The 140,063-nt window shown below is 41.9% G+C and overlaps 1 protein-coding gene across 3 annotated transcripts; it reads right to left on the bottom strand.

Moving 5' to 3' along the window:
• Positions 1 to 24,767: 24,767 nt before the first annotated feature.
• ITGA6 (integrin subunit alpha 6) lies at positions 24,768 to 111,280 on the bottom strand. Of its 3 annotated transcripts, XM_056533403.1 has the most exons (26): positions 111,025 to 111,280; positions 68,465 to 68,589; positions 65,935 to 66,014; positions 65,315 to 65,570; positions 62,205 to 62,336; positions 60,172 to 60,385; positions 53,450 to 53,646; positions 52,927 to 53,018; positions 50,230 to 50,357; positions 50,052 to 50,147; positions 49,894 to 49,955; positions 49,649 to 49,797; positions 48,117 to 48,263; positions 47,883 to 47,995; positions 44,587 to 44,776; positions 44,410 to 44,493; positions 42,935 to 43,014; positions 41,205 to 41,282; positions 39,444 to 39,546; positions 37,507 to 37,680; positions 32,712 to 32,810; positions 31,484 to 31,594; positions 31,280 to 31,378; positions 30,324 to 30,449; positions 28,125 to 28,255; positions 25,494 to 25,631 (listed from the first exon to the last, which is right to left on the bottom strand). In XM_056533403.1, the coding sequence occupies exons 1-25, from the start codon at positions 111,216 to 111,218 to the stop codon at positions 28,148 to 28,150; spliced, it is 3,237 nt and encodes a 1,078-aa protein (XP_056389378.1). In that variant the 5' UTR covers positions 111,219 to 111,280; the 3' UTR covers positions 25,494 to 25,631; positions 28,125 to 28,147. The 3 variants fall into 3 exon arrangements, with proteins under 3 accessions (XP_056389376.1, XP_056389379.1, XP_056389378.1); XM_056533401.1 differs by lacking the exon at positions 28,125 to 28,255 and having other exon boundaries at positions 24,768 to 25,631; XM_056533404.1 differs by lacking the exons at positions 28,125 to 28,255; positions 111,025 to 111,280 and adding an exon at positions 80,741 to 80,894 and having other exon boundaries at positions 24,768 to 25,631.
• Between the last annotated feature and the right edge of the window lie 28,783 nt (positions 111,281 to 140,063).

Genomic DNA, 140,063 nt, shown 5'->3' with positions numbered 1-140,063 from the left:
CTACAAATGACACAGGAGTAATTTATTGAGGTGGTGAACAGTAAATGTTTATTCTATATAAAATCAGTTTTTTACTTTACTTCCTAGTTATTTTTATGACATAAAGTGAATTATTCAAGTGAATAGGCTGCAGCAAAAAATACAATAGAAAAACTGGAAGATTTAGAGCGACCCCTGCTGTACGGGAGTGGGACTGTATTGGGTACAGAAAAGTCGTAGATCATACATGTCTGGGATATCTGTATCTTGCTTAGGTTTTTAATTATTTTGAAGCTATATTCCAGTGTTTTACTACAAGCGTGCCCCTAGCTGTTGCAAAACTACAACTCCCAGCAGTTTTGCAACAACTGGAGGCACCCTGGTTGGTAAACACTGGTATAATCAATGTAATGCAGAAGAGACGATGTGGAATTTATCATCTGCTTAAATAGTTTTTAAAGGCCCTACGCATATCACTGGCACTGGCAGCTTCTTCAGGGGTCCATAAATAAAAACAGCGCCAAGAGTAAACATTCTAACTCAGAAAACCAGCACAAAATAATGAAAGTGTGTGTACCTGTGACTTAAAAAAGCTTTTGGACATGTCCTAGGGACAGGTGAAAAGTGTTTATCAGTCGGGGTCAGACCCAGACCAATAAGAAGAATAGGTATAGAAAGAGACGTGTTCCCTCTCCCTGTCTGTCCAAGTCACATGACACAGAGACGGGAAAGAATGCGCTCAGCGCGGTCTTATAGCTCGAACTCGTGGTCAGTCATGGTCTGAACACTCTACCACATATCAAAGTTTTTTTTTTCTAAATGACAGGTTCACTTTAAGAGGATGTTTTACACATAGGAATAGGTAGGAAGGGATGGGTATACACAAGGAAATACGCAATCACCCACAATATGGAATTAATAAGAGATGCAGAGTAATCAGGTGACCCTGTTATCCAATGGGAACCCCCAAATTGCCCTGTATATAGTGTAGGGGGGGGGGAGTTGCCCCAGTTCACTTGAGTTCCAGCTGAGCTCTAGTTCAGAGTTCTGCTGTTGTGTGCAGAGCTACATGTAAGCTGCAGTGTGGAAAGGAGGTGGAAGAAGTGTAAGGTGATTCCAAGGGAAGCCTAAAGAAAATCTCTCCTCAAATCAGCCCCGCCATTCTGCAAGTGTTTTCCTTGCAGGAGTTGTTGAGTCATACCCTGGCAGTGTCAGAAATTGGACCTTAGCAGAACCCTAGTCAGCGTGGGATATCTCTTAATCTCCAAGTCTCAAGTCTCCAGTCTATCTGATTCAAGTGGGTGAAAAGCACCATAAGTCCCAGCAAGGTAACAGGGCTTCCAAGGGTTACACTGCATCCCTTCTACTCTGCTTCATACTGCAAGTGTTGTACCATCTACTCCTGCCTCAGTAAAAGACAGTTATCCATAACCTGACTTCGGTGTGTGTATTGCCCCTGTGCCTTGCCCAGGAAAAACTGTCTCCTCCTCGGACCGTGTGTAGGCCAACAGTGCCCTGGCATCACGACCTGGCAAGTATAACCTGCACCCCTGTGTTACCACAGTATTACAGTTATTCACTTCAATGTGTGGTGGTCCTCAGGATTTGTAGTGTAGGGGTGTTGTAATAGTATTACAAGGTCTGGTGGTATTAACCCTTAGTTATCGTGACGCCAGGGTGGGGTTTGCTTATTAGTAATGTTCCTGCCACCAACCGGCCCACAAACGGCAGGGATAATAAATGGAATTTTCTAAAGTGAAAGTGACCCGGCTGCTCGGTCGAGCTGTTCGGGACCGCCGCGGTGAAATCGCGGCGTCCCGAACAGCTGACAGGACACCGGGAGGGCCCTTACCTGCCTCCTCGGTGTCCGATCGGCGAATGATTTGATAGGTTGAGTTTGATAACTCACGGTTTTAGTGGCTGCTGGTTCTTTCAGGCTTTGGCCTAGATGAATTGAATGAAGTTATGCTGATTTGTGGATTGTGCTTGCTTGATAGTCCGGAACTAAGAGTAGTATAGAACATGTGATATCTCTCTGTACTGTAGGGGGCGCTACCAGACAGCCAGTCAGTGCATGCACTTCAATAATACAGGGGTTTTACCAGTGAATGCCATTCTGATTGGCATTTTATGTTGAGTCTGGTTTCAAGTTACAATGGTCCAGAAAAGACCATTATATGTTGAAACTATTGTATGTTGAGGCCATTGTAAGTTGAGGGATCACTGTAGTGTAATACAAATGAAGATGGCAATCATATACACTATCCTGAACACAGACCAGTTCCCAATCAGATTGCTTCTCTCATTTTTCATTTTAGAAGCGATCTGATTGGTTGCTACAGCTTTTCCCCTGCACAGGTTTTGTTAAATTTCCTCATTTGTTTGTTAGCAAGTGTGTATAGAATGTCCTCTGTAGTAACACACATGGCCAGTCATTAAAAGGTTAATACAACAGTTGACTGTGGGCATCTGCTGTAACCATGTGTGGTAGCCCTTGGGGGGTGTATGGTAGTGGTGGTACGGTATAAGATATATAAGGGGTTAATATTAACCCTAGAAGAGTTCGTGACGCCAGGCTGAGGGCTGGTATGCTGAATCAGTGTTCCGGCCTATCGCCGCCCTTCCCAGTAACGATAGGTGCATAAAATAACTGAAGGTCCACAAGGAGATTTGAACTTGAACTTGAATAACGTTTACTGAAGTGCTTGCAATATTCACGGTACAGTCACAGTCTCATACAAACAGTCCTTCGGTTACTTAGTGACTGGCAGTAGTTGCGGACCTTGAGCTAGACAATAAGTCTCTTAATTTAGGAAGAGATTTGCAGATCCGTCCGAATTTAGGGGCGGTATTAGGTCCGGAGATGCTGCAGAGTGTTTGGGAGGTGATACACTCTATAATTATAATTGTTCAGCCGTTGCGGCAAGGCTCGGGCCTAACTCACTGCGATTACTGCTGTACAGGTCTTGCTTGCTTGACAGCCCACGAGGTAAGAGAGAGAAACATGTCCGCCGCTCCCTTATATGGGCAGGGGGCGTGGCGAATCTGATTGGTCCGAATGTCTGCCATTCACCTTACATGGTGTGATGGGATTGCTTACGTCACAGGATCTATATACATTATAAAACCAAAACGAGGCTAGAGATACCAAAGTGAGGCCTGGAACGCATCCAGAGTGAGGCTTGGAATGCATCACATGACCTGAAGGCCCTGCGACACCATGCAAACAAGTAATTAACCATTTATTTACATTTATACTATACTATTTATATTATCTATGCATAAATTACTAATTATACGTTAAGATAGAGGCGACTAGGGGTAGACTAGATTACAGGGATCCCTACGTCCTAGGGACTCTGGCTATGGGGACCCATAAATAGATAAGTACCGTATGAAATGCGGTACTGGGACACCACAAACCCCCTTACTAAAGATAAGTCGGCCTTGACGTCTGTCCCCTGAGACAGAGGGACTAGGACTAGCATTAGAACAGCATGCTATAGAACAGAATGATTTGTACTTTCGCTATACATCCTGAGTAGTCTAAACACATTTTTGATGCTATGTAGACATTTGACTGCTATCTAGACATTTGAATGCTAACTATACATTTGAATGCTATCTAGACATTTGAATGCTATCTAGACAGTTGAAGAAGCTATCTATCCTTTAGTTTCTAGCTTCCTATATAACTTTATAAAACTTATGATACATTTTAAGGCTAAACTGAACATTAGCATATACCTCTAAACATAAGGCTAACTAGATATTAGTACAGCTCTATTTACCTTTTGCATCAAGCTGACTAGTCATTTTGTTATTATCTCACATTTATTTATTTTTTCTATGCCAACAATAAGTTACCTGTTAGTTAGTACACGAAAGGTATACTGGCTAGCCGGAAGCTAGGTCACAGTAAGGGTGGCTGCTAGGATCTATCGACTACACGCTACTTACCCCCTAGAGCACTTTCAAAACAACCTATCCAGGTTATTCTAGGAATTGCGTGTTTATTTTTGTACTTGCAAGAGCATCTACTGGCCAGGCAGAACATCTCACACATGCAATGAATAAAGACAAGAAGAAGTGTACCTAACAGTGGCAGGAATTGGGTATCAATATGCTACAATTCCTTAAGTGTTTTCTTAAGTGAGATATCTTTTTATTTTTATGTATGTACTAGAGAAATTTTGAGATATTACATTAAGTGAGTAATGTAGTGTACTGGAAAGTGATTGGTGGAACATTGAAGTGGGTTATCAAAGGTACCATGTGTGCAGGTACTAAATGTGAGTCCTGGTACCTTATGGGTAGTTTGCCCTGTGTAGTCCTTTGAGACCGCCGCAACACCACCTCCGAGTCATAAGGAGTTCCTTCACTTGAGGATTCTTCAAGAACTTCAGTCCCCGAGGGACCAGCTGGAGGGCTGGAAACAGGAGCAATTTCTTTGGGAAAACTGAGGGGTTCTCTTAAGACAGATGGAGTAGTGGCTTCAATGTCTGAAGCGGTCACTGGAGCAGGACTGGGGTTGGGTGTAGTGATCAATGGTGGTTGACATGGGGCAACAGCTACTGGCAACTGACTGGTTGGTGCGACCAAGGTCGGCTGACTGGATGGAGCTGGGAACGGTATGCCCCAATACATGGTAGGCTGCTGAGATGGGAACAAAGGAACGTCCATAGTGGGATGAATTCCTTCTCCCGACATATACTCTCTCACAGGCTTGGTCGGAGGTGGAGTAGAAGTAGCAGGTGGATCAGGAGGAGTAGGAGGCGATGGGCTAAGTGTATCTTCTTTCCGGCACATTTTTATCCTATTCCGGTGAACCACCTGTGGCTCGAACCCATCTTTTTGTATCTCATATACGTCCGTTTCAGGGTAAGGAACTGCAGTGATGGTATATGGCTCTGTTTCCCACAGGGAGTCCAATTTATGGGTTCTAGGAAATTTTCTGAGCCACACTTTATCTCCAATCTGCAAGGGCTGAGCTGAAGCATGCCGATTATAATCTTTCTGCTGGCGCTCATGAACTTCACCCATTTTCTTCTCAACGATGTTCTTGGCTTCCTCAATTCTTCGTCGATGCTCTGACACCCAACCTTGGGAAGCCTGAGGAGAATTGTTAAAAGGTGCCTGTAGGCCAAAAGTTCGATCCTTTGGCAATTGGCCGTGTCGGCCCATCATCAAGAAAAAGGGCGTATACCCCGTAGAGCAGTGAACAGTGTTTTTGTAGATTTCCAGGAGTTCTGGCAGCAGCTGAGGCCACTCTTCGTGCTTCGAGACAGAGGCTGCTCTGAACATCTGGATGAACCCTTGATTGATCCTTTCACAAAGTCCATTCCCTTGGGGATGGTAGGCCGTTGTCCGGAGCTTCTTGCAATCATGCAACCAGCAAAGTTCCTGGAATAACTGGGCTTCAAAGGCAGTTCCCCGATCCGTGAGGACCGATTCGGGACACCCCAACGGTTGGATCCAATGCCGATAGAAGAGTTGAGCAGCAGTCTTGGCGGTAAGATCCTTGACAGGGACCACGACCACCCACTTGGAGTAATGATCCACCATTGTTAGAGCATGACAATAGCCAGATCGAGTGGGGGCCAGCTTCACATGGTCCAAGGCAACAATTTGATTCAGTCTTTCGGTACAGATGGGATGCAAAAGGGCTCTTGCGTCCCTCCGGGGGTTCTTTATCACGTTGCACACGGAGCACTCGGCACACCATTTCTCGATGTCTCCCCGCATCCCAATCCAGTAAAATCTCCTTCTGACGGTGATCTCTGTCTTATGGACCCCGAAGTGTCCGGATTGGTCATGATAAGCATTCAGAACCATGGCTGCATCCCTCAGGGGAACCACAATCTGGTGTATGCGGTCTCCAGAGACTGGGTCTAGGGAATTTCGGTAGACCAACCCCTTATGCAGGAACAGGCGGTTTCTCTGCCACCACAGTCGCTTCAATTCGAAGTCTCCATGGGCCTTGCGCACCCGAGTAGGCACTTTCTTGTGGAGGCAATAGTCGAGGAGGTCCCCGATAACTCTACTCTCATCCTGAAGCGTCTTCCAGGTAGACAAATCTTCAGAGACCTTGAGAGATTCAGGTCCGTCACCCGCCTGGGCAGTTAGAGCATTCTGGCTCACGAACCTTCGGTAGAAGGGAGGCATTTTTACATCTTCCCACACATCTTCAGCAGGAGGTGCTTCTCCCGGGGCCATGCGAGAAAGTACATCCTCGTTGACATTGGTTTTTCCGCTGCGGTACTTGATGTTAAAGTCATAGTTGGCCAACCGAGAGGCCCAACGCTGTTCAAGAGCTCCCAACTTAGCAGTGTTCAAATAGGCCAAGGGGTTGTTATCAGTGTAGACCGTGAAGGGAGTAGCAGTCAGATAGTCTTTAAACTTCTCAGTAATAGCCCAAACCAGGGCCAGGAGTTCCATCTTGAAGGAGCTGTAGTTAGCATCATTCTTCTCAGCACCTCGAAGATGCCGGCTGGCATAGGCAATCACCCTCTCCTTGCCATCTTGCACTTGAGATAAGACCGCCCCCAGACCTTCAAAGCTAGCGTCTGTGTATAAGCGGAACGGCAGGCTGTAGTCAGGATATGCCAACATGGGGGGTTCCGTGAGGAGATACTTCAGGGCTCGGAAGGCATCCTCTTGTTCTACGGCCCACTGGATGGGAAGCCTCCCATAGTAATTATCCCGGGCAGTCCCTCTCAGTAATTCGGTCAAGGGTCCGGCAATTTGAGCAAAATGAGGGATGAAACGCCGGTAATATCCAGCAAACCCCAGGAAACTTCGGACGTCTCGCACCGTCCTGGGCGTAGGCCACTCTTTCACAGCACTCACTTTGTCTGGATCAGGCTGGACTCCTTGAGCACTGACGACGTGTCCTAAGTAGTGCACTTGAGGCTTTAGTAAGTGACATTTGGAAGGCTTAACCTTGAGTCCATGTCGGATAAGAACTTGGAAAACTTCTTTCAGGTGATCCAGGTGTTCCTGATATGTTCGAGAGTAGACTATGACGTCATCTAGATACAATAAAACACTCTGGAAGTTAAGGTGCACTAAGTATCGCTCCATTAGGCGCTGGAAAGTAGCTGGTGCATAGCACAGTCCAAAGGGCATACTTTTGAATTCGAAGAGACCCATGGGGGTCACAAATGCGGTCTTCTCTCTGTCCTCTTCTGCCATTGGCACTTGCCAGTAGCCGCTCGTCAGATCCAGTGTGGAAAAGTAGGCGGTAGACCCCAAAGCAGTCACGGATTCTTCAATGCGTGGGAGAGGATAGGCATCCTTATGAGTTATGTTGTTTAGCTTCCGGTAGTCTACGCAGAAGCGGATGGTGCCATCTTTCTTTTTCACCAAGACCAAAGGTGCAGCCCACAGACTCTGGCTTTCTTGGATGACATCGGCCTCTTTCATCTCCACCAGCATCTTCTTTATGGTCTGATACATCCCAGGAGCCACAGGGCGATGCCTCTCTTTAATGGGTGGATTGTCTCTGGTGAGAATCCTATGTTTGATCATGGCGGTCCTGCCAAAGTCTGTGTGAAATTTGCTGAAAGACTCTTGATGTTTCCTAGCCACCTGGATGACTCCTTCCACCTGTTCCTTGGGGGTGTCTTCGTCTCCTATCTGCAGCTGGTTCAACCAAGGTTCTGCAGGGCTCTGATCAGGTCCAGATGAGACCACCTGTGACTTCGAGACTACATCTCTGACGTCTAGATGGTGTAACGTAGCCACTGGGGTGTACTTGGGTAGCTGGACAGCAACTTGAGAGAGATTGATAAGCCTCACTGGGACCTTCCCATTCCGTATGGTCACAAGGCTTCGAGCAGCTCGCACCAAGGGACAGTCTTCCAGCAGAAGGGGCTCCAAGAGCGCTTGGTAATCTTGATTTTTCACCCCGGGTCGGGCACGGCACCCAATAACTGTTTCTGTCTGTCGCTGTAGGCTAATGGCTCGGATATCTTGAGTCCTTACTCGGCAGATTTCTCCATAATGATTCTCGAACTTCTGTTCTGCTTGAAGGGTTTTGAGGTGGTGTTGGGCAGCTCGCCGGCCTGGGAGTGACAAGTGAGGGAGAGATGCATGCAGTGCAAAGACAATATCATCAAAACAGTGCCTCATAATATTCATGCCTAAAATGAAATCGGCTGCTCCCTCATCTCTAACATTTGTGACAATCACCCCTTGCCTTCCTAACATATGTCTTCCCACCTGCACCGTGGGCTCCCAGTAGCCATGTCTGGGTACTGGTTTCCCCTTCCCTGCAATTACTCTGAAGTCCGCTTCCTGAGGGTCACACAACCTTTCTGGGCCCCAGTACTTATAGAAAACCCCCTGTGGGATAGGGGATACCTGAGACCCTGTCTCTATCAGAGCTTGTAACGGGACACCTTCAATCATCCCCTGTACATAGGGGCAAGCAGCTACATACATAGATAGTCCTTTCTTGTCGCTGCTTGATTCTGGACCTTCAATCTCTACTCCCGGGGTGCGGTCCTCGACCCCAGGGGATGCCCGTTTAAAGCCCAGCATTGGTTCTTCCAGTGTCCATTCTTGTTACAATAACTGCAAACGGGTCTTTGGCTTCCAGGTGGTCTCACAGGAGGAACTCTAGGTGGAGTGACAGGGCAAGGGTCAGCCTTCTTAGGTGGTGGTGTTGCAGATCTGGAAGGGTTTGGCCGTACTGCCATTTCTTTGAAAGCCTTGGCTAACTGTTCAATGTCTTGTAAGTCAGCTGTCCAAGGGCTAGGATTAGATGCTGGTGGGGCAGATTGAGAAGGGACAGGCGGTTGGGGCGAAGGACCCTGAGAATCTGTAGCAGGGACACTAATTTCTTCTGTCTGAGGCCCCGATTCTATTACTTTCACCGCTAGTCTCTTAAAGGCTGGGAAGGCCATGTCGGTATTCTGTACGGCCAGCATCCTAAGTTGGGCCTTGTCCCATTTGTTTAGCGCCCCCTCTATAAAACGGTCCATCAGTACTCGATTGCCCTGATCAGGCGTGATGCCGTCCAACTTCTGTACTGCCTCTAATGCGCTCTGCAAAGCCACTGCATATGCTCGGAGGGTCTCACCTGGCTTCTGGCGTCGTTCATAGAGTCGGAGGCGTACCTCTGAGGGGGAGTGAGATTCAAACACTTGAGAAAGTCCTTCAAAAATCTGTCCCACTGTGGCCTTATCGGCCACTGGCCAGGTGCTAAGTTCTTCCAAGGTGGGTCCCTGGAGTTGTCCCAGAAGCAGCTTTACCTGTTGATGAGGGGGAAGTGCATAGAATGCAAAGAGGCTGTAGAATTTCTCTTTAAAGTCTCTTAGTGTAAAAGGGTCACCATTGTAGGTGGGAAGTACAGGATTCCCCAAGAAGACAGGTGCAGCAACTGGGGCTCCCAACACATAGGGAGAGACTGAGGGTGGACTGGGTGGGTCCTGTTCTGCCGGTGTTGGTAAGAGCGGCAACATTCTTCTAGCTGAGGGTGGAGACCCCGTTGGCTGGGCCACTGGAACATCGCCCCCTTGCTGTTCAGGTGGGGACTGTGGGACTGCAGGTTCCAACATTTGCGTATTTGTTATACTGGCCCTTTAAATCGATCTCGGGTTCCTAGGTCCCAGGGAAATACGCAATTGTTCTTTAATCTGGAACTTGAGAGCGTCGATTTCAAACTTGAGAGCGGTGACCTGAAACTCAACAGCCTTTAATTGGAATTTGAGTGCATTGATCGGCAGCTGGAGCGATTCTATGCAGGACTTCAATTCGGTAATCTGATGTCTCAGAGTCATAACATAACATAACATTTACTGAAGTGCTTGCAATATTCACGGTACAGTCACAGTCTCATACAAACAGTCCTTTGGTTACTTAGCGACTGGCAGTAGTTGCGGACTTTGAGCTAGACAATAAGTCTCTTAATTAAGGAAGAGATTTGCAGATCCGTCCGGATTTAGTGGAGGTATTAGGTCCGGAGATGCTGCAAAGTGTTTGGAAGGTGATACACTCTATAATTATAATTGTTCAGCCATTGCAGCAAGGCATGGGCCTAACTCACTGCGATTACTGTTGTACAGGTCTTGCTTGCTTGACAGCCCACGAGGTAAGAGAGAGAAACATGGCCACCGCTCCCTTATATGGGCAGGGGGCGTGGCGAATCTGATTGGTCCGAACGTCTGCCATTCACCTTACATGGTGTGATGGGATTGCTTACATCACAGGATCTATAACATTATAAAACCAAAACGAGGCTAGAGATACCCAATTGAGGCCTGGAATCCAGAGTGAGGCTTTGAACGCATCACATGACCCGAAGGCCCTGCGACACCATGCAAACAAGTAATTAACCATTTATTTACATTTATACTATACTATTTATATTATCTATGCATAAATTACTAATTTTACGTTAAGATAGAGGAGACTAGGGGTAGACTAGATTACAGGGATCCCTACGTCCTAGGGACTCTGGCTATGGGGACCCATAAATAGATAAGTACCGTATGAAATGCGGTACTGGGACACCACACATGGCAACTATAAGGACCAGAGCTTATGTCATAAAGGAAGATCCCAGAAAACAAGGGCGCTCTGCCCTGATCAGGGCCATCTTGGATGCACCTTTGGACCTTGAGCTTGACTTCGTTACTCTACCCAACCCTTGATGCAATTTGGAGGTTCTTAGCAGGGGAAAAGGGTTGTCTGCTTTAGATATGTCCTCTAACCCTGTGTTCACCTACTCGAGACATGGACTGGTATATGTAAGAGAGAAAAGCAACCCCTGCCAAGCCCTTAATATGGCGAAGGATGTCGTGGCCAGACTTCTCTCACATCCAGTTTAGTTGTCTGTTTTTGTTTTGTTGTTGTTGTCTGTTTTTATTTTCTTGTTGCCTGTTGTTGTCTGTTTTTGTTATGTTGTCTGTAAATTATGGAAAATATGCAAATTCTTAAACTGTGCTACGTTATCTATTGGCATTACCCTCTAAGCCCAAGGGAGGGGCAACTCTCCAGTCATTGCTCCCTTGAGATTTCCTCCTCCTCAGGGTGCGTTCACACGCTACTAACTAGCAGCAGGTTTCCCGCTGCAGGAAACCCACTGCGAGTTACGTTACCATTCATTTGAATGGGTCCGTGGACAGTCCACAAATCTGACACTATTGAGGACTGTCCGTGGACCGATTTAAATCAATGGTAGCGTAACTCGCAGAAACTGCTAGTGAACAAGTGAACTCTTGCCTGAGTACTGGAGAGTGACTTCGTGAGTCGGGGGCTTGCCTTTTTCAGTGTCATGTCATTTTAAATAAAATTGTGACTATTTGACACCAGATTACAATGTGTTGTGTGTTTTATTTGTGTTCTTTGGTTTCATTCATTTTGCTTGGGAGTAGGGGGATCAATGAAATCATAAAGGGAGACATCTGCCTGCCACACAGGACCACAACATACTCCATGATTACACATGTTTGCCCCAGAGGGTGCCCCCGCTCTGGAGAACAGAATGGAGCAGGGGACAGCACAACTCCTGCAAGTTTCCACTTATTGTTTGATAGGAACTTTAAAACTCTGAAAAATTCAGAGAGAAAAAAAATAGGTTTCATGGAAGTTACTATATTAATATTTGCTTTAGCAGGAATCTTGCAAGCAAAAAAAATCCCTCCTTCATTGCATCAATAGCTAGGGACCGGCTGATGTCTTTCTATCTGCATGTGCGCGCGCTCACTGTCAAAACCTGAAACCCAAGAAATTGTGCAGGTTTTTTTGTCCATTTACTTATAGGGTAGAGTCACACGTGCCATATTTTGATGCTGCATATTTTTTTAACCATTGAAGTCACTGAGTAGGAAAATACACAACAAATTTGCACCAAACAATGCAGCGAAATATGGCACGTGTGACCCTTTCCTAATACCAACGTAGTCAGAAGAGGCTATTTAGAATACATAAATACTATACTTGGATGTATCTGTTTGTGTGTATGTTATATAGAATCAGTGCAACTGATGGTCTACACGCAATGTGGTATTCATTGCAGCTCTACAGCTCTCTGTTGCTTTGCTAGATGCTTTCAGACCCTTTTACTTTTTTGTTATGTTGCGACTATGTGCAAAAAATTTAAAATATCAAGTCCCCCCCCCCCCCATCATTCAACACCCTATAATGACAAAGTGAAAACAGAATGTTAGAAATCTTTGCTAATTTATTGGGAAAAAAAGTATTGCATTGACATAAGTATTCAGACCCTTTACTCAGTACCTAGCTGAGGCATCTGTGGCAGCGATTACAGCCTCCAGTCTTCTCGTGGATGAGGCCACGAGGATTGCACACCTGGATTTAGGGATTTTCTCGGCAGATCCTCTACATGAGGTTAGATGGGAACCTTCAGATGACAGCCATTTTCAGGTCTCCCCAGAGATGCTTGATTGGGTTTAAGTCAAGGCTCTGGCTGGTCCACTCAAGAACAAAGGGGGAGATTTATCCAAACCTGTGTAGAGGAAGAGTGGTGCAGTTGCCCATAGCAACCAATCAGATTGCTTCTTTCATTTTTAAAGAGGCCTGTGAAAAATGAAAGAAGCGAGCTGATTGGTTGCTAGGGGCAACTGCACCACTCTTCCTCTACACAGGCTTTGATAAATGTCCCCCAAAGAGTTGTCCCTAATCTACTCCCTTGTTGTCTTGGCTGTGTGCTCAGAGTCATTGGGGGAAATTTATCAAATCCTGTGTAGAGGTAGAGTGGTGCAGTTGCCCATAGTAACCCATCAGATTGCTTCTTTTAAGATGGTCTTATATAAAGTCTTGGGCATGGCGGTATTGTCCAGTCAGGTATGGTAATGCTTCCCATTTTATCCCTATTAAACTATTTCCTTTTGAATAATTTTTTTTCTGCAAAGGGCTTGTTATATGCGTATTATTGGATTCTACAAAGGAGCATATCATGTTCATAAAAACCTGTGCATGTAATCTGTAACCTGCTTTTACTAGGGGTTCTTATGGGTGCCCTAACCATAAAGTGCTTTGGGGGAGATTTATCAAAACCTGTGCAGAGAAAAGTAGACTTCATTTATTTTTTTAAATACTTTTTAAACAACAAGAAGAAATGTAATTGGTTGCTAAGGGCAACTGGTCAACTTTTCCCCAGCACAGGTTTGATAAATCTCCTCTATTCTCTTCTATCCTGATCAGCTGATCTCAGCCTCACCTACTGGTCACATGATTGTGACCTCCTCACAGATCCTCCAGTATGTAGCAGATACAGATCAGGTTGTAGTTGTCTTGTGTGTGGCGATGTCTGCTCCAGGAGAAAGGTTATTACATGAGTAAGGGATTGTTACAGTGTGTCACCCTAGTAGTATGGTGAGCTGAGGAGGGGTTTGTTACAGTGTGTCACCCTAGTAGTATGGTGAGCTGAGGAGGGGTTTGTTACAGTGTGTCACCCTAGTAGTATGGTGAGCTGAGGAGGGGTTTGTTACAGTGTGTCACCCTAGTAGTATGGTGAGCTGAGGAGGGGTTTGTTACAGTGTGTCACCCTAGTAGTATGGTGAGCTGAGGAGGGGTTTGTTACAGTGTGTCACCCTAGTATTATGGTGAGCTGAGGAGGGGTTTGTTACAGTGTGTCACCCTAGTATTATGGTGAGCTGAGGAGGGGTTTGTTAAAGTGTGTCACCCCAGTAGTATGGTAAGTAGTGTTGAGCGGCATAGGCCATATTCGAATTTGCGAATATTCGCGAATACCTGGACGAATATTCGTCATATATTCGCTAATATTCGCATATTCGTTACATTCTCGTTTTATTTTCGCATATGCGCAAATTCGCGTATGCGAAAATTAACATGTGGAAATTAGTATACGCAAAATTCGCATATGTGAAAATTCGCATATGCGAAAATTAGCATATGCGAATTTTCGCACGCCAGTCCCACACAGTAGTATTACAGCCTTCTTTACACCACACAAGCTGGAAGCAGAGAGGGGTGATCACTGTGATGTGTACTGTGAAGAAAAAAAAAAACGAATATTCGTAATTACGAATATATAGCGCTATATTCGCAAAATTCGCGAATTCGCGAATATGCGATATTCGCGAATAATCGAATTGCGAATATTCGCGAGCAACACTAATGGTAAGTTGAGGAGGGGTTTGATACAGTGTGTTATCCCAGTAGTAAGGTGATTACATGAAGAAGGAGTTTGTTACAGTGTGTTACCCCAGTAGTAAGGTGATTACATGAAGAAGGAGTTTGTTACAGAGTGTTACCCCAGTACTTCTTACTGTTGCATGAGAAGGGGGTTTGTTACAGTGTCTCACCCCAGAAGTAAAGTGATTACATAAGAGGGGGTTTGTTACATTGTGTTATCAGTGCCAAACTGTGATTAGTCTGAATTGCATGCTACAGTTATGGTGGGCGTAGTAACATAGTGACATCGTTTTTACGGTTGAGAAAAAGACAAGAGTCCATTGAGTTCAACCTAAAACCCTACTGTGTTGATCCAGAGGAAGGCAAAAAACAAACAAACATGTGGCTGATTCCAATTGCCCTATTGGACAGAGGAAAAATTCCTTCCTGGGTACAGTGTGTGGCAGGGTTATATTTAACCCCTTCATGACCCAGCTAGTTTTGGCCTTTATGACCTGGCAAAGTGATTTAGAGAGTGCTTTTACCTGGCAAAGTGATTTAGAGATTGTTTTTTTCGAGACATATTGTACTTTATATCAGTGGTAAATTTTTGTTTATATATTAAGTGATTTTTGTGAAAAACTTGGAAAAAAAATTGGAAAATTTTTCATTTCTCTATGTTTGAAATTCTCTACTTGTAAGAGAAATAGTCATGCCAAATAAATGTAGTTATTAATTCACATCCACAACATGTCTACTTTATGCTGACATAATTTGTTAAACATTCTTGTACTTTTTTACATAATTAGAAGGCTTATAATAATATGACCATTTTTTTAAATTTTCTACGAAAGTCCAAAATCACATTTTTCTAGGGATCACTTGAATTCTGAATATATATGTGTCTATGTAGAGGACTATGTGGAGAATATATACACACACACACACACACATATATATCTGAATTCTGGAAAAAAAAAAATATATATATATATAACTTTTGTACAACAGCTCCTCCTAGTGTCTGCCCTGCCAAGCACAGGATGCAGTTGCAGGCTTAGGACACTAAGGGGGAGCTGTTGTACAACTAAACAGCTCATTTACAAAAAAAAAAAATGACTGCACTCGCTTCAGCCAGAAGTGAAGCATGCAGGAGGGCACAACTGCAGGAGCTCGGGACCGGTAAGAGACATTGGGGAAGGGGGATGGGACATCGGGGAAGGGAGACAGGACACTGGGGACACTTTTCAGAGCAGTGTGTGTGTCCCAATCCCCGTGATCGGGACACACACACCGCTCTGCTCAGGATTTTTATTGCGAAATGCTGCCAGTGGCTAGTCAGATTTGACTAGCTGATAGTAGCAATCGCGGTGAGGGGCGGGGACAAAACCCCCAAGGTCCCGAGGCAAGATGGCTGGCTATCAGTAATAGCCACCATGTCGCGAGTAGTGGCCAGTATCTGCTTGACTTACATGTATATCATAGGTCGGGCATGACGTACATGTATGTCATGGGTCGAGAAGGGGTTAAAGGGTATAGTGTGTGGCAGGGTTATATTCAGAGGGTACAGTGTGCGCCTCTGTTATATTTAGAGGGTACAGTGTCTGACAGAGATACAGTGTCATATAGAGAATGAGGATCTGCTTAAAAATTGAGGAGCCAATGATATCTGGGTGGCAAAATTTGAAGAGAGAAGATTCAGCTGGAAGAAGTCCTGGTGGTCTAAACCAGATGAAGAAAAAGACTATAGAAGACATCACCTGTGAGTCACTATATCATGGTGTAACCTATCTGTGTCCCATCATTTCTACAGTAATGATTAGTAACAACTCCCAGCATCCCCTTATCACTGCTTAGCTCATACTGAGAGGTGTAGTTTCCCATGGTTAAAGCTTCTTTAGTGCTTTCCCCTTAATTGGCAAAAAGTATATTATACATGCTACACCACACTAGTGTCCCCTCCCAAAATGTAATAAAAATGGAAGTCCTACTGGTTATCTCTGAGTATCTAGTGTATATTTTTGGTCTATTTTCCTGACTACTGTACTGCATTCTGACTTTATACCCCACTGCTCTCTCTGCTACCGACTTGGCTTGTTTGATACCAAACTGCTGTTGCCCCTTAACTGACTCGTGTTAGTCCTAAAATGAAAACAGAGGCGCTCCATGGTGTAAGACTTTGTGTTAGTCCTGACACTCTTCATAAGCCATCAGTCATTTACTCCCTAATAAGCTCTTTAATACAAGCTGCAGTACACATCACACCGCAGCTTGCCAATAAATTCCCAGATTCCGATAATACATTATATATTTATCCCCCAAATATTTCCATGCAATTTCTGTCATTCCTTAAATAACCTTCTAGATACAGCACTTAGTCATTTCCCACTTTTTTTTTTACAAAAACATCTTTATTTCACGTTTTATTTTACAAATATCCACAGGTATGTATATTCACTGTATGGCATTGTCCAACATTTCTATTTAGTACAAAATAAAATTGCAAATAGAAATAAATGTGACACAAAAACCTGCATTAAACACTGTACACCTCATTGAAAAGCAACATGACCATTTGGTACAATTACTAGGAAAAAGAAACAAGAAAATACAGTGTTAAGTAGGCAATACTATAAGTATGATAATGTATACTACCTCACTGGAAACTTCTCTTTGGCAAGTAAGTAAAATATTAACTGACTTGCCCAAAGCTGTAGTTCTGCATTAGATGAATAATATTTTTCATATGAAATTAACATCTAGATCGATTAATAATTTAATAATGTATCCTTATTTCTGTCTAATCTGCATTCCTGAGGACACCACTAAATGGAGCATAAAAGCTTACTTCATACTGTTCTATTCTCAATATAAACATCATTATGCCTTAAATGGTGGCTGCAGGTAGGCAGAATGTTATCATTTAAAGGGGTACTCCACGGGAAAACATTTTTTCTCAATCAACTGGTGCCAAAAAGTTAAACAGATTTGTAAATTACTTCTATTTAAAAATCTTAATCCTTCCAGTACTTATCAGCTGCTGTATGCTCCACAGGAAGTTTATTTTCTTTTTTCATTTCCTTTCTGTCTAACCACAGTGCTCTCTGCTGACACCTCTGTCTGTGTCAGGAACTGTCCAGAGCAGGAGAGGTTTGCTATGGGGATTTGCTCCTACTCTGGACAGTTCCTAAAATGAACAGAGGTGTCAGAAGAGAGCAGTGTGGTCAGACAGAAAGGAAATTCAAAAAGAAAAGAACTTCCTGTGGAGCATACAGCAACTGATAAGTACTGGGATAGAACACCTATGGGCAATGTAATGTAGTCAGTACATAGTTTCCTGTGAAGAATATGTGATGCGTTAGTTCAGATTTGTCTGTATAAAAATTACTGGAAGTTTTGCAAATTTTTTTTCTTTTTTGTACAATTAAAAAGCTACCTACAGCCATCTAGTGTTATTGCCAAGAGGTGGACAGTTCTATACCTATCTATGAATCTATAAATAGTGTATATTCCATCCTAGATTTGTTACTGTCTTTTCAATGTAAAACAATAAAAATGTAAAAAATGTAAAAATCTATGAAACACTTTAAAAGTTTGCACCTGTTTATTGCAAGTCCTTAAAAAAAGTAAGAGACAAATAATAAAGCATAGCTATCATGTAAGAGACATAAATAATAGAGCATAGCTATCATAGAAAGAAACAATCTTTCTTTACAGTAGGGATAAACACAATACCGTTTACTGTAAGCCACTTTGTTATTGTCCCCACAATAGGAAATGTATAGGTATCTATAGAAATGACCCACATGGTGAGGTGGCAGTAGCGAATAATTTGGTGCCAGGATTAAAGAGGTCCTGGATTTAAAGGGATATTTTAGCTGCAACATTTATCACCCACCTTCTGGTATTCCTAGAAATTGCTGGAATGGGAAAAGGGGTTGCCTCCCCCCCTATTTATGTCTTGCCCGCTAGTGTGCAACCCCCCCCCCCCCCTTCCCCAAAATATGAAAGCTGGGGTCGCCACTGGCTATTACTATGTATATTCTTTGCCTGTTTTCCTGACTACTCTATTGTATTCTGATTTTATACAGCACTGTTCTCTCGGTTACTGACTTTGCTTGTTTAATACTAGAGCGCTGCTGACCCTTAAATATTTTCAAGGAAAACAGATTTACAGATTGGGGGGGGGGGGGGGGGTGACAGTTATCGCACAGTTGGGTTATAACATGAAGCAGCCACTTCATACAATTCCTTCCCAATGCTAATAGAAAGGGAAATGGTGGTTGGAGTGCAACGTATTAGTAGACAACTCCTTAAGTTCAAATAAAATGGAATACATTAGTTTCCTCATTTTTACATTGATCTATTATCTCATGATGCTAAGCATGCACACAAGTAGTTCATCTGAAAAGAGAGTGCACCGAAATAAAATGAATGTACTTTTCAAGATCCTTTATACACATGTCAAAAAATAGTTAAAGATAAATTCTTTATCCAGTGTTTACTCAGTGACCCAAAAAAGAAGCAGGAAGATCAGATCATATCACCATATCAACATAGTTCATATCACCTGTTCCTCTAAGATATACAACAGTATTTATTTTTATATCAACAAAACATAAAGTCACAATAATACATTATATATATATATATATATATATATATATATATATATATATATATATACACACACATATATATACTGTATTTTTTTTTGTAACTCCAACTCCTTTGAATGTTTCTAGGATATTTTAATAGTAATGGAGACGGCCAATGTATATATTTATAGTACATTGGGACATTGGACCTCTCTTAATATGGCAGTATAAAAAGGAAGGATATATACTTCTCCTTCTGCATGGATTCACTTCTGACAATGGCTTTTGTTTTCCATAGCAACTAGAGATGAGCGAACTTACAGTAAATTCGATTCGTCACGAACTTCTCCGCTCGGCAGTTGATGTCTTTTCCTGCATAAATTAGTTCAGCTTTCCGGTGCTCCGGTGGGCTGGAAAAGGTGGATACAGTCCTAGGAGACTCTTTCCTAGGTCTGTATCCACCTTTTCCAGCCCACGGGAGCACCTGAAAGCTGAACTTATTTATGCAGGAAAAGTCATCAACTGCTGAGCCGAGAAGTTCGTGACGAATCGAATTTACTGTAAGTTCGCTCATCTCTAATAGCAACCAATCACAGCTCAGCTTTTATTTCCTAAAATGACATCTTCTCTATGATTAGTTGCTTTTTTTAAGACAATTTTGCAAATCGAGTTTTCAAACTCACGTCTTTTTAAGTAGTTTGCACAGTTTTCTTTTTATTTACTCTACAATAGCACTGTAAAATCCTATACATATTGCTTTTTTGGGGTATGTTCAGACAATGGAATTTTTTGCGGAATGTCTGCCAAGAATTATTTTTTTTATTTCCAGCAGATATTCCACAGACAGCAGATGCTGACAGAACATGCACACGCTAGGACTGATCGGAATTGTGCCCTCTCCTTAGACTGCAAAGTATTTCTGAGCAGATTACGCCATAAATATGAACATGTCATTTGAATTTCCATGCCAGATGTTTACGGTGCAGAAATTCTGCAGTGTGCAAGGTACAGCATTATCCTATTAAAAACAATCCACCTGAGTCTGCCATGTGAACTAGGCCTTAAAGGGGTTATCCAGGAAAAAAACTTTTTTGCATATATAAACTGGCTCCAGGAAGTTAAACAGATTTGTATATGACTTCTATTAAAAAATCTTAATCCTTTCAGTACTTATGAGCTTCTGAAGTTAAGGTTGTTCTTTTCTGTCTAAGTGCTCTCTGATGACACCTGTCTTGGGAAATGCCCAGTTTAGAAGCAAATCCCCATAGCAAACCTCTTCTAAACTGGGCGTTTGCCGAGACATGTGTCATCAGAGAGCACTTAGACAGAAAAGAACAACCTTAACTTCAGAAGCTCATAAGTACTGAAAGAATTAAGATTTTTTTTATAGAAGTCATTTACAAATCTGTTTAACTTTCTGGAGCCAGTTGATATATATAAAAAAGTTTTTCCTGGAATTCCCCTTTAAGGGGACTTTTAGCAGGTTAACTACTCTATTTTATTTGATATATATATATATATATATATATATATATATATATATATATATTGGGCATTATGCCCTTGATATAAAAAGCTAGTTTTCCTTTGTGAACATATCTGCAATGTGGTTTCCGATGGAGCATGCCATCATTTTTTTTCCTTTCATATTAACAAAACTGGGGCAAATGTATGAAAAGTGTCTAAAAGACAAACCTAACAACCAATCATTACTTAAACTGCTCTGGTAAAATGAAAGATGCAATGTGATTGGTTGCTATGGGCAACACACAGTTTTATGTGGAGACAATTTTAACAAATAAGGGCTGGTTCACATCACGTTTTCTCCCATACGGGAGCGCATACGGCAGGGGGGAGCTAAAACCTTGCGCTCCCGTATGCCTTTCTATGCGCTCCTGTATATAATTCATGTCAATGAGCCGGCCGGAGTGAAACGTTCGGTCCAGTCGGCTCATTTTTGCGCCGTATGCGCTTTTTACCCAGGACCTAAAACTGTGGTCAACCACGGTTTTAGGTCCGGTTGTAAAAGCGCATACGGCGCAAAAATGAGCCCACCGGACCAAAGGTTTCACTCCAGCGCGCTCATTGACATGAATTATATACGGGAGCGCATAAGAAGGCATACGGGAGGTTTTAGCTCTCCCCTGCCGTATGCGCTCCCGTATGGGAGAAAACGTGATGTGAACCCAGCCTAAGGCCCACACATTTACTGACAGAAAAGCATTGAAATTGAAAGCATACCGAGGTACATTATGGCTGCACCAATTCTATAGGCCTCATTCATTAAAGCTGTCTAAAAGTAAACTTGTCCATAGCAACCAATCAACATAGCAACCAACCTCAGCTTTCGCTTTACCAGAGCAGTTCAAAAAATGAAAGCTGAGCTCTGACTGGTTGCTATGGGCAACAAGGACAGATTTTCTTTCAGATAGCTTTCCATAAATTTTCCCCAGGGTGCTATATTATGGTAGTATGGAGCTATAATACGATTACATTTTTGAGGCCTAAGGGCTTATTCACACAATGGAATTCGGAGCGGAACCCCATTGATCTCAATGGGACTCTGCTGCACTATACACTCTACGAAAGTTTCTTTACAGAATAGCGGATATGGATTCTGGTAAAATAATGAACATGTGCCTTATTTCAGAGGAACTCCACCTGGAAATGCATTTCAGTCAATGGAATGGCGCTTAGTGCAGATGTGGGCATTAAAGGGGTACTGGAAAAAAAAATGTTTTTAAATCAACTGCTGCCAGAAAATTAAACAGATTTGTAAATGACTTCTATCAAAAAAATGTTTACCCTTCCAGTACTTTTTAGCAGCTGAGGAAATTCTATACTTTTTTAATTTCTTTTTGTCTTGTCCACAGTGCTCTCTGCTGACACCTGCTGCCCGTGTCAGGAACTGTCCTGAGGAGCATAGGTTTGCTGTGGAGATTTTCTCCTGCTCTGGACAGCTCCTGATACGGGCATCAGGTGTCAGCAGATAGACAAAAAAGAAATTCAAAAAGTATAGAATTTCCTCTGTAGCATACAGCTGCTAAAAAGTACTGGAAGGGTAAAGATTTTTTAATAGAAGTAATTTACAAATCTGTTTAACTGTCTGGCAGCAGTTGATTTTAAAAAAATGTTTTCCACTGGAGTACCCCTTTAAGTGCAGGTGGAATTCCATTCAGAACGATTCCGTGTAGAATTTCCATAATGTGCATGGGCCCTAAGGGAGCCCATATGGCCCATATGCTTAAGTCATATTGTTTCTTCCTAGAAAAACGGAGCAGCGAATAACTTGCTGACAATAACTTCTAAAGACATAGCACACAGAGACATTTTGGGTATGTGTTCCTCTTTAAAAATAATGTTTTATATTTACACATCACAGTATTTACACAATCAGCGCAAACATGGTAGGACTGCCAAAAAATAAGTCATGGGGCGGTCAAGAGATGTTATAGGCACAAAACAGAAAGATCTATTCACACACTTAAAAAAAAACTAAAAAACTAAAATTGTACTACTGCATTAAAACAGAAAGCATAACACAATAGAGAAATTCATTAGTATGGAGCTGACCCCATATCAATAGTAACACCCAAGGAGAGAAGCAGAAAAGGAAATCTTTGGCCTCAAAGTGTATTTATCACTAAACACAGTGAAGTCGGCCATTTTTTTAAAGGACTTTGTGGGGATATCACTGATACAAAATGGCTACCTCCATTATATACACATGATTTGTATATAGTGGTCTCTCAAGTTACAATATTAATTGGTTCCAGGACGACCATTGTATGTTGAAACCATTGTATGTTGAAACCATTGTATGTTGAAACCATAACTCTATGGAAACCTGGTAATTGGTTCTGAATCCCCCAAAATGTCATCAAAAATAGGAAAAAGTGAGGATTAAAGAAAAATAAATAGATAACTAATACAGATAAAGCAAATCCTTACATAAAAAAGTAAGAAAGATCTGCTGGAAGCTGCGATCACTGTCTATTTCAGTGTTTCCCAACCAGGGTGCCTCCACCTGTTGCAAAACTACAACTCCCAGCATGCCCGGACAGCAGTTGTAGCTTTGCAACAGCTGGAGGCACTCGGGTTGGGAAAAAAAGGATTATGTAGAGGACAGGAGCTTCTTCAGGGTCCTATACAGTACACACAGTGTCCCAAATGGAGCCGCCCTTACTTGGTGTCCAAAGGAGCAGCTAACCCTGGCACAGGTAAGGAGTAGTACAGAACTTGTAGTTCCTCCCTGTACTGTAGGGGGCGCTACAAGACAGCCAGTCAGTGCATGCACTTCAGTAATACAGGTGATTTACCAGTAAAATGCCCATTCTGATCAGTTCTGGTCAGTTCCTCCAGTTGTGACACGTGTCACAGATCTGGACTGTCTGTACATTGTATGTTGAGTCTGGTTTCAAGTTACAATGGTCCAGAAAAAAACATTGTATGTTGAAACTATTGTATGTTGAGGCCATTGTAAGTTGAGGGATCACTGTACTTTAAAGTTAAAGGCAAACAGGAAGCAATAAATACCTCACGGGTTAAACTATATATACAAAAAGAACATGGAAGCATTGTCGCATTGGAATCTGATTTACAAATGTCACCATGTGGACAGAGAACCATATTGCACATTTATTTTTTAATTTTAATTTTTTTGTTTTTACAATTTCATAATTTTTCAGCCTCTAGACCAGTTTTTCCTGACCTATGCTTCTCCTGCTGCTGTAAAAAAACAGCTGGCAAGTCACAGATTGGGGAAACACTGGTGTAAGCCATCGGGAATGTGTATTGAAGGCAGTAATACATCTGTGATTCATTGTCTCAGTATGGCTAGGTTCACGTCTATTTAAAGGGTTCCTTTCATCAAAAAAAACTTTTGATATATTATAGATTAATGTATGCAGAATAACTTTCCAATTGCATGTCATTAAAAAATATGCTTCTTTCTATTTAATTTTCCACTTTGACAAAATGACCACTAGGGGTCTCCCTAGCAGTCCTTTTTTTTTTTTAGATTTCAGACTTATGCTGGAGTCCTAAATCTCAGACTGCAGCCGGGACACAGACAAGCTCAGCACTGCTCCCTGCCAGGGAGTTTGTCTGTGTCCCGGCCGAAGTCTGAGATTTAGGACTCCAGCATGAGTCTGAAATCTATAAAAAAGGACTGGTAGGGAGACCCCTAGTGGTAATTTTTTCAAAGTGGAAAATTAAATCGAAAGAAGCATATTTTTTTAATAACATGCAATTGGAAAGTTATTCTGCATACATTAATCTATAATATATCAAAAGTTTTTTTTTCATGAAATGTACCATTTAAAATACATTTATCATGTGGTCTATTGCTTTTTATTTTCCACAACAGTTGAGGGAGATTTCTACGTTGTGAGATTTTTATGGCACAAATGTGGTTTGAACCTAGCCTAAGATGTAACCACTTTATACGACACAATTTTTGGCTCGCGACGGATGGGATAAAGGCACTCTGTACCAATCCCGTCAGGCACTCGAATGCATACCTTGGAAACCGAAGCTACCCGCCATTGAAATGAATGTATGAAAATAGTTTGCATAGGTAATATACCAAAAGTAACAGAAGCATCATACGTTATAAGACACAGATGCACGCGTTTTAAAGGGGTACTCCACTGGAAAACTTAATTTTTTTCTTTAACCAACTGGTGCCAGAAAGTTAAACAGATTTGTAAATTACTTCTATTAACAAATTTTAATCCTTCCAGTACTTATCAGCTGCTGTATGATCCACTGGAAGTTAATTTCTTTTTGAATTTCCATTCTGTCTGACCACAGTGCTCTCTGCTGACACCTCTGTCCATTTTAGGAACTGTCCAAAGTAGGAGCAAATCCCCATAGAGAACCTATCCTGCTCTGGACAGTTCCTGAAATGGACAGAGGTGTCAGCAGAGAGCACTGTGGTAAGGCAGAAAGAAAATTCAAAAAGAAAAGAACTTCCTGTGGATCATAACAGCAGCTGATACCTACTGGAAGGATTAAGATTTTTTAATAGAAGTAATTTACAAATCTGTTTAACTTTCTGGCACCAGTTGATAAAAAAAAATGTTTTCCAGTGGAGTACCCCTTTAAGGCAAACAGATCACAGATCTCATCAGACGTTGTAAGAAGGTCTTATAGCAGCTATAAAATCCTCTTTTACATTTCTTTTAATGCACTTAAAATCATTCAATGTTTGATTCCTCCATTATTGCATAATAACAGCAGAACAGCGATAAATAAAACATAGCACCCCTTCTTCCGACACTATGCACACCTTAAAAAAATCAAGTCATTACAGGTAATGACCATCACGGCAAATAAAATGACTTGCCAAGATAACCCTTTTTTTTTTTTTTGCAATAAAGCCAGCCTGGCGGTCAGATCTGCAGCGGCCACTACAGGCGAAATGTAGTATTACACAAAGCCTGCTCACACAAACGGGAATCTGTGTAGCAAATAGAAGGGCTGGGATCCACCAAAACAAGGACTTATAGAGGTGATTCCTGAGCAGGTAAACCCCTCAATAATGTCCGGGTGCCTCATAGGATAGCCCTTTATTTTAATATTTCACTTACTACCCTCAATTCATAAACTCGAAATGAAACATTGCTGACCAGAACTAGTCATATCTGTTTAGAAAGTAACATCCAGTCAACAATAAAGTCCATTGTTTGGCACATACCCAATCCCATCAGTGTGATGCCAACATCCTAATAAAGTAACCCTTAATTTAAAAAAAAAAAAAAGAAAACATACAGAACAACATTTTTATGTATAGCTTTCGTTTTCATTCCAATTGGTGACCCATTGCTTTTTTTCAGTGTTCTGTTTTAATTTCCCTTCTGTGAACTGGCGGTCTTCCTTGGGGATTCGTATAGCGTGGTATCGCGGGACATTGTCGTCGTACCTGGAACGTTTAAAAAATCCACACTGGAAAAGAAAGACAAGATTTGGGACATCATGAGAAAATGAAGCGCAGTTCATTCAGGTTCACTTTATACGGCAGAAAATTTGGACGTAAACATGAAAGCACATTTACCAGGCCCAAGAAGCTGTTAGAAAAACAAAGACAATTTGGTGAAATAAGAAAAGTTTTGGGATAAAATTTATGGGTTAGATAATGTTTTGTAACTGAGAAGGGACCAGCATTATAAAGCGTCAATAGTTGACAGAAAGAGACCAGAATATTTAAATGAAAAAATCTTTATGATAAATTCCATTTTTTGCCATTGCTCGGATGCCGCCTTAACACAAGCATCCGAAACAGCATTGTTTTATTTGAGATATGTATTATCAAAATCTTTTTTTCTGCAGTTCTATTCACTGTAACAAATGCAAATGTCCTACAGCACTTATCATTCCGCTCTTCCTGATTCAAGAATAAAAAGGCAAATGAAGTTCAGGGGACCATCGCCAGTTAACCCCTTCTGGGCTATACAGTATACAGACATCTATATAGATTGCTGTATACTGTTCACAGTCAGCAGTTGTCCACTAACCCACCTGGCTCCTGTCTGTGCTTGAATCTTATGAAGCCCCGCTTCCAGTCATGTCATATTAAGCAGAGGCAGGACTTTAGGATATTAAAGCACAGACAGGAGCCCCGGTAGGGTAAGTGATACTGTGCTCACTTTTTTCTGTGTTCTTTTTCTTCTTATTTCAGATATGTGTATGCAATGGATTACGTAATATTTGGTGGGCTACCTCGATGGCCAGAGTATTTTTTTGTTTGCTTTTATTAATAAAATGGCTAGCTAGGGTTTGTGTGGGTGTGTTAATTGTAATAATAAAAAAAAAAAAGTGTGTGTTTTTTTTTTTTTTTTAAACCTTACAGGCTTATTAGCAGAACCGGTCTGATAGACAACGTCCATTAATAAGCAGGGGCTTAGCGATAGTCCCCAAAAAAGCTATCACTAACCCCTCCTTATTACCCCAGTACTCACCACAACAGGGCTACTGGATTGGGAAGAGCCAGTGTCAACAGGCCTGGAGTGTCTTAAATTTTATAACAAAAAAAAATAAACCCTACACAAACTCTTGTTGCACTGGAAAAAATGATGGTCTGTGGCCTAGGTGTAAAACACCAAAGCTCTCACACCATAATGCATGACCTAAGTGTTCAGTTCCACTACAGCACCACCACAGGGCTGTTTTAGCATTACATAGAGTCCACTGATATAAATTGTCTGTTTAATGTAGGACAGGACAGGTTCTCCATAGTGGGAAGTACTCTTTGTAATAGCTCTCCAAATTGGCTAAGAGATTAGGATTAGGATTCCTACCTCTTCTGCTCCCGGGCGCCCCCTTTCCACTCCTGTGTCCTCTCTGTTCTAAGAGGGGAGGGTACAGGAGTTTGTCCTGACTCATGGTCACACACGATCTCTCTCCAATAGCTGCATGATGTTACCGATGTTGCGGTGACCCTATGTATCTATTGGTCATTGTGTGAGGGTGTGGTGTTGCCCTCACGCGATGAGCGGAACAAGATCCTGTTCCCACCCATCTCAGGAACAATATACTTTCAAAACAACCAGGAATCGAAAGTGAATTGGTGGGTACAACCGGACAACTCCTTTAACTTTGAATTACATATGAGATTATTTATAAATGGGTTTTCCAAACTGAACAACTCCTTTAATGGTAGTCAATGGCACATACAATACCGTTGCATATGTCTTGGACGTATGTTTGGTGTAACGTACAGTATAAAACTCAATGTGTGAACCTTGCCTAAATTTGCTTTGGATGAAATCTGGGGTCTGTAGAAATCTGGTGAACATATCATATAGGATTTATAATGGCTGCCATTTTCACCTGGCAACACAAACATGATCTCTTTTCCAGGTGATATTTGGATTTCAGAGTGAATACTCTTTATCTAAAGATTTAACAAAATGCCCATTCCTATTCATAGAACCATCTTCACTTTGGAAGAAAAAAATTATAAAAGCTCCCAGTCAACAGTGATGGGACAGATAAAGAACAGTATGGCCCAGATTTAATAAAGGAATATGGCACCCTTTTCAGTGCATTTTTACCAACTGTGTTGGCATATTTGGTCGCACTTTGCTTCTGATACATTTAACCCAACTATCTGCAATATGCGACAACCTCAGTGAACCAAACAAAACCCACATAGCAGGCATGTCCACAGTAGATGGCATTCAGAGCGCTGTCACACAAAACCCTATAATCTTAGTAAATCTGGGCCAATGTAGGAATTATTTAGTAGTTTTCCATGCATGAACATGTTACACATATGTGCTTTAAGGACTATGCCGCCAGGCCAGACAAAGCAAGAAAAAGGACAGGTAATTTAATGATTAATGAAAGTGATCTGCAGCAAAAGCGATGTGTTATGCTTTAAGAGAGTCCTGCAGCCAATCAAACACCCAGAAAGCAGTGATTTAAATAGTCAATTACCAATCACAGAACGTTGATCAATACTATGCATCAGATGTCAGCCGCTCTTTATCAGACGGCTGAGTATGGATTTCAGCCTTGTGATAAGTGGCATCAAACTCATCTTGCTTACTTCTCTTGAAAAAGCCACACTATAAAGAATCAAGGTTACACGTCGGATGATTTGTGATGATTGCAGGAAGGAATATTGAAGAAAATCAAAAATTAAATCAATAAAGCATGTCATTGAGAAGTGGTGGTCACAGTGGCTGGGGTCTGCAGGGCTTATATCCCATATTAGTGTCAGAAGGAAGGATTACTTAAAAGGGATCTCCAGGAGTTAGATGAATTGTCCAACATAAGAAACAACCTGTTTATGGTGTCAAAAAGTATAATAAAGCAACTTACTAATATGTTATTAGCCATAGTGCACATACAGTATCTCTCTATATCAGCTAAACTGTCTGGCTTGTAGATGTGCCATCACAATCTCTGAAAGCAAAGCAACTGTTCCTTCTCCTCCCTTCACTCCTGTCTGCTCAGGATGAGACAATTGATGATAAGATTGGAGCATATATTACTGCTCATTGGATTTTAGCAGATTGTCTTTTTTTTGTCACAGTGGTTTCCTTTAGAACAGGCTCACTGTTGTCTTATCTGAAAAAAGCTTCCTGCTGCCTTAAAAATCTATTAAGAAGTAATATGAGCTCCCCTCTTCACATCAATGGTCTGGTCCTGAGCAGACAGGAGGGGAGGGGGAGGAGGAACAAGAGCTGTGCTTTTAGAGAGTGTGATGGGACGTCACAGCTACAAGCCAGACAGCTCAGCTGATATGGAAGATCTGTGCACTATGGCTAATAACAGGATATATGTTAGTAGGTTTATTATACTTTTTTACACTATACACAAGTTGTTTCTTTTGCCGGACTGATCCTTAGGAAAGGTCATCAATATCAGATTGGTGGTTGTCCAACTCTCAGCTGACTGGAGGAGCAGCAGCCTATTGGCAAGAGCTTCAGCCTTTCATTGTTTACCATACATTTTATGGTGCCTGCACCTGGTTTTGCAGCTTAGTCACAGATGCAGTACCAGGCACAACCACCATAAAATGTACAGAGCTGTATGTGGTAAACAATGAAGAGGATGCAGACTTCACCAAAGCTGTGGCCCCTACAATCAGCTGATCAGTACTGGTTCTAGGAGTTGGACCAACACCTAACTTTGAAGATTGAAGATCTATCCTAAGCCAAAACATTCGATAATAATGTTTCAGAAAACCTCTTTGATTTCAAATAATTTCACACCTTAACTAAAATGTACAGGGATCAGTTAATCTAGGACACTGATCCCCACCAATGTGACCAACTGATACATTTTCCAAATGAGGGTACAGATTATAGTCATGAACCATTGCTATTGGTCATATTGTATAAATTGGAAGGGTAATTGTACTTAGTATTTAGAGCATTTATTGGTACCCCTGGGGGGTAGATGCTGTATTTTAAGGGATATTCACACCATGCTCATGCTCTGCAGCCCAATGTGCATTTCATCATAGCTATGGTCTTGTTTTAATTTGTTTCAGTAAGCACCAAGTGTAGTACCGAGAGTTACGCTGTTTACGTAAATCTGGAAGTTATGTAAACAGCATAGTTCTCACAGCTACACCGTTTGCACAACACCCATTGATGTTAGTGTGATTTACGCAAATTTTGTAACACCGCAAATTCAGCTGTTTTTGGTGTCAGCTGCAAACAGCCTGGAGATGGCTGTTTTCCAGTTGTGGGCAAACTTCTTTAAAGTGGATCTATCAATATGCCCAGTTGGCATTATTGGCACCTAAACTGCCTCAAACTGCTCAGCTTAGAGAAAACTGTAATGAATTGATGAAGAATGATTAATTAGTATGGATCATTATAAAATATAGAGGATTACAATTGGTACATTTAGGCATGAATACATATAAGCTTTTAATTGTTTTATTGAATATGATGCAGGTTAGATATCAGGATCTATTATATTGTCATCTGATTAAGGCAGTTCCCCTTTCCCACCTTTTAATTGTTACCCACTCATTTCCATGGTGCCAGTGACCCTGATGTAGTGAGGCAAACCCTTCCTAAATGCCCAGATATAGACAATGTTCAATCCCAATGAGCATCTTAATATTATACATATTCAACAGTCCTAAAATAGCCATGTAGGTATAAGCATACTCACCTTCCATAATATAAACACTAAAAATGCAAGCATTAAGATTCCTGCAAGGATAGCAACCAGCACAATCCACCATGGTACTCCAGTGTAATGCACTTGAGTCTTCTCTGGAAAAACTGTAACGCGCACCTAAATAAATATATATATCAATAAATATGGTAAGTGTTCTGCCACTATTGCATTGACTTCATAATGATTAAAATTAAAACCCCTTTAAAGTTTTAAATCTATTCTTAGAAAAAATAATTTGTTGCCCATTTCATCAAAAGGTTCCCCATACAATGTATCTTAAAGGGAATCTGTCAGCTCTATATCATGCTCAGAGTTGCAGACACAGGCAGATAACTTATGGGAAGATAAAACAATTGATAGATGTCTCATAGCTGATGGCTGTTTGCAAAGTTATAAAATCATGTTTCCCTTCTTAGCTCAAGAGATGTAGAGGTGATACTGAGGTGCAGTATTCATGCATCCTCCCTTCTCCACCCCTCCCTGCCCTGCATGATTGCTGTACAGGGTTTGGCTACGAGCACTGAGCCTTTTGCATCATACATGCCGAGCAGAGGTAGAGGAGCTGTGGGTTCTGTGGTCCAGCCCGGCCGAGATGACTCTTGCGCTTAGAAGGAAAAGATGAGTTTATGACTTTGGTATTTGTTTTACAGTGTCTTACAGCTATCTGCTCATGTCTGCAGCTCTGAGCATGATATAGAATTAACAGATTCCCTGTAGTGAAGGATCCTGACATTTTATTGGCGTCAATGACCAACAAATGTGTATGGAGACAGTTACAACACTTTGGTGTCTATTACGAATAAATATTATACCAGAATTTATCAATGGCTTTTGTCTTCATTTTGGTGCATATTTTTTTTCATTTTTATAGCATGATGAGAATGTATAGGTAATGTGCCTGTATAATTTCCCTGCAACAAGGTTAAACATACAATATGTTTATTTACCTGATAACCTTCATTTGTCCATTTAATGTTGTCGGCGGGTGTGTCAAGGCTCATCGAGGCTTTTACGAGTATGTCCAGATAGCTCATTTTTGAATATTCCTGTTAACAGAGGTCAAAATGAAAAGCTGTGCAAGAAGCATTCAATGAATCTATAGACGTAAATCTACAGACCTAAATGATATTGGGGCTTTGCTGCAATAGTACCTCAAGGAATGTGCTGTTCCATAACCTGGAGCGAATGCTTATAACAGCATTACTATCCAGACCTCGGAGGGGACATCTAATTGTCACACATCTTGCATGAGTATTGCAGTCCTGAAAGGAAGGAGAGAAATATTAACCATGTATGACATGAAGAAAGAATAGCATAGGGGTCTGTATAAATGTGATTTGGTCTACAAACTTAATAGCTAACTAATTCCTGAATATGACTATGGTCAAGTAGGTAATATAGTGGGATGACCTTCTACTCATGAAATTAGTAATTCCAATAGTCATCTCTTGGCTACAGATAAACACAGAAGAGGTGCCTCCACCTGCTCCAACACCTTTACCAAAAATTCTTTAGGCAGATTAGGTATCCGCAAATTTGGTTCTATTTAAATTAACAGAATCATTCAGAGATCCCGTTGGCCATCTCAATATTCCCTGCATTAATAGCACAGTCTGCAGCATTTAACACACCATAATCCATGTGTTTGATGTAATTGTCATTTAGAGAAGGTTCTACAAATATACGGTTGGCTTAGAGTGGATTTGACTGACTTTTGATTGGGGGCCATTCCTCAGGAAAGGCCATTGATAACTGATCGGTGGGTGTCTTACACTCCGCCCCCCACCAATCAGCTGTTTGCCAAAGCCATGCCACCCACATATACTGTAAAAGGCGATGGAAACAGACAGCACTGTACATTGTGTACTGGCCGTGCTGAGTTATTGTAGTTTAGATTCCATTCAGTTCTATGGGAGCTGAGCTGCAGTCCCTCAGCAAGGCCACTATACAATATATGAAACTGTCTGTTTCTGGCTCTGTTTTCTGTATATGTGAAAGCCACAGCTAATCGGCGAGGGTGCTGTGTGTCGGCCCCCAGCGATCAGATATTGACGGCACCAAATAGCCCCAGAAAACTTCTCAAAGCTATGAAACCTATTTACAAAGTATGTCCATCAATAGCACAAATGCTCCTATGAGTGTTTCACTAAGAGATCATTACAGTCAAATTGTTGGGATTTGGCCCCTGATGCCCGTGCATGGACAGTAAATCAGCAGGGTTACTTTTTGATCTTTGAGTCATTGCTTCTACCAATATATTACTGAATATGTGTTGAGCTTATATACAGAATAAAGACAGAAAATGCTTTAGTTTAATCTGTACTAAACTATATATATACACTATCCAGACACATAGAAGTACTGATTACTAAATCTTACCAATGTCATGTACTTCCTATCGGAGAAAAAAGAAAATTTGCCATCCGGATCCTTTGTTTTTTCTTCTAATTCTCGTCTGTTTCGAACTTTACCAGTCTCCTGTCGAATAAAAAAAAATGTATAAACTTTCACGAGGAACAAAAAGATTTAAGACAAAAATGTCTATCAGTGTCAGTAATACAAAACATTTGTTATAGCTGCAAATCAATGAATGACTAGGTAAAGGTTCTTTAGATTCCTATATATATTATAACCTTTTTAATTTTTTTTTAATTTTTTTATATAACTTCTAAGACCAAGAAACCTGGCAGAAGGAACAAACTCATATGGGCAAATATTAATTTTGCTGCCCTATATTTGCATCTACATGTACCGGCCAAGACATAGTGACTAGTTAGTAACCCATCTAACATATAACCCCTGGGTCAGTCTACACAAACTGTTATAGTTAAAGGGTATGTCCAAAGTTTTAATCCCATGCAATCTACAGCTCCAGTATGCAGAGATGCAGGCCACGCTGGACAGTACAGTTGTCAAGGCAACCATACCGCACTCAGCAAAGTTCCGTGCACAAGCGCTTGATGAACAGACCTCGTGCACAAATCTTCGCTGAGAATGGTAAAGTTGCCTCGGCTGCCCAGCATGGCCTTCATCTGCTCACGCTGGAGCTGAACATTGTGGGGGCTTATAAAGGGGACACTTTGTACATCAGCTTTCTGGGAATATAGAAAAACTACCATGATGCATTTTTTTCATTCACACTACATATTCTTATCCCTTTGCTTATATACGCATAGGTGTACATGCCATATATGCAACCTGTGTGTGTGCCCAATAGGTAAGGGAGCCCAGTACCATCTGTTAACAAATTGCTCCTTAAAGGGGTACTTCGGTGGAAAATGTTTTTTTCAAATCAACTGGTGCCAGAAAGTTAATTAATTAACTAATTAATAAAATTTTTTAATCCTTCCAGTACTCATCAGCTGCTGTATGCTCCACAGTAAGTTGACTTGTTCTTTTCTGTCTGACCACAGTGCTCTCTGCTGACACCTCTGTCCATGTTTGGAACTGTCCAGAGCAGGAGAAGTTTGCTATGGGGATTTGCTCCTACTCAGGACAGTTCCTCACGTGGACAGAGGTGTCAGCAGAGAGCACTGTGGTCAGACAAATTAACAACTCACTTTTCTCCGTAGCATAAAGAAGATGATAAGTACTGGAAGGATTAAGATTTTTTAATAGAAGTAATTTCCAAATCTGTTAAAAGGGTATTCCACTGAAAAACATCTTATCTCCTATCATGGGGACCCCCGCGATCTCCGGGCCTGCATAGGCGTCGGCCGGAACATGGAAGCTTGGAGCTTCCACGTTCATGACGTCACGCCATGCCCCCTCCATTCCACTACGTAGCCATCACGCCTCCTCCCATAGACCTGAATGGAGGGGGCGTGGCAGCTGTAGTTGCCAGTCATGGTGACTGGGGTGCCACACCGGAGACCGTGGGGGTCCCCAGTGGCAGGAGCCCCATGATCAGACATCTTGTCCCCTATCCTTTGGATAGGGGATAAGATGTTTTCTGCAGAGTTCCCTTTTAAACTTTCTGGAGCCAGTTGATATGAAAAAAATAGTTTTCCACCGGAGTACCCCTTTAAAAAGATTCAAAATACCCCTTTAACCTCTTCAGGACATAGGGCGTATGGATACGCCCTGAATCCCGAGTCCTTAAGGACCGAGGGCGTATCCATACGCCCGTGGGAATTCCGGCCCCCACCGCTAGCCGGTTGGGGACCGGAGCCGGATGCCTGCTGAAATCGTTCAGCAGGCATCCCGGCATATCGCCCAGGGGGGTCATTATGCCCCCCCATGTCGGCGATCGCCGCAGATCGCTGGACAATTCAGTCCAGCGATCTGCGGCGATTCCGGGTCAATCGGGTCTCCGGTGACCCGGTGACCCGGAATTACTGGCTGTTCGGGGCCGTCTCTGACGGCCCCGAACAGCCAGAGCCTGCAGGGGTGAGGTGGCACTGGTGCCACCTCACGATCGCCCTGATTAGTCGGCCGGATTACCGGCCGACCAATCAGGGCGCCTGCTGCGGGTGTCACTCCCGCACCCGCTCCGCCCCTCTTCTGGAGGACGTAAGCGGGTGCGGGAAGACGACCCCCGGTGCTGGGGACCCCGATCCCCGGCGCCCCTGTTGGGATCGGGGCCCCAGGAGCAGCTGCGGCGGCGGGACTGACCTGCAGCGTCTGGATCGTTGGAGGTGAGTGACAGCCTCCTGCTGTTGCTTAGCAACAGCTCCCAGCATGCAAAAAGGGCATGCTGGGAGCTGTAGTTATGCAACAGCAGGAGGCAGACCACCACAACTCCCAGCATTCCCTTATGGGCATGCTGGGACTTATGGTTTTGCAACAGCTGGAGGCACATTCTTTCTATGGAAAAGTGTACCTTCAGCTGTTGTATAACTACAACTCCCAGCTTGCACAAACAGCTAAAGTGCATGCTGGGAGTTGTAGTGGTGCATCTGCTGGTTGCATAACTACAACTCCCAGCATGCCCGTTGGCTGTCGGTGACTGCTGAGAGTTGTAGTTTTGCAACAGCTGAAGGCACACTGGTTGTGAAACTCAGTTTTTTTTTACCTAACTCAGTGTTTCACGACCGGTGTGCCTCCAGCTGTTGCAAACTACAACTCTCAGCAGTCGCCGTACACCATGCACCGTACATGCTGGGAGTTGTAGTTTTGCAACAGCTGGAGGCACACTGGTTGTGAAACACTGAGTTAGGTCACAAACTCAGTGATACATAACCAGTGTGCCTACAGTTGTTACAAAACTGCAACTCTCAGCAGTCACCGACAGCCAACGGGCATGCTGGGAGTTGTAGTTATGCAACAGCTGGATGTCCCCCCCCCCCCCCAATGTGAACGTACAGGGTACACTCACATGGGCGGAGGCTTACAGTAAGTATCGGGCTGCAAATTTGAGCTGCCGCAAACTTTCTGCTGCAGCTCAAATTGCCAGCGAGAAACTACTGTGAACCCCCGCCCGTGCTACTGTACCCTAAAAACACTACACTACACTAACACAAAAAATAAAATAAAAAGTAAAAAACACTACATAAACACATACCCCTACACAGCCCCCCTCCCCTCCCCAATAAAAATGAAAAACGTCTGGTACACCACTGTTTCCAGAACGGAGCCTCCAGCTGTTGCAAAACAACTCCCAGTATTGTCGGACAGCCGTTGACTGTCCAGGCATGCTGGGAGTTTTGCAACAGCTGGAGGCACCCTGTTTGGGAATCACTGGCGTAGAATATCCCTATGTCCACCCCTATGCAAGTCCCTAATTTAGGCCTCAAATGCGCATGGCGCTCTCACTTTGGAGCCCTGTCATATTTCAAGGCAACAGTTTAGGGTCACATATGGGGTATCGCCGTACTCGGGAGAAATTGTGTTACAAATTTTTAGGGGTATTTTCTGCTATTACCCTTTTTAAAAATAAAATTTTTTGGGGAAAACAAGCATTTTAGGTAAAATTTTTTATTTATTTTTTACATTTGCAAAAGTCGTGAAACACCTGTGGGGTATTAAGGTTCACTTTATCCCATGTTACATTCCCCGAGGGGTCTAGTTTCCAAAATGGTATGCCATGTGGGTTTTTTTTGCTGTTCTGGCACCATAAGGGCTTCCTAAAGGTAACATGCCCCCCAAAAACCATTTCAGAAAAACGTACTCTCCAAAATCCCCTTGTCGCTCCTTCCCTTCTGAGCCCTCTACTGCGCCCGCCGAACACTTTACATAGACATATGAGGTATGTGCTTACTCGAGAGAAATTGGGCTACAAATACAAGTAAAAATTTTGTCCTTTTACCCCTTGTAAAAATTCAGAAATTGGGTCTACAAGAACATGTGAGTGTAAAAAATGAAGATTGTGAATTTTCTCCTTCACTTTGCTGCTATTCGTGTGAAACACCTAAAGGGTTAAAACGCTGACTGAATGTCATTTTGAATACTTTGGGGGGTGTAGTTTTTATAATGGGGTCATTTATGGGGTATTTCTAATATGAAGACCCTTCAAATCCACTTCAAACCTGAACTGGTCCCTGAAAAATACTGAGTTTGAAAATTTTGTGAAAAATCGGAAAATTGCTGCTGACCGTTGAAGCCCTCTGGTGTCTTCCAAAAGTAAAAACTCATCAATTTTATGATGCAAATATAAAGTAGACATATTGTATATGTGAACCAAAAAAAAATGTATTCGTAATATCCATTTTCCTTACAAGCAGAAAGCTTCAAAGTTAGAAAAATGCTAAATTTTCAAATTTTTCATCAAATTTACGGATTTTTCACCAAAAAAGGATGCAAGTATCGACAAAAATTTACCACTATGTTAAAGTAGAATATGTCACGAAAAAACAATCTCGGAATCAGAATGATAACTAAAAGCATTCCAGAGTTATTAATGTTTAAAGTGACAGTGGTCAGATGTGCAAAAAACGCTCCGGTCCTTAAGGCCAAAATGGGCTCCGTCCTGAAGGGGTTAAAAAGATTGTCCCACTATTAACACAGGATAAGGTATTAGTGTATTATGGTGACATAGGGGTGTCCTCGAGAACAGTGGTGACTGATGATTAATTCTGACAGGAGATTCAAAATTCCTTTCTCGAGATTGTGAAGGCTCCCAGCTATCGGCGCCCTAAGAAACATGCACTTAAATAATTATTGGGACCACACCCAATGAATTTCATGGCTCATCTGCAGGCACACTGTCCCATGACAGACGTCACCGGTAACATACCAGCAGCTTCAGTTTGTTTATTTCATCATGTGGTTCACATGTCACTTTCTCCAGTCCTATGGAGTCTATTTTTACAATATAGAGAAGCCATTTTCCATTGGTGATTTCTTTTGGCCACTGAATGTCTAAAAATGCCGTGCCCAGTGACTTAAGAGGCCGTCCAAAATTAGTGACCTGAAAAGTAAGAGACATAGGGAGGTTAAAAGAGCAAGTAGAACTAAAAAAGAAAGCAGATTGTTCACTGGAAAGACGCGTCATTTGATATATGATATAATTTGAAAATGCTCGGCAAAACATGAACTGATGGTATAGTATTGGTTCTGCATGAACAAAGGAACAGATAACCATCTGAATTCACAGTTGGACATATTGCTTTGGTAGGCAGCAAGGTCCCTGCAGGGACCAGTATAAAACCACTGTCTCAGAAGCCATCCATGAACTGTATTATTTTCGGTCATATTAACCTCTATCGGAGATTGTGTCAGGTGTTTTTAAAAATGTTTAAGCAAAAACAGTACAGCAGCCCTATTATTGTTGTCATTATGATGTAAACCTCAATGGACTACATTAGAAGTCAATAGAATCCATCAGTCCCCATTTGGATCTGTCACAGGATGGATCTGCACTGTATAATGTCTGCCAATATAAGTGGAATCCATGACACTTGTGTATACACAGCTTTACAATACCGTACAAACGACTCAGCAAATCATTTAAATGGGCACTCTCATTAAAACTAATGTTTTGCTATTGCATTCCTTATGGTAAATAAAAAAAATCTTTCTAATGAACTTTGTTTAAAAAAAATGAAGTTTTCTATGTTTTATTTGTGTTTAAAAAAGCTGCCACTAGGTGTCTCCCTACTTGTCCAGAGCACATTTCACCCCCATCTCTAGGACAGACTTTGGACTCCTGCTGGCCTGGCAGAAGTCTAAAATCAGGAAATACAGTCTGGAGTACTGAGAGGGGGTGCAGCCTTAGCCAATCATAGCTCATCTCACACTGAACTGCTCTGGGCTGTGTGTAGCAGAGTGAGGGAGGAAGTTCTCCCCTGTATGGCTTTAGATGATGTCACTCCTGCTGGGGAACGCCCCTTCCCAGTCTGTGAACCTGACTGTATGAGACTGAGCAGAAAATACAGAGCAATATCAAGGTAGAAAACTAAAAAATAATATAAATACAGGGAGTGGTTTATCATGATGGGGGCAGTGAACTGGGAGGGTTATAAAATTTAAAGGGGTATTCCAGGCAAAACCTTTTTTTATATACATCAACTGGCTCCGGAAAGTTAAACAGATTTGTAAATTACTTCTATTAAAAAGTCTTAATCCTTCCAATAGTTATTAGCTTCTGAAGTTTTCTGTCTAACTGCTCAATGATGATGTCATGTTCCGGGAGCTGTGAATGTTGGAAAATATCCCCATAGGAACTGCACAGCTCCCGGGACGTGAGTCATCAGAGAGCAGTTAGACAGAAAACAACAACTCAACTTCAGAAGCTAATAACTATTGGAAGGATTAAGATTTTTTAATAGAAGTAATTTACAAATCAGTTTAACTTTCCGGAGCCAGTTGATATATAAAAAAAAGGTCTGGCCTGGAATACCCCTTTAACAAGATCATGAGAGGTACTCTTTAAATATAAAAAATTAAATGCTGATGAAACTGAGTTGATATATACAACCCAAGTTTTATAAACGTCCAGACAATTTCCCCACTTTGATACATATTTCATGTGATTTTAGTTTTTTAACCTGATATAAAAATTTAATTGAGCCAAATCCTTTTTGAATATATTTTTTTTTTTTACTGCGGTAAATGTTTTATCACAAAGTAAAATGTCACTTAAGGCTTGTGCATTATCCTGTTTAGGCTGCAGGGGGCATTCTAACTTCAAAAATGATGTAAAGACATCTATGTCGCCAGCTAAATACTCACCCTGAATTCAACGTTAACCAGACTCCCTACTTCATCTTCTGTTTTCATCGCACTTTCTCCAGTGACTTTACCTCCAAAGTACACCTGAGAAGGATCTGCAATCCTATTAAACAAAAAACAATAGGATGTCATACACATGATGGGACTGGAAAGTCATGTGACTCGGCTTATAGGTTTTTATTAATTTCTTAATATTATCCTGCAATTGTATTGCTTATTTTGCAAGTGTATTCTTTCTCAATAAATAATTAGCATTTTAAGAAAAAACAAGACGTGTTACATTCCATATAACAAGCTATATAATGTAGGAAATCCAACCAGATCATATAGTATTTCCTAAGTGCCTCATCTGCATCCCATTAGTCCATAAGGGCATTTTAATAATAACTTGCCATGTAGAACAATGACTTGTCCAGGCTAAATGCCATACAAATAAGAACCTCTCCATAAAAATGGATGGATGTTCCAGCATAACTTCTGAATGGCTGGAGATATTCCAATAAAACTTGGTACACATCTTTCTTATATGTCAAAAAATGTATAGTAGAGATTAGGGATGTCTTCGCATGCAAGTCTATAGGACTTCTGGTACCTCTCCTGATCTCTCAGGCTGCAGAGATGTCCTGGGAGTCTTAAAGGGGTACTACGGCCCTAAGACATCTTATCCCCTATCCAAAGGATAGGGGATAAGATGTCTGATCACAGGGGTCCCCAGCAATCTTGCATTCAGCACCCACCTCAGGGAGCTGCACACCGCGCTGCCAGCTCAGATTCTGCTGTGTGACGACCACTGGGCCGGAGTATCGTGACGTCATGACTCCACCCCCGTGTGATGTCACGCCCCGCCCCCACTATGCAAGTGACGGCCGTTAAGCCCCCTCCCATAGACTTACATAGCGGGGGCGGGGCATGACGTCATACGGGGGTAGGTGCTTAGTTCAAGATTGCTGGGGTCCCCAGCGGCGGGACCCCCGCGGTTAGACATCTTATCCTCTATCCTTTGGATAGGGGATAAGATGTCTTAGGGCCGGAGTACCCCTTTAAACATTGGGATGGCAGAAGTAGTATATATAATTGTTCCCTGGATACTCAGCTAGTTGTACATAAAGTTTCCTATTCATATATTCTCAACAGGGCAAGTCTGGTTCTACTGCGTTACCATTTTGCTTTGCTTATTGCAGGACACTTATGTACTTTAAAGGGGTACTCAGCCCCTAGACATCTTATCTCTTATCCAAAGGATAGGGGATAAGATGTCAGATCGCAGGGGTCCCACCGCTGGGGACCCCCGGGATCTCCGCTGCAGAACCCCACTATCATTACTGCACAGAGCAAACTCGCTCTGTGCTTAATGAGCGGCGATACAGGGGCCGGAGCATTGTGATGTCAGGGCTCCGCCCCCTCGCGATGTCACGGCCCACCTCCTTATTGTAGGTCTATGGGAGGGGGCGTGATGGCCGCCACGCCCCCTCCCATTGACTGGGTATTGAGGGGGTGGGCCGTGACGTCATGAGGGGCGGAGCCGTGACATCACAATGCTCCAGCCCCTGTATCGCCGGTCATTACGCACAGAGCGAGTTTGCTCTGTGCAGTAATGATAGCGGGGTGCTGCAGCGGAGATCCCGGGGGGTCCCCAGCGGCGGGACCCCCGCGATCTGAGATCTTATCCCCTATCCAAAGGATAGGGGATAAGATGCTAGAGGCGTAGTACCCCTTTAAGTGTCATTGATACTTGTCTTAAGTGGTGACATATAAACTTACCCAGATAAAGAAAGTAGAAGTTCAACCACAACTCGGGCCTTAGCAACTACAGGTCTGAGATCTGGTTGTGAGCTGGTCCTGTGAGGATAGATGAAAAATGTATACATTTACATGTCGTAGTCCAACATATTACCTAGATATCTAGACACCATCAAAAAAATAGCTGAAAACTAAAACAAAGCACATACAAATCTTAAAATACACCTTAAGATGGCAACATTCCTTGTACTGAAAGGAAACTATAGTCTTTTCAATGGTATTGAGGAGGATGGGAGCTGAGCTGCAGGAAACCCAGCACATCCACTACATAATCTATCTGCTTCTGGCTCCTTTCACTGTGTATGCAGGGGCCACAGCTTAAAGCTTAAAGGGGTTCTCCACCATAAGGTGATTTTAGTACGTACCTGGCAGACAGTAATGGACATGCTTAGGAAGGATCTGCGCTTGTCTTGTGGCTAAATGGCTATGTTGTGAGATTACCATAATACTGTGCCTAGCTTTTTGTGAACTGGGTATTTCCTGTTGGAGTTCGTTCTTAAACTACACATCCCATAGTTCCATGCTTTGAAGTTTAAGGTCACTTTCCTCCCTCCCACACATCCGCTGCCCCATAAATTGAAACACAGATGAGTTGCATTTCACTGAAAAGACCAGTGTTTTCTAACCAGGGTGCCTCCAGCTGTTGCAAAATGATCTTTCTCCTACCCAGTGGTTGTTCCACCCATTGAAGCAGGGCAGGCTACCTTTACACACATGATTAGTGATGTCACGGACTGCAACCTGGAAAAACCTGAGACCTGAGTAATTTTGTAGGCTGTTAAAAATTAATATTGGGGCAAAAATCACAGAATTGCGAGACTACATCACACACAGGTACAGACACTATATTATGAACTACACTAACTTTACAGCCCTTGTAGCTTAGTCAAATAAAAATAAAAAAAACTTTTAATGACCATCCTAAGGATCAGCCATTAATGAAAAAGTCCTCCAAAACCCTTTACCTACACAGAATAAGTAACAGTTAGACCAGAGACATGTCCTAAAACAATAAGGGTGTAATGACTTGGAATTGGTGTAGAATAGTTGTGGTGTAGCCTCAGTTAAAACCAAACCCCAATAGTTTGGATGAATTGGAGCCCAATAAGTAACCGCAACATTTCATCAGTAACTTATAGGGGTACTCCGGTGGAAAACTTTTTTTTTTTTTTTTTTTTAAATCAACTGGTGCCAGAAAGTTAAACAGATTTGTAAATTACTTCTATTAAAAAATCTTAATCCTTCCAGTACTTTTTAGGGGCCGTATACTACAGAAGAAATGCTATTCTTTTTGGATTTCTCCTCTGTCACGACCACAGTGCTCTCTGCTGACCTCTGCTGTCCATTCTGGGAACTGTCCAGAGCAGGAGAAAATCCCCATAGCAAACATATGCTGCTCTGGACAGTTCCTAAAATGGACAGCAGAGGTCAGCAGAGAGCACTGAGGTCGTGACAGAAGAGAAATCCAAAAAGAAAAGCATTTCCTCTGTAGTATACAGCCCCTAAAAAGCACTGTAAAGATTTGTTTAATAGAAGCAATTTACAAATCTGTTTAACTTTCTGGCACCAAAAAAAAAAAAAAAAATAATAAGTTTTCCACTGGAGTACCCCTTTAACAACATAGATTTATCATAAAACTTGAGGAAACTCTATTTTGTTTTCTATGAATCAGAAATATTGAGAACACTTACGTTTCCAAAGTGAGAGGGATCTGCAGCTCCTTGGTGTCAACTGTTATACCAATAGTACTCATTATGAGATAGAACGTCACCTGAGGGAAAATAACACCTTATTAGTCATCTACATATTTGGAGAAAAATTCCAGAATTTCATCCTCATTTGCATGTGCATGTAGATACATAAGAAAAAGAATGAATACAAAAGCAACTCAGACCAGTCACAGTTAAAGGGGTACTCCGGTGGAATTATTATTATTATTTATTTTTTTAAACTGGTGCCAGAAAGTTAAACAGATTTATAAATGACTTCTATTAAAAAATCTTTACCCTTCCAGTACTTAGTGGCTGTATGCTACAGAGGAAATTATTATTTTTTTAATTTCTTTTTTGTCTTGTCCACAGTGCTCTCTGCTGACACATCTGTCCGTGTCAGGAACTGTCCAGAGCAGCATAGGTTCGCAATGGGGATTTTCTCCTGCTCTGGACAGTTCCTGATACAGGCATCAGGTGTCAGCAGAAAGCACTGTGGACAAGACGAAAAAGAAATTCAAAAAGAAAAGAATTTCCTCTGTAGCATACAGCTGCTAAAAAGTACTGGAAGGGTAAAGGTTTTTTAATTGAAGTAATTTACAAATCTGTTTAACTTTCTGGCACCAATTGATTTAAAAAAAAAATGTTTTCCATCGGAGTTCCCCTTTAACCTGTTCTACAATAAGGGTCTAAGGGAGGTTTGCAGACAACCCCTCTAAAATGGGAGTTGTGGTGCCTCTTGAGGAATTTTCTGGTGGAAGATGCAGAGGAAATACAGTTTTAGGGTACATTCCCACACGGCGTATTTGCTGCGTATTTGCTGCGTATTTGCTGCGTATTTGCTGCGTATTTGCTGCTGCGTATTTTATTTTCTCTGTTGAAGTCAATGGGTAGGAAAATACGCAGCACCAAATACGCAGCAAATACGCAGCAAAATACGCCGTGTGGGAACGTACCCTTACATGGAGGCTATTCATATTATACCCCCTTTGTAACAGAAATCTGCTCTTTAAAGGGGTACTCCACTGGCCAGCGTTCAGAACATTTTAGTTCCGAACGCTGTGTGCGCGCTGCGAGGTCGTGCACGCCCCTCATGACGTCACACCATGCCCCCTCAATACAAGTCTATGGGAGGGGGCGTGGCGGCTGCCACGCCCCCTCCCATAGACTTGCATTGAGGGGGCGTGGTGTGACGTCACAAGGGCCATGGCTGACCCCCCCCCCAGAACGCACACACAGAGTTCGGAACTAAATGTTCTGAACGCTGGCCAGTGGAGTACCCCTTTAAATACAACTCCACAGCAGCCCACATATCATGTCTGAGGAGAGGAGCAGGAGCATGTCCTCATCTTTTTTAGAAATAGGGGTGGGTGGAGATAGGCACAATGACCAATCCAATTCAGCTGCCTTCTTCCTGGACCTAGCAAGCATCACTAATCCAAGCATGCATCACTTACATTGGAATCTCTTTTGAATGGATTTCCAAGATCGCACTCCACTTTGGAGCCATTCTGATTGGATGTGCAGAAAAAGTTTCGCTCCTGTGTTTCCATGAGAGAACAAAATGTTAACAACAATGGCTACTATGTGTAGATTAATATTCATAATGATGACATCTACATTGTATTACTTACAGGAGTTTTCCCTGTGTCCTTGAATGATGAGAAGGATAAGGTGTCGGGTAGATCTGCAATAAGTTTGGCTTCATGGGCATCGTCACCATCTTTTTTCGGATTCTTTGGATCTGAGGGTTTATTCGTCACTGTGATTTCCAAAGCGATAAATTTCTGATTTTGTAATGCCAGAACTGGAACACCGTTTTCACTGGATTGTTAAATGGGATAATGACAGAATCAGAATTGCACTATGTGACCAATTACAACTTTTTTTTTTTGACTATTTAGTCTGTCAGCTTGGAATTGGCCATGTTTATGCGACTGAAGGCTATATAAATGTATTTGTAACTATGACACTTTAATGGTTCCTTTATTTAAAGCATTCCCAGTGAACTTGGGCCTCGTGTACAGTACCTGTGTAAAGTCTTTTCCTGGGACTCTTGACCATTTATGCTATCAACTACATCATCTTAAATAATTGGGAGTAGCCATGCTACAAATATAGTTGAGTAGCAACATGGTCACCGTTTTTACAATCTTGACATCTTATTTAACACTCCTTCCCCCTCTCCTGTTGATGCACTCTAATATACTGCTTTATTCGGTGCTGAGGCTGCTGTAATCACATGGCTTTATTAACCAGCAACAGCTTATATGTCCCTGTTCGTGTAAGATATTGAAGTTATTGTAGCTGCTTCTCCCTCAATTTGTCATTCTGTCCATCCTTCCATCTTTCTCACAACAGGGAGGAAGTAAAGGGCAGTAGTAATTTTGGCCTCCTCTCATACTGACACATATTAAAATAAGAGTGCAACATGAATGTCATTAAGCTAGTAAAGCAAATATAGAGTATTAAATGTTGAATTCTAGATAGAAAAACTTAAAAGGGGTACTCCGCCCCTAGACATCTAATCCCCTATCCAAAGGATAGGGCATAAGATGGCTGATCGCAGGGACCCCGCAGCTGGGACCCCCGCAATCTCTGTGCAGCACTATCATTCAATTAGAACACTGAGTGCGGGTGGCAAGGGGTTGTGAGACCCCCTCAATGCCACACCCCCTTAATGCAAGTTTACAGAAGGGGGCGTTATGGCCCCCTCCCATAGACTTGCATTGAGGGGCCGTGCCATGATGCTACGAGGGGCATGGCCGTAACGTCACGACCCCTTGTTGCCCGCACCCAGCATTCGGAACAAAACGCTCCGAATGCTGGTACAGCAAAGTACCCCTTTAAGGTGTATACACTGAGAGGTTTTAGGTAAATCACTGGAAGCTTTTTCTGTGTATTTTTTACATATAAAAGCAAATACGTATTGGCACTATTCAGCAACTATAAGGTTTTTGTTAATAAAATGGTTAGCTGGAGTTCAAGAAGAGCATGTCTCTGCGGCCAGATATTAGCTGTAAATCAATGAGGAATCCCAAAAGCCTTTTTCCACTTTGCGTTTTTTAAGTTTGGCTTTTTTTTTATCCTTTCGCCATTTTTTCGCTCTTTTTGGCATTTTTCAGCTCTTTGGATGTTTTGCAAAGTCGCAGCATGTTGAGCCACTGGCTTTTTTTCCCCCTGAAATCGTGGCGTTTTTCTCCCATATAAGTCTGGGACACGTGGGTTTTAACTTTGGCATTTTTGCAGGTGGTTTTTATTCTTTTTTGGACTTTAGCAATCCAAAAAAGTGATGGAGATAACTTTTTTAATATAATTTCGTAGGGTACCATTAAAAAAGAATATTAAAAAAGATACAGTAGTGATTATCTTTATTATAACAAACTTTAACAAAATTTTTAAATAGGGATCAATTTATGTGTGCGGGCAGGGCACTAAAAATGTAGCCGACAATAATAAAAATGTAGTGTGTGTGTGTTTTTTCCCTAAATTTTTTAGGTAGTACTACTACTTCCAGCATGGAACACACTGTTCCATGATGGGAGTAGTATTACCTGTACTAATTGATAGATCCCCCCGGCTGTCACTTCTGACACCCATTGTGATCCTCCTGTATAATGTATAGATGCGGGTGGCCGGCCGCTCTTCTATGGTCCCCTGCACTGCCGTATATATACACCTATTCATATTTCCTGCAGAGAGTTGTGATTGGCCAGATGGTTCCAGCCAATCACAACTCTCTGTGGGAAATATGAATATGTGCATATATACAGCAGTGCAGGGGACCATAGAAGAGCGGCCGGCCGCATCTATACATTATACAGGAGGATCACAGCCGGTGTCAGGATTGACACTCGCTGCGATTTGTCTATTAATGCAGGTACTACTGCTCCCAGCATGGAGCAGAGTGTTCTCCGTGTTGGGAGCAGTAGTGCCTGCAGTTAAGGACAGATCACAGCGGGTGTCACTCCTGACACCCGCTGCGATCATCCTTCATCCCTGAGATGCAGAGCGGCTTTATCCTGCGCTCGCATCTCTGCTCTGTACTCCAGCCAGCCACTCACCATTCATATTTCCTGCTGAGAGCAGGGATTGGCTGCCACCATCCGGCCAATCCCCACTCCGGGCAAAAAATATGAATGAGTAATGTGAATTTCTATTCACATCACTGGCCAGCCCAGAGTATAGGGCAGAGATGCGAGTGCTGTATAGAGCCGCTCCGTATCTCTGCTATATCATGGATGATCGCATCGGGTGTCAGGAGTGACACCCAGGGCGATCTGTAGTACCAGAACTACTGTAGTACAGGAACTATGCTGAGAGTCGTATTACTACCTAAAAAATATAACAAATAAAGAAAAAAAGTGAAAAAAAACACACACACACACACTACATTTTTACTATTGTCGGCTACATTTTTAATGCCCTGCCCGCACACATAAATTGATCCCTGTTTAAAACTTAATAAAAATTTAGTTATAAAAAAAATATAAATTTTATTAAATACATCTTAATTTTTTTCCATCACTACTGCATCTGTTTTTTTTTTTTTTTTGGTACCCAACAAATTTTGAAAAAAAGGCAGAGGGGCCAAAAATGCAATTTCCACTCAAATGCAAAAACGTAAAATTTTCGGGCGTTTTTTTCACACAAAAACACACAGGAAAAAAAACAAGGGGAAACTTAGTCTTAAACAAGTCATTTAAGAAGTGCTTTCCTATATGCAGTACTAAAACTTCCTCAATAAGATTTAACAATACTCTCTATATCTTCTTTACCACTGAACCCATCCCCCCCCCACACACACACAGAGGTACTCCGAAGGGAATTATAAAAACCCAAACTGAAAGCTGTCACTAGGCCTCCATATCATAAAGTTCAGACCATCTTTCAGTAGTAGTAAACCAGGCTTTCAGTGAATGAATGTTACCTCTTCAGTTCTGTGTAGGCGTCTGCTCCATCCTTACTTACAAATTTGTAAGAGATCTTCATATTACTGTTACAGATATTGTCTTCACCGCATCCTTCTTTCAAAAACTGAACCTAAATAAGTTAAGATAAAAAATTACCAATAATGCACAAATATGCTACAAACTGTATACAAGATAAATAATACAACCGGCCCTAAAATATTTTCCTTGGGCTGTGGTAACAAATTCTATACCTCTCTAGTAACTTTTTTGGGCTCATTTGCATTCTGGATTGGTGTAAGTTCTGGCAGCGAACTGCTCTGCCTCTTCTTCCGACGGACATTTTTGATGTCTACAGTAAGAGACACGGGAATCTGCCGCAGTCTGTCCTTAATATTATCCTGTAAGAGTCAGATATTTGTCTGGTCAGTTTTATGTGCACGGCACTAAGGAAATTCTACATTTAGAGATACTATACACAATTGTTGAAAAAAAAAAACATCATCTGCATTGTAAAGTTGGCAAATAAACCAACAATCATTGAAGTTATATTATTAATTATTACTATTACTGCAGAGTTTCTGTTGCCCAGAAGAAATCCTGTAGCTATGTGTAGGATGAAGTATTAAAATGAGAATGATAAAGCTGTAGGAAAGTGCCTCAAAATAAGTCTCTTTACCACTAATCTCTTCAGTGGGTTTAGTTCCCCCCTGATTTGTGTCTAAGGCATCTCTCTGGCCAACAATACCCTGCTCTGGGTTGACAATGGGCAAGAACCCTGAAATAGCTGTTTTGTCGGCGATACCCTGTTCTGTTTCTCTGGGTAAAATAGCATTTTGGAGCCAGATTGATTCCTTTATCAGGTCTTTATATAAAGGAGAATGAATTTGCTTTTGATTTTACCATTGAGCACTGCCTTAAAGGGGTACTCTGGGAAACTGAACTTCTTAGACACTTATCCCCTATCCCCGGGGGGATGAGTATCTCATCACGGTGGGTCTGTCCGCTAGGGTCCCCTATGATCTCCTTTATGGGGCCAAGCGAAACGATCGTTGGGGTTAGGGGTAGGTAAGGTCTGGCACCCTGCTGTATTCTTCATCTCTGCCTGTTTAGTCAGCTGTTTACATTATTAGTCCTGCACTTTAATGTATTCCTGTATGGTTTCACCTCCTGTTATTGATTGTACTCAGCTGCATTCTGTTACACACGTTCAGTATGTGTCCAGGTTTTTACCTACCTCATGTCTGTCTGTGTGTTCTGGTGCCTATAATATTCTGTCTGCTCTATGTTTTTAAAGGAGTATTCCAGGCAAAAACTTTTTTTTATATATCAACTGGCTCCGGAAAGTTAAACAGATTTGTAAATTACTTCTATTAAAAAATCTTAATCCTTCCAATAGTTATTAGCTTCTGATGATGTCACGTCCCGGGAGCTGTGCATGATGGGAGAATATCCCCATAGGAACTGCACAGCTCCCAGGACGTGAGTCATCAGAAAGCAGTTAGACAGAAAACAGCAACTCAACTTCATAAGCTAATAACTATTGGAAGGATTAAGATTTTTCAATAGAAGTAATTTACAAATCTGTTTAACTTTCCGGAGCCAGTTGATATATAAAAAAAAGTTTTTGCCTGGAATACCCCTTTAAGCTGTTATTTGTGCCCTAATCAAGTATAATTTTTCTTGAATAATTCTGTGTGTGTGCACTATTGTTCTTTTGGTTGGTGTTACCTTAATAGCGTAGTATAGAATATCTATACCTGTGCACATAAGTCAGTCCACTTACCTGTAGATGTAGCATTGTTTCAGCACATTTCACTTTATTTTGAGATCTCAGTTCCATTGTGTTTGTTACCGGTCCTGTGAAATTGGCAATTCTGGAGGACAGGCCTAGGCTCTGTCTTACACTTTCAACTTCAATTGTGTAACCGAGAGCTAAGAAGCAGAGATGGAAATGATTTTAAGATCTGTCATAGCAGCTTTCAAGAATAAATGAAAAAAAAATAATAATAATATGTGAAATGCACTTACTTAATCTTGGATTGTAGTCTTTAGGAATTGCTGTATACGACAAACACACCTCTACTGTTAAACTGATGAACAGAAGGATATTTTAAAATAAGTCTTAAAGCAATATATATGTACAGGATCACAGTTGAACGCCAAACATCTTATATGTTATATCCTACCAGATTCCACTGGATACCACACAGTTTTTCTTATTATAATCTATCTTGTCTGGCGTCACTTTAAGGGTCTTCTGGATGCTAACCACTGGACGTGACCTAAACATAAAAAATATACATAAATGGTAGATTTGGACAACTGTAGGATGACATTGCATGGTTTAGAGCAAGTTTATCTTACCTAAATATACTTATAGAGTCTGACAAAGATCCCACTGCAATATCTGGATATGAATTCCTATCTAGATCCATATTTCCTGCGATGGAGTAGCCAAAAGATTTGGTGTTTGTACTTCGGCCATCAATGACCTTCACGGAAGGAAGACACAGTTTTAATAGCATTATATTTGTGAATCCATATTTATATAAGCCCTTCATAAATTATCTTTTAGGCCATGTTTGCCTAGTTGAAAGCCTTCTCATCTAGGGGTTTAAACAAGACTCTATACACTATCTTTAAAATGAGGTTTCTGAAACAAGGGTGGGTCTAATCTACCACAGAAGGAAGGATGTAGTAGTAATATTAGAATATACACTGCTCAAAGTTAACATATCCTAGATCTGAATGACTGAACTAATCATATGAAATACTTTCGTCTTTACATAGTTGAATGTGCTAACAACAAAATCCCTCAAAAATGATCAGTGGAAATCAAATTTTTCAACCCATGGAGGTCTGGATATGGAGTCACACTCAAAATCAAAGTGGAAAACTCCACTACAGGCTGATCCAGCTTTATGTAATGTCCTTAAAACAAGTCACAATGAGGCTCAGTATTGTGTGTGACCTCCACGTCCCTGTATGACCTCCCTACAATGCCTGGGCATGCTCCTGATGAGGTGGTGGATGGTCTCCTGAGGAATGTCCTCCCAGACCTGGACTAAAGCATCCGCCAACTCTTGGACAGTCTGTGGTGCAACATGGCGTTTGCGGATGCCGCGAGACATGATGTCCCAGATGTGCTCAATCGGATTAAGGTCTGGGGAACGGGTGGGCCAGTTCCTCTTGCAGGAACTGCTGACACACTCCAGCCACATGAGGTCTAGCATTGTCTTGCATTAGGAGGAACCCAGGGACAACCGCACCAGCATATTGTCTCACAAGGGGTCTGAGGATCTCATCTCGGTACCTAATGGCAGTCAGGCTCCCTCTGGCAAGCACATGGAGGGCTGTTCTGCCCTCCAAACAAATGCCACACCATTACTGACCCACCGCCAAGCCAGTCATGCTGGAGGATGTTGCAGGCAGCAGAACATTCTCCACGGCATCTCCAGACTCTGTCATGTCTGTCACATGTGCTCAGTGTGAACCTGCTTTCATCTGTGAAGAGCACAGAGCGCCAGTGGCGAATTTGCCAATCTTTGTGTTCTCTGGCAAATGGCAAATATCCTGCATGGTGTTGGGCTGTAAGCACAACCCCCACCTGTGAACGATGGGCCCTCATACCACCCTCATGGAGTCTGTTTCTGACCGTCTGAGTGGACACGTGCACATTTGTGGCCTGCTGGAGGTCATTTTGCAGGGCTCTGGCAGTGCTCCTCCTGCTCCTCCTTGCACAAAGGCAGAAGTAGCGGTCCTGCTGCTAGGTTGTATCCCTCCTATGGCCTCCTGATTTACTGGCCTGTCTCCTGGTAGCACCTCCATGCTTTGGACACTACGCCTCACATTGATGTGTCTTCCTGGATGAGCTGCACTACCTGAGCCACTTGTGTGGGTTGTAGACTCCGTCTCATGCTACCACTAGAGTGAAAGCACCGCCAGCATTCAAAAGTGACCAAAACATCAGCCAGGAAGCATAGGAACTTGCTAATTGCCTATTATTTCCACATGTTGTCTGTTCCATTTGCACAACAGCATGTGAAATTGATTGTCAATCAGTGTTGCTTCCTGAGTGGACAGTGTGATTTCACAGAATTGTGATTAACTTGGAGTTACATTGTGTTGTTTAAGTGTTCCCTTTATTTTCTTTGAGCAGTATATTATTTACTGTGTGTGATAGGGAAATACTATTGTGAGCCCCACTGGGGGGCAGAGACTGATGTGAATGGTGACAATCTATGTACAGTGCTGCTCAATAGAGTACTAGATGTTTGGAGAAGATTTTACCTAATGTAGTGGAATGACCAACAGAATTAATTTTGCCAAGAAAGTACATCTTGGTGAGTGGATTATTCATGGAAATTTAACAAAACTAATCCACATGAATACAAGACCAGTTGTTCCAGTTGTTTATAGCAAATATGGACAACTGCTCCACTAACCAAGCATTGGATTTGAAAAATCTCCCCATTATGGGATCCAATATAAAGAAGGAAAACACTGTACAAGTGAAGTCATCATCTGGAGAAGACTTTGCATCTAACAAAAGTCCATTCATAGTAAAGATCGGAACACTATGGTCAGAATGTTATGTTTTCCTAGCAGGGACACGGAATGAGAAAATGGCATTTAAGCAACAGTCAGCTTATTGACGTGGTTACCCATAGGAGGCCCCTTGCAACCAGCATAGAGTAGAGGCATAGCTAAATGGGGCCAGAGGTAGCAGTTACACCCAGGACCTACCTGAGGGGTGCAAAGGCAATCTGCTGTATCAGTGATATAAATGGTACATGGTAGGTGGTCTTAGGGCACAGGTTATTCAAGTTATTTTTTTAATTTGGAAGAGTTTTCCAAAAGTGGGTAACTTTAATGGAGAGTAAAAGTATATACTTTTCTTCAGTATTATTAATAAGTAATTAATTCATTCATTTACTGAAAATAACCAAATGTTAAGTTTTGTCCAGATGGGCAAGATGGATTATGAATACATGACCAAGACAAGAGTGGATTCAACACTTTTGATGCTTGTAGTATAAAAATAAAATGAACATCATATACCTGTGATGGTTCTCGAATAATACCATCTTTGGAGCCATGAAATATATAGACTTTTCCAAAACCATCAGCATACGGTGCTCCAACTCCAATGTCTAATAAGAACAAAATATACAATTGTACATTAGCTCTTGTTAACAGTTATTTCTCCTAAATGTCAAAAGGAAAGGATGTTATATAGAAATGACATAGCAATATATATATATATATATATATATATATATATATATATATATATATATATTGATAACTGACAATAGAAAATGGAGGGAACCATGTAATTCAGGATTTTACATTTTTTCTGTTAGATTTTGCAGTTTTCCCCAGAAAGCATTGCTTTATAGATTCCTTATAAACTGTGGATCCACAAAGAGAATCAGTTCCTATCAAGGGGCAGTCTATTCTTGGCATTGGAAATTTAGACATTTTGCAGGTTACATCAATATTTGTCCTTTAATTTATTTTACTTTATTAGTGATATCTTGATGTAAATTTGACATATGCCAGTAGAAGTGATTTCTCTTACCAGGATATCCATCTTGATTTACATCTCCAATGTTCTTCACAGAAATTCCAAACATAGAATCCTTTGGGCCCTCAATTCGGATTGGCTTAACATTCTCCCATTTCCCCTCCTGATTCATGTATATGTAGATCGCTCCCCCTATGTCCTTGTTATCTTTATCAAAATACTGGGGCGCACCAACAACTATATCCTGCCAGCTGTGAAGAAGACAAATTCAGGTCATCACTAACAATAAGACAAAGCTTTTTACTTTAAAGGACATCTGCAAAGAACAAAAAGTTTCTGATCGCGGGGGGTCCGACTGCTGGCACCCCCCACGATCACCCGGCTAATGCACGTAGCATCAACCTCAATGAGGTCGACAGTACCCCACCTCCACGCCCCCTCATCATACAGTTCTATAGGAGAGGCGGGGAGGCACGAACACTACCTCCCCGCCTCTCCCATAGAGATGCATGGAGGAGGCATGTCGACCGCAACGTCGGCACGCCTCCTGCACGGGAGAGCCGTGGCAGAGCCATTGCCCTGTACAGGAGACCGCGGGGGGTCCCAGTGGTCAGACCCCCCCCACGATCAGACACTTATCCACTAACCTGTGGATAGGGGATACGTTTTTTTCGCTGCATAATTCCTTTAAGAAATTCTTATTTATCTAAGCCAAAGAGTTTAAGAGCATGTTCATACATGATAGATTTTTTGCAGATTTTTGATATTTCAGTACAGAACAAAACATGTGAATGAGATCTTTTAAAGCCTTTTCACACAGGGAATATTTCTGCAGTGGTTTTGAAGGGCATGCAGTAGACTACCTTTATTACATCGCAGATTTTCCACAGATTTTTGCAGCAAATGTGCATTTGCAAAGTAAAATGGCAAATGTACAACATAGCTGCAGATTTGAAAGTTCACAGTATGACCTCAAAACCACAATGGAAACAAAACGTTTGGGTGTGAACCGGATTCTGAAGACCCCCCCATTCACATTTTCTTTTTAAAAACGTAAGCCATCAAAGAGGCAGATTTACTATGCTTGTCTTTTTGTATCATCACGATATACTTCAGAGTGTCATTGCTGTTTAAGGTTTACATAATACATTTCTAAAAATAATACAAATAAATATAAATACAATAAAACACACATACAGATAAAAAGTTAAGTAAACAGCAGTTAAAACTTTTTTGTAAAAGTAGCTACACTGCTCAAAAAAAAAATAAAGGGAACACTTAAACAACACAATGTAACTCCAGGTCAATGACACTTCTGTGAAATCACACTGTCCACTCAGGAAGCAACACTGATTGACAATCAATTTCACATGCTGTTGTGCAAGTGGAACAGACAACAGGTAGAAATTATAGGCAATTAGCAAGACATCCCCAATAAAGGAGTGGTTCTGCAGGTGGTGACCACAGACCACTTCTCAGTTCCTATGCCTCCTAGCTGATGTTTTTATCACTTTTAAATGTTGGGGGTGCTTTCACTCTAGTGGTAGCATGAGACGGAGTCTACAACCCACCCTGTGTCTGTCAGCAACACTCTGTCTGTCAGCTAGTGTCCAGAGCATGGAGGCGCTACCAGGAGACAGGCCAATACATCAGGAGACATGGAGGAGGCCGTAGGAGGGCAACAACCCAGCAGCAGGACCGCTACATCCGCCTTTGGTCAAGGAGAAGCAGGAGGAGCACTGCCAGAGCCCCGCAAAATGACCTCCAGCAGGCCACAAATGTGCATGTGTACACTCAAATAGTCAGAAACAGACTCCATGAGGGTAGTATGAGGGCCCGAAGTCCACAGGTGGGAGTTGGGCTTACAGCCCAACACTGTGCAGGACACTCGGCATTTGCCAGAGAACAGCAAGATTGCCACTGGCACCCTGTGCCCTTCACAGATGAAAGCAAGTTCACACTGAGCACATGTGACAGACGTGACAGAGTCTGGAGACGCTGTGGAGAACGTTCTGTTGCCTGCAACATCCTCCAGCATGACCAGCTTGGCGGTGGGTCAGTAATGATGTGGGTTGCCTTTCTTTGGGGGGCCACACAGCCCTCCATGTTCTTGCCAGAGGTAGCCTGACTGCAATTAGGTACTGAGATGAGATCCTCAGACCCCTTGTGGGACCATATGCTGGTGCGGTTAGCCCTGGGTTCCTCCTAATGCAAGACAATGCTAGACCTCATGTGGCTGGAGTGTGTCAGCAGTTCCTGCAAGAGGAAGGTATTGATGCTATGGACTGGCCCACCCGATCCCCAGACCTGAATCCGATTGAGCACATCCGGGACATCATATCTTGCCCCATCAACCAATACCACATTGCACCACAGACTGCCCAAGAGTTGGCGGATGCTTTAGTCCAGGTCTGGGAGGACATCCATCTCGAAGGGGAAAGTTGCGGTGTTGGTACGGCCCCTTCCACTCCCGGAGGAGCTGCAGCAGTGCTGGATAGCTACTTCCTATTTTTTGCATAAAGTTGATTTCATCTAGTATAAACATTGATTTAATTGTACTATTTATTTCACATACACCATAGAGGAATGAGCTTGGGACTAACAGGAAGGATGTGATGTCTGCAGGTTTCAATATGACTACATTGCCAGCACTGTGTGAGACAGAGGGTCTCTGTAATCGGCTGCCAACTCTCTTATCAACGGCTTTTGACGGTGTATGTGGTTCATTTGCATTTGTGGAGGCCAACAACAAACTCCTTTAAGCTCAATAATAATGGAAAGCTTTTAATGACATCCTATAAAAATAGAAAGCAAAAAATTCCACTAGAGATCATTCCCTAACATGCCTTACTCATAGAATGCTGCATGTACAGTAATCAGGACAAATAGGCTTCAAAGGAGACGCCGGCTCCACAACAGGATCAGATAAAGCAAGGTAGATTTTTTCCCCAAGATGCAACGCGTTTCACTGCAGTTCCATGCCTGATGAAGCGTGCGAACTGCAATGAAACGTGTTGCATCTTGGGAATAAACCTACCTTGTTTTATCTGATCCTGTCTTGAGTGTATCCTGCACCTCGTGGAGCCGGCATCTCCTTTGAAGCCTATTTGTCCTGATCCCTATTGCAGCTGGAGGGCAGCGGATCCCTCGCTTCATATATGCTGTAACCATTGTTGTGTATGCTGTTACACAACACCCTGGGGTGAGCGGTTTTTATGTCTATTCTGTACATATCATATGATCTCTTTTAATGCACCATGAGGCGCTCTTGTTTTTACTTTTGGCATGTACAGTAAGGCATGTAAAGGAAATCTGACAGCAGAATCACCCGCATTAACCTGAAAATGCAGGTTAATAGTGCGAGAGAAACTGGCTCTAACTTCGTTTTCCTCATAAGAATGCAGGACCCATATGACCACCTATTTTCCAGCTAGAGTGCACACACCACTTCTGGAAGTAAGCAAGTAAGTGGGGCGTGCACTATAGCTGGAAAACACGGGTCACATGGGTCTTGACTTGGCGCCTCATGCCGACATGCTCAGGTCTACGATGGAAAAGTCATGTATGATGTGCAACCATAAGACCAGTAGATTTGGAGTTTTGGTGATAGTCGTGTTGTGGTAACGGTAAATCACAAAAATGTTAATGGTTATAGATGTATTTAACTTTTGACAAATCGGTAGTTAATACAAAAGGTAAGTATCAAATAGTTTATTATTTTAAGTCCTTAAGGGGGTAATCCGGTGGAAAACATTTTTTTAAGGTCTTTATAAGTCAACTGGTGCCAGAAAGTTAAACAGATTTGTAAATGACTTCTATTAAAAAATCTTTACCCTTCCAGTACTTTTTAGCAGCTGTATGCTGAGAAAATTCTGTTCTTTTAGAATATATATATATATTTTTTCTTGTCCACGGTGCTCTCTGCTGACACCTCTGTCCATGTAAGGAACTGTCCAGAGCAGCATAGTTTTACTATGAGGATTTTCTCCTGCTCTGGACAGTTCCTGATACGGACATCAGGTGTCAGAAGAGAGCACTGTGGACAAGACAAAAAAGAAATTCAAAAAGAAAATAATTTCCTCTGTACCATACAGCCGCTAAAAAGTACAGGAAGGGTTAAGATTTTTTAATAGAAGTAATTTACAAATCTGTTTAACTTTCTGGCACCAGTTCATTAAAAAAATAAAAAATTTCACCAGAGTACCCCTGATTTGTATAGTTTTATATGTGCCCAGCTGGGGGTGTAGTTAGGTTATGGGGGCTTAGGCATATTTTTTGCACAGGCGCCCTATGCTGTCAGTGTCCACCCCTGCACTGACAATCATTAGATGTACTGTCACAATAGGACACTGCAAACTTCATGTTGCTCTAGTATATTAAATATAAGAGGGGCTTTACACCAAGATCAGATCTTCATTCTTTTAGGAACTACCAAATTCTCATTGTCTTTCTTGCTAATCTAAGGACGCTTTCCAACTTAGTGAAAAGTTTTTTGTACATTTTTGTAACTTGTAGAGAACAGTAATCTCATAAAGGCCCTTCACTGTTTCAGTAGTTAATGAAGTATTTTGAGCGTTTGGATGAGGCTATATTTTAAAATAACAGCTGTGTCTACCTGAATATTTTTAGTACAAATTCAGAGTAGCTTGATGCTATCGGAAATTTTAATGGAACTCGTGTAAGTAAAACAGGAAACTAGGAAAAGGAAGAAAAGGAGCTGTTGTGGAGAGATAAATTGGACAAAGCGGTCAAGTAAGCAAAGGGGAAAACTGTGAAATGAAAGCATGTGAAAGAGCAAAATCATTAAGAATGAAGAAGCAAATATGAGATTTAGGAGATGTCAGGATAGAAGGGGGACTTATTTGTTTTAAGGAACAGTTGGTAGCAAAGCAGGGCAAGAGATGGGAGTATGAGGGCTTTGAGTCAGTAGGAGAGGATTTAGAGTGAGACACGCCCGCCCCCGCAATGCAAGTCTATGGGGCCGTCACGGCCCCTCCCATAGACTTGCATTGAGGGGGTGGGGCGTGACATCATGAGGGGGCAGGGCTATGACATCACAAGCTCCCGGCGCCGGCTCCAGTGTTCGGAATAGTTTGTTTCAAACGTTAAGCAGCGGAGTACCCCTTTAATGAAAAGAGAGTCTCCTAACATAGGGAACAAAAAGATAAGAGAGATCAATTTGGTAAAAAAATAAAAATTAAATTTGGATCTCCTGTGGGGCTAGAGAGCGTTGAAAGTGAAAACTAAAGAAAACTAAAAAAAAAGGTTTCAACAAATTCATGTGGATCTGCCTCTACTGAAACACAAGATTGCTGAGGAAAAAGGAGAAGAACCCTCAACAGGAGCCGGACGACTTATAGGGGTTGTCCAGGGATAGCAACATTTTTATATATGGCTGGGGCTCTATAAAAAAAAAAAAAAAAGTGGTACTTACCTACCACAATTCCCTGCTGGTCACTGGTTCTTCCTGGTGAAACATCACCCCTGCAAGAACTGCTCATTCTGACAATCACTGGTCAAGACAGGATACTGCTGCAGCAAGTGATTGGCTAAGCAAGACTGTACTGTGGGGACTACGCTCGACGGGATCAAGGAAGCAGCTGTGATGAGCACCCCCAACCATATACAGTGGTCCCTTAAGTCACAATATGAATTGGTTCCAGGATGACCATTGTATGTTGAAACCATTGTATATTGAGACCATAACTCTATGGAAACCTGGTAATTGGTTATTAAAGGGGTACTCCACTGGAAAACATTTTTTTTTAAATCACCTGGTCCCAGAAAGTTAAACAGATTTGTAAATTACTTCTTTTAAAAAATCTTAATCCTTCCAGTACTTAGCTTTTGCATGATCTACAGGTAGTTCTTTTCTTTTTAAATTTCCTTTCTGTCTGACCACAGTGCTCTCTGCTGACACCTCTGTCCATTTTAGGAACTGTCCAGGGTAGGAGCAAATCCCCATAGAAAACCTATCCTGCTCTGAACAATTCCTAAAATGGACAGAGGTGTCAGCAGAGAGCACTGTGGTCAGACAGAAAAGAAATTAAAAAAGAAAAGAACTTCCTGTGGATCATAACAACAGCCGATAAATACTGGAAGGATTAAGATTTTTTAATAGTAAAAAAAAAAGTAATTTACAAATCTGTTTAACTTTCTGTCACCAGTTGATAAAAAAAAATGTTTTCCAGTGGAGTACCCCTTTAATATACACATATAAATATATATATATATATATATATATACATACACAGAAAGTCCAAAATCACAGCACCAGTCAGGCCATGGATCTTTGAAAAGCTGGGTTGTCTTTTTTTTCCCCCACAACACTAGCAACGTTTCGGCAGTAGTAGCCTTTATCAAGCATTTATCATGCTTGATAAAGGCTACTACTGCCGAAACGTTGCTACTGTTGTAGGGAAAATAAAGACAACCCAGCTTTTCAAAGATCCACGACCTGACTGGTGCTGTGATTTTGGACTTTTTGTACATTTATCCATGAGCACAGAGGTTGAGGCCCGGTGCTGTCTCACACATATATATATATATATATATATATATATATATTTTCTATGTTTATTCTCTATATATTTGATAAATAGGGAGGAATGTTAAATGGTGCACTTGAAGGAAGCAAATCTCATTCTGGTGAGTTTCAAGGAGAAGAACAGATATCCGAGATTAGATAGAGATGGAGGTTGTATGTATGATCCATTCAGCCCTTGGTAGCTCTTTGACATCACTTATTTCAGTAACTATTTGACCGGCGATCTTACCTGTCACTATTGAGATCCGCTACTGATACATCATAACCAAATGAAGAGGCCAGCCCCTCGCCTTCGAAGACAAACTCCGGAGACAACATTCTCTCATTGGGCGGATACTTCTTTAGAAGAACCACAGCCCCACTGTGATTGGCTCGGGGTGCCCCCGATACGAATGTCATTTCATCTTGTGATGTAATTCCTTTGCTAGTATCCAAAGAGAACCCTGGGAATAGGAGCAACAAGTATGTAAATGAGCATCCAACAGAATAACAAAAGGGTGATAGTGCAAACTAAATGTAATACGAGTAATATGCAAAACTGGATTACGACATGCAAAAATGTGTGAAGTGAATACCGCCTTATTGTTACCTTCATAACGCACATATAGTTTTTTTTTTTGCAGGTCAGCAATTGACCCAAAAAGGAGTTTCATGTATTGCAATGAACTAAGTTGCAACTGTGGTGTACATGCAGGGGAATGAGATATCAGTGGGGCGGTATTATATTAATCTGATAAATGAATGTCATTTATGGTAATATATGAGCGTACAGAGTCCTCTAAAAAGCAGTGTTTCCCAACCAGTGTGGGAATGGTTGGCGATATTAACTTCCTGTTTGTGGCACATTAGTATATGTGAGGGGGGAAACTTTTCAAGACCATGGTGACCATAGTGGCCATTTTGAAGTCAGCCATTTTGAATCCAACTTTTGTCTTTTCAATAGGAAGAGGGTCATGTGACACATCAAACTTATTAGGAATTTCACAAGAAAAACAATGATGTGCTTGGTTTTAACGTAACTTTATTCTTTCATGAGTTATTTACAAGTTTCTGACCACTTATAAAATGTGTTCAATGTGCTGCCCAATGTGTTGGATTGTCAATGCAACCCTCTTCTCCCACTCTTCACACACTGATAGCAACACCGCAGGAGAAATACTAGCACAGGCTTCCAGTATCCGTAGTTTAAGGTTCTGCACATCTCGTATCTTCACAGCATAGACAATTGCCTTCAGATGACCCCAAAGATAAAAGTCTAAGGGGGTCAGATCGAGAGACCTTGGGGGCCATTCAACTGGCCCACATCGACCAATCCACTTTCCAGGAAACTGTTCATCTAGGAATGCTCGGACCTGACACCCATAATGTGGTGGTCACCATCTTGCTGGAAAAACTCAGGGAACGTTCCAGCTTCAGTGCATAAAGAGGGAAACACATCATCATGTAGCAATTTTGCATATTCAGTGGCCTACATGATGATGTGTTTCCCTCTTTTTTTTTTATTAAAGTTACGTTAAAACCAAGCACATCATTGTTTTTCTTGTGAAATTCCCAATAAGTTTGATGTGTCACATGACCCTCTTCCAATTGAAAAAACAAAAGTTGGATTCAAAATGGCCGACTTCAAAATGGCCACCATTTTATTAAGGTGTATCCATATAAAAGGCCCCCCCTGTACATTGTTCTGCACTATAGTTCTGTTTGAATGAAGCCTTTAGTAGTCGTAGTGTGAATGAAGCCTTTAGTAGTCGTAAAAGCAGCAATGAAATCTATACGGTAGAGCCGAGAACTAACGAAAGTTCCATTTCATGCAAATGTTGGTGAATTCATCACGGTGCCGACGTGGACATGTCAGCATGCTATCCACAGCAATGAATGATGGGTGATTTCACCAGAACATCGCACAATGAACCACAAACCTAAGTAGCTATTAGTTGCCACATCGATCGATTTATGACCCCTCGATTTTGGGGGTTCGGATTTATAGAGAAACTGATCTGGATCAGTACTGGACATTGTTGTCATAAAAAGAAGACCTGGGTATTTATAATAGTAAAACAAAGACAGGAAAAAAAGGAAAATGTGTAAGACGACATAAAGCAAAGAAGGATTTTATCATACAACCCATTAGCTCTCCAAGACGAAGATGAACCCTACGTGAAATATCCGGTTCCTGTTAGATTAAACCAGAAGATGGTGTCTGCTACCGATGGGTACACACGTGGGCACCCCCAATACAATCAGAAGTGAACGAATGGTTACCTAAGTAACTGTTAGCCGGAACAGGTACTAAATCTGGATTGCGTTTGGTTTCCCCACCAGTCTCATAAGGACCGTCTTCAAAAATGAACAGGTCATCGAATGAACTATTTTTGTGTTCTGCTCGAACAAAACCTGAATGGATGAATGAGTGAAATGGCAAATTAAAATAGGCAAGGAACATGGAAATAAATAGAAACAGGACAATATGAACCAGTGAAATATATGCAGCAAATAAATACATTTTTTGAAATGGAATACTTAAAGGGGTACTCCAATAAAAAAAACTATTTTTAAATCAATTGGTGCCAGAACGTTAAACAGATTTGTAAATTACTTCAATTTAAAAATCTTAATCCTTCCAGTACTTAGCTGTTGCTGCATGCTCCACAGGAAGTTCTTTTCTTTTTAAATCTATTTTCTATCTGAACACAGTACTCTCTACTGACATCTCTGTCCATTTTAGAAACTGTCCAGAGTAGGAGCAAATCCCCATAGCAAACCTATCCTGCTCTGGACAGAGGTGTCAGCAGAGAGCACTGTGGTCAGACAGAAAGGAAATTCTAAAAGAAAAGAACTTCCTGTCGAGCATACAGCAGCTGATAAGTACTGGAAGGATTAAGATTGTTAAATAGAAGTAATTTACAAATCTGTTTAACGTTATGGCACCAGTTGATTTAAAAAAAAAAAATAAAGTTTTTCACCGGAGTACCTCTTAAATGAAGGGAACGTAAGGATGTCGACAATGAGCATGTCTAAATATTTGGGAGTTTTCCTATATCTATCCACATGCCCATGCAATGTTTTATGTAGTTAGGCTTTCATTCATCCAGGGCAGAAATTCAGTAAGTCTGTATGACAATATACTGGCAGAAGGGGCTAGCTAGGCACCCATTTAGCTTTTTAGGCACTTGCCACATCGGCCTCTTCCTAGCAAACTAAAGTAATGGTATACTGACGGGATATGGATACATATATGATATGACCCCCACTGATCACTAGAATGAAATGGCCATTTCATATTTGTTTCCCTACACAGAACCACTACCTAGCCCACTGTTCCCCTACCGGAGTGCCTCCAGCTGTTGCAAAACTACAACTCCCAGCATGCCCGGACAGCCTTCGGCTGTCCGGGCATGCTAGGAGTGGTAGTTTTGCAACAGCTAGAGGCACCCTGCTTGGGAAACATTGCTCTCTCCAGTTCAATTTACTTTGTGTTGGGAGTGGAACTGTCCAGAATGTGGGAATATTTATCAAAACCTGTCCAGAGGAAAAGTTGCTGAGTTGCCCATAGCAACCAATCAGATAGCTTCTTTCATTTTTGAAAAGGCCTCTGCAAAATGAAAGAAGTGATCTGATTGGTTGCTATGGGCAACTTTTCCTCTGCACAAGTTTTGATAAATCTCCCCCAGTGTCTCTGTCTATTGTAGATCCTACTGATATAGATCCCCTTTAACCTGTAGCAAAAGAGAGAAGATTATGTTCACTACAAGCAGGCCCAATGGTGGGCAGATGTCTTGCCGGTGTCCATGTTAGGCTACTTTCACACTACCGTTCTCATATGGTAGTGTGACGGCCATCGGGGCCGCCGGTGAGAATAGCGGGAGAAAAAATACTGCTTGTGCCGTCTTTTTCTGCCGCTACTCCAGCTGAAAAACAGTGGTGCCCATTGGACCCCCTTTACTCTAATGGTGTCCATTCAGACCTGCTGTAGCTCGTTGCGCCCTGTCAAAATGACGGCTGTCAAACTAAAAAAAAAAAAATGACGGACGTTCTTGACAGGGTGCAACAGCAGTGTGAAAGTAGCCTTATCTGGTTGTCTATGGTCAATTTAAACTTGTTGACTAAACATTAAGGCTGGTTTCACATGTTCGGCATTTGGCTCAGTGAACCCAGCCTACAACTTGCTGCAACTGATGCCACAAGTGATGACAAAAGTGCATCAGTTGGCATCAATTGTTTCATGCATTGTTTAATTCATTAATTGTGCGTGCCAGACAGGGGAGCACAGAAAGATGCGTTCCCCTTGTTCTGCGCCAATGCGGCACCTTCCACCGTCCAGCATCCAAAATAAGACGCCGGATTAATGTGAACAGTCAATTCACAGAAAAACACTAAAATATTACATTTATTATAATAATGAAAGTTGGACTTTTGTTTATATGCTCTGTGTATTGATTTGGAGGCAACACTAAGAGGAAATACCAGTCTGCAGTGATACATGAATGTCAACTGTCCCATAGAAATGAATCAGGATCAGTTTCCCTTCGATGTTTTTTCTACATTGCTGGAGGGAAACGTCGCTGGACAATGGGCATATGTAAAGGGAGCACACAAATTATCTAGTAATGTTGCATTCACCATCAATAAGGCCCCTTTCACACTGCCGTTGTGCCCGTCGGAAAAAGTCCGTTTGGCTCTTTTTTGTGCCTTTAACGTTCATTATCCGGATGGGGCACAACGGGCAACAACAGGTCCCGACATATTACTATTATGGGGTCCGTCGGGCGCTGTTGTTTTTTACATTTTGTCACATTATGTATTTTTTCTCCTGCTATTCTTCCCTGTTTCCCTGACGTGCATTGCACTACCGTGTTCAAACGGCAGTGTGAAAGAAATCTAAGATGGACATTGTCTAGATATTTCCACTTACGGTACATTAGATATAACCAAGTGGACATGTGTGATGAACGAGGCTCATATGAGCCATTGGTCTAGCCTAAGTCTAGAAAGCATAGCTGGAAAGCTTTCCCGGTCTCATGCATGCAACCTGTGAAATCTGGTGAGATGGATATAAAAATCTTCTATATTGAGAAAGGCAATTTCATCTTTAGAAACTAGATATACCTTGACCATACCTTGGGCACCCTATCCAACCAAGAAAAATGCTCCCATATTTGTTTTTAAACAACAGTAAACAGTCTTTATAAGTGACATTTATACGTATAAATGAATAATAGGTACATGTAAAAGGCCCATTAGTTGTACCATTGGTTCTCCTCTTTGAAGACTACACCATATAATGTCATGTAGAGTAGACATCAGAATGAAGGCTGATCTTCTGAAACTTCCTGCCCAGGCTTACAACGTGAACGTAGGACAAGTCTGCATACCTTTCCAGTTGTATGTCCCAGGTGCACCAAACACAACATAATGGTAGTCCTTTGTAAACGTTGCAGCAACACCTTGCTGACAAGATCCGAATTTCTCATGACCCCTCAGTCGTCCATCACAAAAATTCCAGTCTCCTCCGTCCATTTCATCTGAGATAGTGAGGTCTTGGCTCAGCACATAACACCTTCCGGTGATGTCGCGAGATTCTTGGGGCGTATTCACGAATCTCCTTCTTTCATATCGGTGAGCACAAGTCTATTGTTTAAAATAGGACATATTATAATTGGTACAATATTCAAGGAGTTTTCGGCTCAGGACCCCACAACCAATGACCCTCCTAGGTCTTTTCAATGGATAACTATTGTCAGGTCTTAAAAGTATATCTTCTAAGTATGCATATAGCCATTAATAATCGGCTTCAACATACTATTCAGGGCTTTACAATTTGCTCCATTTCGAAACGTTTTTCTTAGTGTGGAGAAACAGATGTTATGTTGGCTATAACACTATTTAGGAAACTCTTTAGTCCTAGTGACATTATGTTAACATATTCATAGGCCTTTTTTTTTTTCTCTATATTTTATTTAAATATAAATAAAAAAATCTCCACAATACTTACCACAATCTTGCCTCCTGGTCCTTGACTCTGAACACTTACACCCATCCATTGGTTTTCTTTACTCTCAGATGTTGGGTCCACTGTAAATAATAAGTAAATGTAAATAAGTATTAACCAAATAGTATAGACAAATTCAGAGGGCACAGTCAGACTGAAATATTCATCCAATATACACGTATGCTAATCACCATATCAACAGTAAAGCCAGCCGGTAACTGGAATAATGGCTACAGCGGGGTGCTAAGCTTCAAAAGCATAAACAAAGATACAAAATATCATAGAAGGATGAGAGCTTGCACTCACCGCTACTGTAGACTCTATCTTACGGGCGATCCATTCCAGCAGGGAGACTTCATTGATGCTGGGTGCTCAGAGGCTAACAGCCGTTTTCGCACAGTAGGTGTGTGCTTCTTCCAGCCTCAGGCCGGAAGAAGCACACACCTACTGTGCGAAAACGGCTGTTAGCCTCTTAGCACCCTGCATCAATGAAGTCTCCCTGCCGGAACGGATCGCCCGTAAGATAGAGTCTACAGTAGCGGTGAGTGCAAGCTCTCATCCTTCTATGATATGTTGTAAATACGGTAAGTATTAGTTTATTCATCTCAATACAATGTTAGAGTTTGGTGTGTTTTGGGGCATTTTATTACCACAATTTGCACAATAGTCCTGTATTTTTGCTGTGGTTTTACACATTGTTTACCGCAAATTTGTGCAAGTTACAGAAAAGAAACGCCAGATAGGACCTCTGGTATAGAATATCTGTTATTTATGGTAATTTGTAGTGAGATGCATAGCAAAGAAAGTTTATATTTACTGTGTGCCAGTTCTATGGTAGTATTAGTAATAATAATAATAATTATTATTATTATAATTTTTATTATTGTCATTGTTATTATTATTATAGTAATGCATAGTGCAAATAAAGAATAGATTCAAATGAACTTTCATCACGGAGCCAAAACTGAAGAGTCTGGTGTTTCTTGTCCCCTCCATGCCTTTTTCAAGGACAGTATCTCCTTTATAAGCTCAAAATGCAATTAATGTGGAGATAAGAGTCCTAGCAAAGTGGCAGGGCCCCCTATCTCCAAGGGCCCCATATAAGCTGTATGGGGGAGATTTATCAAAACCTGTGCAGAGGAAAAGTTGCCCAGTGTCCCATAGCAACCAATCAGATCGCTGCTTTCATTTTGCAGAGGCCTTGTTAAAAATGAAAGAAGGGCTCTGATTGGTTGCTATGGGCAACTTTTCCTCTGCACAGGTTTTGATAAATCTCCCCCTATGGTCTGCCTCTATGGTACGAAGTCCATTTACAAGGTCAATATCACCTCTTCAGCTTTGTTCTAATGTCTTTGTAATTTACAGTTAAAGGGGCATTCCAGAAATTATTTTTCATTTGACTATTCTACAGGGGCTGTAAAGTTAGTGTAGTTCATAATATAGTGTCTGTACCCGTCTGTGACGGTTTTCTCACAATTCTTATGTGATTTTCACCCTAATATTTATTTTTAACAGCATACAAAATGACTGTTGTCTCAGATTTTTCCCAGCTTGCAATGCAGCCGAGACCTGACTCACTAGTCAGCTGATGACAGGGAGCCTGTCTGATTCAATGGGTGGAGTGATCGCTTGGTGGGAGAGAGATCAATCTGCAACTAATGCAACAGCTGTGGGCACCCTGATTGAAAACCACAGGTCTTTTGAATGGATGCAGCTCATTTATGTTTCAATGGGTGGGGTGGCTGATGTGTGGAAGGGAGGAAAATGGAATTATGCAATTTGTAGGCAAAGAAGGAAACTCAAACAGGAAATACCAGTTCATAAAAACATAGCGACAGTGTTATAATAATCTCACAACATAGCCATTGAGCCCCAAGACACAGATCCTTCTAAGCATGTACTTTACTGTCTGCCAGGTACATACTAAAATCACCTTATGGTAGATAACCCCACTAAAGGGGTACTCCAGTGGAAAACTTTTTTAAAAAATCTACTGGTGCCAGAAAGTTAAACAGATTTGTAAATTACTTCCATTAAAAAATCTTAATCATTCCAGTACTTATTAGCTGCTGAACACTACAGAGGAAATAATTTTCCTTTTGGAACACAGAGCTCTCTGCTGACATCATGACCACAGTGCTCTCTGCTGACATCATGACCACAGTGCTCACTGCTGACATCTCTGTCCATTTTAGGAACTGTCCAGAGCAGCATATGTTTTCTATGGGGATTTTCTCCTACTCTGGACAGTTCTTAAAATGGACAGAGGTGTCAGCAGAGAGCACTGTGGTCATGATGTCAACAGAGAGCTCTGTGTTCCAAAAAGAACAGAACTTCCTCTGTAGTATTCAGCAGCTAATAAGTACTGGAAGAATTAAGATTTTTTAATAGAAGTAATTTACAAATCTGTTTAACTTTCTGGCACCAGTTGATTAAAAAAAAAAAAAGTTTTCCACCGGAGTACCCCTTTAAGGATACACTAGTTTATATATTGTAACATGCAAATGAATGGAAATGGTTGTCAGCAATATACCTGAATTATCAAATTCAACCCTTGTGCACGGAGCTGTGGACGTAATATCACAGGAAAACAATCCACCCGATACGTTCGCTTTCTGAGCGGGAAAGGCTTTCGTTCTCGGTGCACCAACCAGCAATCTGTCAAAAAAGAAAATCCTGTTTAGTGACAAGACTCCAGTAGCTTCTATCAGGCTACAATGGCTTTATACTGTATTAGATGAGCCCTGTATAGCACTTGTATGTATAGTCTACATAAGGACGTTACAATAAAAATGCAGCGAACACCTTCAGGGTCATAATCCAAGGATAACAAATCAGATGAAAGCAAAGCAGTCAGACAATGATGGCTAATGACATGAAATAATGTTTATGATATTGAATGATGGTATAAAAGGTTATAAATACACAAAAAAAAAAAAAAAAAATTCTCAATATGCCATGCAGTGAGCTACAGGTTATAGGCCCAAATCTGAACGTCATTCTCTCATTTACTGGCCAAATCCTCTCACTACTACCCAAAGCATTGATTCCCAATTGTGGTTCCCTGGAACCTGGTCATGGGTTCTCCAGAAGAAAGTGGCAACAAAGACTGTCACTTGTACTTGTAGGCTACCTACACCAGTAAAATAAATAATTCCGATACTATCATTTCTTGCCTTGACTATTCTCTTACTATCATCTCATTCTAGAATAAAGTCAAAACTTTGGTCCGCCCCACAAAACTGCACATACCAATTTTATTTGTCTGCTATACCACCTAGAGCAGCGTTGGCTGTCCGGGCATGCTGAGAGTTGTAGTTTTGCAACAGCTGGGGGTCCACAGTTTGGAGACCTAGGACAGAGACCTATATCCCTATAACAACTCCTCCCTGTTAGACATGGCAGGAGAATTCCTGTCATGTCATCTTCACCTGCTTTTTAATGTGGAGCCAGTTGCCGGCAACAGTCGTTGTTTATGCTTGAGTAATGGATCCAATGCCTGCAAATTACTACCCCACACAGTTCCTGCCAATGGTAACAATGGTGAGTTACCATTTTGTATTATTGCTTCTGACACATTTATGTTGTTTTATGATTTCTTTGCGCAGCAGCTGTTTGGTCATTCTATTCTGCCCTACAATAAGTCCTGGAGGTATCTGAGTACTGGGAGTCATTATAAGGACACAGGAAAGGTGACAGCTCAAGATGAAGCCTGCTTCTGAATTTAATAAGCATCATTACACTCACTTCTACTCCCAGGATGTCTCCTGTGCTGCACCTTCATCCCGGAATAATCTAGTTAAGGCCAAGATTTCCCAAAGATCACCTTTCTTATATACTAAATTTCTTATACACACACACACACAGATATATATATATATATATATATATATATATATATATATATAGTTATTTATTTATTTATTTAAAAAATAGACAATATATTGTGGTAGAGGGTGTGATGCAGGGCAGATGGTATTACCCTAGGAGCAGATGGCATTCATTTTTGTATTCGTGATGCCAGGGCATGGTTAATCCTCAATACCACTTGAAGGTATACCGCTGGATCCTGGGCTAGGCACGGGGGCAATAATGACTTCGACGCCAAGTTACGGAACAACGGTAGCTTTACTGAATTAGACAGGTGGAATAGTCTATACAGCTTTGCCAGGCCCACAGAGCTGACCAGTGACTTCAGAGACCTTAGGGCTTGCTGGGACTTGTAGGACTGGGACAATTTTGATGCAGGCCACACTGACTGAAGACAGATGACTTTGACTGAGACTGACTATACCCCGTTTGTAGCTTACCGGCTCTAACTGGGACCTGGGGGTGGTGGACTTGTAGACTTGTGGCTGCTTGACAGACTTTAGGCCTCCTCTGGACTCCAGACACAAACTTCGGACTTGAATGAACTGTAATTCAGCAAAGACTCCAAGAAACTGAATAGACTCCTCCCAGGTCTTATATAGGGGAGACTCTGGTGATGTCCCATAGGTCACCCTTAGGTCACTGAAACCTCACTGGGTTACAATCACATGACTGATGTTTAACCACATGGCAACTATTCTTAAAGGCATAACACTTTTATATACATTATATAGCATAACAATAACTGTACAAGGGGATCGGGTGCAGGGGGCCCAGGGGACACTGCAGGGAGGCTGCCTGACAGGGCAGCAAGGGTACAGGAGTAAAAGTCCAGTACTGGGCCACCACAATCTGATCATCGGGGGTTTAGAATACTGTGACCCCCACCAACTGCTAAAATTAAGTGGCAGTGATGCTCTTTCCTAATGCCACCACTTCATTCTAGTGGAGGTCATAATGGTCAGACACCAATGCACAGCACATACTAGTGCCATGTCACCAATATGTATTCTGACACTATGCGTCACCATACAGCTCAGTGTATAATATCTTATGACATTATATTATACATGTTGTATTTATTAAATAAATATGCCATTGACAGGACCTTTATAAACATATAACAAAGAAGAAAAGTTCATGGTAATTATTTTTTGGTATCTAAACAAGATCTGTAATTTTTTTTAACACAGATAGATTTCTACAGATAATCATTATTATGACATTGTAGCTGTACAAGGTTTATTGAGGAAAAGGTCAATGCGGTGGATCTGGAATAACTAAATCTACAAGTCATATAATTAACCTCCCAGTAGCCAGACTTAACATATGTAGTGATATGAGGGACTATTTACAGCCAGGAGGGGGGGGGGGGATTTAAGTGGCAGATTAAGCAATGAATTTGTAAAGCAAATGCTAGTAAGTTAAATAAAAGTACCATATATTCCAGGGTATAAGACGACTTTTCAACCCTGGAAAATGTTACAAAAACTCAGGGGTCGTCTTATACGCCATGTGCTGCAGTCGGCTGGGACTATGGGACCCCAACAGAGTCTCCCCCTATTATCCCTATATAAGCCCTGGGAGGAGTCTCTTTAGTCTCTTGGAGCTCTTTAGTCTTTGCTGAATTAAAGTGCCGTCAAGTCCTAGGTTTGTGCCTGGAGTCCAGAGGAGGCCTAAAGTCTGTCAAGCAGCCACAAGTCTACAAGTCCACTACCCCCAGGTCCCAGTCAGAGCCGGGTAAGCTACAAACAGGGTATAGTTAGTCTCAACCTGTCTTCAGTCAGCGTGGCCTGCATCAAAATTGTCCCAGTCCGCTACAAGTCCCAGCAAGCCCTAAGGTCTCTGAAGTAACTGGTCACCTCTGTGGGCCTGGCTAAGCTGTATAGACTATTCCACCTGTATAATTCAGTAAAGCTACCGTTGTTCCGTAACTTGGCTTCGGAGTCAATATTGTCCCTGTGCCTAGCCCAGGATCCAGCGGTATAACTTCGGGTGGTATTGAGGATAAACCACGCCCTGGTGTCACGAATACAAGGGGTTAATGCCATCTGCCCCTAGAGTAATACCATCTGCCCTCATCAAACCCTCTATCACATTTGTATTCTACATTTAAATAATACAAGATGCAATATATATTATGACAAATAACTAAAAATAGCTAAAAATAGCTCAAAGAATAGAAGTCTATGAGCATGTCTTCAGCAAGTGAAGGGAGACCTAATTCAGCCAATCGCTTCTGCCCCTTCATTTTAGCAAAGAGTCGGGGTCTCAGTACTTGGATCCCCAACTGATCAAACTTTTGATTGTCTCTATGACATGTCACAAGTTTTCGGAAAGTTTGGTTACCCTTTATAAAGAGTGACTACAAAAAAGGAGGGTGGCTATGCATTGGATGCTGTCCCTCTACTACCACTGCTCCCCATCCTTACTACAGACCAAAAAAGAAACTGAAGCTTATAGGAAAAGTGTCAATTAGTAAATGACCTACTGTTTAAATTAAGTTTTTCGTTACACATATTTTTTAAAGAATTGTTGGTGATGTTTTTTCAAATTTTTCATTTTACTATCTATACTTTAAAAAAAAAAAAAAAAGAAACTCCTGAAATCTACATTACAGCGAAAAGTGATGCCAGTATATAGATAAGACAGGATCTTTACAATAGCTGAGCCTCAGAGCTATTAAAGGAAAACTGTCACTTGTTTTCTTCCGCACTATCCACAGGTACTGGTGGATAGTGCCAGAGACGCTGATTAAAATGAGCCCTACCTTGTCCGGTTCTGCACCGCCATTCTCCCGCAATTGTAGTTTTATTATCTGTTGAAATCTTCCTGTAACTGGCACGGGCGGGGCTTCGGCGCTTAACTGGCACTGATGTCAGCGCCGCTTATGAATATTCATCCCCACTCCCTCCAGTTCTCCCTCTCTTTGCCGCTCCTAACTGGGGGGGACGAATATTCATAAGCAGTGCTGACGTCAGTGCCAGTTAAGAGCCAAAGCCCCGCCCATGCCAGTTACGGGAAGATTTCAACAGATAATAAAACTACAATTGCGAGAGAACGGCGGCGCAGATCTGGACAAGGTTGGGCTCATTTTAATCAGCGTCTCCCGCACTTCCACCAGTACCTGTGGATAATGCGGGAGAAAACAAGTGACAGTTTTCCTTTAATATCTTCAAAGGTCACAGAGCATGTCCAGAAGCTACTGTCTGTTGTTGCTTATGTCAATGAGTCCTGCTGTAATGCATATTTATAAATGCTGTTAAAAATAGCTCAATCAACATGGCAGTCCCTATAATAAAGTCCAACAAATAAAATAAATAGAAACAGATAAGATAAAATACATGTTTCAGTATTCGGTTCTAATCAGGAAAGAAATCTAGGTGATACATTTAATTGCACCAGAGATAGCAGCCAATAGGGGGCGGTGTTTTTCCACATGTCACATGTCCATACAGACTGCTCAATGGGGGCAGTACATAAACAATGCATTAAACAAGTTATAGCACTAAATAAAATCGAATACATTTGAGTCTAGTCTGAGACACATTGTGGCACGGCTCATCATGGCACATTCCTGAAGGTTTTCACTTGTAAAGGTTGTCAGGACTTGTTGAACTAATGTGCAGATGGATGACTATGTCTGCGAGTTAGGATGTGTGTCTACTGATTTATGTATCTGTACTGTGAGTATTCTGTGAGTTTTACTGAGATCGAGAGTTAATCCACCAAGTTATCTTTAGTGTCGCTCATGCGAACTGATGAACAGATTCCACTAAATGCAGCAATAAACATTTTATTTCATACACACATAGTAATGGATACAAATACTATGGCTTTACTTTAGTGTTTCTACTTTAGAGAAGAATACGCCCTATCTACACATGTCTGCTTTAAAATGTTTTTGCATTGGCTATAGGATTATAATTAGAGATGAGCGAATTTACAGTAAATTCGATTCGTCACGAACTTCTCGGCTTGGCAGTTGCTGACTTTTCCTGCATAAATTAGTTCAGCTTTCAGGTGCTCCGGTGGGCTGGAAAAGGTGGATACAGTCCTAGGAGACTCTTTCCAAGGAATGTATCCACCTTTTCCAGCCCACCGGAGCACCTGAAGGCTGAGCTCATTTATGCAGGAAAAGTCATCAACTGCCGAGCCGAGAAGTTCGTGACGAATCGAATTTACTGTAAGTTCGCTCATCTCTAATTATAATGCTACTGCTCCTAACTACTTCTACTTCCTCAGGGGGCATGCTCCATACTAAGGAGTACTGTGCATGACCGCTAAAGCTGCTGATTGGCTGTTGTGGTCATGTGGCATCCACTGCTCATGGAACACTGGAGCGCCGACTGGAAGCATAATGGGGGAACGGCGGCGGAGGTAAAGGAGTTTGTTTTTTTCAAAGATGAGGTGACACTAATGAATGTGGCACATGAGGGGAGATGAAAAGGACACTAAGGATTGTGACACATGGACACTAAGGACTGTGACAAAGGAAGAGATGAGGGGAAAAATAATGACTAACACAGGGAGAGATGTGGGGACACTAATGACTGTGAAACAGGAAAGGATAAGGGGACATTGATGACTGTGACACGGACAGATGAGGGGGACACTAATGACTGTGACACGGAGAGAAGAGGGGGACACTAATGACTGTGACACAGAGAGGGGAAGGGGACACTTATGGATGTGAAACAGGAAAGGATAAGGGGACACTGATGATTGTGACTCAGGGAGAGATGAGGGGGACACTAATGACTAACACGGAGAGATGAGGGGGACACTTATGACTGACACAGAGAGATGAGGGGGACACTAATGACTGTAACACGGAAAGATGAGGGGGACACTAATGACTGTAACACGGAGAGATGAGGGGGGCACTAATGACTGACAAGGAGAGATGAGGGGGGCACTAATGACTGTGACACGGATAGATGAGGGGAACACTAATGACTGACACGGAGAGATGAGGGGGACACTAATGACTGTAACACGGAGAGATGAGGGGGGCACTAATGACAGTGACATGGAGAGATGAGGGGGACACTAATGACTGACACGGAGAGATGAGGGGGCACTTATGACTGTGACACGGAGAGATGAGGGGGGCACTAATGACTGTGACACTGATAGTTGAGGGGAACACTAATGACTGTAACACGGAGAGATGAGGGGGACACTAATGACTGTAACACGGAGAGATGAGGGGGACACTAATGACTGTAACACGGAGAGATGAGGGGGGCACTAATGACTGTAACACGGATAGATGAGGGGAACACTAATGACTGACACGGAGAGATGAGGGGGACACTAATGACTGTAACACGGAGAGATGAGGGGGACCCTCATGACTGTAACACGGAGAGATGAGGGGGACACTAATGACAGTGACATGGAGAGATGAGGGGGCACTTATGACTGTGACACGGAGAGATGAGGGGGGCACTAATGACTGTGGCACAGAGAGATGAGGGGGACACTAATGATGGTGACACGTGAGGGTAGATGATGACTGATAATATAACGTTACGTGGCATAACGTGCAGCATCCTGGCTTCCAACCTGTTTTTTGTTGGCTCCCGGATTCATAGTAAATTTGTCCAGCCCTGGTTAAGGTCATCGCTGGTGTCCACCGTGCAATGAATCCAGCAGTGCATGGTGATGGGACACTTGGATGTAGTAGAGGGCCCGTAAAGTGTTAAACTGGCCATACACTTTTTATGAAGCTAACATTGATGAAAGAATAATGCGTGTCTCATCTAGTAATCCGACCTTCACACACAAATGCTTCTGGCCGAGCAAATGCAATTAACTGCAAGGAATTAATAAACACACAAAGAACAAAGACTCCAACCTGCCATGGGCCCGACGAAATGGAGCATGGAAATATATTATTGGGCCACGGATTTCCCCCAAAAATTGGCACTTGGACAAAACTTCTTAATACACATTGCAATTCAGGGTCTTCAAAATTCAGAAGTTATATCCACATGTATGGTAGCCCCTAGGGGAAATTATGAGGGTTATGATGGAGTCCGTGTAAGCGGCTCTTTACTACCTTACGGAAGGAGGTTGCTATAATATGACATCAGTATATTTTATTAGGCCATATAGATAGGAGGTTCTAATGGGACAAATGCAAGGATCTACATAGATAGATAGATAGATAGATAGATAGATAGATAAAATACTACATTTTAAGTTTGAGTAAGAGGGCCTCTGAAAAATTGACTTTATGTGCAACGAAAAGAGGAATTTATTAGTATCGGTTGTTGTGTAACGTGATTTCGTAACCTTTGTTGCAAGAAAGTGAGTCTTTAGCGTAACCAGACGAAAGCTCTGCCGCCAAACCTCAGACTTTTTCCAAATATTGGACAGTTCCCGTTTTATTCACCGCTGTCTACAAGCGCTTGACTTTCTCTGGACTTATTGTAGAAAACAAATACAATAATAATATACCTAATTATCAAAGGGAGTGCGGGGATCAAAGGGAGTGCGGGGTTCCTATCCTTAGGAGAGGAAATCAACGAAAAACAACAATCTAAAAATTAAAGGGGTACTCATGTGCCCAAGCCTTCTGAACATCCGGTTCAGAAGGCTTGGAGCAGTGGCCGCGGTCGCGACCGCGGCCACTGCTCCAAGCCTTCTGAACCGGATGTTCAGAAGGCTGAGGCACGCGAGTACCCCCTTATAGGGGTACTACCGTGGAAAACTTTTTTTTTTTTTTTATCAACTGGTGCCAGGAAGTTGGACAGGTTTGTAAATTACTTCTATAAAAAAATCTAAATCCTTCCAGTACCTTTTAGGGGCTGTATACTACAGAGGAAATATTTATCTTTTTGTATTTCTCTTATGTCACGACCACAGTGACCTCTACTGTCCATTTTAGGAACTGTCCAGAGCAGGATAGGTTTGCTATGGGGATTTTCTCCCGCTCTGGACAGTTCCTAAAATGAACAGCAGAGGTCAGCAGAGAGCACTGTTGTCGTGGCATAAGAGAAATCCAAAAAGATAAACATTTCCTCTGTAGTATACAGCCCCTGAAAAAGTACTGGAAGGATTAAGATTTTTTATTAGAAGTAATTTATAAATCTGTTTAACTTTCTGGCACCAGTTGATTAAAAAAAAACAAAAAAAAAAGTTTTACACGGTAGTACCCCTTTAAAAGGAGTTATCCAGGAACAGCACCCTGCTACCCCTCTTACCAGGTGCTCCTTTTTTTTTAATCTAATAAGACAATGACTTTGATCCCTGCTGCACCCAAATTGCATTGTGGATTTATACAGTGCTTACTATGTGACCTGAAAGTAGAGGCTCAGGCCATGTTCACACGGCGGAATGTCCATGCGAAATTCTAAATTAAAAGACATGTCTTTACAATTTGCAGAATTTTGTTCAGAGCCCCAATTGAAGTTAATGAGACTCTGAATTTGAGCACATCTGTGTTTTGAAAGCACAGAAATTCTGCATGAATTCCGCTCAAATCCTGCAAAACTGTGAAAAATCCGTAGGCTACTTTTATGAGCAGGATTTGTGCGGAATAGCAGGAATCCGCTGTGTAAACATAGCCTAAGTCTCATAGAGTTACATTGGAAATATGAACTCCGTTTCATCCACAAAGCCCAGTGGAAATCCGGTGGTGACGCTGTAGAGCAGCAGGGATGGTAAGTGGTGTACTATTGTGTACTATTCCGCTGCGTATTTGAAAGTGGACGGGCTCTTCTCGGCTGTCCGCAGCAATGTACACTGCGGAAAATCCGCCGCAGGCCCCATTGAAGTTATTAGGGACTGTGGCGGATTTTCCGCGGCGTAAATTCCGCTGCGGAAAATATGCTGCGGACAGCCGAGAAGAGCCCGCCCACTTTCAAATACGCAGCGGAAAACCCGCTAAAAAATCTGCGCGCGTGAACGTACCCTTAGGCTAGGCCCTGAATATTAGATCAGTATTGCGACCCCAGCCAATCACAACTTCTGACATGTCAAAAGTTACGTGAACACTTATGTACACTTCAAAGTACTGAATTATCCCTTCGAGCAGGTCGGCTACAAAATGTCTGTCACTTTGGAGATGGACACCTCATTGATTTATATATATATATATATATATATTGACCCATAACAGCTTATTTCTTCCAAAAACAGCACCACACCTGTCCTCAGGCCGTGTGTAGTATTACAACTTGGCTTCATTAACTACAATAGAATTGAGCTTCAATACCACACCCAACCTGAAGACAAGGATCTTGCTATTTTTGGAAGAAATCAGCTCTTAAAGGGGTACTCCGGTGCAAAACTTTTTTTTTTTTTTTTTAAATCAACTGGTGCCAGAAAGTTGAACAGATTTGTAAATTACTTCTATTAAAAAATCTTAATCCTTCCAGTACTTATTAGTTGCTGAATACTACATAGGAAATTATTTTCTTTTTGGAACACAGTGGTCTCTACTGACATCATGACCACAGTGCTCTCTGCTGACACCTCTGTCCATTTTAGGAAATGTCCAGAGCAGCATATGTTTGCTATGGGGATTTCCTTTTACTCTGGACAGTTCCTAAAATGGACAGAGATGTCAGCAGAGAGCACTGTGGTCATGATGTCAGCAGACAGCTCTGTGTTCCAAAAATAAAATAATTTCCTCTGTAGTATGCAGCAGCTAATAAGTACTGGACGGATTAAGATTTTTTAATAGAAGTAATTTACGAATATGTTTAACTTTACTATATAGCACCAGTTGATAAAAAAAAAAAAAAAGTTTTCCACCAGAGTACCCCTTTAATTCCTAATCCGGGATAACCTCTTTAATGGGAATCTATCACCACTTTTATCCTGCCTGCACTTCGAGTCATGGGGGTTGTTCCTTAAGTCTTCTACCTGCCCCACCAGTCTTGAGTAATAGATCTCTCCCGATATTGACAGTACTTAATTATACCACTGCTGTATTTAATTAAAACACAATTTGTGTACTCTTGTGTTGTCTAGTGCTATTTCCTTTGAGATACCTCCCCTGAGGATGCCATAAAACTCTGGCAGAAACATGCAGGGAGTAATTCTTTGTAGTACATTTATTTCTCACACATGTGGAATACTATACTTTCTTTCTAGAATAGAACAAGTCTGATATAACCCGTAACATTGTTGTTATTTTATTGGTTGTGGGTTATTCACCATTCAAGTAGTGTTTTTGAACGAGTATTTATTAAAGGTTAAGTATTAAGCAGTGGCGTCCACTGCAGGACCATAGATCCATTACATGCAGACTTATTTGTGATCTCTCCCTATACCGAAACAAAAATCAACCTGGTGGTTTGTTAGATTTTGAGTGCAACTGTGTAGCATTTGAGCAATATGTAGCACATGACAAAAATATTGTTACAGGGGGTACCCGGTGGAATAAAAATAAATTTTTTCAAATTAACCGGTGCCCTAAAGTTATGCAAAATTGTAATTTACTTCTATATCAAAATATTAATCCTTCCAGTACTTAGCTGCTGTATGCTCCAGAGGTAGTTGTGTAGTTCTTTTCAGACTGACCACAGTGCTCTCTGCTGACACCTCTGTCCGTCTCAGGAACTGTCCAGAGCAGGAGAAGTTTGCTATGGGGATTTGCTCCTTCTCTGGACAGTTCCTAACACAGACAAAGGTGTCAGCAAAGAGCACTGTGGTCAGACTGAAAAGAACTACACAACTTCCTGTAAAGCATACAGCAGCTGATAAGTACTGGAAGGATTAAGATTTTTAAATAGAAGTAATTTACAAATCCATGTAACTTCCCGGCACCAGTTGATTTCAAAACACTTGTACCCCCCATTAACTTTTATGGAAGATCCTTATTTAAAGTCCAAAATGGGTTTTCTCCTCTATAGATCATAATGTCGAAATAGAATGTGGAAACAGCGAGAAAAAAGCAACCAAAAGAAATAATCCAAGGTGACACAATGCTGTATTTTCTGTCATCAGTGGAGCGAGAAGATAAGATTTCATTAAGCCTCATATTTGGGGAGAACAGACTCTACAAAGTGCAAAAACCAACAGTTGGCGTCTTGGCATTAGAAGTATCCGGTTACATGAAAACAAGGTATTGACTCCACATTCACTGCTAGGAGTGATTTACAAACCCAGGGAAAGTCACAGATAAGTGACTAAAGTCCAGACATGCCAAGAGTAGAGAAGAATTTGGAATAACTCTTTCAATTAGTTAAACCGGGGGGGGGGGGGGGGGGGGGGGGGTGTTGATGTGCGGAGGACCAGAAGCCTGTGAAATCCCATCCTCTTATACAGCGTTTCCTAACAAGGGTGCTGGGAGTTGTAGTTTTGCAACAGCTGAAGGCAACCTGGTTGGGAAAAATTGCCTTTAAAGGGGTTATCCAGGAAAAAAAAAACATTTTTTATATATCAACTGGCTCCAGAAAGGTAAACAGATTTGTAAATGACTTCTATTAAAAAATCTTAATCCTTTCAGTTCTTATGAGCTGCTGAATACTACAGTGGAAATTCTTTTCCGTTTGAAACACAGAGCTGTCAGCTGACATCAGGAGCAGAGTGCTCTCTGCTGACATCTCTGTCCATTTTAGGAACTGTCCAGAGTAAAAGGAAATCCCCATAGCAAACATATGCTGCTCTGGACAGTTCCTAAAATGGACAGAGATGTCAGCAGAGAGCACTGTGCTCCTGATGTCAGCAGAGAGCTCTGTGTTTCAAAAAGAAAAGAATTTCCGCTGTAGTATTCAGCAGCTAATAAGTACAGGAAGGATTAAGATTTTTTTTTAATAGAAGTAATTTACAAATCTGTTTAACTTTCTGGCTCCAGTTGATTAAAAAAAAAAAAAAAAAAAAAGGTTTTAACCGGAGTACCCCTTTAAGAAGTCTAATGCACAAGTTAAAATAGATGAGGAACCACATATAGTGAAACTTTCATCTAAAAATGACCTACTAGAGTAAAGTTCCTCTTGGAGAAGTTGGTCAGTATGCACATTGTGATGGAACTGGAAATCTGTCACAGCAAATATGGTCTGGATAAGGGAGTGACCTTCTCAATGAGATGATCTTTTGGAGGGGTTTCCCTGTAATACATAGAGGGAATCTGATATTTGTAAAGACCGTCCATACTGACACACAGGTGGGGAGATTTATCAAAACCTGTGCAGAGGAAGAGTGGTGTAGTTGCCCATAGCAACCAATCAGATTGCTTCTTTCATTTTCCACAGGCCTCTTTAGAGGCCTGTGGAAAATGAAAGAAGCAATCTGATTGGTTGCTATGGGCAACTGCACCACTCTTCCTCTGCACAGGTTTTGATAAATCTCCCCCAGGGAGTGGTCATAGATAGGAAGGAGACCCCCTTATGACTATCATATACCCTAACAGTCTTGCTTTTAACCACTGGAAGTTAAAATAACAAAGCTTTTCAGTAAAGGCAACATCTTCTCATAAGACTAGGTTCAGACTACGGAATTTCCGCCTGCAATTTCGCTTTGAAACTGCAGGCGGAAATTCCGCTTGCTAAAATGTCTAGTGTAGTGACTGGTTTTCCGTTCACTAATTCACACTTCGGAATTTGTGAAGCGGAATTTGTGAACGGAAAATCCGCTTGGAAATTTCCGCCTGAAGAATGGCGTTGCTCTTTCTTCAGGCGGAAATACTCGCGGAACACATTGCAGTCTATTGGAGACTGCAGTGTCCGCGCGGTCCTAGCGCCGACTGATTCAGTCGGCGCTGGCCGCACTCGGAATCTCCGGGCGGAAATTTTCTGCCCGGAGATTCCGTAGTCTGAACCTAGACTTACAGCAACCCCAAATGCCTTATACGTAAAAACCACAGTAAGTAACAACTGTGGGAGGAAACTGACTAAAAGTCACTGCACCTACCACTCCTGTAAGTACGTCCTTTTCACTAAGACACAAAAGACAAGCACAGATACCTGCATAGACATCTAACACATTTATCAGAAAAAACACAGTGGAAACAAGTAGCATGCTACCTATGTAAGATAGATACACTGAAGATTGGCCCAAATGAATGACGATGGGTTAATGCTGTAGATCTGTAAACGCCCCCACACATCACAATGGACTCCCACAGCAGGGATCCACAATGGCACAAAGCAGTGGTCTTCAACCTGCGGACCTCCAGATGTTGCAAAACTACAGCTCCCAGCATGCCCGGACAGCCAACGGCTGTCCGGGCATGCTGGGAGTTGTAGTTTTGCAACATCTGGAGATCCGCAGGTTGAAGACCACTGTATAAATCCACAACTCTGAGGTTAACAGAGGCACTGTGGGGACTAAGAATATAACAACCATATATAATCTATAGGGAAGTTGACTATGACACATGATACAGGACGGCTGGTCTGCTGTTGTCACCCATTATATGCAGAGAATAAGCAACAGCTCAGGCAAATAAAGGGGTACTCCTCCCCTAAACATCTGATCCCATATCCAAAGCATACAGGATAAGAAGTCTGAGCCTGATTGCTGGTAATCCAATACACGGAGTGAACTCCGCTCCGTGCTGGATGAGGGAACGACCACATCACGCCCCCTCCATTCATGTCTATGGGAGGGGTTGTGGCTGTGTACTAGCCGGCACACCCCTTCCCATAGACATGAATGGAGGGGGCGTGACGTGACGTCGCAAACACGGAAGCCCCAAGCTCCTGTGTTCAGTACACACGCGGTGCCGACTCAGATATCGCGGGGGGGGGGGGGGGGGCGTTTAGGGGCGGAGTATCCCATTAAGCACTGATTCCGCTCCTGCCTGCTGCACATGGAATCTCCATCCAGAATTTCTCCGGACAGAAATTCCGAAGAGTGCACGGGCTCTAAGCACTGTCCCCATTAACGGCAATGCATTTCCAGAAGCAGCAGAATTGCATTGAAAACAATGGGAGGTTGCTGCAAGCGGAATTGTGCTTTGGAATTTCCACAGTGTGCATGGGCCCTAACAAGATGGAGTAATCAGAAAATGAGTGGGACTGGGCGGCTAATGTTTTGCATATCCATCAGGCAGAATCAATTGTAGCAGCCTGATTTAAGAGCAAGAGTCATAGTCAAAATGCAGTCCATAGTGGATCTGAATATATTTCGGGACAAGAGAGGATGTGGACAGAGCCTGGAGTAACATATGTTTTGCGCCGGTAGTCCTTAATATAAAGAATAGAGGACTACTTTTAGCACAATGCATGGTGAGTGCCACTATTTAATTTCTATATGTATTTTTATAAGGACTCGTGTACAGTAGAGCACCTTTAATGGTCTTTTTTTTTTTTTTGTACATAAGCCTGGGAGGATTTGCCTGACTCCATTATTTGTAAGTATCAAGACAACCCTGGAATGGACAGAATGGGAGTGTAGGGGGACATGACAGGGGACATGTCTGGAGCGAGAGGGGTTAACAAGGGGTCAGGCAGAGGACAAGGGTCGGTCAAAGGGAGGAGTCTGGGGGGAGTTTTTAAATAGGGGGTAAGGGGAGTTTGGTTACCTCAGAGGGAGTAGACCGCCAAGAAGAAAGTTGCCCGCCCGCCCGCCCTTATTGTAGTGATGCTTGTGGGAGGAAGGGGTTTTGCTTGTCGCAGTGGCAGGAGCTAGAGGGGGACTTGGAGACACTTGGAGAGAGTTGACAATGAATGGGATGGTGAGGCTGGGGGCGGTACCAAGCCTCGAGTGGTGAACCCCTGCGGGAGTGGCCCAAAGGGGGCGGGGGTCTCTGAAAGTGGTGCCCTGGGGTCAGGTGGTGAAGGGACGACTCAGGGCAAAGTAGGAGACCCGAAGGAGAAATTAGGATGCCTCCAAGTCCCCCTTCGGCTAGGTGGTAGAGTGGGACTAAAAAGGTTTTTGCACTATTCGTATTTGTTTTGTTATTTGTAAAAGATGGGTCAGGCAATGTTGTCTGATTATTTATAAAAGGTTATTTAATATATTGTTATTATGTCATTTAATAAAATTGGCCGCTGTGGCCTTTCTACCATAAAGTGTGTTTGGTAAGTGGGAATGGGGAACTGGGTCACAGCGCAGGTATAGGATACCCTAGTCATGAGTATGCGGTGCCAGCGTATCTCTTTTGGTAGACTAAATATGTAATGGAATCGCTAATTTTTTGCAATTTAGTTGTTGTAGTTGCTTTTTTTTTTTTCTTCTTCCTCCACATAGATCATAATATTACTGTATAAACCAAATGTTATGCAGTGTTTTAGCAAAACAGATGTGATAGAAGAAAGTATCTGCTCAGATTACAAATACTTCCAATCTTATAAAGGAAAGTCTCTGTATCCTAACAGATTGCTTGCTTGTCGGGCCCGATCACGTGGTCTGTAAGACGAGCGGTAATTTAAAGTGGGTTTCCTAAGTCACCTCTAGGTAAAAAGACACCACCGACACACAACTTAATGGGCCTACTAGGAGCATGCCATGGGTTACGTTTGCTGATATATGGGATAATACCTGAGACATATGGTCAAAGCGTGATGTGAATGGGCCCTTAGTCATTGTATCTGACACAGCTAGGCTCTCTTATTTCCACATGAGTAAAACATGCTTGCTTGGTCACATTGATGTTTATAGTAGAGTTGGGTGTGATAGCAGTTGGCAAAACCAAGCCTTCTGAAGACATCCATCTGGTTTGTATCAAGCATTGCCACGTTAGGAAAATACGGGCGAGAAGACCTCTGGGATACAATGTTGGAGCAACTACTATGAACGGTAATAGAAACTGGAGGGAATTACATGGTTAACATGGGGATGTTGGTGGAGTCAGGATTGGACCCATTGTCAAAGGTGCCACAATGATTCTGTACAGTGATCCATCAACTTACAATGGCCTCAACATACAATAGTTTCAACATACAATGGTCTTTTCTGGACCATTGTACCTTGAAACCAGACTCAACATACAATGCTACAGACAGTCCAGATTTGTGAAATGTGTCAATACCCGGAAGAACTGACCAATCATAATGGACATTTTACTGTTAAAACCCCTGTATTACTGAAGTTCATGCACTGACTAGTGTGTGGTAGCGCCCCCTACAGTACAGGGAGGTATTACATGTTCTGTACTGCTTTTTACCTGTGCCAGGGTTAGCTGCTCCTTTGAACACCAGGTGAGGGCGGCTCCATGTTACTTTTTTAGGACATTGGGGGGTATGTATGAAGGATTTTACCCTGTTTTTTTGACTGTGATTTGTCTCAAATTTCCTTTTATGTCATTTTTTGCGACAAACAATTGCACCAAATGGTTTAGAACAAAATCACTGATTTCACTTTGCTAGTCGTGATTTCAGTTACAATCATTCTTTGGTCTGGAATTCATTAATTGCGACTTTTCGATTTGGCGCAAATACCTTCATTTAGGCACAAATCTACACCATGAATAAAGTGACAGAGAAAATGGCTACAACAATAGAATGTCCCAAAGTCAGATTTACTGCCTGGAATTCTGGGGTCTGCGCCTTTTTTAGGGCTACATTTGTGCCAAAATTACACACTTGTGTACGACAATTGATAATTTTGGCGCAAATATGCTCCATATGATGCAAAAAAACACACATAAAATCACACATTGCTGCACCATTATTGATACATGTCCCCCAGTGTGTGTTCTTTAGAAAACCCTGAAGAAGCTCCTGTCCTCTACATAGACCAGCATTTCCCAACCAGGGTGCCTCCAGCTGTTGCAAAACTACAACTTCTAGCATGCCCGGACAACCGAAGGCTGTCCAGGCATGCTGGGAGTTGTAGTTTTGCAACAGCTGGAGGCACCCTGGTTAAAAAAAAACCTGACTGTGATTTACAGCTTCCAGCAGCTTTTTCTTACTTTTATATGTAAGGATTTGCTTTATCTGTATTAGTTATCTATCTATTTTTCTTTAAAGAGGTTATCCAGGAAAAAACTTTTTTTCATATATATCAACTGGCTCCAGAAAGTTAAACAGATTTGTAAATTACTTCTATTAAAAAATCTTAATCCTTTCAGTACTTATGAGCTTCTGATGTTTAGGTTGTTCTTGTCTGTCTAAGTGCTCTCTGATGACACCTGTCTCAGGAAACGTCCAGTTTAGAAGAGGTTTGCTATGGGGATTTCCTTCAAAACTGGGCGTTTCCTGAGACACGTGTCATCAGAGATTACATAGACAGAAAAGAACAACCTTAACTTCAGAAGCTCATAAGTACTGAAAGGATTAAGATTTTTTTAATAGAAGTAATTTACAAATCTGTTTAACTTTCTGGAACCAGTTGATATATAAAAAAAAAGTTTTTTTCCTGGAATACCCCTTTAATCCTCACTTTTTCTGACATTATGGTGGCTTCAGAACCAATTACCAGGTTTCCATAGAGTTCTGGTCTCGACATACAATGGTCGTCCTGCAACCAATTAATATTGTAACTTGAGGGACCACTGTACTGTTCAATGCTCACATAAAGTTTGATGCATTAATTTCACAAGGGAAATAATGCGCATAAAAGACATTAAATGGGCACTGTCACCAACTTTATTTTTTTATATGTTTTAGTACTTATGTACTACAACATATCTCTAATATACTTTTATTATTTTTTTTTTCATTAAAAAGGTTTAATTTACATTTAAAAACCGGCTACTGAAAAAGGACTGATTTTGGAGTGGCAATCAGTCCTTTTTCAGTTAGGCTGCACTCGCTCCCTGCCTGTCAAACAGACAGGCGGGAGCGAGCGCATTGGCTCCCCGGCCACTGGCCACTCCTCCCGCACATCGCCGCCGCCTCGTTGCCGCCGCTGTCCCTGCACGCCCGCTGCCGGACTCTGCAGTAACTGCAAGTGTAATGAGGGAACGGGGTATGCGGGGCAGGGGGGGGGGGGGAGTAGGGAACGGGCTAGTGCTGTAGCGGGGGGGAGGGGGGGATCGGGCTAGCAAAAAAAAATAAAATAGGATGGTGGGAGCTACCCTTTAAGTGATGTTTCTGGAACTGATGTACAGAGCAGTATATTAAACTAATATTTATGGTTATAATTAAACAATAGCTAAGAAAGTATGTGGTGACCCAAGTTCTTTGCATTTTTTTACATAGGATTCCATAAATGGTGGCTTTGAACAAAAACAATTGCAGCGATGGAAAAAGAGAATAGTTAGTAATAAGCAGAGAGGGAATGCACCGTGCTAAATAAAGACACCGACACAAAAGAAGAAACCTGACATAGGAGATAATGCTCATTTCTATCTCTTGTAAAAACATTCCAAGCCTCCTCTGCGCAGATAAGACGTTTCCTTCTACATAAATGGATTTGCAGTATTTTCCAGCACACACATGTTGTCTGTGGGTTTTTTGTTCACAAAACAAAGAGATACAGCCAGCACACAACCCAGATGTCTCTGTACAGTCATTCTAGTCAGAAGTCTCTATAAGGGCAATAATCCAGATCTTATAGTAGATTAGATGTTACTGGCATCATAAAATCAGCGACTGCTGTTTCCTATGACAATCAATAGGGATGGGTGATCAAGGATAAATACTGACTGGTGCATATATGCCCTGAAAACTCACATGTTTATCTGCATCTCTTATTCAGCAGCTTCCTTCCTGTATCAATTATATTTTATTGGTTACTATTAATTATTAGTTATTCTATTTATTCCACTTCTCAACTCTACAATACACACGTACACTTTGCTATTTCCGGCATGCATTTGTTTTAATTGGGGGAGATGAGAATAAGCCCATGCCAGACATTACTGCTGGCAGCTCAGTGTAATGTCTGTTTTTGTATTTTTGTGTTTTTATGTCTTGGGGTCTCTTGAGACAATGGTATTCTTGTCTGAGCAGTTTCTGTTCCAATTCTTCCTGTGCTTGGAATAGTTAATGCTCTGAGCCCATTGGAACTTGGGTGTGGCAATTTAAACCCTAGCTTTGCTGCACTCTGGTTGCTGGTGATTGAACTTCTCTGACAATTTTTTTATGCACCTTGAATTTAGTGCTACTCTATTCTTGTCTGCTTAGTCATGCACCTTGTATTTATATTGTGATATTTCTGAGTTTTTAACCATGGTTAATAGTCCTGTTTATTATAGATTTTAGTCTGCAGTACATTTGTCTTGTTTTTTAGGATTATATATGTCCGTTCTGCTTTAGCCTTGTGTCTTAGTCTGTGTCCACACTGTAAGTCTGGTTTGTATAATTCCTGTTCTGGTATCCTGGTTCCTCCATGTTGTTTGGAGTTTGGTTTTATGGAGTCTGTTCAGACTCATCCGTTTCTCGTTTCTGTATTATATTTCTGTTTCCTTCTAGGTCAGTATCCTGATCACACGGTGGAGTGTGCCCACTGGCTAGAAGTCGATTTGGAGTTATTATTGCTGTCTACTCCTTTTGTGGAGTGGGGTGTCCAGTTTGTTTCTGTTCTGTGTCCCAGTGTGAACAGTGTTCTATGTTCCGATCAATTTAGTGTTTAAAATGCAGTTCTTGTTCATTTATTCATTTCTGTCATTTATCTTGGTTCCGGTTTCTGAACTGTATGTTAGTACGTTATATCCTGCCCTGTTTGTGCATTTATATTCTGTCTGGTATATCTGGTTGTTTGGTAGTTTTCCTGTTAGGTTTCTGGCCTTTGACCAACTATGTATATTATTTGTTTTTACACCCACTGCACTTAAGCAAAGGTAGGGACCAGCACCATGGTTGTCGATCCGCCATTTAGGGCAGATAGGCAAGTAGGTAGGGAGAGTTTCCTAGGGACAGCTTAGGGCTCACTCACCCTGTCCACCATCGGTCATGACACTCATCTCCTATAAGACCAAACTAATAGGGCATGTTGAAAACCAACATACATGGCCTATACTACTTTCCCCTGACATCTGTCATTCAGTAACCAATGGGGTGTAATCAGGACACCCCATACAAGATAGTAGGTTGGACTACAGAGTAATTTTGACTTCTAAATTGGCTGAGTAGGCAGGTCCTGCTTGTCTTGGAAACAAAAAGAAGCGGTGACAAACAGGGACCAGATAATGTCAGAGTGGGAGCTAGAGGGGAGCAGGGGAAGTAAGTATAAATAATTTAATATTCTTTACCACCCCCAGCCATATATGAAAAATGTTGTGTCCCCAAGCAACCCCTTTAAGTACTTAGGGCAACTTTTGACTTCCTGTGATTGTGGGCCAAATAGATGGTCAATCTGACGATTGGGGGGGGTAATCTGGTCATGTATAGTATAAGGGAAGAATCTTAGGAATGTTAAAATTTAAAAATGTTGTAATTATAGCATTCCTAGAATTGTTCTCTGTATTAAATAACACTGTAATAGCCTTACATAGGTTATAGTTTCGCTTAATCATCAAAATAATGGAATCACTGCAACCACTCATATTCATTTCACCACTATCATTTTACACTAATACTCTGAAAGGAGTAGTAAGTGAATGTAAGAACATCAGCCTCTGTATCTCTGGGGTTTCCTCAGTTTACAATCTGTCCTGAAAGAAGGCAAAGTGATCACTGATGCTTTAATAGGGGGTCACCATGGCAGAGGTCATCAATAATGGCAACGATCTATAGCATGCTTTAAATAAATGAAAACATTACAAGAAGCGGCAGGCAGTGAGACATTACTAGCCACAGTTACTGAAACTCAAATATCAGACAATATTTCCAACACTTAATGTTGGAAATAAACCAGCAAAGTTAATCATTCTGGATTGTTAGAGATCAGACTTATGAAAAGCCAAAACATGAAAGAAATCAATAACTGTTTCCGGAATATTTTCCCTGTAGATTTCTCCAACCCACAAGGCATAAACTTTATATTTACATGTGTTACTGCGCACGGAGACACTACAAGAAATGCCTTTTACTTTAGACAGTGATGGCATATCTTCACATTACATCAATACAGTAGAGGAAAGAGGCCCAATACTAGGACTTGCAGTCCTACAGTCCCTTACTTATCCAACAAGAAAAGTGGAAAGTGACACTCCAAATGTCCAGTGATAAAAAAAGGAGTTGGTTCACCATCCAATTTAAATATACCGATAACAGAAGATTACGGCCGAACAGCGTTGCGGATCCGGCCACGGTAAGGACCAAACTGATCAGCGTCTACCGTACTACCAGCCAGTACCGCTGGTTAGTGCGGGGGAAGAAAGCGGACAGTTTTCCTTTAATTCCAGGAAGGTAGATGCACCCTCTCCAGTGAACATCTCCACATGAACAACAATTCAAATCGCGCTCAATTTGGAGAACACATTTATTGTCCTGAATCCAATTGTTTTGGGTACTACCAGCAGCAGCCACCTCTCCATTTTCAGCTACTATGTAAAGGGGTACTCCGCTGGAAAACTTTTTTTTTTCAATCAACTGATGGCAGAAAATTAAACATTTGTAAATTACTTCTATTTAAAAATCTTAATCCTTCCAGTGCTTATGAGCTGCTGTATGCTTTACAGGAAGTTCTTTTCTTTTTTAATTTCCTTTCTGTCTGACCACAGTGCTCTCGGCTGACACCTCTGTCCATGTCAGGAACTGTCCAGAACAGGAACAAATCCCCATAGAAAACTTATCCTGCTCTGGACAGTTCCTAAAATGTGTGTCAACAGAGAGCACTGTGGTCAGACAGAAAGGAAATTCTAAAAGAAAAGAACTTCCTCTGTAGCATACAGCAACTGATAAGTACTGGAAGGATCAAGATTTTTAAATAGAAGTAATTTACAAAACTGTGCAGAGGAAGAGTGGTGCAGTTGTCCATGTCAACCAATCAGAGCGCTTCTTTTATTTTTAAGATCTTTCATTTTGAAAAGGCCTCTGAAAAATACTATACAGTCGCTATGGGCAACTGGGCAACTTTTCCTCCGGACAGGTTTTGATAACTCTCCCCCCATATTGTGCTAGAAAGGCCTAGAAATAGTGGTGATCAAATCAAGAAGGTTCAGAGATTAGATAAAGAATATATTGATAATTATGGTCATCCTGATTCCAAATGCCAAGACTCCAGCACTCACTTATTCAATAAAATCCCAGTGTTTTATTTACATCTTACAAACAGACCTCTCAATCCAAAAACACGGCTTACAAAATTGCCATTAGAAAATTGGAATAATAAAAAAAAAAAATCAACTGACGGGTTTCAGAATGCCATAGTCTTAGTCATAGACCAGTGTCTAAACTGTGGACCTCCAGCTGTTGCAAAACTACCACTTCCAACATGCCCGGACAGCCAACGGTTGTCCGGGCATGCTGGGAGCGGTAGTTTTGCAACAGCTGGAGGTCCACAGTTTGGAGACTACAGTCATAGATCATTTGCATTGTTGCCTATTGCTACATGTTAATTTTGAAGGTGGGAGGAGGGGGGGGCGGGGCGGGGCTTAATCGCGGCACCCGCATTCAGCCGTATTCGGGAACCATAGTTAATGCATGTCTATGAGCTGACCGGAGTGAACTGCAGCCTCCGGTCGGCTTCGTTTTCGGCCGTATGCGGTTTCCCGACCGTAGGCAAAAAACGCGGTCGACCACGTTTTTGCCTGCGGTCGGGAAACCTCATACGGCCGAAAACTAAGCCGACCGGAGGCTGCGGTTCACTCCGGTCGGCTCATAGCCATGCATTAAATACGGTTCCCGAATACGGCTGAGTGCGGGCGCCGCGATTAAGCCCCGCCCCCCTCCTCCTAGCCGTATACGGGAACTGTATTTAACAAAACGTGGTGTGAACCCAGCCTTATAAGGTTTGCTCCTCTCTGTTGCCCTATGGCTAAGTCTAGATATTTAGGTGTGTAAACCTTTCCGTACACATCAGCTTTACTGGAATGTTAGTCAGACATGTGCAAACAAGACTGGACACAATTCATTTACATCCTGGGCTGGACAATATTCCTCTTGAATTTTTCTTTAACCAGACACCCCTACCCCCGCTGATAAAAAGAGACCTTATCAGCATCAATGTGCCAGAGATTTGCCTGTTTCCATAACAACATTCTGATCAAAGTGATGTAATGGCACAATACAAGAGAACAATGTCATGAAACTTCCTACTAGATTCGCTATGACAGCTACAAAAATAGTCACTTTCCCTTATTCTGCACCGGAGCATTCCAAAATATATGTTTACATGGATGCAACTGGTACCATGTATGAATACAGTAGAGCAATGAGTTGACCGTAGACAATAGGAAGTCGAAAACTGTCCCAAATACGTTGGTACCCAAATACCTACATGTTCAGACTGGACAGCCAGAGACTAAGAACAAAGTAGCAATAGCTGAAAATTCTAAAACAGTCCATTCTTTATTCTCCAGGGGGATCTGTCAGAAGACAATACACAGATGTCTATGGACACCAACAGGTATGAGCTTATCTGTAAAGGCCAACGTCTATGATTTCGTTTAGCGTTTTGTCTACATAGTTTTAAAGTTTTGACCTATTTCACAGCACATTTATAGAGGATGGAGCTTAGTTTTTTGGGGGGCAAAGTCCCAAATCTTCTCCATAACAAGAACAAATGAGAAAAAGAGCGAAAAGGCACACGCGCCCCTAGTGCGGTACTGTGAGAGATTTTTGGCAAATGGTAAAGAATTACACTTACCAGAATGTGTTGCGCTTAGGGCCATATGAAGCATAGGAAGGATTCTGCGTGCAGCCTGGATCCTCCAGTCAGGGCCTCGCTCACTGGTTCATAGTAGCAGCAAAAAATGGCAATTAAAAACTGGATCCTCGTCAGGCGCAGTGCAGGAAAAGAAAGATCCGTAATGCAGGGATTCACTTCATATGGCTTTATTTAGAACACAACTGCAACGCGTTTCTTGCCCGTAAAGGACACTTCATCAGGCAATGTGTAAGATACACATTGCCTGATGAAGTGCCCTTTACGGGCAATGTGTAGCTTACACATTGCCTGATGAAGTGTCCTTTATGGGCAAGAAACGCGTTGCAGTTGTGTTCTAAATAAAACCTTATGAAGTGAATCCCTGCATTACGGATCTCTCTTTTCCTGCACTGCGCCTGACGAGGATCCAGTTTTTAATTGCCATTTTTTGCTACCATAACAAGAACAGGATATCAATATCAGGACAGTAGGGATCCAATTCCAGGCAATTCTAGCCAATGATTATCTGAGTGATAGCGTTGTGGCCCTAGACCAAGCACTGCTTATCCTTTATTTTGTATACTATTTGTCTGGTGCTATACAGAGATCAGTTGTAAAGGACTATGGGGGAGATTTATCAAAAACTGTGCAGAGGAAGAGTGGTGCAGTTGTCCATGTCAACCAATCAGAGCGCTTCTTTTATTTTTAAGATCTTTCATTTTTGAAAAGGCCTCTGAAAAATACTATACAGTCGCTATAGGCAACTGCTCAACTTTTCCTCATTGTAGGTCTTGATGAATCTCCCCCTGTCCTCATTCACTAGACGGTTGGCACACTTCTTCCCTGCCACTCTTTTACAGTGGTAAGCTAGGCGCAACCCCATCACGTCTGGTGTCCAAACCCTAGCCCTGTGCCCGTATCCTAACACTTCTCCTCAGTAAGAGGCAGGGAAAACTACTAGTTGCAAAACTAAAACTTCCAGCATGCACAGACAGTCCACAACTGCCCGGACATGCTGGTAGTTGTAGTTTTGCAACAGCTGGAGGTCCACAGTTTGGAGACCACCGGCGTATGCTAAGGAGTAGTGTACACCCCTTTAAATAAAAGAATTGTGGTTGTTCACAGCCACCAACAGGGGGTGATTTGGAGCATACTCAATACAGATTTAGTACTGAGTTCAACAGAAGCTGTATATACAGTGGGGCAAAAAAGCCACCAATTGTGCAAGCTCTCCACTTAAAAATATGAGGCCTGTAATTTTCATCATAGATAAACCTCAACTATGAGAGGCATAATGAGAAAAAAAATCCATAAAATCACATTGTCTGATTTTTAAAGAATTAATTTGCAAATTATGATGGAAAATATGTATTTGATCATCTACAAACAAGCAAGATTTTTGGCTCACAGACCTGTAACTTCTCCTTTAAGAGTCTCCGCGGTCCTCCACTTGTTACCTGTATTAATGGCGCCTGTTTGAACTTGTTATCAGTATAAAAAACACCTGTCCACAACCTCTAAGGCTAGGTGCAGACTACGGAATCTCCGGGCAGAAATTTCCGCCCGGAGATTCCGAGTGCGGAAAGCGCTGACTGAATCAGTCGGCGCTAGGACCGCGCGGACACTGCAGTCTCCAATAGACTACAATGTGTTCCGCGCGGATTTCCGCCTGAAGAAAGAGCAACCCCAAGCGGATTTTCCGTTCACAAATTCCGCTTCACAAAATCCGAAGTGTGAATTTGTGAACGGAAACCCATTCACTATACAGTACATTTTAGCAAGCGGAATTTCCGCCTGCAATTTCAAAGCAGAATTGCAGGCGGAAATTCCGTAGTCTGAACCTAGCCTAACAGTCGCACTCCAAACTCCACTATGGCCAAGACCAAAAAGCTGTCGAAGGACACCAGAAACAAAATTGTAGACCTGCACCAGGCTGGGAAGACTGAATCTGCAATAGGCAAGCAGCTTGGTGTGAAAAAATCAACTGTGGGAGCAATTTTTAGAAAATGGAAGACATGCAAGACCACTGATAATATCCCTCGATCTGGGGCTCCACGCAAGATCTCACCCCGTGGTGTCAAAATGATCACAAGAATGGCGAGCAAAAATCCCAGAACAACATGGGGGGACCTAGTGAATGACCTGCAGAGAGCTGGGACCAAAGTAACAAAGGCTACCATCAGTAACACACTACGCCGCCAGGCACTCAAATCATGCAGTGTCAGACATCTCCCCCTGCTTAATCCAGTACATGTCCGGGCCTGTCTGAAGTTTGCTAGAGAGCATTTGGATGATCCAGAAGAGGATTGGGAGAATGTCATATGGTCAGATGAAACCAAAGTAGAACTTTTCAGTAAAAAGTCAACTCGTCGTGTTTGGAGGAGAAAGAATGCAGAGTTGCATCCAAAGAATACTATACCTACTGTGGAGCATGGGGGGGGGGGGGTGGAAACGTTATGCTTTGGGGCTTTTTTCTGCTAAGGGACCAGGATGACTGATCCGTGTAAAAGGAAAGAATGAATGGGGCCATGTATCAGGAGATTTGGAGTGAAAACCTCCTTCCATCAGCAAGGGCATTGAAGATGAATCGTGGCTGGGTCTTTCAGCATGACAATGACCCCAAACACACCGCCTGGGCAACAAAGGAGTGGCTTCATAAGAAGCATTTCAAGGTCCTGGAGTGGCCTAGCCAGTCTCCAGATCTCAACCCCATAGAAAACCTTTTGGAGGGAGTTGAAAGTCCATGTTGCCCAGCAACAGCCCCAAAACATCACTGCTCTAGAGGAGATCTGCATGGAGGAATGGGCCAAAATACCAGCAACAGTGTGTGAAAAACTTGTGAAGACTTACAGAAAACGTTTGTCATTGCCAACAAAGGGCATATAGCAAAGTATTGAGATGAACTTTTGTTATTGACCAAATACTTATTTTCCACCATAATTTGTGGCACAGGTGACCTTGGAGGGGAAAAGAGATTGTAAAATAATCTATGGCAGTGGTCTCCAAAATGTGGACCTCCAGATGTTGCAAAACTACAACTCCCAGCATGCCCGGACAGCCAATGGAATGCTGGTAGTTGTAGTTTTGCATCATCTGGCAGTCCACATTTTGGAGACCACTGCCATAGATTATTTTACAATCTCTTTTCCCCTCCAAGGTCACCTGTGCCTCTTCTATTCTCAAAAAGCAAAAACACACAGTACACTACCCAGGATATAAAGATAGTGATTCTGTACAGCAAATGACCATGGAAATCCCATGTTCTTATTAGAGATGAGCGAATTCGATTCGTCACGAACTTCTCGGCTCGGCAGTTGATGACTTTTCCTGCATAAATGAGTTCAGCTTTCCGGTGCTCCCGTGGGCTGGAAAAGGTGGATACAGTCCTAGGACTGTATCCACCTTTTCCAGCCCACCGGAGCACCGGAAAGCTGAACTAATTTATGCAGGAAAAGTCATCAACTGCCGAGCCGAGAAGTTCGTGACGAATCGAATTTACTGTAAGTTCGCTCATCTCTAGTTCTTATCTACAACGATTCTAAAAGGTCTTGGCAAATCTGACATAAGTTTATGAAGGGTATAATCCTGCACATTCTGCAAGAATAAGTCCAAGCATTCTTCCCGCTACAGTTTGGGTATTCAGTAACACAATGTATTGAGCCGCACATACCAGCCATTGGGTATATGAGATCAATACAACATAAATCAGTGGTCCTCAAACTGTGGCCCTCCAGATGTTGCAAAACTACAACTCCCAGCATGCCTGGACAGCCAACGGCTGTCCAGGCATGCTGGGAATTGTAGTTTTGCAACATCTGGAGGGCCACAGTTTGGGGATCACTGACATAAATCAACATAAATCAGGAACATAAGGATTGTTCTAGTCTGGGTAACTAGTAAATCACTAAACCTTGTGGAATGCAGAAATATTTCCCTGGCGATCGATCATAGAGCCAATATAAGCCATTCAGCTGTGTCAGATGGAATGCGAGATTGAAATTCACCAAAATTTATGACAGGTTAATATGGAGCGGGGTGTGGTTTCTGTCAATGCCTCCGAAAGAGATTCATCGCGCTCAATAAATGTTATTTCTACAGGAACGAATCAATACTTGTTAAAATACCTTTTTCTGTAACCTGACGTCAGGCATGCTCTTATAGAAAATAGTCCCTTCCCCCATTCACTGTAAGGAGGGATTTACACCACATTCAAGCTCTATGTTGGGATCCTGTCAGAAATGTATGCTAATATTAGAGATGAGCGAACTCATAGTAAATTCGATTCGTCACGAACTTCTCGGCTCGGCAGTTGATGACTTTTCCTGCATAAATTAGTTCAGCTTTCCGGTGCTCCGGTGGGCTGGAAAAGGTGGATACAGTCCTAGGAGACTCTTTCCTAGGACTGTATCCACCTTTTCCAGCCCACCGGAGCACCTGAAGGCTGAACTCATTTATGCAGGATAAGTCATCAACTGCCGAGCCGAGAAGTTCGTGACGAATCGAATTTACTGTAAGTTCGCTCATCTCTAGCTAATATATTCCTAGGCATACCTATTCACTCTAATGAAGTGGTATCCAAATGCGGACCTCTAGTTGTTGCAAAACTACAACTCCCAGCATGGCTGTCCGGGCATGCTGGGAGTTGTAGTTTTGCAACATCTGGAGGTCCAAAGTTTGGAGACCAATGCTGTAATGGAACAAATGTAGTCTATAAATAGACTATGTTCGGTCTATTAAAGGGGAACTCTGGTGGAAATTATTTTTTTTTTTAATCAACTGGTGCCTGATAGTTAAAAAGATGTGTAAATTGCAGTACTTCCAGTACTTATCAGCTGCTATATGCTCCAGAGGAATTCTTTTCTTTTTGAATTTCTTTTCTGTCTGACCACAGTGCTTTCTGCTGACAACTCTGTCCATTTTAGGAACTGTCCAGAGCAGGATAGGTTTGCTATGAGGATTTGCTCCTACTCTGGACAGTTCCTGATATGGACAGAGGTGTCAGCAGAGAGCACTGTGGTCAGACAGAAAATAAATTTTAAAAGAAAAGGACTTCCTCTGGAGCATACAGCAGCTGATAAGTACTAGAAGGATTAAAATGTTTTATTTTAGCTGGCAAGGAGAAGAAAATGGAACTATTCATAGCACCAGACCCCGTCAGGTAGTCAGTCTGACTATGTAGGCAAAATAAATAAAATTTGTGTTTATTCGGAGCACATATCAACGCGTTTCTGGTCCAAAACGGACCCTTTGTAAGGACAAGGTGCTGATCAGCACCTTGTCCTTACAAAGGGTCTGTTCCGGACAGGAAACTCGTTGATATGTGCTCTGAATAAACACAAATTTTATTTATTTTGCCTACATTGTCTGACTGAGTACTGCTGTCTAACTGTCTAACTGCTCTCTGATGACACCTGTCTCGGGAGCTGTCCAGAGTAGGAGCGAATCCCCATAACAAACCTCATATGCTCCGGACAGTTCCTAAGACAGACAGAGGTGTCAGCAGAGAGCACTGTTGTCAGACAGAAAAGAACAACTCAACTTCGGCTGCTGAAAACTATTGGAAGGATTAAGATTTTTTAATAGAAGTAATTTACAAAATCTGTTTAACTTTCTAGAGCCAGTTGATCTATTAAAAAAAAAAAAAAAATTTCCCTGGACTACCCCTTTAAGCCCAACAGTCTGGTTGGCCTACCCATAACACATACACCTCCCCTAGACCTCCCCTCACTCCAGGAAGGACTTCTCAAAAGGACTACCGTACACTGAAAAGATCCATTTGCAAACGAATGTGAACAGTAAACACACGGTGACATAAAAACATAAAGTTGTGTATAAAAATTCCTATGAGCCTAGCCAGAAGGCAAGATCCGGCAAATAGAGGTGAATGTGCTCAAGCAGCGAATAAGGGCGTGTAGACTGCACGCTAACCTTAGTGCTATCAGCTTCAGGCCTAATGCACACTTCTCCGACGCTTTGGGTTTGGACTTTTATTTTTTTATATCTGTCTGCTTTTCAAAGGCCTGCAAGCTTTATGTGCGGATTGTACAATGTTTGTATGTTTTTGGAGTTTGTTGAAAACAGATTTACAAAAAAGAAATAGCATATAAGTGAAGGGCTGCGCACAGTGCCATGTGGCCCATGTAAGTCAGGGCACCCCAGGGTCACCACTCCTGGGATACTTGCACATCTTGGGCCAATATGGCTTTGACGAGAGGTAGATGTTGGGCCTACCTGCTGGGGGGTAACTATAGGGGGTGTAGAGGTAGCCTTTGCATTGGGGCCCAGGTGTCTATGGGGGCCCCAAGGCACCTCTGCCTCATAAGAGACCAGTATTTTAAATGGCCCCTGTTGCAGATTTTGCATTGAGACCCAGAAGCTACATGGAGATCAAGCTTAACTATAGAGTATGAAGACTTAAACGTGATGGTTCATGGGAAAGAAATATGCAAATCAGCGCTCTTGCAGAAGGAATAAAACTGTAAGTCTAGTGCCACCTATAGGCAGCACTGAAGTAAGAGTTTTCCTCCATTTGGAGTTAAAGGTGTATACCATTAAAAAAAAAAAAAAAAAAAAAAAAACATATTTTTTTCTTCATATCAATTGGCTCCAGAAAGTTAAACAGATTTGTAAATGACTTCTATTAAAAAATCTTAATCCTACCAATAATTATCAGCTGCTGAAGTTGAGTTGTTCTTTTCTGTCTGGCAACATTGCTCTCTGCTGACATCTCTGCTTGTCTCGGGAACTGCACAGAGTAGAAGAGGTTTCCTATGGGGATTTGCTTCTACTCTGGACAGTTCCTGAGACATGTGTCATCAGAGAGCACTTAGACCGAAAAGAACAACTCAACTTCATCAGCTCATAAGTACTGACAGGATTAATATCTTTCAATAGAAGTAATTTACAAATCTGTTTAACTTTCTGGAACCAGTATATATATATATATATATATATATGTTTTTTCCTGGAATACCCCTTTAACTTTCTGGAGCCAGTTGATATGAAAAAAAAAAATGTTTTCATGAAATACCCCATTAATTTACTTTAGCCTAAGTTCACATCAGCGTTGTGCTCCGACCAGTTTAGGGTCCACGCAGCTTTTTTTTTTTTGTTGTTGCACCCAACAGGCCCTGAACAGGTCGTAGCATAACAGACACCGACAGGTCCCACTGACTTTGAAAGGGGTCCGTCAGGTGTCTGATGTATCGCAGGAATTGAGCAGAAAAAAAAAATTAACGCTTGAAGTTTTTTTCCCCCGCTCAAGTCCTATAGTTTAAACGGAGGAGCTTCTCTGAACGGAACTCAACGCTGGTGTGAACTAGGCCTTAGTCAGGGCTCAAGTCCTGCAGGAACACGTGGGAACTGAGTTCCTGCACTTTTTCCACAGCAGGCACACTGTTCCCATTAGCAGGAGTCCTGCAGGACCAACCCTTATGTGGAAGAGTTCCTACACTTTTTTCTTTTTCAGGACTTGACCCCTGGCCTTAGTCCCATATGCAGTTCAGCAAGACAACTCTTCATTTTCATGCCACCCTTCCCCCACTGTACAATAGAGAATGATTATATAATTGTAAATCGACTTATCATGTATAATAATTTCATTGTATAATACTGTGAGTTTCATTACAGCGCCTCAATGCCGATCATACTCTTAGTCCAACCATAAAGAATTATATAATCAGTGTTTCCCAACCAGTGTGCCTCCAGCTGTTGCAAATCTACAACTCCCAGCCTGCCCGGACAGCCGCCGGCTAATAAAACATCTCTGTAAGGTTAAAGGGAAACTCTACAAGTGGTCCGGAAACTACTGAATGGATTTTAATTTTTAGATGGCTGTGATGCTTTGGGGTGTAATTAGGACCCTTTTTCTGCTGATAGGTGCGGCTCTTGTGGTTTGGATGCCCTCTGACCACACATTGATGGCTTTCAAATTGTTAAAGGGGTTATCCAGGCAAAAACTTTATTTTATATATCAACTGGCTCCAGAAAGTTAAACAGATTTGTAAATTACTTCTATTAAAAAAAATCTTAATCCTTTCAGTACTTATGAGCTTCTGAAGTTAAGGTTGTTCTTTTCGGTCTAAGTGCTCTCTGATCACACGTCTCTCGGGAACCGCCCAGTTTAGAGGCGAATCCCCACAGCAAACCTCTTCTAAACTGGGCGGTTCCCGAGACAGGTGTCATCAGAGAGCACTTAGACCGAAAAGAGCAACCTTAACTTCAGAAGCTCATAAGTACTGAAAGGATTAAGATTTTTTAATAGAAGTAATTTACAAATCTGTTTAACTTTGTGGAGCCAGTTGAGATATATATATATATATATATATATATATATATATATATATATATATATATATATATATATATAAAAAAAATTTTTTTCCTGGATAACCCTTTTAAATAATAATGAATCAATATGTGTATTATTGCAATTCCCACCCGATCCTGCATTGAACTGGTACCATGTAAATCAGTGCTTTCCAACCAGTGCGCCTCCAGCTGTTGCAAAACTACAACTCCCAGCATGCCCGGACAGCCGAAGGCTGTCCGGGCATGCTGGGAGTTGTAGTTTTGCAACAGCTGCAGGCGCACTGGTTTGGAAACACTGATGTAAATCAGGTCAATGATGTGTTGGGTTTTCATGGGGGGGGAAGAGTAAATTGTTCCAGCCCAATAGTTTGCATTTTCTCCTCCAACTTAAGCCTGCCGAATAACAAAAGGCTGCCGGCCTCAACACTGGGCCAAGTCATTCAAAGCGCTGACCTTTTGTTGTCCTGGAATTCTCTACTAGCCAATTCAGCCTCTTCTATCTACATTTAGGTAGGAACGACGCTGCAATGTGCACTGAACATGCCGCTGAGATTCAGCATATTGCAAATGTACCATACAATGTATAATAGGTCATCTGGAAATAGGAATTGCAACGTAGGGATGTAGATTGTTTCAAACTTGTGCCACTTCTGCATATACATACAGAAATTAAAGAAGCTCTCTGGGGGAAATAAAAAAAAAAAACATTAAAGGGGTATTCCAGGAAAAAAATGTGTATGTGTGTATATATCTCTCAACTGGCTCCAGAAAGTTAAACAGATTTGTAAATTACTTCTATTAAAAAATCTTAATCCTTTCAGTACATATGAGCTGCTGAAGTTGAGTTGTTGTTTTCCGTCTGGCAACAGTGCTCTCTGCTGACATCTCTGCTTGTCTCGGGAACTGCACAGAGTAAAAGAGGTTTGCTATGGGGATTTGCTTCTAAACTGGGCGGTTCCCGAGACACGTATCATCAGGGAGCACTTAGACAGAAAAGAACAACTCAACTTCAACAGCTTATAAATACTGAAAGGATTAAGATTTTTTTTATAGAAGTAATTTACAAATCTGTTTAACTTTCTGGAGCCAGTTGAGATATATATATATATATATATATATATATATATATATATATATATATATATATATATATAAATTCCTGGATAATTCCTTTAATAATGGCCTATCCTCAGAATAGGTCAGCAATATCAGATCTGTGGCGACTAAAATTGGTAAAACAGGCAACCTGTGCCACTACTGGTGGTGTCAACCAAATTTCGCAGGTGCAAGCACACATGCCTATGCCCTCTCTGTTCTGCAAAACCGACATCACTCACATGCAGAAGCAATCAATGGCAGAGCCATTCTACTCATTGTCATTTTTGTCCAATAGTGCTAAATTCACTTAGTGGTGGCAGTGTATAGGACTAGGGTTGGGGGTTAGGATTGGGGTGTGTGGTTAAGGTTAGGGTGTGGGGTAAGGGGTAGGATACAGTAACCCCTTACCTTAAAGGTGTATTCTGCTGGAAAATATATTTTTTAAATCAACCGAAGCCAGAATGTTAAACAGATTTGTAAATTACTTCTATTAAAAATCCTAATCCATCCATTACTTAGCTGTTGTATGCTCCACAGGAAGTTGTTTTCTTTCTGTCTGACCACAGTGCTCTCTGCTGACACCTGTCTCAGGAACTGTCCAGAAGAGGAGAGGTTTGCTATGGGGATTTGCTCCTACTCTGGATAATTCCTAAAATGCACAGAGGTGTCAGCAGAGAGCACTGTGGTCAGACAGAAAGGCAATTCAAAAAGAAAAGCACTTCCTCTGGAGCATACAGCAGCTGATAAGTACTGGAAAGATTAAGATTTTTAAATAGAAGTAATTTACAAATCTGTAGAATTTTCTGGCATGAGTTGATTTAAAAAAAAAAAAATAATAATAATTTTCTAGCGAAGTGCCCCTTTAATCCTGAACACTTGCCCCACCTTAAAGGGGTACTCCGGTGGAAAACATTTTTCTTTTCTTTTTGAATTTCTTTTTTGTCTTGTCCACAGTGCTCTCTGCTGACATCTCTGTCCGTGTCAGGAACTGTCCAGAGCAGCATAGGTTTGCAATGGGGAATTTCTCCTGCACTGGACAGTTCCTGATACAGGCATCAGGTGTCAGCAGAGAGCACTGTGGACAAGACAAAAAAGAAATTCAAAAAGAAAAGAATTTCCTCTGTAGCATAGAGCTGCTAAAAAGTACTGGAAGGGTAAAAATTTTTAACAGAAGTAATTTACAAATCCCTTTAAGTGCACGTTGCACTAGGGGGCAAGAGCAGAACTCTCAGGAGGCTCCCCCATCTAATGATGGTTGTGTACACTTGCCCCTGCGCTGTTGCACGAAAACTTAAAATTTAAAATAGTCACTGATTTGTGCTTGGATTGTGATAGCAAAGAGAAACTTTGTAACAAAGAGAAACTTTATAGTTTACATCAGTGTTTCCCAACCAGTGTGCCTCCAGCTGTTGCAAAACTACAACTCCCAGCATGCCCGGACAGCCAACGGCTGTCCGGGCATGCTGGGCGTTGTAGTTTTGCAACAGCTGGAGGCACACTAGTTGGAAAGCACTGATTTACATGGTACCAGTTCAATGCAGGATCAGGTGGGAATTGAAATAATACACATATTAATTAATTATTATTTAAAGGGGTTATCCAGGAAAATACTATATATATATCTCAACTGGCTCCAGAAAATTAAACAGATTTGTAAATTACTTCTATTAAAAAATCTTAATCCTTTCAGTAATTTACAAATCCCTTTAAGTGCACGTTGCACTAGGGGGCAAGAGCAGAACTCTCAGGAGGCTCCCCCATCTAATGATGGTTGTGTACACTTGCCCCTGCGCTGTTGCACGAAAACTTGCTCGAAAAGCTGTCCGATGTCGCCAGAAGTGATGCGGGTCACCTATTTTACCAAAGTCACCGGCTTTGCCACAACAGCGGCATCCATAGAGAAACAGAGGCAGAAGCAGACAGCGCCAAACATTGTGTAGTGGCCATGATGAGTTACTGCAGCTCAGTTCTCATTCTAGGAATTGAACTGCAATAACCGAGCACATACATTTTGCTAGTCGGGAGCCAACATTACATTCTCTCTATTACCCCTATTGGGGTATTGTTCTCACCACCTGCTGTTTACATGGCTATTGATAACAGTAGCACAATGGTTAGCGCTTACACTATTGGGATAAATCCGACCAAAGACAACATCTGCAAGTTATTTGTATGTTCTCGCCTCGTTTGCCTGGGATTCCCAACACACTTGAAGAAAAAAATATATATATGGTAGGAGCCTCCTTTAAAATAGTCACTGATTTGTGCTTGGATTGTGATAGCAAAGAGAAACTTTGTAACAAAGAGAAACTTTATAGTTTACATCAGTGTTTCCCAACCAGTGTGCCTCCAGCTGTTGCAAAACTACAACTCCCAGCATGCCCGGACAGCCAACGGCTGTCCGGGCATGCTGGGCGTTGTAGTTTTGCAACAGCTGGAGGCACACTAGTTGGAAAGCACTGATTTACATGGTACCAGTTCAATGCAGGATCAGGTGGGAATTGAAATAATACACATATTAATTAATTATTATTTAAAGGGGTTATCCAGGAAAATACTATATATATATCTCAACTGGCTCCAGAAAATTAAACAGATTTGTAAATTACTTCTATTAAAAAATCTTAATCCTTTCAGTACTTATGAGCTTCTGAAGTTAAGGTTTACAGACTAAGTGCTCTCTGATGACACGTGTCTCGGGAACCGCCCAGTTTAGAAGAGGTTTGCTATGGGGATTTGCTTCTAAACTGGGCGGTTCCTGAGACACGTGTCATCAGAGAGCACTTAGACCGAAAAGAACAACCTTAACTTCAGAAGCTCATAAGTACTGAAAGGATTAAGATTTTTTTTAATAGAAGTAATTTACAAATCTGTTTAACTTTCTGGAGACAGTTGATATATAAATTAAAGTTTTTGCCTGGATAATCCCTTTAACAATTTGAAAGCCATCAATGTGTGGTCAGAGGGCATCCAAACCACCTATCAGCAGAAAAAGGGTCCTAATTACACCTGAAAGCATCACAGCCATCTAAAAATTTAAAATCCATTCAGTAGTTTCCGGACCACTTGTAGAGTTTCCCTTTAACCTTACAGAGATGTTTTATTAGCGAGCTGACAGTCAGCACATAGAGAAGTCATTGGGGTGTGAAAAGCCAATGCTAGCACATTGAACAATGCAAACATTAGTGGATGGGGGAAAGACTTTCTAAAAGAATTCCCACAGGGACAACGTACAAAGGGGGGGCAGGGAGTATGGGGGACAATTAATCCTTCAAACGTGACTATAATGGTCGTGCTAGGGATAAGAATCCACTTGTCCAGCCAAATATATATTATATATATATATATATATATATATATATATATATATATATATATATATATATATACAAAAACCTGTAGTAACCTGGCTTTTGCAGATGTGCAGGATGAGGATTTGGGGTATAACAAAAAAAAAAAAAGAAATTATAATGGGGCTTATTCACACAAGTCAATTTATTGTGTGTCAAAAAACATATCTCCCACTACCTATGGCTGAATAGGAAAAAGTAGAAGGTTTCAGTGAGAAAAAAAATTGTTAACCCCTTAAGGACCCGGGGATTTTTCCGTTCTTGCATTTTCGTTTTTTCCTCCTTAACTTTAAAAAATCATAACTCTTTTAATTTTGCACCTAAAAATCCATATGATGGCTTATTTTTTTGCCCACCAATTCTACTTTGTAATGACATCAGTCATTTTACCCCAAAATCTACAGCAAAACAGGAAAAAAAAAAAATCATTGTGAGACAAAATTGAAAAAAAAAAAAAAAAACGCTGCGTCTAAAGGGTTAATAGCGCGCCGCACTGCGATCAGTCCCGGACGCTGTTAGAGGCCGGGCCCGACCCGCTATGATCCGCGTTATAGAACGGGAGCGGACTCATGACGTAACGTTACGTGATGGGTCCTTAACAGGTTAAACATAGCAAACACACACACACATGCATTTTTCTTACGTATAGCAAAAATGAAAAAAATAAATAAAAAAAAACATACAAATTGTCTGCTGTTATTCTTTGTTCATTGGTGGTACCTCCCTATCTAAACTATGTCACAACAAGGCCTTAAAGGAGTAGTCCAGTAGTGAACAAGTGGTGAACAACTTATCCCCTATCCTAAGGATAGGGGATAAGTTGCAGATCGCGGGGGGTCTGACCGCTGGGGCCCCCTGCGATCTCCTGTACGGAGCCCCGACAGCCCGCGCAAAGGGGGCGTGTCGACCCCCGCACGAAGCGGCGGCCGGCACGCCCCCTCAATACAACTCTATGAAGCGCTGCCTTCGGCAATCTCCGGCTCTGCCATTGAGATGTATTGAGGGGGCGTGTCAGCCGCCGCTTCGTGCGGGGGTCGACACCCGCTATCAGGCCGGAGAGCCTGACCCCCGTACAGAGAGATTGCAGGGGGCCCCAGCGGCCGGAGCCAGTTGATATTTAAAAACATTTTTTTGCCTGGAATACCCCTTTAATATAGGGAAGTTATACTGTTTAACAGGCTAGGGCAGTGTTTTTCCAATCTCCAGCTGTTGCAAAACTCCCAGCATGCCCGGACACAGCCTTTGTGTGGGAGTTGTACTTTTGCAACAGCTGGAGGCACATTAGTTGGGAAACGCTGGTCTAGGGCAACCTTTTGGCTTGGCATCTGTGATCTGCAGCTAGATGATGAGATGTGTAGTCCACACAAATACTCTTTAGTGACACAATTCAGTTCCCTGTGGTCCTGGCTGACAGCCGCCCCCCCCTCCCATTCATTTCATACTGTGCACTCATTTTGCTCTGTTCGCTTTCCTTATACCACATTTTCCAGTCTTCCCTGGAAGAACATACGGAAGCAAGAACTTAAAAGTTATAAAAGGGCAAAGTTTCATATATTATTCACTGGTTTAATCATTTACTCTGCAGTTTCAAAGTCCATTAACCTGAGCAGATGTTCAAAGACAATGGCCGCAGTAGACTTATCGCTTTCTAAACACCAATACAGACTAGGCAAAAAGTGCTGTAAATCAGTCATGTGTCCTTCTCCTATGGCCTGGTTCTTATCTTGGCTTTAGATCACTGTCTAAATCAGTGTTTCCCAACCAAAGTGCCTCCAGCTGTTGCAAAACTACAACTCCCAGCATGCCCGGACAGCCTTCGGCTGTCCGGGCATGCTGGGAGTTGTAGTTTTGCAACAGCTGGAAGCCCCCTGCTTGGAAAACACTGCTCTAAACTAGTTAAAGCAGTGTTCCCAACCTGTGGTTCTTGAGCTGCTGCAAAACTACAACTCCCATCATTAGGGTGCATTCACACTGAGTCATTTTCTCGCGTAATTCCTCTTGATTTCTCCGCTGGTGACAATTGAACATCTTCCCCTTCCATTGACTTTAATGTATTTTACGCTCTTCAGTTCACACTGCGGAAATTACCCTCGCGGAATTCCGCAGCGAGATTCCTTTCCGCTTGAAGAAAGGACATGTTCATTCTTCATGCGGAATCCGCGAGCAGAATTGCATTGAAGTCAATGGGAAAAATTATTTTCAGGTCTAAAATATTTCGCAGAAAATAAGCGTATTGTAGCGTAAAATGAACAGAATGTACATGGAAATCAAGTGGAAATCAAGCGAAAATCTAAGAGGAGAAAAAAAAATTATTTATCTCCTCCCCTTCTTTCCGCTAGGTTTTCCGCACCTAAATGGGCACAAAATTCGTTCGAAATGCGAGCGTAATTCTCGCGTAATTGGCGCATAATACGAGCAAATTTCGCTCAAATTACGCAAGAATTGCGCGCAAATTTTTTTTTTTTTTTTCATACTGAATTTTTATGCTCCAATTCCTCGAACTTTACTCAGTGTGAATGCACCCTTAGGCATGATGGGAACTGTAGTTTTGCAAGGTTTAGGGCCACAGATCGGGGGACATTTATTTAGAACCTCTGATCTTACAAAATGCAAATTAGCAATTTTCATTCTGAAGTCTCATTCTAAAATAAAGTACTTTGCACCTTACAAAGAAAGCGGTTACAGGGGTACATGTGCCCAAAAAAGACCCCCTTTATATTAGTCGAAACGGAGAGTGTCTCCTGGTCTGGAGGATCCTAATGATCACATGTATGGAAATGCTATGGTGATAATATATGAATGCCTGGGGTTGTAGCAGCAGTACACCCCATGTATGCAAATTTGGCAGTCCTCAGTAATCCCATTGAATAACACTAGAGACACCCTCTACCCAATGGCTGACACCATTAAATAGATTGCATTCAACAGCAGTCACTTTGGGTTACTGTTCCTTTAAGTGATGCTTATGGCTAATGTAGAACCCTAGAAATGCCAGTCACTATCAGTGATCCTGACTAGAGATGAGCGAATTTACAGTAAATTCGATTTGTCACGAACTTCTCGGCTCGGCAGTTGATGACTTTCCTGCATAAATGAGTTCAGCTTTCAGGTGCTCCCGTGGGCTGGAAAAGGTGGATACAGTCCTAGGAGACTCTTTCCTAGGACTGTATCCACCTTTTCCAGCCCACCGGAGCACCGGAAAGCTGAACTCATTTATGCAGGATAAGTCATCAACTGCCGAGCCGAGAAGTTTGTGACGAATCGAATTTACTGTAAGTTCGCTCATCTCTAATCCTGACCCTAATATCATCCAGAGGAGAAATCTCCTTCCCTCTTATTTCATACAAAGTAATGACAGGTCGCAAGCCAGCAAGCAGAAAGTTTGCCTGGTCCTTCCTACCAGTCTCTCAGAAAACCTTACCCTACCAGTGGGAGGGAAGATACAAAGTTGCACATAGAAGTTACAATGCTGCACAGAACAGACGATATGATGTTGCACAGAGCAGATAATTACCTGCTGCCTAGAGAAGATACTTTGTTGCTCATACAAGATACAATTACACAAAGAAGAAGCTACAATGTTGCACAGAACAGAGGATAAGATGTTGCACAGTGAAGATACAATGTAGCACAGGATGGACTCATTTTAACACAGGAAAGATACCGGGTTGCACAGAGCAGACCATATAATGAGGCACAGAGTAGACCAGTGCTTCCCAACCAGGGTGACTCCAGCTGTTGCAAAACTACAACTCCCAGCAGTTTAGAAGCAAATCCCCATAGCAAACCTCTTCTAAACTGGGCGGTTCCCAAGAAATGTCATCAGAGAGCACTTAGACAGAAAAGAACAACCTTAACTTCAGAAGCTCATAAGTACTGAAAGGATTAAGATTTTTTAATAGAAGTAATTTACAAATCTGTTTAATTTCCTGGAGCCAGTTGAGATATATATATATATATATATATATATATATATATATATATATATATATATATATATATAAATAATCTAAGTTTTTTCCTGGATAACCCCTTTAAATAATAATGAATCAATATGTGTATTATTGCAATTCCCACCCGATCCTGCATTGAACTGGTACCATGTAAATCAGTGCTTTCCAACCAGTGCGCCTCCAGCTGTTGCAAAACTACAACGCCCAGCATGCCCGGACAGCCGTTGGCTGTCCGGGCATGCTGGGAGTTGTAGTTTAGCAACAGCTGGAGGCACCCAGGTTGGGAAAGCACTGGAGTAGACGATACAATGTCGCACAGAGAAGATACAATGTAGAGAAGAACAGAGCAGATACAATGTTGCACATTTAAGATACAATGGGGGATATTTATCAAAGGATTTAGATTGTTTTTTCCCCATCTAAATTTGTCGCACAGAAAGTCGCAGTCTAAATATGTGCGACTTTTTCGATGCGACATGAGGCATTCTAGTCTATTTTAGACAGAAAAATACACTGAAAGTAAATGTCAGGCCATTGCTGGAGCAGGTTTAAAAACAGTCTAAGGATAGGTTCACACGTGCAGATTTTTTAGCGGGTTTTCCGCTGCGTAGTTGAAAGTGGGCGGGCTCTTCTTGGCTGGCCGCAGCAGATTTTCCGCAGCGGAATTTACGCTTCAGAAAATCCGCCGCAGTCCCTGCTGACTTCAATGAGGTTTGCAGCAGATTTTCCACAGCGTAAATTCCACTGCGGAAAATCTGCTGCGGACAGCCGAGAAGAGCCCGCCCACTTTCAAATACTCAGCGGGAAACCCGCTAAAAAATCCACCCGTGTGAACGTACCCTAAAAGTAGGTTCACACGGGCGGATTTTTTGCAGGTTTTCCGCTGCGTATTTAAAAGTGGGCGGGCTCTTCTCGGCTGTCCGTAGCAGATTTTCCAAGGCGGAATTTATGTTGCGGAAAATCCGCCGCAAGTCCCATTGAAGTCAGTAGGGACCGTGTGCAGAACGTATCAAGAGCTTGCGACTTTTGATAGATTAGGAGCACAATAGACCGGACTGACGCTCTGTAGGTTGGTCTATATTGATGCTGGAAATAGACAACTCTGATAAATCTCCCCCAATATGGCCCAGAGAAGATACAATGTAATAAACAGAACAGGCGATATGATGTCACACAGGACATACTGTGGTACAGAACAGACAATATAATGTGTCCGGGAGCAGATACAATGTGGCACAGAGGAGATACAATGTGGCACAGAGGAGATACAATGTGGCACAGAGGAGATACAATGTGGCACAGAGGAGATACAATGTGGCACAGTGAAGACACAATGTGGCACAGTTCAGATACAATGTTGCACAGAGAAGACACAATGTGGCACAGTTCAGATACAATGTTGCAGAGAAGACACAATGTGGCACAGTTCAGATACAATGTTGCAGAGAAGATACAATGTGGCACAGTTCAGATATAATGTTGCAGAGAAGATACAATGTGGCACAGTTCGGATACAATGTTGCACAGAGAAGACACAATGTGGCACAGTTCGGATACAATGTTGCACAGAGAAGACACAATGTGGCACAGAGAAGATACAATGTGGCACAGAGAAGATACAATGTGGCACTGTTCGGATACAATATGGCACAGTTCAGATACAATGTGGCACTGTTCGGATACAATGTGGCACAGAGAAGATACAATGTGGCACTGTTCGGATACAATGTGGCACAGTTCAGACACAATGTGGCACAGTTCAGACACAATGTGGCACAGAGGAGATACAATGTGGCACAGAGGAGATACAATGTGGCACAGAGGAGATACAATGTGGCACAGAGGAGATACAATGTGGCACAGAGGAGATACAATGTGGCACAGAGGAGATACAATGTGGCACAGTTCAGATACAATGTGGCACAGTTCAGATACAATGTGGCACAGTTCAGATACAATGTGGCACTTACAGTCTCTTGTCCTCAGGTTGTAGCTGCCTGTGCATGGCCAATGAGAAGCCGAAGAAACTCCCTTGTTCCCCTTGCTTCATGATGACATTGTCACTATCCAGGTTAAAAGCATTGATCACAGTGCCAAGCAGAAGTCCGGAGCCCAGCAGGTAGAGCCATGCCATCCTCCCCAGGGCCGCCATGTGTGTGCCCATTCTCCTGTGCTATTCCTTCTCACCCTCTCACTTTTTTAATTCCTGCCCCCCTCCCTGTGCCCTTTCCCCGTCCCACTTCTGCAGCTCAATGCTGTCGTTGTTCTCAGGAGAGATGGGCTTTTATATGAGGAGCAGCAGACCCCGCCCGTCTTGTCTGCAGCCTGGGGGTGAGGGCTCTTCTTCTTCCTCAGGGTTCCCTGCCCAGCCCACTTCTCTCTCACTCTCCTCACTGAGTTCCGGGCTCTCCAGCAGGTGCTTTGACTGTGTGAGCGCTGACTGATAGGACTATGTACAGTACAGGGCTAGGGAGGGGCAGACACAATGCACAGCCAGGGAATCTGGGCAGGGTGCCAGGCTGGGCTACCTCACCATGCCCATGTGCTCCAGGTAGAGGCAGGGCGTGGGCACGAGACATTCACTGGATCAGTGTTTCCCAACCAGGGGGCCTCCAGCTGTTGCAAAACTACAACTCCCAGCATGCTGTCCGGGCATGCTGAGAGTTGTAGTTTTGCAACAGCTGGAGGCACCCTGGTTGGGAAACACTGCACTTGATGGAGACTCCTATCCAGTCTGGAGTAAGGGCGCGTTCACACGGAGTAATTCAAGAGGATTCATTTACTCGAGTAATTCCTCTTGAATTCTCCTCTCCAAATTAATGCACATCCCCTCTGCCCATTGACTTTAATGTTTTTTCTGCTGTCCTGTTCACACTGCGGAAATTCTGCTAGCAGAATTCCAACGCTGAATTCCTTTCCGCTTGAAGAAAGAACATGTTCATTCTTCAAGCGGAATCCGCGAGCAGAATCCAATAGAAGTCAATGGTTAAAAAAAATTCTGCCCGACATCGTTTTCAAGCGGAATTCAGAAAAGTAGATTAAAGGGGTACTCCGGTGAAATTTTTTTTTTTCTAAATCAACTGGTGCCAGAAAGTTAAACAGATTTGTAAATTACTTCTATTAAAAAATCTTAATCCTTCCTGTACTTATTAGCTGCTGAATACTACAGCAGAAATTATTTTCTTTTTGAAACAGTGTTCTCTGCTGACATCTCTGTCAATTTTGGGAACTGTCTAGAGTAGGAAAAAATCCCCATAGCAAATTCAGAAAAGTAGATTAAAGGGGTACTCCGGTGAAAACCTTTTTTTCCAAATCAACTGGTGCCAGAAAGTTAAACAGATTTGTAAATTACTTCTATTAAAAAATCTTAATCCTTCCTGTACTTATTAGCTTCTGAATACTACAGCAGAAATTCTTTTCTTTTTGAAACACAGAGCTCTCTGCTGACATCATGACCAATAGTCAAAAAAAAATTCTGCCCGACATCGTTTTCAAGCAGAATTCCAGCGGAATTCAGAAAAGTAGATTAAATAGCCTCCTCCTTCATTCCTCTTCATTTCCGCATGGAAATTCCGTTTGAATTCCGCTCGAATTCCGCTTGATGGAGAAGGCAACAATTTCCTGACCAAAATTATTCCTCTTGAATTCCTCAGTGTGAACGCACCCTTATGGAGAATAGAATGAGTTTTGAAGGGGTTTTCTAGAAAATAAAGTTCTAAGACTAGGTTCACACTACAGAATTTCCGCCTGCAATTCCGCTTTGAAATTGCAGGCAGAAATTCCGCTTACTAAAATGTATAGTGTAGTGAATGGGTTTCCGTTCACAAATTCACACTTCAGAATTTGTGAAGCGGAATTTGTGAACGGAAAATCCGCTTTAAAATTTCCGCCTGAAGAATGGCGTTGCTCTTTCTTCAGGCGGAAATACTTGCGGAACACATTGCAGTCTATTGGAGACTGCAGTGTCCGCGCGGTCCTAGCGCCGACTGATTCACTCGGTGCTGGCTGCACTCGGAATCTCCGGGCGGAAATTTTCTGCCCAGAGATTCCGCAGTGTGAACCTAGCCCCCCACATGGGGGGATATTTATCAAAGGATTTAGACTGGTTTTCCCATCTAAATTTGTCGCACAGAAAGTCGCAGTCTAAATATGTGCGACTTTTTTGCGACTTTTGCTCTAGAGGATTTTTAGAACATGATGCATTCTACTCTATTTTAGATGGAAATGCATGGGTGCTGAATTTATCAAAAGCGACTTTTCGGCGACAAGTCGCATTGGCTGAAAGTACGCCGAAATGTCAGACCATGCTGGAGCAGGTTTAAATACAGTCTAAACCATAGATCCCGAATTCCGTGCACAGAATTTATCAAGAGCCGTGCGACTTTTGATAAATTAGGAGCACAATAGACCAGACTAATGCTCTGTAGTTTGGTCTATATTGATGCGGGACATAGACAACTTTGATAAATCTCCCCCATGGTATATCCATAGGGCATTGTTCTTCTAATCTGCAAATCCACAACTAACCATCATGCTCAGTGTAGTTTTTCCCAACTAATGTGCCTCCAGCTGCTGCAAAGCTACAGCTCCAAACATTCCTGCATTCTGAGTTAACCTTTCAAAACAATAATGCTTATATATCACTAGGTCATGCAGATTCTTTGCATGTCTTTTGGTGTCTAGCTTCTGTGTTTATATACAATTGACACCAAGCGATCACAAGGACCCTTAATGTACCATCCACTTAAATGGTAGATTTATAGTCCTTGTGATAACTTGGTGATCAATATTATATAGGCTCTGTGTGTATTGACCTTCCGTCCATAGGTCTGTTTTTGGTATTAAATAGCTTGTTTATTTGGCTCACAATGCTCTATGTTCCTCTGCTCACTCATTCTGACATCCTCTGCTCAGGAAGGGGCATGTCCGAAGCAAGCACTTAGCCCACCCTCACTCATCATGCATTCAATTCCTACCTGAGTCTGCTGTGCTGTGCTGGGTCTCTTCATCCAATCTCTGCAGGCTACTCTGTAACCCCCTCCTCTCTGGTTTCAGACAAGAATCTAATAGACAGGACAGGAGTGAGCACAGAGCAGTGCTAGTCCCATCCTTACTTCCTGGACTTTGTCCCAGCCTGTGCTTCAGCTGGGACAAAGATAATGCTGCAGCCGGACAGGATTATGCTCTGGATGGTATGGGGACCTCTAGTTTTTTTTTCTTATAAGCCATGATTTCTATAAAATGGAGATAACATTTTTTATAAGGTATATAAGCCTGCAGGGATTTTTATTTTTTATTTTTTTGCAGGTTTTGTTCTATTTTACTACTTTTAAAAAATTATAACTTTTTGTATGAAAATTTGCATGCTCTTTTTTTAAGCTGTGATTTTTTTAACCCCTTAAGGACCAAGGACGTACCGGTACGTCTTTGGTCCTGCTCTTCTGATATAACGCGGGGTTACACAGTAACCCCGCGTCATATCACGGCGGGCCCGGCGTCATAGTGAAGCCGGGACCCGCCTCTAATAGCGCGCAGCGCCGATCGCGCTATTAACCCTTTAGCCGCGCGCTCAGAGCTGAGCCGCGCGGCTAAAAGTGAAAGTGAAAGTTCCCCCCTAGCTCAGTCGGGCTGTTCGGGATAGCCACGGCTAATCGCAGCATCCCGAACAGCTGACAGGACAGCGGGAGGGCCCCTACCTGCCTCCTCGCTGTCCGATCGCCGAATGACTGCTCAGTGCCTGAGATCCAGGCATGAGCAGTCATGCGGCAGAATAGTTGATCACTGGTTTCTTATGAGAAACCAGTGATCAGCATAGAAGATCAGTGTGTGCAGTGTTATAGGTCCCTATGGGACCTATAACACTGCAAAAAAAAGTGAAAAAAAAAGTGAATAAAGATCATTTAACTCCTCCCCTATTAAAAGTTTGAATCACCCCCCTTTTCCAATAAAAAAAAAAACACAGTGTAAATAAAAATAAAAATAAACATATATGGTATCACCGCGTGCGGAAATGTCTGAATTATAAAAATATATCATTAATTAAACCGCTCGGTCAATGGCGTGCGCGCAAAAAAAATCCAAAGTCCAAAATAGTGCATTTTTGCTCACTTTTTATATCATTTAAAAATGAATAAAAAGTGATCAATAAGTCCTATCAATGCAAAAATGGTACCGTTAAAAACTTCAGATCACGGCGCAAAAAATTAGCCCTCATAGCGCCCCATACACGGAAAAATAAAAAGTTATAGGGGTCAGAAGATGACAATTTTAAACGTATTAATTTTCCTGCATGTAGTTATGATTTTTTCCAGAAGTCCGACAAAATCAAACCTATATAAGTAGGGTATCATTTTAATCGTATGGACCTACAGAATAAATATCAGGTGTCATTTTTACCGAAAAATGTACTACGTAGAAACGGAAGCCCCCAAAAATTACAAAACAGCAGGTTTTTTTTCAATTTTGTCGCACAATGATTTTTTTTCCCATTTCACCGTAGATTTTTGGGCAAAATGACTGACGTCATTACAAAGTAGAATTGGTGGCGCAAAAAATAAGCCATCATATGGATTTTTAGGTGCAAAATTGAAAGAGTTATGATTTTTTAAAGGCAAGGAGCAAAAAACGAAAATGCAAAAACGGAAAAAACCCCGGTCCTTAAGGGGTTAAGTAAAATTTTTTTGTTGTGATTGGACTTTTTTTTATTGCTTTTGATGAAATTTTCGTATACGAAGCTGATAAGGACCCCGCAATTTCATTACAGTGGTCCTCATTTGCCCTTTGAGCTAGCCGGGGGTTTTTCCGTTTTTGCATTTTCGTTTTTTGCTTCTTGCCTTTAAAAAATCATAACTCTTTCAATTTTGCACCTAAAAATCCATATGATGGCTAATTTTTTGCGCCACCAATTCTACTTTGTAATGACGTCAGTCATTTTGCCCAAACATCTACGGTGAAATGGAAAAAAAATCATTGTGCGACAAAATTGAAAAAAATACGCCGTTTTGTAACTTTTGGGGGCTTCCGTTTCTACGTAGTAAATTTTTCGGTAAAAATGACACCTTATCTTTATTCTTTAGGTCCATATGATAAAAATGATACCCTACTTATATAGGTTTGATTTTGTCGGACTTCTGGAAAAAATCATAACTACATGCAAGAAAATTAATATGTTTAAAATTGTCATCTTCTGACCCCTATAACTTTTTTATTTTTCCGTGTATGGGGCGGTATGAGGGCTCATTTTTTGCGCCGTTATCTGAAGTTTTTAACGGTACCATTTTTGCATTGATAGGACTTATTGATCCTTTTTAAATGATATAAAAAGTGACCAAAAATGCACTATTTTGGACTTTGGAATTTTTTTGCGCGCACGCCATTGACCGAGCGGTTTAATTAATGATATATTTTTATAATTCGGACATTTCCGCATGCGGTGATACAATATATGTTTATTTTTATTTACACTCTGTTTTTTTTTTTATTGGAAAAGGGGAGTGATTCAAACTTTTAATAGGGGAGGAGTTAAATGATATTTATTCACTTTTTTTTTTCACTTTTTTTTTGCAGTGTTATAGGTCCCATAGGGATCTATAACACTGCACACACTGATCTTCATCATTGATCACAGGTTTCTTATAAGAAACCAGTGATCAACGATTCTGCCGCTTGACTGCTCATGCCTGGATCTCAGGCACTGAGCAGTCATTCAGCGATCGGACAGCAAGGAGGCAGGTAGGGGCCCTTCCGCTGTCCTGTCAGCTGTTTGGGATGCCGCGATTAGCCGCGGCGATCCCGAACAGCCCGACTGAGCTAGCCAGCCACTTTCAGTTTCGCTTTTAGCCGCGCGGCCAGCTCTGAGCGCGCGGCTAAAGGGTTAATAGCACGCGGCGCCGCGATCGGTGCTGCGCGCTATTAGAGGCAGGTCCCGGCTTCACTATGACGCCAGGCCCGCCGTGATATGACGCGGGGTTACTGTGTAACACCGCATTATATCAGGAGAGCAGGACCAAGGACGTACCGGTACGTCCTTGGTCCTTAAGGGGTTAAACACTGCAATTAATTTTGAACCTGGTGTCTAAGGTTAATGCCAGACATCAGCCCCATTTTGCAATGTCCAGCATCAGCTGTGTGTCCTGGCTGCTATGAAGGTCGCTCAACTACATGTACATCCTGTGTCCTTAAGGGGTTAGAAAGGTTTATGTTTTGCCAGGATATACAACATAAAAATAAAACATAAGTTTTTGATCAAGCTGGGAGTTGTAGTGTCATGACCGACTGGGGGGACAGGGAGAGTGAGCCGTAAACTGACCCTAAAAACACTCTCCCTGCTTACTTGCCCATCCATGCTAAGCGATGGATTGACAACTTGGAGCCGGTCCCTCCCTGCACTACAGTGCAGTGGCGTAAAAACAAATATATATATACATAGTGGGTCACAGGCCAGAAACAGAAAACTCCTAGACAACCAGTTATACCAGACAGGATACAAATGCTAAAAGAAAAAAGGAAAAGACAAGGCGGTCCTCTGTGCAGAACTGAAAAAATGAATAAACGGACATAACATGTAGTTTTGCAAAAGCTTAAGGCACACTAGTTGAGAAACACTGTTCCGACCTTTCGATAGAGTATCAATATCATATCAATAGTGGATCTAACCCCCCTCTTCCCCATGATAAATAGGGCAGTGGCACTCATGAATGGGATGAGCTGTATAACCATTATAACCATGTACAATCGCTACTGAACATAAAAAGCTGTACCTATACCTGTTAAGCAATGAAGACTTGGCTTGGCTCCTTTAGCTGTCGGTGCCTTGGTTGCATTGTCTACATTGTGTGTAAAGTAGTCTGAAGTCCAACTCCTTCCTTATAAGTAAACCACGCTCCTGCATTATTCTCTCTCATGCTTTACACTTCAGCTACATTTTTAGGCTTTGTTCATGAAGAAAATGTGAAATTGTTCAGCAACGCTTATGTTGATCTTGCACAAACCCTTATAATGATGCTAGTGAGATAGTCCGGAAAGATAATGGCCGTCACCATAGAAATGCTAAATCACTGGCTAACAAAGGGTCAAACTCTTCCAACAGCTAAAGACATTTGGCTAAATACATTGTCACCACAACCAAATAAAAGGGAACAGAACCATTTCAGAAGATGCTAATGAGATGCTGGCCATTGTCAACAACAAAAACCTACAGGAAAGAATCATGTGACTGTCCCTAGTTTACACCTATAGAAACCTCAGGGGGCATTGGGTGCAAACCTAAAGGCATTGTGGAAAATCTGAGGAGGGACAAAGAGGGGTGTTGTTGAAAAAGATGGTATTTAGTCAAGAGATTTAAGGGATTTTGTGGCATTATATTAGAGCAAGTACTTTAAACTGTGGCCCTACAGTTGTTACAAAACTACAACTCCCATCATGCTGAGAGATGTAGTTTTGCAACAGCTGGAGAGCTACAGTTTGGAGACCACTGGTGTACTAGAATTTTGAGGGGTCAATTGTGGGTTCATTTTGACCCTGTACTAGATCTATACCCCATAATTTTTATGCAACAATATTATTGCGTTCAAAAATACTAGAGCCCTGATGGAAAGCTGATGGACCCTAAATAGTCATTAATAAAAACATCCACAAAAGTTAGGCAAGGAAGGCAAAAGTTAGGCAAGGAAGAGTATATACTAGACTTGTGTAGCATACAACCCATACGACCCATAAAAATGTTTGAGTGTCTTACTCGGACCGTAATGCCTGGGGGCCCCTGCCAGATAAGAAGACACCATTATACGTTCCAAGTTACACCTATATTTGGGAATTAGTAATATACCAAGTGTAAGACTAGAGATGAGCAAAGCGTCGATCAGAACTTGGACAAAAGTACGGTTCGGCTAGACTTTTAACTTAGGGTTGTTCAGTTTGGCAGAACCTGCTAAAATATCATCAGCCACATGGCAGAAGGGAAGAGAAAGGCTCACATGACCTTGAAAGAATGCTTTTCAAGCAGCTCTCCCAGTAAATCGGGAGGTATATAGAGGTGATGTCAAAGCCACTATAAAAGCCTATTCATAAGTCATTTTAGAGATAGCAGGTGTTAGGTGAAGATCTCTGTGAGGGACACTAAGCAGTGAACAACACAGATAAGAGTAGAAGCACACATATATTGTAGTGAAGGAGAGAGCATTTTGTATCTTTTCTGTCAGTGCAAAAAAATTTTCATTGGAAGTTGAGTGAAACAGTATTTTTGGGGGAAGGTTTTATACTAATTGTGAAAAAGTGGCACATAGAGGGTTTTGTGTCACTTGTGTGCACTTTCTACAATGCCAATTCTGGGAATCATCTTTCACAGCATGTAAAAAGCCATTGCTTTTTCACTTTCCAGGCACATAACCTGTTGCTACACTACTCTTAGACAGTTTTATGCACACGTTTTTGGGCTATTGGTGAAATACAGGTTCTGAGAGAACTAGAACTTTTTGCCAGTTCAGCGAATCGGCAGAACCAAACTTTTGAAAAGTTTGCTTATCTCTCTGCAAGACCTACGAACTTCAGAATGAGTTTCCTTCTTACTAACGAACCCATTGTATCTTGGATGCTGAATTATCTGATGATTTACTCCAATCAAGCTAAAACATCAGTGGTAACCAACAATGTTGATCTAGTGCTAAGGGACTAACTGTTGTACTACTGAATAATGTATATATTCTCTAACAATACCATTTCCATCACCACAAATGGAGGCCTCGTGCTAATTAATCAGTTTTGTAATATGTACATAGAGGATAGAAAATGACAGGATTATCATTACAACAGTGATAAGATCTGAAAGGTCTAAAAGAGCTATGTTATCATTTGGGTGAAAGAGGGATGTTTAAAGGGGTACTTCTCTGCTAGACATCTTATCCCCTATCGAAATGATAGAAGATAAGATGTTCCGGGGGCTCCGCTGCTGGGCCCCCCACAATATACCACAGCACCCGGCATTCTAAAAGAATGCCTGGTTCCTTCGGCAGTGGTCGTAACGCCACGGCCACTCCCCTCGTGAAGTCACACCACGCCCCCTCCATTAATGTCTATGGGAGGGGGCATGTACCCCTTTAAGGGTGGGTCAAGCTCTTTCAGTGACCAAGGCAGGGGTTTCAGAATGCAACGCTTTTCCCAGCTCTCAATTCCTGAAGTTTGCTATGGACAATTATACATGTAATTGTCCCATGTCACTCCTCTTTCCCACTAACTTCTAGGATGTACTCATTGGTTACAGTGAAAAACTATTCTGGATAGGAACAATTCCCTTACCAAATATACTTAAACAGTTATTACAAGTTAAAATACTTTTGCTGTATCTACAGGATCCCCCCACTGATCATGGGGGATATGACTGCTGGGACCCCCTGCCATTTTGGGAATGATTACCCAAGGCTTGTTTTGGAACAGAGAGGCGAGTCTGCTTTTTACCTTAATATCTTCACCATGTCTCGGGGCAAAAACTTCCCCCGGGGATGGTGAGGATAACGATTTTAGCATATATAATGCGTTGTCGAGTGTTATATATGCTAAAATCTTCTGATTGGTTCCCTTTAATAGGATAAAAAACACTCAGCTTTCTTATGACACTCTATATTCTTCATGAATTCCTTGAACCTTAATGGTTGAACAGTTGAGGAGAGAAATCTACTGGAAAAGTTGGACAAAAATGAAGGCACTTCTCCAAAAGATGAAAGGCCAAATATATTAATTCTGCATAAAACAGAAAGTTTGAACCCATACTGGGCTCTTCATCAGGTGAAGGGTTGTCCAACAATAATACCTATTTTCAACTGTCTAGTAAATAAATATATATTGGTACTGTTATTTTACTATGTTTCTGGGGTCTTGCCTGCTTTCATTTCAATGCTGATGCAAAATTCGTCTGCTCAACTTCCTCTCTGATTAGGACACTCTAGCCTGGAATTCAGCCAACTCTATCTCCCTTTCACTATCCCACTACACCTTCTTGACTTAGTGAGACAAAGATAGAGTTGGCTGAATTTCTGGCTAGAGTGTCCTGACCAGAGGTCCTGTACAACAGACAGGAAGATGGGATAAATAAAGACAACAGAGCAGTTTGCCTCAAAAGCAGAAGTTCATTATGTAAGAACATAAAAAAGTAATAAAATACCTTTATCATTATTAAACAACCCCTTTTAAATGCAAAAGTACAATACCTTGTCCTGTGATCAGTGGTGTACATTTGAACTACAGCCCCAACAGCAAATTTAAAAATGTGTTCCCTTTGAGGTACCGCTAGACACACCAATTCTCCAATTCACTGATGCTGGGAGGTACTAGTCCTTCCCTCCCATTATCATGACTTTTTCATATCATATTTCTGAAGACCAACCTAGAATGGCTTGTAATGTCCCAGTACAGGATATAACCCTGTACAGTATTTAGGCCCTGTCAAGTTGAGTCCCTCATTGTCCCAGGGGCTCTCCTGCAGTGTCTCCCCCAGTATTGAAGCTAGTGTTACTGTGTATAGTCAGTATAATGTTATGTACTATGTGTATAAAGTATAAAGGACGTTTGGAGGTATCACATGTTATGTTAAGGACCATTGAAAGCATCACCTGTTATGTTCACATGATGTGTTATGTTACCCAGAGAGCACCAGTTGACCACCTGACATGAAGCTTGACCTATGGGCTTCTTGCTCAGCCCCCATTTATAAGAGGGGCAGACATTACAATCTCTTATAAGACTTGATGCATCAGAAACCCTCCCTGACATCCCTATAATGTGAGACTAAGTAAACTGAGCTCCAAGCTTTTAAACAAGTATTGACCAATCCAGGTTGAAGGTTTGAGAATGAAACTGGTTCTATCTTTAGATTTTGGCCTTTTCATAGTCAATGTGATCGTTCAAGAACCACTGGTTAGTGCAGTGCACACTGCCGGCATCCTATGGACTTTCTGACAGAGGCTCCAAACAGAGCCCCCAAAATAAATGTGAACTTAGATTATCCTTGTTGTTTATACCAGGATGAATTACTTGTGACCAAATAAACAATAACCCTACATTAGCACAAAAATAAGATATATGATGTTGCAGAGATTTCCTTTAAAAACGAACAACAAATCCTTGAAATCATTTTACAATGGCCATAAACATTCTTTATATGTGAACTAATCTGATGTGAAGTCTCTGTCACCAGGATATATCTGTATGCTTCTGCTGTAGGAACAACCTCTCTGATAATCACTTGATATTAGTCACATCCTGTATAACATTAATCTCACAAATGTTACACATTTCCATGACTGCTCACGTTATATATCTACATAGTTCACTTTCACTGGAATACAAATGAAGTCTCCATGATCCATCAGAGCATATGCATTAAATGGTTTTCCTTGTAAATTGATTGATAGTGTTCATACAAAACATATGGAATATCTTGCCTCAGCTACAAATAAAAATAAATAAATATATATAACAACTATATATATATATATATATATATATATATATATATATATATGCACACACAGTCACACACACACTGTTGTACTTTTTTCTCCACAATTGCTTACCTAATGTAAACTTCTAGAAGTCTATGACAGCCACATAGGTACAACAAACATGGACCATTGTAGGAGTGTCCAATGCTCCATATACAATACAACATCTGTTAGTTTGTTAAGTGTTTTGCTCATCTGAGTCAATACAAAGCACCATGGGGGTTATTTATCATTGTGTTCTATTGCTTTTTTTTGTCTACATTTGCAAATTTTTGTTATTATTGCTCTAATTGCGGGTTTTTTTCGCCATTTTTTTCCAAGTTCTAAAATCCGTCATTTTGGTGTTGCTAGACCATTTTTTGAAGTGACGGATGCAGTGGTCACAAATTTATTATCAGCGTGTTTTCGATTTTTGTGCAAATTTTGCCACAACTGGAAAAAACCTGCATATCTAGACCACCTCCCGACCAGGTCTAAGAAAGATTACTACTCCTGTCTGTTTGCAAAGAAATAAAACATCATCAGCCAGAGTGAAAGAGAGAAAAAGGTAGAGAATAAGGACGTTTAAAGGGGTTCTCCCTTGTTTATACTGTTTTTTTGTTATTATGTTTGTGTGTTATGTGTGTATAAGTATGTGTTTTTTTTTATGTGTGTTGTGATTATGTATATATGTATTTTCTTACCTTTTGTGAAGATCCGGAAGCTGGCCCCTTTTTCTTCCAGTGGCTTGCTGTGTACCTCGGCCTCCGCCATCTTGTGTTCGGTAAGTGGGATGTCGGGGTGTGTGTGTTCTTGCTTCTGTCCTTCCTATCTTCTGACGTCCGAGGCAAATCTTTTCTTCCTGTTTCTTCTGTGGCTCAGCGACGAATCTGCGGCCTCTTCCGGCGCATGCGCAGGTAGTTTTTTTTTTTTTACCAATAAAGTTTTTTTTGTCTAATTGACAAACTGTCTGCGCTTGCGCGAAGCTACGCTATTAGCGTAGACCTAACGTACGCTACGCTGTTATCGTAGCACTTGCGTACTCGCGCATGCGCAGACAGTTTGTCAATTAGACAAAAAAAAACTTTATTGGTAAAAACAAACAAACTACCTGTGCATGCGCCTGAAGAGGTCGCAGATTCGTCGCTGAGCCACGGAAGAAACAGGAAGAAAAGATTTGCCTCGGACATCAGAAGATAGGAAGGACAGAAGCAAGAACACACCCCCCGACATCCCACTTACCGAACACAACATGGCGTAGGCCGTGGTACACTGCAAGTCGCTGCAAGAAAAAGGGGCCAGCTTCCGGATCTTCACAAAAGGTAAGAAAATACATATATACATAATCACAACACACATAAAAAAACACATCCTTATACACACATAACACACAAACATAATAACAAAAAACAGTATAAACAAGGGAGAACCCCTTTAACCCCTTAACGACGCAGGACGTATATTTACGTCCTGCGCCGGCTCCCGCGATATGAAGCGGGATCGCGCTGCAATCCCGCATCATATCGCGTGGGTCCCGGCGCTAATCAACGGCCGGGACCCGCGGCTAATACCACACATCGCCGATCGCGGCGATGTGCGGTATTAACCCTTTAGAAGCGCCGGTCAAAGCTGACCGCCGCTTCTAAAGTGAAACTGAAAGTATCCCGGCTGCTCAGTCGGGCTGTTCGGGACCGCCGCGGTGAAATCGCGGCATCCCGAACAGCTGATCGGACACCGGGAGGGCCCTTACCTGCCTCCTCGGTGTCCGATCGACGAATGACTGCTCCGTGCCTGAGATCCAGGCAGGAGCAGTCAAGCGCCGATAATGCTGATCACAGGCGTGTTAATACACGCCTGTGATCAGGATGAGAGATCAGTGTGTGCAGTGTTATAGGTCCCTATGGGACCTATAACACTGCAAAAAAAAAGTGAAAAAAAAGTGTTAATAAAGGTCATTTAACCCCTTCCCTAATAAAAGTTTGAATCACCCCCCTTTTCCCATAAAAAAAATAAAACAGTGTAAAAAATAAATAAATAAACATATGTGGTATCGCCGCGTGCGTAAATGTCCGAACTATAAAAATATATAATTAATTAAGCCGTACGGTCAATGGCGTACGCGCAAAAAAATTCCAAAGTCCAAAAAAGCGTATTTTGGTAACTTTTTATAACATTAAAAAATGAATAAAAAGTGATCAAAAAGTCAGATCAAAACAAAAATCATACCGATAAAAACTTCAGATCACGGCGCAAAAAATGAGTCCTCATACCGCCCCGTACGTGGAAAAATAAAAAAGTTATAGGGGTCAGAAGATGACATTTTTAAACGTATACATTTTCCTGCATGTAGTTATGATTTTTTCCAGAAGTGCGACAAAATCAAACCTATATAAGTAGGGTATCATTTTAACCGTATGGACCTACAGAATAATGATAAGGTGTAATTTTTACCGAAATATGCACTGCGTAGAAACGGAAGCCCCCAAAAGTTACAAAATGGCGTTTTTATTTTCGATTTTGTCGCACAATGATTTTTTTTTCCGTTTCGCCGTGCATTTTTGGCTAAAATGACTAATGTCACTGCAAAGTAGAATTGGCGACACAAAAAATAAGCCATAATATGGATTTTTAGGTGGAAAATTGAAAGGGTTATGATTTTTAAAAGGTAAGGAGGAAAAAACGAAAGTGCAAAAACGGAAAAACCCTGAGTCCTTAAGGGGTTAAAGACATAAAAAGTAGAAATATTAAAAAAGTTTTTAAATTAAAAAAGTTCATGTGCCCAAGTTTAAAAAAATAATATCCGACAAAGCGATGATAAAGACAAAAAAAGGTGAACGGTAAAATATATATCTGTTCAACTAAAACCTCCGTCTCTCGAACAATAATTTTATTTTTTTTCCTGGCCTGCGGCAAGGTAAACCACTATTCAAATGTGAGACTCTCTTTGCAGACCTTCATTTAGACATTAATTTGCCTTAAAATTAAAACTAAGACAAATAAAGCCAAACACACAGACAAACAAGCTCCTCAGACGCAGGGTAGACATGATCTGAAAGCGGCGGTAGAAAATTATCTGGATGCAAATCTGCGTGAAATTCATCATGGTCACTGGGACAATATGATGAATTTGGAGCAGCACCGCCAAAAAAAACCCCACATTTAGACAAAAAACAAAAATGATCTAGCCAAGACATTATTGATAAATAACCCCCCCATGTGCATCAATGATCTATATTTATACATGCCCAGTTTTAAAGATAAGGCCATACAAGCCAAGAAATATTCTATATCTATATTTTTTAAATAACATTGAAAATTTAAATAAATAAATATATACTAGCGCACCCAAAAAAATGTAAAATATTGTCAAATTTATTAATTTATTGATAAAAATGTAGTAGTAAAATACTGATAAAACCATAAATAAGGTATTGCACATAGCTCCAGATAGGCGTGATTCCTCTGCGGGAGGGTCGGTACTGGTATGATAGTACCTGTGCAATGAAAATATAAACTGGGTCAGTACCGGAGTATCTCAATAATTGGTACTAATAAAAAGGGGGGGAAATGAAAAGCTGTACGCACCAAAAAGGATTCTTTGATATGTGTAATGTGGAACTTAATGTTCTAAGTCTTAGGTGTCAGTGGCCGCTTCTAGGAAAAAAGCAAATGTATGGTGAGTTACCCTTAGCAACAGTAAGGTAGACGAGTGTTCACTTTCAGATGACTGTCTTACCCTAAAAGTGGCCGATGCTTCTGTATGATAATTGAGGTAAGTTATAGCTTCAAGTATTCGATCTATGTTACTATCTGTTTGTTCTAAAAGGAAGGAAAAAACATTCTAGTTGTCGCATACACAGATAGTCTCCTGTAGTATATTCCTGTGTACCAGTTTAACATGTATATAGGCGGGAGCGGTATCATGTACCTGTACACCGGGTGAAGCTACCTTAGTCCGAGTATCCAGGCAATGGGCTCCTTACGGTTTGGTCCGGATATGTCCTCGTGGATGTTGTTTGTTGTGGGATCGGGAGGGAGACAGCCCCGGCCAGTGGCGTCTCTACCGTTCCCAGGTTCCCCATGCAGCATGTTGATGGATTGTAAACCGTGAGTGACGTCACTATGGAACAGCGGATTTTCCAAGAACCTTTACCTTTCCGACGCGTTTTGGTAGGCAGTATCGGCCTCCTTCGTCTGGGATGGTTACGGGATGGATCCTCCGCTGTTCTTAAGTAGGCTGCAGACTTTGATTGACATCCCTTCACTACCGTTTGTTCTCCGTAAGTTTCTCCTCTTCTTTCTAGTTATCCTTTTTGTTTTTACAAATGTCATTATTTCTCCATGGATCAAAATTTACTTTTATTATCTATCCATGAAGAACCGGCAGAGTGCAATAACCCAATTCCACTCACTCCACACGTTACGATACAAAAGGCCCCAGAACACCGTGAACAAAGTAGGGTCCACCGTGAAATAGATGAATCATTTGCGTTCAGTGTAACCAACACTAATAGGTATTGAAGTGAGAAGTGAAGAGAGACCTGAAAGGGAAACTAATAGAACAAAACAGCATACTAATCCAAATTATAATAAAAAAACAGGGACCAAGCGAAAGTGTAAGGAGAAAAACAATCAATCATGATTTTTTTCAAAAAGAGTGAAAAAGCCAGCAAAAGAGGGAGAAGGGGTGGGAAATGCGCCCAAAAAAAAGAGGGCAAAGAAATTAAACCAAGATAGAAGTAATGAATAGGGGGATCAGAAGATTTTCAATCTAAGCGAACACCCCTTATCTCCCCAAGAGGAAAGCCTCCTACAAAAAGGGTTCAAATTTGCCCCAAATAATACCCTCAATAAATTTGAAACTTTTATAGGTATAAAAATATTTATGAGAAACCTGACTTTAAAGAAATACTACTTTAAAAATGCAATAAAACCAGCCGTACCTGATACGTCAGCCTATAAACACACCGATCTAAAAAAAACGCTCACGATTTTTTCCGCAAAATGAATATTCGGAATCTTTACATACATTTGAGTACATGGTAACAAAAGATCTTCGAAAAATAAATAACCAACAGAAACGATATAGGAACAATTTAAGCATGGCAGAACAATGAGCAATCAAATCTTTGCAAACGAATAATAATATTGTTCTGAGACCAGCTGACAAGGGGGGTAGTATTGTGGTGCTAAATCATGACAAATACCACACTGAATGTATGCGCCTATTGGGAGACACTCGGACATATAAAAAACGAAAGAATAACCCCACTGAGCAATACAAAAGGGAACTGCGGCAGTTATTGAAGATAGGATACGGAAGAGATTTTTTAACAAAAAAGGAGGAAGAATGTTTAATAACAGAGGACCCAAAAATCCCGGTGTTTTATCAAATTCCCAAAATTCACAAGAATGCACAAGGAATTTGGTCCTCTGGAGACGATTCATAGACGACATAGTATTCATCTGGGATGGAGGAGAAACCCTTTTACAACAATTTTTTTAATGACATTAATAAAAATGAATTTTTTAGAGTTCTCCGCAACACACACTAAAACAGAAATTAATTTTTTAGATTTAAATATCTATATTAACAATAATAAAATAGATTTAAAAAAAAGCATACCATAAACCAGCTGCCATTTACCCTCCTGGCTGGCTAATATTCCAAGAAGTCAGTTCATTAGAGCACGTCGAAATTGTACAAAAAGTGAGGAATATGAAGAAGAGGCACAAAAATGAAAGAAGAAGTTCCTAAACAGGGGGTATGAGGAGGAAACACTGGACCAAACTAGCAAACAGGTAGCACTGATAGCCAGGGAAAATCTACTGGTAAATAACAAAAAAATTGAAAAAGAATAAATATCACTCCCAACCGGATGAAGAAACAGGAGAAAAATTCAAAATACCAATTATTACTACCTACTCCAGTCAGAGCCACATATTTAAAAACATTATTAGGAAACATTGGGATATCTTGAAAAACGACAAAATAATTGGGGGTAAAATTTCAGAAGCACCTCTTTTATTTTCAAGAAAGCAAAAAACTTGGGTAACATGATAGCACCCACCATGAAAAATCCCCATCACAATAAGATAAAATAATGAATATTGCAGTTCCCAACAAACAATTGAAAGGCTTTTTTCTAGAGATGAGCGAATTTACAGTAAATTCGATTCGTCACGAACTTCTCGGCTCGGCAGTTGATGCCTTATCCTGCATAAATTAGTTCAGCCTTCAGGTGCTCCGGTGGGCTGGAAAAGGTGGATACAGTCCTAGGAAAGAGTCTCCTAGGACTGTATCCACCTTTTCCAGCCCACGGGAGCACCGGAAAGCTGAACTCATTTATGCAGGAAAAGTCATCAACTGCCGAGCCGAGAAGTTCGTGACAAATTGAATTTACTGTAAATTCGCTGATCTGTAAAGCATGCCGTAGCATGAATAACACAACCTGCATTTCCACAATAGAAAACGGAAATATAAAGGAAAAAATTGAGTCATATACACTGCAAAACTAAGGGGGTTATTTATGGAATAAAGTGCCCGTGCAATAAATGGTATATAGGAAGAACAAAAAGACTGCGATCGCAAAGGATTTCAGAGCATTTGTATAAACAGAAGCTATGAGGGTCACCCCTTATCAGTCCACTACAGGGACAAACATAAATCTACAATGAAAGGTTCTATATTTTGTGGCATTGAAAAAAATCACCCACACTGTAGAGGAGAAAACTATATTGCCATGATGTCGAGAGCGGAGGCAAGGTGGACTTTTTAATTAAATACCGGAGTTCCACATGGTTTAAACTCCGATTTCGAGATTTTTGGATTCCTGGAGAATTGATAGTAATAATGCAAAAACATGTGAAAGATCAGTTTAAATAATGAAATAATGATTTGTAAAACAAAAGGATAATTAGAAAGAAGAGGAGAAACTCACGGAGAACAAACGGTAGTGAAGGGATGTCAATCAAAGTTTGCAGCCTACTTAAGAAAAGCGGAGGATCCATCCCGTAACCATCCCAGACGAAGGAGGCTGATACTGCCTACCAAAACGCGTCGGAAAGGTTCTTGGAAAAACCGCTGTTCCGTAGTGACGTCACTCACGGTTTACAATCCATCAACGTGCTGCATGGGGAACCCGGTAACGGTAGAGACGCCACCGGCCGGGGCTGTCTCCCTCCTGATCCCACAACAAAGATCATCCACGAGGACATATCCGAACCAAACCGTAAGGAGCCCATTGCCTGGATACTCGGACTAAGGTAGCATCCCCCGATGTACAGGTACATGATACCGCTCCCGCCTATATACATGTTATACTGGTACACAGGAATATACTACAGGAGACTATCTGTGTATGCGACAACTAGAATGTCTTTTCCTTCCTTTTAGAACAAACAGATAGTAACATAGATCGAATACTTGAAGCTATAACTTACCTCAATTATCGTACAGAAGCATCGGCCACTTTTAGGGTAAGACAGTCATCTGAAAGTGAACACTCGTCTACCTTACTGTTGCTAAGTGTAACTCACCATACATTTGCTTTTTTCCTAGAAGCGGCCACTGACACCTAAGACTTAGAACATTAAGTTCCACATTACACATATCAAAGAATCCTTTTTCGTGTGTACAGCTTTTTATTTTCCCCCCTTTTTATCAGTACCAATTATTGAGATACTCCGGTACTGACCCAGTTTATATTTTCATTGCACAGGTACTATCATACCAGTACCGACCCTCCTGCAGAGGAATCGCGCCTATCTGGAGCTATGTGCAATACTTTATTTATGGTTTTATCAGTATTTTACTACTACATTTTTATCAACACGTAATAAATTTGACAATATTTTAACATTTTTTGGTGCGCTAGTATATATTTATTTATTTATCTTTGGGTTTTATTACCTTTGTATGGGAAACAGGGTCCCTTAATATACAAGGCTGCTACCAGAATACAGTATACATTATACGTCTATTACACATTCACTCACCTGTCTCCCCCTACACCTCCCCTGGGAGCGCTAGTGGAATATATACAAACATTGAAAATTAGCAGTTTTCATTTTGGCCACTAGGCCTAAAACTAAGCAGAAACTTATTGTTCTGTCTGTGATGATAAGAAGGAGGCTGCTGTAAAGTGATCTGTACAGCATTACAGTGAACGGTGAGCCAGTGTATAGATCAGACAGGATCTGCACAACAGCTAAAGATCAGAGCTCAGCCTCCCCCATTCGTATGGAATGACCTCTGTAAAGGTCACAGAGCACACCAAGAAACTTTTCCCATTCATATCAGTGGGACAGCTCCTGTCTATTGGTACTCATGTCCAGGAGTTCTGCTTCAAAGCAATCTCTAAATACTGTTAGAAACAAAAGTATGTCGCCATAATTATGGACAAACAAAAAATAACAATTAGTATATCAATATATCAATGAGAAAAAAAGAACATATTTTAGTATCTGGCTCTAATCAGTAAAAAAAAAAAAAAAACATCAAGGTGATACATTTATTTTAAGGGTTTGCAGATTATCTCCTTTAGGCTGCATTTCCACTTGGCAAGTTTTTTTTTAAATTTTTTGTATTTTTGAAAACCTAAAGGAAGGACTCAGACGAAAATGTGCCGAATGTTCGCCCAGAACATTTGAAAGTTTTGGTGGGGGATAAGACCACTAGGAAATACGCAGTCTCATAGAAGGCAATGAATTTCCCAGTGAAATCCGAAAAAATAGACACGTCTATTCTTTTTGCGTACGCCGGAATCAATATTTCCGCGGCAGAAACATGTGCACAGTGCAGCAGAATGCCATTGAAATCTATGGGACTCTGTCGCAGCGGAATGTCCATGTGGAATATTTGTGGACATTTCGCCATGTGAATATAGCCTTATACTTCTCCTTCATCACGGATCCACTTCTGGCTTTGGCTCAAAAACTGCAGTGGTAGTTTTTCAAGAAAATTCAGCCTTAAAGGGGCACTCCACTGGAAAGCATTTTTCTTTTAAATCAACTGGTGCCAGAATGTTAAACAGATTTGTAAATGAATGCTATTAAAAAATCTTAATCCTTCCAGTACTTATCAGCTGCTGTTATGACCCACAGGAAGTTTTTTTTTTATATCCTTTCTACCTGACCACAGTGCTCTCTGCTGACACCTCTGTCCATTTTAGGAACTGTCCAGTGTAGGAGTAAATCTCCATAGAAAACCTATCCTGCTCTGGACAGTTCCTAAAATGGACAGAGGTGTCAGCAGAGAGCACTGTAGTCAGGCAGAAAGGGAATTCAAAAAGAAAAGCACTTCCTATGGATCATAACAGCAGCTGATAAGTACTGTAAGGATTAATATTTTTTAATAGAAGTTATTAACAAATCTGTTTAACTTTCTGGCACCAGTTGATTTCAAAAAATGTTTTCCAGGGGAGTACCCCTTTAAGGTTACATCTACCTTTCCTAAGCCCTTTTTTTCAGTCTTTTGTGTGTGTTTACATTGCCTATGATTTTTTCAGGGCTTTTCATTTTAATACTGCCCTCCTGTATGTGGCTTTGAAGACATTTATCATACAACATTCAGACTGCTTAGTCATGAGGTTTTGTCATTCGGATTGTCAACCCCTCTATATAGCTAAATCTACATATGTATTTTATATTCTGGATTTCCTTTTGATTTATTTATTTATTTTGCCTTATTGCCTTGTTATTTTAATACAAACAGTCTTCTTATTTCACATTGGATTTTATTCTCTGTTGCATCTATTATTAGATTATTAGTTTATCTTTTACTTAAAAAATTGTTTATATAAACCTATATAGCAGTGTTATTCAACCTGTTAACCAGCTGTTGAAAAACTACAACTCTCAGCATGCCTGGAAGTCTTTATTCATCCATATAATCTTAATAATATTTCTGGTAGTCCAAACAGTCCTTGTATAACCCCTAGGACAATGTTTATCAACCAGCCTTTCAGGGCATGCTGACAAATGTAGTGTTGCAACAGCTGGAGGCACCCTGGTTGGGAAACACTGCCCGAGGAACTATGGACCTTGGTCAGATGCCCAGTTGGCTACCTCCTAAGACCAAACCATACCTATACTACTGGGTCACGTGAGCCGCATTCATACAAACTGGACATACCTATTAAATGAGTGGTGATACTTTAATACAAAATCCCAAATAAAAACATTTTTATTTTTGATATTTATAAACAAAGGAGCTGCTGTTTATAAAATATACTGTGTGTTGAAGAAAACCTAACTGTGTGGTGTGATTCGTCAGATAGCAGGTCTGCTCCAGGCCCGGCCCTTTTCACACAGAGGCTCCATTGCTCTACTCATGATCTACTACCGTGAAAGGGACAGTGTAAGCCTGTTGGAGAGTAGACACGTATCTGGCCAGAAATACCCATTTTTAGGCACTTCACACTACGTGCACATACATAATGAGATACGGGAGTCTGTAGACATGCTTTGCTGCAGTCAGGTTTAGATACCTATATAAAGTGAGGTGCAAAGTTCTAGGTCTGATCCGGCCTCCCATGCATACAAGCCACATAGTAGTACTGTGTACTGTAAACTAGGCTGCTCAGACTTGGACAAGGTTGTGGTGAGGGTGTGATAAGGGCAGATGGAATTACCCATGGGGCAGATGACATTAACCCCTTGTGTTCGTGACGCCAGGGTGTGGTTTATCCTCTAAACCACCCAAAGGTATATCGCTGGATCCTGGGCTAGGCACAGGGGCAAATAATGACTCAGACACCAAGTTATGGAACAACGGCAGCTTTACTGAGTCAGACAGATGTAACAGTCTATACAGCTTGGCTAGGCCCAGGGAGGTGACCAGTGACTTCAGAGACCACAGGGCTTGCTGGGACTTATAGTGGACTTGGACAATTTGATGCAGAGCCACACTGACTTGAGACAGATTGACTTGGACTGACTTGACTGAGACTGACTAGACAGACTTCACCCCGTTTGTAGCTTACCAGGTTTTGACTTCCACCTGTGGGGTAGTGGACTTGTGGATTTGTGGCTACGTGGTAGACTTTAGGCCTCCTCAGGACACCAGACACTCTCTCCAGACTTGACCTCACTGCAGCTCAGGAAAGACTCAAAGAGAAGAGTATAAGAGACTGAACTAGCTCCACCCTGGGCTTATATGGGGGAGACTCAGGAGGGGTCCCATGGGTCACCCTGTAGGTCACATGGTCAATGGTACCTTCCTTGGTTACAATCACATGATAACAACACTTAAAGGTATATAACATTATATGTACATGTTACTATATAACATAGGCACTTAAGGGAATAAATAAGACACAAGTACAGGGGGGGCCCAGGGGGCCCGAAATGGAGTCTGCCGGACAGGGCAGCAAAGGTACAGGGGTGTAACTCCTGTACTGGGCCACACAAGGTCATGTAAGAAAATCAGGAACTAATCATATTAAGCTGCAGGACTTAGCTTACAGGACCTTGTTTGCTCATGTTCACAGTAGATATGTGTGCACAGGCTTTATGGCAGTGCACAGGGGTCATATGGCTCCTTAAAGGCAACAAAGATGTAGCTCACGTCACGAGGCTACAATACAAAAATATCAAAAAAATATTATTATTGAAGCATACAGTTGTAAAATCAGTACAAAAGATCCATAAAAAGTGGCTGACGTGTTTCAGACAGTATGTACATACTGTGGTTAGCAATATTTTAGAAGCGAAAATTAAGATTTTTATCCCCACCTAAAAATCAGCCTAAAAACTCCTGGGGACACCCCCACAAAAAAAAAAAAAAAAAAAAAAAAAATTATCACTTATCAAATCCAATCCATATAATGTGTAAATGAATTTTAATGACAGATACATTTCATGGAATAAAATAAGACAAATAAATAATAAGGAGGAAGCAAACATCAATTAATAAGGCAACATCACTGGATACAGCACCAGACAACAATATACATATAATATACTCAGAGGTTGTTTCTTGTTTCTTCTTGTGTGTTTCTATCTCAGCCGTTCTGGGGTCTTTCCTCTGCCTTATTTTCCCCTTAATGTAGTTAGAGGACTGCAGAGATGGTCAGTCGTGTTATTCTCTGCATCCCTAGAAGTTTCCACACTCATTTGCGCCTTTTGCCTGACCTCAGCGGTCTGGTTGTGTATCTGTTGCCATAGTGGTTGTTTTGTTGTGTAATATCTTTGATTTGTGTTAAGCAAATTGCACTTTCTCAGCTGTGCCTAAGGCTATGTTCACACTTCGGAATTTGTGAACGGAAAATCCGCTTTAAAATTTCCGCCTGAAGAATGGGGCTGCTCATTCTTCAGGTGGAAATACTTGCAAAACACATTGCAGTATATTGGAGACTGCAGTGTCCGCACGGTCCTAGTGCCGACTGATTCAGTCAGCGCTGGCCGCACTCGGAATCTCCAGGCAGAAATTTTCTGCCCGGAGATTCCGCAGTGTGAACCTAGCCTTAGGGCCTATTCACATGGCAGAATTTCCGCTTGCGGAATTCCACCTCAAATTAAAGCCCATGAACTTCTATTGGATTCCGCACTCCCATTCACACTTCTGAATTTCTGCTTGCAGAATTCCGCTAGCGGAATTTCAGAAGTGTGTGTGGGAGTGCGGAATCCCATAGAAGTCAATGGGCTTTAATTTGAGGCAGAAATTCTGCCATGTAGAAAGACCCTTAGGCTGGGTTCACACTGCAGAATTTCTGGGCAGAATTTCTGCCGGAGAATGAGCAGGCGGCGCTAGGACCGAGCAGACTGCATTGCTGCTCCCATAGACTGCAATGCATTTCTGGGTGGATCTTTTGGGAGATCTGCTCAGAAATGCATTGCCATCTATGGGGACGGCAATGTAGTCCACATGGTCCTAGTGCTGCCAACTCGATCTCCGGCAGAAATTAGGCCAAGAAATTCCACAGTGTGAACCTAGCCTTAGGCTAGGTTCACTATGGAACCTTCAGAAAATTTCTGCCCGGAGATTCCGAGTGCGGCCAGCGCTGACTGAATGAGTCGGCACTAGGACCGCGCGGACAATGCAGTCTCCAATAGACTGCAATGTGTTCCGCAAGTATTTTAAAGTGGATTTTAAAGCGGATTTTCCGTTCACAAATTCCGCCTCACAAATTCCGAAGTGTGAACTTGTGAATGGAAACTCATTCACTATAATATACATTTTAGTAAGCGGAATTACTGCCTGCAGTTTTAAAAGCGGAATTGCAGCCAGAAATTCTGTACTGTGAACCTAGCCTTATTTTGTCTTTGTGCTGTCTGATGTATGAAGCCTACTCTGGAGTTTTTTCACCCCCTTTTTTGCATTCTGTGACCCTTGTTGTTCAATAAAAACTTTTGAATATGAAAAAAAAAGAAAATTCAGACTCCAGACCAGACCTTTTTATCTACTAGTGCGTCTTTTGGCTCCAGACAGGGCCGAATCACATTCGGGACATCCCTGTGTCCCGGAAAATCTTTTCAGGACACAAGGATGTCCCGGCGGTTACCTCTCTGCGGCGGCCCCACGTTAACTTTAAAAATGTATGGGCCGCCGGGAGGTAGCATACGCAGGGACGTCACTGGCGTCCCTGCGTGCGCCCATAGGAGAAAAGCAGAGTGGAGCGGAGCATCGAGGAGGACGCACGCGCATGGTAAGTCACCAGTGGCACGTCATCTTCAGTGTTCCGACCTCCGGTCCTGGGACCTACTGCTATGGCTCATAGGCCATAGCAGTAGATCGTGACCCCGGATCGGAGGAGCAGTGGTCAGAACACTGAAGCCACTGAAGCAAACAGGCATACAGCCTCCAGCCATACACTGTATATGGCTGAAGGCTGTATGTCTGTGGTGGAGCTATACTGCACCTAATGTGGGGGAACTATACTGCACCAAATGTGGGGAAGCTATACTGCACCTAATGTGGGGAACTATACTGCACCTAATGTGGGGAACTATACTGCACCTAATGTGGGGAGCTATACTGCACCTAATGTGGAGAACTATACTGCACCTAATGTGGGGGAACTATACTGCACCTAATGTGGGGAGCTATACTGCACCTAATGTGGAGAGCTATACTGCACCTAATGTGGGGGAACTATACTGCACCTAATGTGGGAACTATACTGCACCTAACGTGGGGGAACTATACTGCACCAAATGTGGGGAAGCTATACTGCACCTAATGTGGGGGAACTATACTGCACCAAATGTGGGGAAGCTATACTGCACCTAATGTGGGGAACTATACTGCACCTAATGTGGGGAGCTATACTGCACCTAATGTGGTGGAAACTATACTGCACCTAATGTGGGGAACTATACTGCCAACCTAATGGGGGGGAACTATACTGCACCTAATGTGGGGGAACTGTACTGCACCTAATGTGGTGGAAACTGTACTGCACCTGATGTGGGGGAACTGTACTGCACCTGATGTGGGGGAACTGTACTGCACCTGATGTGGGGGAACTGTACTGCACCTAATGTGGGGGAACTGTACTACACCTAATGTGGGGGAACTGTACTGCACCTAATGTGGGGGAACTGTACTGCACCTGATGTGGGGGAAACTGTACTGCACCTAATGTGGGGGAACTGTACTACACCTAATGTGGGGGAACTGTACTGCACCTAATGTGGGGGAACTGTCTGGGGGGGGGGGGGGCAACATAATGAAGTGCTCCGTCTTCCAGCATCCTTAATCTGGCCCTGGCTCCAGATGCAGGTCAGCCGCTCTCCAAACTTCTGAGTAATTTAATAAATGAAAGCTGAGCTCTGATTGGTTGCTCTGGACAGCAAGGACAGTTTTTGTTTTTGTATTAATCGATTTTGATCAATGAGGCTCAATTACCTCCATTATTTTGCTATGTACTTTTTTAAAACCTTACGACCTACTTCTTGTTAATTCATCGTGTCCATCTTGGACGACCTTTTCAAGAACGTATGAGTGAAAAAGAAAACGTTAATTTGTCTACAGAGTCTTAAAGCCGTCAGCCAGCCTCGTAATTATGCAGGAATGACATTGCTCCTATGAGGTCGACCATGTATCCAGAATAGAGTAATTATATTAAGAGGCGGCTATATACACGGCTTTCAACACTGATACTTGTGTGGTGCTAAAGGAAGCATAGTGCTCTTGCCTAAAACAAAGTTTGCCTTTACTTAATAGTTATTGGGTTGCTGTTAGTTGCAGGAATGTGAGCTGTGAATGACACATTCATGTTATACAACATGGGAAGTGGAACTTTTAGCCGACAGTTTTCCATTTAGCCTCTAAGTTCCCTTTCTAAGTGCTCGAAGTCCTGATCCTGCCAACACTTGATGTAGTATTTTGCATATCTAAACATGAGGATTTATTTGCAAACTTGTCGTAGGAGTGTGAAACATCCCCGCTTCTAGGTATTAGATGCTCAGTACAGATTTTCGTAAACAAATGGCCTTACCTATTACGTTGAAAGATACAAATAGTATCCACTAGTGCAGTGTTTCCCAACCAGTGTGCCACCAGCTGTTGCAAAACTACAACTCTCAGCATGCCCGAACAGCCGAAGGCTGTCCGGGCATGCTGGGAGTTGTAGTTTTGCCACAGCTGGAGGCACACTGGTTGGAAAAACACTGCACTAGTGGGATGAGGCCTTTACAAGGTAACGGCCCTAAAGGGGTTATCCACTATAAGATGACTGTAGTAGTTATCTGCCTGACAGTAATGGACATGCTTAGGAAGGAGCCGCACTTGTCTTGGGTCTAAATGCACCATAACGTTGCTGCTTTCTTTTTTGTAAACTGGCTATTTCCTGTTGGAGTTCCTTCCCTCCAACTACACGCCCCGGGATCCCTTGTTTGTAAGTGTGAGGTCACTTTTCTCCCTCCCACACATCAGCCACCCCAATCATTGTAGCACACCTGAGCTGCCTTGCACGCTGTGCTGTAAACTACAATTCCCTGCAGCCCTGTGCAGATTGATCTCCCCCCCAACACCCAGAGGTCACTTTACCCATTGAAGCACAGATTGGCTCCCTTTCAACACCTAACTAGTGATGCAATGTCTCGGGCCACACTGCAACCTTAGAAAAGCTGAGACAACACTCATTTTGTATGCTGCTAGAAATGAAAATCGGGGCAAAGATCACATAAGAATCGCGAGACCAGCCATCAAACACAGGTACAGACACTATATTATGAATTACACTACACTACTTTACAGCCAGGGCTGGTGCATGGATTTTTGCCTACCTAGGAGAAAGCTAATTTTGACGCCCCTTGACCCTCCCCATTGGCTCCGCCCTTTGACACGCTTCACCTTACTACTGGGGTGACACACTGGAACAAACCTCCTCATCATGCAATCACTTTACTAGGAGGACACACTGTAACAAACCTCCTCCTTATGTAATCCCCTTACTACTGGGATGACACACTTTAACAAATCTCCTCATCATGTAATCACCTTACTAGGGTGACACACTGTAACAAACCAGCTCTTTATGTAATCACCTTACTACTGTGGTGACACACTGTAACATATCTCATCATGTAATCACCTTCCTGGGGTGACACACGGTAATAACCCTCCTCCTCATGTAATCTTTGAAGGAATTTGGGGGCCCCAAGCAAAATAGACATGGAGGCCCCCCACCCCCTCCCCACCTTACGCACACAAAAAAGATTACATATACAGGACCATATAGAGATTATATACCAGCTGTACATAGGATATATACCCCATATAAGTGTTTACAGCTACATGAACTCACAGGTCACGTCTTTTCTGATCAGCGTCGTCCTCTTTCCTTTTCTTCCCCGTCCGGCTCAGACCGCCATGATGTCTTCTTCCAGCCAAAACTTCATCTCTCTTCATCTGCAGAACAAACATCTTAGACTCTGCATTTTTCCAGTGCTCTCCTTAACACTACACAATCTCCTCATATATAGGCCTGTAATAATGTCCCCCTTGGTGTCCCACTCAGTAACAGAGCATGGTGCCCAACAGTCCCCAACCATGGTGCCTCCAGCTGTTGCAAAACTACAGAGCCTGGGCAACCTCTGGCTTTCCGGGCATGCTGGGAGTCATAGTTTTGCACCCTGGTTGGGAAACACGAATGTAGGTAGTTAGGTAGCCAGGTACATAGCTAATAGGGCTGCACGATATGGGGAAACTGTGCAATTGCGATTATGGACCTAAATATTGCAATTTCAATATTATAAACAAATAGTGAAATCCTCCCATTTCATGTCCAATCTCCCCCATTTTATATCTATTCCCCCATTTTATATGCACCTTCCCCGTTTCATTTCTATCCCCCCCCCCTAATCACATTCTCCCCATTTCATTTCTATCCCCCCCCCATGTCACATCCTCCCCTTCCCATCCCTACCCCGTCTCATCTTGCCCAATGTGACATTCTCCCCCCATGTTAACACCTTCCCCCGTCCCAATAGACAGGTAGTACCCCCAAATTAGATTCCCAGTAGGCAGGTAGTACCCCCAGATTGACCCCCTCCCCCCAGTAGGAAGGTAGTACCCCCAGTAGGCAGGC

This window comes from Hyla sarda, chromosome 8, assembly GCF_029499605.1.
Source record: "Hyla sarda isolate aHylSar1 chromosome 8, aHylSar1.hap1, whole genome shotgun sequence".
In the NCBI taxonomy this organism is placed as follows: Eukaryota; Metazoa; Chordata; class Amphibia; order Anura; family Hylidae; genus Hyla; species Hyla sarda.
The sequence above is the reverse complement of the archived record's forward strand: the minus strand, read 5'-3'. Positions and strand labels throughout refer to the sequence as shown.

Excerpts from the sequence above, each read along its gene's own strand:
- ITGA6 (XM_056533401.1), bottom strand. The coding sequence starts at position 111,218 with ATGGGCACACACATGGCGGCCCTGGGGAGGATGGCATGGCTCTACCTG. Across the intron at positions 41,283-42,934 it reads ATCCCTCTCACTTTGGAAAC|GACCAGCTCACAACCAGATC; the intron begins GTAAGTGTTCTC and ends CTATCCTCACAG. Across the intron at positions 39,547-41,204 it reads CTTCTACTTTCTTTATCTGG|GATTGCAGATCCTTCTCAGG; the intron begins GTAAGTTTATAT and ends TTTGTTTAATAG.